The sequence below is a fragment of the Poecilia mexicana genome, unplaced genomic scaffold (assembly GCF_051168715.1).
Source record: "Poecilia mexicana isolate PSO_F unplaced genomic scaffold, ASM5116871v1 scaffold_20, whole genome shotgun sequence".
Classification (NCBI taxonomy): domain Eukaryota; kingdom Metazoa; phylum Chordata; class Actinopteri; order Cyprinodontiformes; family Poeciliidae; genus Poecilia; species Poecilia mexicana.
The window spans coordinates 17,563,598-17,706,897 of NW_028263389.1; the positions used below are offsets into that span (position 1 = coordinate 17,563,598).

Consider the following 143,300-nt stretch of genomic DNA (forward strand, 5'->3'; position numbering starts at 1 on the left):
ACTACAAAAAGTATTTGTTTATAAATATCTTTTTTTAAAGAACCACAACTATATTTCCACTCTTTGGTTTTAGATTAAAGAAACACATTTCCTTCCACAAAACATCAAGATTTATGTAAGATTATGTCAAAATACGACCTGTTTTGTAAGCTAGGTGGTCATTTGGTGACGCCCACTGGAACAGCTATATGTTTTGTCAATGATACTTTTTGAAATTGGGGCCAAAAAGTTCAAGTTCAGTTCCTTCCATGTAAAAAACATTTCTCTCCCAACAGTTTGGATGAAATCTGACTGATTTCTTGAACTGATCATAACTCCATGATCAGGTTCCAAACAACAAAAACACCTTTCTGACAAAGGTTTTGGTAGATTTTAGCTGTACCTGAAAGACGTTTCTGTCTTTCAATCTTACCTTATTACTCCAGACATGAGATTGGTCTCTCGTGCAGAACCGAGCCAGAACTTGGCAAAATTTCCTGAAACCTCTCTTGAGTTATTGCCGCCTCCCCAATATGTTTTCGTCTTTATTTGCTGCAGTTACAGGAAAACATTTTCGCAACGTCTCTTTTGCCTCGTATTTTGTCCGGTTATATAACAGAGGAGGACTGAAAACTGAAACCTAAAGAAAAGGTGCTTTAACAGAGCACACTCATGCAAACAGGTTACTGGTCACCAATCAAGGAGATGTGGTCTGAAATGATTTTCCCATGACTGAATGTCAGAACAAAAGACCCCTCAGTTTGGAATCGAACGCTACGTTAACTCTTCCCTGCAGCTCGTTAAACTTCAACCTGCAGTGGATGTGTGAACCTCCCACATTCTTTTAGTAGCAATTATATTACCAGGATTTTATAAAATTATAGTTTACTTGCATTTAGTTATAAAAATACTAATTTGATAAAGGTGTGTACAGCCTGCTCTTTGTTTCATACCACTGATAACACACAGTTAACATGAACAACCTTTGACCTCTGGAAATGTGCCTGTGAAAGCAAGCAGACACTCGCTGTCTGGATGTCAAAGTGGTTTATTCAGGTCTTGCTACAGTAGGTAACTTATCAGGTCTGGCTTATTTATTTACATCAGTGCAACTTAGAAAACTTTGTAAAAACGGCAAGAAATTGTGACTAAATTTCTACTCCATAATTAAGAGTAGAATGAAATGTTTTTTCTTATGGATATATTTTCATTTGATTACATTTTAGTCCCTTGAAAAAACTGAATAAACCATTTTCCTGTTACAACCACACTCTTAGAAATGGCTGTAAAGTTACGGTGGAATTCCAGCAGTAACATACTGTTATTCCAAAATACGGTAGGATATTGTCAATTTGATGTCTTCTTCTGTTGTCACAATCAAGACTGATGACTGGCAGTAAACTACCGTAAAATAATTGTAGCAGCATAAATGGTGCGCTGCCACTTTAAGGCCAATTTCAGCTGCTGCATATAAGCAAGCCTTCACCTGTCATGAGGCTGCTTGCGTCGTGACGTCAACCGAATCTGCTTCCTTTGTTTGCACTGTTCTGGGTAAGCGTGGCTGTTTTATTGTTTGTCGGCTTTAATAATGGCTATTAATACTAATTGGTTTATCTGCTTAGCCTCCTTTGCTGCACCTCCAATATTTGGACCGATCTGTCCGTTCATTCATTTGCTGACAGGAAGGTAAGGGCTTAGCGTGGCTAAGTAGCGTCTACCCCACGTAAACAAAACCTTCACATAGCGTTTTCTTACAGTTGCACTGCATCTAGGCGGAATTGGGGATCTGATTATTTGGCAGTGCAGTCATTTATCAGGTCACAGGTAAGCAGCTGCTGCAAGTTATGTTTTGTTAGCAGTTGTATTAATAATTTGCTCTATTCTTTTTAGCTTTCTGACTCATCAGCATTGCACCTGGAGTGACACTCGCTGCTGTTTTGCCTACTTATAAATTGTTTTAAAATACTAATCTGCACTTTCCCTGGGGATAAAGTGCAACATTGTAGGGCTATTGTATCTCTGTTTTACTTGTTTCATTTTCTTGTCTGTCTTTTAGGGACTGAGGCTTCTGTGGTGGCGGTGGTGACCCCTGGTGGCGGTGTCTTGACTTGTGTGTTTTGTTGGAGCACCTTTTTCTTTCTTTGTTTGCCGTGTTTTGTAGTGTCCAGGGTGGTCCTCTTTTTCTGCACGGGATGTTGCCCCTTCCCTCACTACTTCCCCCATCGGTAAGCCTCAGTTTCCTTTGAAATTTAGACATTTTATTATCTTGTCAAATGTATTCACTGTTTTAACCATTCAATTTCAGATTATTGGAAATTAAAGATATTTTGAAGTTTAATAAATTTTGTAGAACTTTCTAAATCTTGTCTCCTCATTTCCAGTAGAACTTACCTGTGTCCTTACTACATTATATTTTCCTGGATTTATTCCAGGTGGCGTTGTTGGTCATCGTAACCTTTAATATTTTATATTTGGGTTCATACTAAGAAAATCCACCCCCCCAGGTTGCCACATAATTGTACAATATAGTTGTTTTTTTTTTGTTTTTTTTTCCCCCAGGAAAGACATTTTATTTGTATTTGCATCTTGGAGAACCAGGATTTAAAGACAATATTAAACGGAAAGAAAAAATACTTTCCATAATAAATCTTTTAGGGAATGAATCAAAATCTACAGAGCATAATTAAAAATGTTAGAATACCAGTGCTGGTGTTTGTTAAAAATACAATTTTAATTAGACACTTGTTTAGTCAAATTCAAAGATAGGTTTGTCAGTTTCCCTAAAGAGATGGTGTTTGCTAAAGAGTTGCCCCCACAATCGCAACGTATCTGTGACGTCACGTGTTTGCACGGGAGACAGCAGTATGACGTCTTGTCTGGAGCTTATCAAGGCAAGTTCCCCAAAGCCTCTAGAACCCGACGGACCCACAGATGGGTCCAGCTGCCACGTGACCTCGGCTCACTCTGTAAACAAAGGCTCCACGTGCCTTTAAATTTATTTTTTTTTTATTATCCGCTAAAAGAGGCTTTAATGTTTCAAAAACTATTCCGCATAAAGGTTTTGCCCAAAATGTTAAGATTTTAGAGCCATTTAAAAACAGCTGATGAGATATAAAGGTCCTCGGGCGATGACGCAACTGCCCGGAAAACACCCGATCAGCTGATCATCACGGCCATTTTGTGGCTTCACGAGACAGTGGAAAGACTCTCGGAGCATGGCACAAGATGTCGGCTATGCAACGTCATAACCCGATCTAAATGTCTGCGCTCTGCGTGCGCTAGCTTCCCTATTCAAATGCGCTCAGTGAATGGTTCTTTTTGGGATAGGTTTCGATGGGCGTAGTTCGATGCATTCAAATAAGCTGTGTGCAGTGAGAATTCTCATTTCACTTGTGCCTTCTGCAAATGAACAACGGTTTTTCGATTTGCTATGAGCGGAGCTAACTCATGCAAAAATTAGTTCAACTGCACTGGCGCGGAGGAAGATGTCCGATGTGGAGGCGCTGGAAGAAATATTTCGGAGCGATGTTGAGCTGGAAGACTCTTCTGATAGCTGGTGGGATTCGGACGAGGAGGAAGAGCCGGACACAGCTGACAGACTTGATCTCGGTGATGTGTAAGTTTTCCCCCGCAATTTCACACAAAATATTTGATGTTTTGGTTCTATTTATTTATTTTTGTGATTATATGCTTGTAATAACGGCAGGAAGTAAAACCATGTGGTTATTTGTTTATGTTTTACTAAAATATGTTTTATTTTACTAGTAAGGATTTCATGTTTACTTTGGTTCATTACTTTGTAATAAACCTCTAATTCTTCAAATACTTTTTATTTATAGTCAAGTGGATGCCGAGCCATCAAGCTCAGATGGAGCTGAACCTCCCCCCACCTCTCATGATTCTTGAACTTGTTTTTTTTTTGTTTTTTGTTTTTTTGGTGGTGGATTTTTCAAAATTGTTTATTTGCTCTTGGAAATTACTTCATAAAGTATTTTTGACTGTTTTACCTTGTTTCAATAAAAGTTTTCTATTTGGAGTCAAAGAGCTTTCAGTTCATCATTATTATACTGTGCACAATGGTACATTTTGCATATAAATGGGGTAAATGTCATGACCAATGGTTATATTATATGTAGAAAGTGTCATTAGATGGTAATAAGCTATTTAATTTTAACAAACCCCCAGTATTGATGTAAAAAACACATTTGGCACAGTTTGACATTTTTGGATAAATGTGCCAAAATGGCCTCTCCGCCTAAGAAATTTCTCACTAATACCATTCTAAAATAAATATGATTCATCTGATTGAGTCCAAATTTGGTATACGTTTACACAACATTTAGATTTAAAAGTCTGTACTACTTTTTTGTGCTATAAATATTTTGGTAGTGTTTTGCAATGTTTATTTCAAAGAAAATTTTGGCGAGGTTCAAAAAATGCAAAATATTTTGTATTTTGTCCCTAATATTTCAGGCAAGGTCAAAGCTACAATGGTGCTGACACCAGAAAACCATTCTATGACATCTTACCTTTACAGAGGTACCAAAAGTTTCTTCTTAAATCTAATAGCTGTGAGGCTATAAGTGATTTACTTTTGTGTGTTTTTGTCGGGCAGAAATTTATTTATACCCCCTGAGGGTGTAAACATAAAGACTTTGGTCTTTATGTTGTCTTTTTAATGTTCTCTCTTTAATGCATTTATGTAATGTAATGGTGATGTATTGTCTGAATGTTTGCAACTCCCTGGCGGACATTATACCACAATATATGCTGCGTTTATACTGATATGTATTCTGTATCTCAATAAAGATCTATTTAAAAAAAAAAAAAGGTAAGTTCCATGTTAAAATCATCATGTGATTCTAGAGAACAGACCAAATGGGTTTTAATTTTCCCTTTTTTAATTATTTCTCAACTTTATGTATGCAAATATGACAAATAATGTTTTGAAAATTGTCACTTATGGAGTTGACACATCATGGTTGTGACAAGCAACTTAAGAATAAAACAAGAAAAAACTAAAGAATAACATAAGCTAACCAGAGCTAACTAGCCCTCCTAGCAAAGGAAGAGGTCATGGGGTCCTCAGAAGTTCTGGTGCCCCCCAAAAATGCCTGATTTTTTTTTCTTTTTTTACATTCTTTTCATTGTCTGACGGTGTTGACAAAAACTAGGGACAAATGTCAACGGAGTTGGAAAATATCTACAAATTATTTTTAATTCAATTTATTGATACTTTTATAATTATTTATATACTTAATTGTCAATGTATAATTTTTGTATTTAATTGATTTAAACTATTATTGAGTTCTGCTCCTGGACAAGGGATTTTACAGGCATCATTCACCAACTACAATGTTTGAAATAAAAAAATATTCAGCAAACACCAGGAAAACATACAGTACATTGTTGTGCTCACATGACCCAGGATAGTTTAGTCAGATATTTGAAAAAATTACATTTTGTGTATATCTTATTCAGATTTTGTGCTTTATCCATAGGACCTGTTTTGCCCCTATTCTCAAGAATCACTGGTTTTTGATTTTGATTATTTTTAATGAATGCATTAACTTTCTGTTTGCGCAACAGTATCAACTTATGTTTGACGTAAGTTTATTTGTTTGAATATCGCGGTACGACTGTTCAGTACAGTACTGCTCAAGTCCAGTCCTTGAGAGCTGCTATCCTGCAACTTTCAGATGCTTCCCTGCTCCAATTAACACACCTGAATCAAATGAAAAGCTGGTTAGCAGGTCCGTTCAGAGCTGATCCTGGTCTGTTGGAGTAAAGATGCATTGAAAAGTTGCAGGACCTCTCGAGGATTTGACGTGAGCACCCTTGGTTATTATTTTTGTTAGCAGCTAAAGCTAGCCAAGCAGGTGTAGCACGGGGTGTCGGGTGGTTAAACAAACATTAAAACTGTCAGAAAGGCAGTTTGAGTTAACATTATTTAGCTGCGGAGTCGTTTCTTGAAGTTTTCGGCTATAGACGGCATAATGGGGAGAGTGGCTGTGCTGGACCGGTGGTTTGATCTATGCGAGCAAAGCTAAGCCAAAATGTTTTTGTCTCTATAAATAATAATTATAATAAATAATGACATTGGCTGCCTCTTTTTTTCTTCATTAGTACTTCATGTTGGTGACTGAAGCCTGTTATGATGACTTCAACACATTTCTTCTGACAGGTTGGTAGAAGAAATCCTCTCCAGAATGTTTCTATAAGCTGACTAATTTCTATAATGCCTAATGTCTGAGTTGTGTCAGCAGGGCCGAGCGCAAATCGTGACACCGCACCTATGGCACTTCCGGTGGCAGGTGTGACACCTGCCACTAGTGCCACTGCTTTCGGGACTAGCTGCCAGTGCTGCCACTGCGTTCGGCTGACCTCGGTACCTCGTACTGGCACTTCCTCTGACACCTGCCATTAGTGCCACTGTTTTCGGGTCTAGCTGTCAGTGTTGCCACTGACTTAGGCAAATGGACTACATATCCCATGATGCTTTATTACTAGTAGAAGAAGAACTTAAAGTCAGACGAAGAAGACAGAATTTAATAAGAGTTTTTTTTCGCAGAAATACTTGTGTTAGCTGAATTCCTACACGTTTTGTATATCATGTATGATTCGTTCATCCTATTTATTCACTAAAGTTCTTCTGAATAATCCAGCCGACTCCTTTCGTCTTTGTATTAATCAAATACACAGCAGGTATCAGGGATGCCATTGGTTTCGGCACCTTATTGTAACAGCTGAGTCTGGCTTCCACTAGAGCTGCCGTTGGGTGTCCAGGATGTTTCAGAGCTGTCACAACTGGTGCCGATGTTTTGGGGGATGGCAATGACAGTTTTTTGAAAACGTGTTACTTATAATGCGTGTTTATAAAAAAAAATTCAATGGTAATTGGTTAGTTATCCATTTAACACTGAATATTTTTGACTGAGTTTAATTCAAGCAAGATGGCCAATTGAATATACTATAAAGTGTCACTATTACAGTGGAACCTGTCACTATGTTCAAGGACACATCTGGTTAATCACACATCACTGATAGTTAATAGGACTTTTTACTTAATCAAAATGACATTCAACCCTTGCCCATGTTTATATCGCAGAACAGTGGCTGACATGGTGCAACAGGAAGCCAAATGTTGCAACTGGATAATAGTAATAATAATCAGACTCTGTAAGCTATGCTAATTAACGTATATTGTAGAAATTAATAAAGTTTGAAAAATAAATTTAAGCTTAATGATCATAATTTCTCATGGAGGAATAATAAGTTATTTGAGCCTGATGTAGTAAATTCACACGTTGACTAAACATAAATTTTACAGCAGACTTCAAATTGCTGTTTAAAGTATTTACATACAATGGCTAATAAATATTGACAAATCAATTACTATGCATATACTTTGTGACATAAACTTGAAAAAATGTTGAAACATATCTGCCAAATAAAATATGTAAGCAGCACAATTTTCTTTGAAAAAAGCATTTTCATCTTAAGTATAACCCAAAGTAATTTTTATTCCCAAAAATATGTAACAATCTTGTTCTTAATGCTGCTTAGGATTCACACATTGTCAAATTTTTTGAGGTGTAAATACTTTGTGTTTTGACTTATCAATATTCAATATTGGTGTAAAAAAATTTGAAGGTGGTTTAACTTGAAAGTGAAAGTCCTCCTGCTGCCTTGAAAATGCTTTTGAAATGCATTTTGTAGCTCAGATTTTAGTCATTTTCTCATCTTTGAATAAGAAAACTTTGAAGACAATGAACAGAACCAGAAACAAACACAGAGAAGCAACCTTCATTTATGCCACACAAATCTGTTATAAACTTGACAAATAATGAAAAATAGCGGGGATTAAATTTAATAAATAAAAACAAGTAACTCTTTAAAACTGGTTAACAGGCATTTTTGGAAAATTATGATAACATGTTTCTTTTTTTAAAAATTGCATTACCTTAACAAAAAACAATGAAAGTTATAGTGGCTGCCTGGTCTGTTAGATAATAGACCAGGCAGCCACTATAACTTATGACATCCTGTGCACTGTCATGGAACCATGCTGAACATAATGTCACTCTGAAATTGTCAATATCTCATGTTGCCACTGTCACAAATATTAACTAATAAGTCAATATTAGTGAACTTACCCGGTTTAATAATCAATAGCATTATATTAAGGTCACTGTATGAAAATAATTATAATCCGGAATTGACAGGAGCTTGTCAGCACTGACATACCATGGCAACCGAGTGTCAGTTGTAGTGCTAGGTACCTAGTGGCAGCTATTATCAGCTGTTGCAGAAGAGGTCCCATCTGACAGTGCAGGAGTTGTCTTTCTCTATTTAAGTCTGAACACCGGCTGTATATTTAAATATGTATGAGAATTATGTTGTAATTAAGATATATTTTATTTCTAATTGTTTGAACTAAAGTTATTCATATGCTACATTCTGTCTGAAACAGATAGAAGCTGTGTCCGAATTCAGGGTCTGCATCCTTCGAAGGACTGGTCTACGTAGGACGGGTCCTTCGAAGGCCGGGAATAAACTAAGACCGGAAGAAAAATATCTGTGGATTCGGACAGGTCTAGCCTTCACCAACTGTCCCCGCCCCCACCTCAGCGTAGCTCATGTTGCCAAGCAACCGTGACAGCGCGAAGCAGAGAGGAGAAAAAACAACGGAGCCGAAGTTTGTTTTTCAGTCATGTATTACTGGTTTCTATATTATTCTTCAACTTTTATAGTAAAGGATGTTCCATAGTAAAAAGGAAATCTCTTAGTTTGATTATAAAATGTTCAAATGTGTACTGCACTTTTCTACGAGGAATACAAATTATTCATTTACAAATATAATACTCTCCACATCACAGATAGGACATTACGGTTAAATAAACATATTATATTTGAAGGCTTAACTTTAATTAATTAATCAAACCGATGTGCTCTGTTTTGAAATACTTTGTAAACCAAACATTTTCAACCAGACCTGTCTGAATAATATAGGTGTTTAACTCCCACTCATTGGGGAAAGCTAGCGGGAGTTTTTATAACAATGTGCCAGAAGTTAGGCGTTTTCTCTCGGTGTGGAGCGCCCGGCCAGCTGACAGCTGGAGGGGAGCTGGCTGTTAAAGCAGCGGTAGCAGACAGGTCCGAAAATGCCAGAGCAATATTGCAATTAGGTGATGTATTGATGAACCGAGCATATATTTGAGATTTACACACTTACATTCTCGCCTAAAAACGTTGAACCAAATCACGTTGTGTCATTTAAAGTGTTATATAGCTAAATAATTTGTCGCTATTTACCGCCATTATCGCTCTGCCTGAACGCCCAGTTGGAACCCGCAATGAATTATGGGATATCGTGGGCCGTGAAGGATACACCGGACCCATCCTTCAAATCTGGGGAAAAGAAGGACGCATTTGAAGGATGCATTTGAAGGAGTCTTTGAATTCGGACAGGCCTTGTCGCCACGCTATGACGTAATCGGCCTACAAATCCGTCCTTCGAAGGATGCAGACCCTGAATTCGGACACAGCTAGAGAATGAGGTTAGCAGCCTGTGGCACCCATGGCCACCTTACTTGTGCCACCTTACCCAGTGGTAAGGTGGCACAAGTGGCACCTTACCCAGAAGCCCGTGGCACAAGTGACAGCTTATGGCAACTGTCAACATGTTTTCACTGAGGCTGTTTATTGGAAACTGAAATTTGAGACTGTATAAAAAAATAGACCAGGGCATATTTGCTTTTTTAAGGGAACAGAATACTTAAGAGGAAATGCAATACTTTGTGCCAGATCCACCATTATTTTCATTAATTATAAATTCATTCATATTAAATCTGACACAGAAGCTGTCACCAAAGAATATTCTATTCATATTCTATTGTTTTCCCCACTAAGCATATTTAAATATGCTGAAGTATGTATAATGCAATTAAAAATACTTTAAAAATACAACTGTTTATAAATATGGCTGCATGTATAAGGTTTCCAGTAACAAAACAGTGTGTTATGAAAGATTAAATGTTCAAATACGTCATTGTGCCTGTTAAACATATAACGCTGAGTGGAGCACTATAAGATGGCCGCCCTAAATCTCGTCAGCAAAAATAGGCGAGAGCGGTCCGTGAGGCGTGGGAGGTGCCAGTATGAGGTCGTGGCAACCCTTGGAAGGTGCCGAAGTCAGTGGCAACACTGACAGTTAGACCCGAAAACAGTGGCACTAATGGCAGGTGTCAGAGGAAGTGCCAGTAAGAGGTGCCGAGGTCAGCCGAAGTCAGCCGAATGCAGTGGCAACTCTGGCAGCTAGACCCGAAAGCAGTGGCACTTGTGGCAGGTGTCAAAGGAAGTGCCAGTACGAGGTCAGCCGAACGCAGTGGCAACTCTGGCAGCTAGTCCCGAAAGCAGTGGCACTTGTGGCAGGTGTCACACCTGCCACCGGAAGTGCCATTAGTAGGTGCGGTGTCACGATTTGCGCCTGCTGTCTCTCAGTTGTGTTCATGGTAATTATTTCTGACATTTTTATGCTTTATATGTTGTAGGTGGTAAAAAATGCTCTCCAGGGTAAACCGGGTGGACAAAGTATGTTGTTGGGTCTGGTTAGTTTTGCTCACTTCTCTTTAAAATCTGTATTTATTATCCTAATGTGTCTGCTATTTATCCTGTTGTTCCTCCAGGCTGGGAAAACCAGGCATTCTTCTGTTGGTTCATGTGCTTCGTCCTTCATCCAAAGGCCACAAGAAGAATCCAAAACAGCTCATGTCAAACTGTGGACCATGTTTTCAGATATGTGCAGGTATGTGGTTATTCTAATGATTCTGCTTTGTAGAAGCACTTTCTTATTGTCTTTGTTTGCTATCTGAATGTAGCTGTGCTACTAAATATATTTAATAATTTTTATTATTTGTCTTCTTATCATTATGTCAAAGATGCAAGCCAGCTTTGAAACCTTCCTCATTGCCGTGCAACCAGGACAGCCCGTCCTCCTGCATGTTGGTGAAAACAAGAGCAGCACCAAAGACACTTCACAAGATCATCCAAGGTAGCTTTTGATGAACTTTGAAAGCACACTTCATTCAACTTCTGTACAACTTCTGTACATTAATCCAGCCTACAGTTTTCAACACTGATGTGACTTGCACGACAATTGAGGAGTTTAAGATCCTTGCTTTTACTTTACCTGACAGAGTGGACACTATTTATTATGACGATCATTTAAATGCATACTGTATCAATAAGAGGATTTGTTTTATGTTCTTCCAATTAAGGACTTGGTTTATTACAGTCCCTGTGGGTCCAGCCGACATTCCAGACAGCACAGTATTGTCCATCCAAAAACACAGGAAAGACCATTCAAAAGAAAAAGTGACAGTCAATGTTCAGTTTTCCACCTTCATCAAAAACATGATGGACTTTGAGTGGCATCTCATTCAGGTTAGTTGTTGTCCTTTTCTTTTATTTGAAATATTTCTGTTTCCATATTATTTAGGATCTAAATTATATTGTCTTTTCTTTTTCCATGTTGGACAGTGCCTTCATCTGCATCTAATAAATTAAGTGCCACTTGGACTCTTGAAAACCATTAATAGTTCACATTTTAAAACGCTGTAAGAATTCCACATTATTTCAGCCATGTTGAATTTTAGGTTTTGGAAGTAATTTTTCTTTGATTTGTTTAGTGATAACCAAAGCATGGATATTTCTTTAAGAACTGTGTTATGTTCATAATATTGTAGAAATTAATGAGTCAAACCCAGTTTATGTCGCTGTAAACTGAAAGTCTTCAATTTTTATCAGTTCTCTGAGGAATGGTTATGTGTCACTCATTTTGAATGTTTGAATATACTGGAAATATATGTGGTTTGGTGCCTTTAAATATTCTGTTCTGACGGTTACTTATCACATCCTCTTCTGTGTTATGTGACGTTCTGATTATGCATTTTAGAACCGCATCAATTGTAGCACTTCTAAGAAGCTTACACTGGGTTAGGTATTAATGTTCTATTGTAAAACTAAGACTGTACTGTACTATGTTTTTAGACTTAACTTTAATCAGTCAAACCGATTTGCTCAGGAATATATTAAATATTTGAGTGAACCAAAATATTACAACTGGATGTTACCTGACTTATGTGTTTAACTGTCATTTGGGAAAGCCCAAATGAGTCAGGTGTTCTCCCGTGGTATACTAAACCTGGACCAGCTGGCAGCAGGCGAGGAGAGCTGGGTGTTGATACAGCGGGAGCAGACGTCTCCGAAAACGTCGGGCAGATATTGCAATTAGGTGATGCACTGATGGACCGAGCAGAAATGTGAGATTTGTACATCTACATTCTCGCCTACAAACATTGTTTAAATCATGTTGTGTCACGGCTGCTAAGCAACATAACGCCGAGGTGGAGGCTAGGCAGCTAGCTGAAGGCTACAGCTTCTCTCTGCAATGCGCTGCCTTCGCAGGACCCCACTTTCGTAGACCGGGTCGTTTCTCAAGCCCATAAGTTTGAAAGGATGCAGACCCTGAATTCGGACACAAAGCTCTAATGGTCTGGAACACTCATTTTTATATATATTTTTACATGTATTTTTGTTTGCGTCTTTTCTTTGTTGTATTTGTTTTTCTCGTGTTTGCTGTGCGTTTGTACCTGTCGGCCACCGTAGTATTTTAACGATTCTGTATTTTACTTCTGCTGGGCTCCATATGGTTATGTGTATTTGTTATAAGTTGCATTGTGATCACTGTTATGTGTAGAGTGTTATGGGGTTCCCCTGTCTGACTGCTGACTCCCACTCACATGTGATGGACCTGTCATTTGGGCGAGGGATCAGGGGAGCGGGAGGACCCGGACCAATGCTGACAGAACACCGGAAGAGCGGGAGAGTTCAGTGTGTTTTTAGCAGTGAAGCTATTCAGTTGAGTGTAACGGTTTGTTAGAGCCTAATAAACCCTGTTGGCGGTACTACGTCTGCGGTGTGTTGGCGTCATTACAGTATTTACTTACAGTACACCACTTTAAAAGGTAATTACAGGATTGAAAAGGTAAATGTCCAGTAAAATGCGGGTATCTACAGACGCCAGCTTTTTTTTTTTTTTTTTACCGTTTTTCTGAAAGAACGGTAAAAAAAAAAAACTGGCGTCTGTAGCTACCAGTATTTTTTTTTATCGTTCTTTCAGAAAAACGGTAGATTACCGTTATTTCGAAAGAACGTTACTGTACATTTACAGGGTTATTTCTTAGAGTGTGGTTATGACAATAAAAATCAGCTTTATGAACTAAACGAATGGCTTTTTTTCTGTAACGTGCATAATGGTTGAAGAATTGAAGTTCTGAAAGTGTTACCCCAAACTTCCATGCAATAACAGTACAGAACATGTAGGGCAGAGGAGTTTAGATGTTTTCTAGCCTTAAAAAGAATTGCAATACTTCTTTCTATTTTAGATTGGACATATTTTATATGAGGTTTCCAACAGACCTTATTTTGAATCAATACTCTCAAAAACCGGATTTCAGTCACTCTCTCCACGGTCACATTATCAATTCTTATTTGTAAATCACTTTGTCCATTACAATTACCGAATAACATAAACTTTGTTTTATCTAAATTTAATAATTTGTTGATATGAAACCACTCTTTCAGTAAGTCTAAATTCATTTCAAACAAAAGTATCTTGGAGATCTTACATACATCATTTATGTATAAAATGAACGATTTTGGTCCCAATACTGAGCCTTGGGAAACACCACAAACAATGTCCAAGCATGAGGACTGGAAATCACCCAATACCATCATAGTCAGTTGACCTTTTATTTTCACATTTATTTACTATATCTTTGATCTCATTTTCCTCCACTGCTGTGAGAAACATGGAATCTGGATTTCTACTAACTAATATGTCATTTGGTATTTCGTGTTCAGTGGGCTGCAGGATTTCTTCAGCCAATTCAGGGCCCACACTTACATAATATTTATTAAAATGATGAACTATCTCTTCCATGCCATATAAATTTTTATCTCCAATGTTTGTAAACATTTCCTCAAGTAGTTTTAGTTGAGGAAAACTAATATGTCTGAAGTTTTTTCTAATAACACTGTTTAAATTATTCCAGATATCTTTAATATTATTTTTATGTCTATCCAACTGTTTAAAGTAATAATTATGTTTTGCTCTTCTTAAAATAGCATTAGTTATATACTGATTAATATACTATATATACACACCAGTGTACCAGTGTGTAAAGTATATATATATATATATATATATATATATATATATATATATATACACCATACCATACCAACTTTATTTATAAAGTACTTTAAAACAACCACAGTTGATACACCATACCATACCAACTTTATTTATAAAGTACTTTAAAACAACCACAGTTGATACAAAGTGTTGTACATTAAAACACAACATAACAATAAAAAATATTAACTTACATTTAAAAACAAACATACAATTTAAAACTAGATTCCGCTGGAGTTGAAAGCCAAGTACAATAGATGGGTTTTAAGACGAGCTTTTAAAGTGAACAGTGAAGGGGCCTCTCTGACCTGCAAAGTCAAGTTGTTCCATAACTTAGGACCCATGATAGAGAAAACCCTGAGCTTCCTTCTCGATCTTGATAAATTATACTAACCTATATGTATACATATAAATATATACATGTAGAAAGACCACATACAGAAAAAATAACAACCAAAAATAATCACAACAGTAAAGAAAAATTTGAAATAAAAATGAAAAGCACCAGTAGCACAAACAAAAAAACGCCAATAACACAAGATATTCTGATATATTTTTGAGAAATGACCCAATTGTTGTCATCTTCACCAGCTCTTTTGGGGACTCGTTCCCTTGGGCAATGGGCACAACGGTCTCCTGCACACTGATAAAATTGGCATAGTTCTTTCTCCATACTTTTCTGTAAGGAAGTACACAGACAACAGATAGAAAAAATAACAGACACAAATAATCACGATAGTAAAGAGAAACTAGAACTAAAAATGAACAGCACGAGCAACACAAACAAAAAAACGCCAATAACACAAGAAATTCCGATATATTTTTGAGAAATGACCCAATTGTTGTCGTCTTCACCAGATCTTTGGAGCAAACTTCCCCAGCCGGAGTCGTTCCCTTGGGCAATGGGCACAACTGTCTCCTTCACACTGATAAAATTGGCATAGTTTTTTCTCCATACTTTTCCGTAAGGAAGTACACAGACAACAGATAGAAAAAATAACAGACACAAATAATCACGATAGTAAAGAGAAACTAGAACTAAAAATGAACAGCACGAGCAACACAAACAAAAAAACGCCAATAACACAAGAAATTCCGATATATTTTTGAGAAATGACCCAATTGTTGTCGTCTTCACCAGATCTTTGGAGCAAACTTCCCCAGCCGGAGAAGTTTGCTCTTTTGGGGATTCGTTCCCTTGTGCAATGGGCACAACTGTCTCCTTCACACAGACAACAGATAGAAAAAATAACAGACACAAATAATCACGATAGTAAAGAGAAACTAGAACTAAAAATGAACAGCACGAGCAACACAAACCAACAAATAATAAAAGTCCCCATATTGTTTTCAGAAAACACACAATTTCTGTGTCTGTTTTCTTGATAACTTCTTCCCCAGCCGGGGAAGTTTGTTTCTCAGTTGAGGAACAATCCTGACGAACCTCCCCAACCGGGGGAGGGTTCGAACAGGAATGCGTCAAAAGCATCGTACTGTGAGAAGCAAGCTTCCCCAGCCAGGGGAGCTTGCCTCTTGGTTGAGGAACATTCCTGACGAACCTCCCCAACCGGGGAGGGTTCGAACAGAAAGGCGTCAAAAGTTGCAACTGCTTCATTTAATCATTCGAGGCGCCACGATGGAGGTCGGAAGTGAGGGATTGGAGTATTGAACAGAGCAACAAATAGTTTTTCAAAGTTTTTTGGAGTTGGTGTGTTTTTTTAATTATTAAAAAAAATTAATAGCTACGATAGCTACGTGAAAATCTGTTAAGTATTTAGCGATTTATGATTAATTAAATGTGCTGATACTTCGTTCTAACAGCACCGAGTGGAGCGGGCCACTCCAAGATGGCGGCTCTACGTGATGTCAGCAACAATAGGCCAGAGCGGTCCATGAGGCGTCTATTCTTTATGCCTGTGGTTTCTTTGCTAGCTCTTTGGACATTTCCTGCTCTATTATTCAGCTCATAGCGGGTTCTGGTCTTGGTTCTAATAGTTCATGTCGTGAAAACAAACAAACAAACTTAGAGTTGTTTGGGTTCTCCAGAGCCGAGCATCGTTACTGTCGTATAATTAACGGTGACACCGATGGTTTGCGGAAAAGAATTAGCATTTTGCTCAGTTCACTTTCAAAATACTTTGGCAGTTTGTAAAAAAAATAAATAATTAAATTTAAAAAAAGAATAAAATAAAATAAATACTTGGGTTGTTGGTAAAGAAACTAACAGACTGGTTCCAACAGGAAGGTAGCATATTCGCATAGTTAGCTTACCTGACTTTTTTCCACCGTGTTTCCCTCTTCTTGGCAGACTCCTCTTCTCCCCCTCAGGAGGTTTTCACCTCAGCTTCAACTGAAAAAGGAGCTTAATTTCCCAAAATGGCCTTATATTGATTTATCTTAAATTTAGGGGGGATCAAAGTTTTGTAAATTGTCAGTTATGGAGTTGACACATCATGGTGGTGACGAGCAACTTAGGAAAAACCTAAAGAATAACATAAACTCTCCTTTACTTAATAAACACAAAGTTCATTCATCTATCCTTCTCCATGAATATTTTGTTTGTCTTAATTAATCAAAGGAAAGTAAAAATTATCAATTAAGTTATTAGGCAAAGTTACCAAAGTTATTTTCCTTAGTTGATGTACCACCAGGGTCTTTAAAAAAACCTCAAAAAGTCTCAAATTTATCTCACTGAGGAAAAAAATTGGGTAGATTTTTTTATATTTATGGTACATTTAAGAAATCCTCTGGAGTACTTTGGGAGCCTGAAGTTATTTCAATTTTTCCATTTTATTCTTCAACTACAACTCAATACTGCAGCGTGAGAACATCACATTCTGCAGTTTCAGTTCACTTTTCATGTGAGAACCTGAGTGTAACCCAGTGTTAAAAACACAACAAATCAATAGATGTTGATTTAATCTTATTCTACAACGAGATTAAAAAAATGTAATAAAGTAAAAAAAAAGGAATATGTTTGTAAATATGTTCATAAATATTGATATAAACAGTGCTAAAAATCTTTAAAACCTGTGAAATATCCCTTTAGTGATTGCTTTTAGTGACAGATTAAACAACCAATAACTGGCACAGTCTGATTTCACATCAGCCAATCAGGTTGATTGTCCCGCCCCTTTAACTGCAACGTTGAGCTTTAACTCAGATTGCGTCTAACCCCCTTGAGAGCTGACGGTTGTTCCGTAAACTTCCTAGAAGATTACATTAAATTCTTTGAAGAATCCTGGAAATTGGTAAGACAATGTTAAATTATTATCGCAGAATTCATCATTCAAAATAGTGAATCTGTTTGTTTTTTTTTTAAAATTAGATCTCCAAAAGCGCTGTTCTAACAGCTGACCTCCGAAAAAATCCCTGGTTGTGTAGCATTGAAGCATCGGTGAGTAATTGCACGCGCTCAGCCGTTGGCCAGTAAATTTGCTAAAAAAAATGGCTAAAATACCTAATAACTGTTCAAATTTAATAAAAATTAAATTGTATTGTAAGCTTTATATCACACTGAAAGAAATAACTCTTTGGATTAACATAAAAAAAATCATGGAAAGATTTTCCACCTGATTACTTTGCTTTATTTCAGCACTATGTAATTCTGTTACTCCAACTTAAAGCAAATGTGTTGGCTCAACTTAATTTATTAAGGTTATGCCAACTTAAAGCAAATGTGTTGGCTCAACCTAATTTATTAAGGTTATTCCAATTTAAAGCAAATGTGTTGGCTCAACTTAATTTATTAAGGTTATTCCAATTTAAAGTAAATGTGTTGGCTCAACTTAATTTATTAAGGTCATTCCAATTTAAAGCAAATGTGTTGGCTCAACTTAATTTATTAAGGTTATTCCAATTTAAAGCAAATGTGTTGGCTCAACTTAATTTATTAAGGTTATTCCAATTTAAAGTAAATGTGTTGGCTCAACTTAATTTATTAAGGTCATTCCAATTTAAAGCAAATGTGTTGGCTCAACTTAATTTATTAAGGTCATTCCAATTTAAAGCAAATGTGTTGGCTCAACTTAATTTATTAAGGTTATTCCAATTTAAAGAAAATGTGTTGGCTCAACCTAATTTATTAAGGTTATTCCAATTTAAAGCTAATGTGTTGGCTCAACTTAACTTTTGTGGTTGATTCAACTTATTTACTTTAGTTGGACCCAATGTAATTTAATAGAACCAGACCAACTAATTTGCTATGTTTTGGACCAAATAATTGACGTCACTTGATTAAGATGAATGCAAATTTAGTTGAAACCAACTTATTTAACAGTGATAACTTCACACTACTTAATTAAGTTGATCCAAATCATGAAAATTAAGTTAGCTCAACAAACAAACTTCATGCTGAAAGAAAGCTATATAATTGTGTGGAAAATCTTTCCATGATTGAATTATGTTAATTCAAAGACATATTCTTAAGTGCTATTAAATTAAGTGTTTTAAGACCACACTGAAAGAAGAAAGAACACTCAGCAATGAGAAAAAGTACATGAACTGTATTATCAACATTTTTATTGTCTTTTTACACAACATAAAAACCAGCTGAGTTGAAAGTTGAAATAAACAACAAAAGGTCAGTTTTGTTTTTCCAGAAAAAAAACTAGGCTGTGTTGATCACTGTTTTGCTTAGATCATATTCTTAACAACATAAAAAATGTCAGTAAATTAGCTCAACTGTAACAATTGCGAACTGTAACAATTTAAATGCATGTTTTTCCAAAGGCTGCAGTCGAAAACTACAACAAGTTTCTCAGCGGGAGAGTTTTGTTTTGAGAACTTGTGCTTTGTTGGATAGTTTCTTTCCATCCAATTCCAGAACAATTTTCTGCAGAACTTCAAAAGTATACTTGAGCTCCTGAGGGTAGCTCAAATTTAGTGCATAGACAAGACCCAGCAACATCACCACTGCAAAAGAAACATTGCCCAAGTTCTTCATCACTTCCACCCCCTCCAAGACAATCCCAACATCTTCATTGGCATCGCCAGGCTTTGCACCCTCCGGTCGAATAACGAAGATTCCACAGACAGTCTCGGCTATGGCCATTTGTGCACCTTGATCAACGTCCTGGGAACAAGGGTGGGGTATTGGGAGGGGGATGGGGTTGGAAGAAAATTTCACATCTCATTAAATAAAGAAATAACTTCAAAATTGTTTGGCTGACTCATGGTAAAATACTTTCCACAACTAAGGTCCACCAAGGACCTGTCTGTGTTAACTGAATCCAGCGGTAAGATTTTCCATTTAGAAAAGGTACCATAGGTGTACCTAAAAGCCTTACATTTTCACCAAAATCGTCTTATAATCCGGTGCACCTTGTGGTGCGGAAAATACGGTATATTGTCTCATATGGAAAAACATGAAGAGAAGGGATGAATCCCAAACAGGCCCCATATTCCATGGCCTGTTCTCCTCAATTGAAATGACAGTCTGAGGATCCACCACACAGACTGTCATTCCAAACCAGTCCTACTTATGTGCAAGTACAAAGACCTGACTCTGTACACAAACCAAACATCTTATACATGAAGAACCTGCTTTGTTTTCTGGATGGAGGAAATGCCATGATTATGTGTGGTAGTTATGTCCAAAGAGATCAGTACTAACATCTTAGGTAAAGTTAGTTCATATTTTTGTCTGCGTATGAAACATTGCTTTTAGAAAAAAAGACTCAATAAAACAGGCCAAAGATCTTTTTGTGGAGTTTAACTCACCTAAAAATCCTCATTTTAAACCCACTTAACCAAACTGTAATTATATCAATCTTACTAATTATTCTCCTTTTCTGATGGAGAAATCTAAAAGCATCTCAAAATTCAAATTAAAATTTAATGTACCCAAGTGAAAAAAGAATAGTTATAATGATCTTCTCTTTTTTTATTTATTTATTAGTAATTTACAGGAAGTCCAATTAACTCCAACGATAATCACCTGTTTTGTGGACACAAAGATAAATTAACATACCATGTACTCTTTCACCAGCTTCTCTGGATCTTCATTCAGGTATGCACACAGACCTTTGAGGATGCACTCTCGTCTGACTTCAATAGTGTTTTCCTAAATATGCAGATCAGAAAACAATGAGAACAATCTAAAAAAATCCAGCAGTATACTATCGTTTTACACACTTGAAAACTTAGCTAAATTCAAAGGAAGTCACAACAAAAGTGATCAGTGGCTTGCAGCCTAATTGAAAGATCTTTAAAATTGTTATTCTCCTTTCATTATGGCATGACTAAAATTAAGTTTAGTTGGGGTAGGGGGGGAGCGGCAATCTAATTTTTAATGTCAGGGGGTCCAAGATTCCTGGCAGCGCCCCTCGACAGGAATATGTGAAAAGTAGACAATTTTCAACACAGTTTATATCCTTCTAGTAAAATGAAGTATGTGATGCTCAGTCATTTCTATAATAAAGTAGTTTTCAGTGTTACTTTTACATTGGCATCACACCTGGGTTATGGGTTCCATGATGGTCTTGATATTTTTCCCCTGAACTCCACCTTTCTTTGCAAATGCCCTCATTAGGTTTCCAGAAAGACCATCAAGTGCAGAGAAGAATGTGGACTCCAAATGGATTGTTGTGATTCTCAAACTCTGCACTTACCTACAAAAACAGACAGACAAAACTCAGTTTGGCATGGTAGCATAATTTTTGGTACATGCTTAAAATATCAGTTCTGTTTAAGACATAGATTCATAGTAGATGTATTTATCTATAAATGAGCGTCCTTTGCCATAAGGCCAACTAAGTTTGCAACTGTTGGCTTTCATTAAATTCACATCAGTTTGAGGAACTTGTGAGAAGCTTATCAATATCTATTGACACTTTGCATGCATTTTCTAATACACATTCATCCACTTACCTCACGCGACTGGAAGAGAGCTGGCCACCTCATTTTGAAATCAGCTATCATGGTGGCCTCGCAAACTACCTCCTGTCTTCTGAGTGCAAAGCTCCTGTCCATCATTTCTGCCAACTTCTGCTGGTTGTTTTTCTTTTTTATTTCTGAGAAGCATCACTCTTAACTCTTCTAATGTCTCTGCTGTTTCACCGGCTGGATAGTTGGGGCAATAATTTACTTTGGCTTTTCTTGGCTTCTTCACATTATATGCAGGACTGCAATTGGTCTCAGGTTTGTGTTTCAAGGCATTCACAGCAACTTCAGGACATCCAAGCCGTCTGAGTTTTGTACGGTAGTTGGCCAGTTTATACTTCAGGCTCATCTTCCATCCACCATAACCAGTCACTGAACCTGGCTCTTTCAAACATGGATGACTAGTTACCAGAGCTTCTGCCACCTCTTCAAACTCCCTGTCAGAGAGGTACACTTTGTATTGGACAATTGCTTCAGCTAAGCCATCAAGAATCGCAGATTTAAGTTTGGTATCAGGATTCAACAACGCCCCAGTGCTTTTGAAAGCAGCGTTGGCCCTGTCCAGCTGCAGCTGAGTATCATAAGCAAACCGTGGCATGGGGAAGACAATGGGCCATGCAGTGGATCTCGAGGAAGTGGACTCAGAAGACAATATGTCTATCATATGAGCAAGAAGCACATGAAATAGTTGAAGAGTCGTCCAGTGGGTGGTGTTCCATCAGGTGTGGGAAGTGCAGGGTTAAAGATGACCTTGATGGTGCTTTTGTCCTGGATGTCTGACATTGAGACCAAGTTGGTGAATTCATTCCCAAACTCAACATCCATGAATTGAAGTCTGAAGTCCCCATCTACTCTGCACTGTCTCTTAATTTCCTCTTTGAGTCCCATAACAGTTTCTGGCATCCCATCTGGAAGGATCAATCTCTGAGTTGTTTTCTCCAAGAATTATTCTTAGTTTCACTGGAAGAGCCATTTTACATCCCCCTGAATGAGGAAAGATGATTAAATTAAAAACAAAGATTAATTTCCATTGATATTTAAAAGAGTACAAACATGGGGATTCCCAACCTGATTAAATAAGGTTGATAGAAATGTGAGAATTCTGATTACCTGATGATGCCACATAAGCTAACATTTTTTCCATTTACAATCAAATGAATGAAAAATGATAATCTGAACTGCATCAAAGCAACACCACCAGAACAGCACTAAAGTACTACTACCAGCTGGTAAAGATATAGGTTATTCAGAAGAAAATAGCAGAATAACAATAGGAGGAGAATGACCTGAAGAAAAGGACTGGTGTATTTAATTTATGCCATATCTCTGATGTTGCTTTTGTGTGAAGGTGAAATAATTTTGCTTTTTTGTTGTTGTATATGAAACAGCTTGGACAGAATGCAGCATTATAAAGTCTTCATCCCCAGAAATAGCAAGTAAATTGAGAACACAATCGATATTAAAAGAAAACATACCTAATATTTATGTGTCTTTTTAATGTCACCAGTCTCAGAGGGCCCACAAAGTAGTCTGCCAAAGGGTAGTCATCGGCCAGTTCACAAAGTTCTAACAGAATAGTTTCTCTGGTTTTCCCTAAACTCAGCTCAAAGGCTCTGAAATGCTCTCTGTACCAGCCATAAAGCTTTTTCACTATGAAACACAGTCTTCCCTGAACAATACAAATTTGAAGAATCTCTCCAAAGTCAGGAAGTCCACTTGTATTCCCATGAGTAACTATCATTCCATTTTTGAAATTAAGACCTTTGTTTGACACACACTTGGAAAGATGAACTGCAGTTGTACCAGGGAATTTCTTCTCAATAGTCTGAGCTACGTCTTGTTTCAAAACATCCAGATGTACTGTTGAGACATTGGTAACCTCTAGGTTTGTTTTCTCCAAGCTGGATGATTTCAAGTGATATGAAATCATGAACTGATGCTTAGTAGCTAGTGAGAGGGGCACATTTTTAAAGCAATTGATGTGTCTTACAACTTGCTTAAAAAAACTGTGCTTAGCCTCAAAGCGCATAGGGGTTCAACAAGAGGCCCAAACATCCTTATCAGTTGAGGGTAGTGCTCTAAATAATGATGCTTTGGGAGCAGTTGCACATCAGAGAAGACTTCTTGGTACTTTTGTCTGTGCTCGGAAATTTTACCCTCAAGATAGCCAATGGACTCGTCTGTGTGTGTTGGAGCAACTACAAGCTCAACAATATCTTTCAAGTCCAAGAGTATTTGCCATGCCATTTCACCCTCAGGCACCAGGTGCCCAATTATGAATGGAAGTAGTCTTAACAAAGTCCAATTTTCATGTGCATTTCCACCTATCGTCGAACGACCTGAAAATCGGTTAGGGATAACATGTGGCCTGTTTTTCTTATCACCCCACTTGTAAGGGAACTCCAGGATAGATTTGTTGAGGATTTCAAGACTGAAATACTTCTTGGATATAAGTATTGTCAAACACCGTGCAAGCTCCACTGGTACTATACCTTCAAACAGATCATGCATGATATCTGGAGGATAACCTGTCTCAACATTAAAGTAGGCAAGAGCATCAGTGATTGGGCAACTTCTTTTCACCCCAAAACAACTTGCTCCATTTTTCTTAGCAGAGGTTACAAAAGAGTCATGGAGTTCTTTAGTCCTGACTGTGAAGGCACCTGATTTTACCTCTTTTGTTTGGATGTCTGATCTTGTTCCCGTGCAAAATCGACAGATATACCCACTAGAAAAGCTCTCGTTGTAGCCTGCAATGCTGTGAGCCCCCAAGTTATCTGCCACTACAAACTGGATTGTACCTTTAAGATATCTACCAAGTAATGGAATAAAAACTCCATCTTGCTCCAGAGTTTTTATGTCATAAAGCAGAGGACGCAAAACACTGTCATAACCATACTTATTTAGATCAACAGTTTTACACAACACTGCCAAGTAAATAGATGATAGTGATGAGAATGAGCCTGGAGGTAAATTACCTAGAGTCCAGTAGATTCCACAAAGCTTATGTTTCCTGCGAGAAGTACCTAGAGGATTGCAAACCTCAAAATCATCTATGTATAAACGTAACAAAATCCTCATCTCGTCACCTGACAGAAAACTGTTTTGCTGGAAGTGTGAACCATCCTGAGGAGAACTGTAGGTATGTTGTTCACCACTCACCCTTTTCTTCTGCTGAACTCTATGGTTTTCATTTGCCTTGTCCACAACATCTTTTTTTAATATCTGCTGCAAAGACTTCAGTATAGGTACATACTGAAAACTTTTGTTTTCCTTGGCATCAAGAACATATTCAATGGGTTCTACAACGTTTAAGCTTTCTTTATAATACTTGTTGCGGAGAAAAGTTGAGCTTAGGGGACCCCCTTTCTCTATGGCTTTGAATAATGGGTTAGAAGTACAGAGAGCAGTGGCTACTTCTGTTACCACAGACCTATCAGATGTTAGTCTATGTTTTTTAAATACCCCTTCAAGAATATCAATTGATAGGGGTAATGTTGCAGAACTCAAGTAGTGCAGTTCCTCTAAGAGCTCGTCAATTTGTTTGCCTCCCACATGTGCACAATGTTCCAACTTGAGCAATGCTGCTGCAAGGTTCTTCTCAATTAATTTAGGCAACTGAAGAGCAGAGCATGCACTGTCGGTTTCAACAGAAGAGTCATCTTGACTACATGCATCCTCCTCAGGAATATGAGAGGATTGTTTGGAAACTTTACCTTTCCTTACTATATCTGGCTTGAAATCTTTCAATGTATGTTGACTGTGTTTTCTGTTCTTGTGAGAATGAAATGTTCCATATACATTAGTAGCAAAATTACAGTCCCCAAACATACAACTGACTGTTTCATTACTTTTCAAATGTCTGTTAATATGTGAAAAATAGTCCTTCTCTGTAGGAAGATCAATACATGTGCACAAATGACAACTGTTTGTTGACAATTCTTGTCGCTCCTGAGTGTTTTGTTTAGGATGGACTCTACTGAAATGAACATACAAGGCATTCCATGTCTTAAAAGTACATGGACAGTCTATGTGTGGGCATGGGTAACGTTGCATATGCTGGTGTTTAAGTCTAAAATGTTTTAGCAGCTGATATCTAGTAGAAAGAGAGAGACAACACTCCTTACAGTTCCACATCTCCACGCAAATAAAACAGACTGGCCAAATACAAGCTAGCTTTATACGAACTCTAACACTAGGTTCAGTCACTTTAAAACTAGCAAAACTTACTATTAGCCACTGCAATATAAATCTTGATGGCCGATGACCCCCTTCTCCAGTGCTTATGCAGACAAATACTGTTCTGAAAGAGATCAGATAATTTTCCAAACATTAAAATATGTAATTCACCCTGAGCAGAGTTCTATCTGAACATTCAAACTTTTAGTACAAGACTCTTCAATGAATCATAACCACTGGGCACATGCAAGCATATATGTGAGGAACAGTAGTGGATTGAACATGGTAGAAAGCAATAGTAGCATAGGCCAAAATGAGCACATAAAAATCAAAATAAAAACCTCAACATTTCAAAATTAAACCAAGAAACTTCAAAATTGTTTTTGAACTACAATTATTCGGGGAAAAACAAGGACAATAACAAAAGACATCTTTAGAACAGAGGAATATATGTATTTAAAAAAGAAAGCTCAAGTCTGTTCATGGAGTAAGAGGAATAATGGACAATCCACTAAGTGTTTCAGCCAGAAAAAAAAAAATACTAGAAATCCATAGCTAGCAGGTATATTTATGTGGACATTGCAAGCACATTTAAAGCTCTGTACAAAGGTTTCTGCAGGTTCCTCAGACACAAACTTAAGACTTTTTATTACTAATAAATTAATAATGTGTATTATGATAGAAAGCCACAAAAGTGTATGTGTTTCCAATGTCCACTCTGCATTTACCTCCATAGTAACATTACTGAAATAAGAAAAATTAAAAAATTGAAATAGACTTGTGTTTGGCCCAGTGTTTAAAATCCACTAAACCACAGACTTCAGAGTTTGTATCGCACCAGATGCTAAATTTACATCAGTGCAACATTTTCCTGAGAGCTTTAGCAACCTCAGGAGGAGCAAACCGGTGACATTTATGGGGTCCGTTTGTGTCTCGACAGCAGCTTTGTGACCCTTACAAGGGATATAGTTCTACAGACTTTTTTTATTTTCCACAAAATGCACCAAACATACAGTGCAGCAATAAATTTAAACTTACCAATGATATCACAAAAATCTAGCTCCCTCAACCTAACCAACTTAATCTACAAAACATAAATAATGTGACACAAGCAAGGAGCAAGCAGAAAATGGTAGAGAAATGCTAATTAATTGCCAGCTAACCATCACTTCATGTGATGTTAGCACGTTAGCCACTTATTTGATAACATCAATTACATAGAAACGTCACCAAACATAGAAAATATGTTTTTTAAAAAGTCTGATGATTTTAATTTCCATTTTTTTATTTGGATTTAGACGGATGAAAATAGATTGAATCTTACCTTTTTCAAATTAAGAAGGAATGTTCCCGCTTCTCTTGAAAGAACCGTTTGAAGTTTTCCCAGGCACAAGACCACGCATAATATCTCGCTAGCATCTCGCGTGATCTTCCGTAATCTCGCTACCATCTCGCGAGATCATCTGGTCTTGCTAGACCCTCTTCGGCAGGATTAGTCTGACTAAATTTAATCACGTCGTCTCAACTTGAATACATTTTATTAACGCTGGGTTGTTGAATTTTATGTTTATTTGACGTAATTTTGTCATAATTGCCTTTGAAACTAAATAATTCTGTTAAACATGTTATTTTTTTTATAAATGCAATGACCACTTCAACTCAATTGTGTTTTGACACAAGCATGGAGCAAGAAGGAAATGGTGCAAATGTTAGAAAAACGCTGATTAATTACCAGCTAACCATCACTTCATGTGATGTTAACACATGTTAGCCACTAACTTTAGTACATTAATTACATAGAAACGTGACCAAACATATACACTGTGGATATGTATATGCACAATCCTGCCAGGAAAATTTAGTATTCTCTAAACTGCTGCTGGAGTTTTCCTGGCACGCAAAACAATCATCTCGCGGGGTCTCGTGTGATTTCCCATGATCTCGCGTGAACTTCCGTGATCTCGCTCGTCGCCTCCAGCACAAGATCAGTCTGACTATAATGAATTGTGTTATCTCAACATGATTCAATTTCATAAACGTTAAGTTGTTGAATTTCTTGTTTATCCAACATGATTTTATCACGTTTTTGCATAAAACACGAAATTATTGTGTTAAAAGTACAAGATATTATTTTGTTAATGTAATAACCCCCAAAGTTCATTTTTTTGAGTGTGATTATATGAACTGAAGACACTCCCTGAAATCACACCATGTCTCTGTGGCCTGATAAGTTTCTGTTTCTCGTGAGAAATGGACCTTGGTGTCTAACAGAATCAAAAATGTAACTCTTTACTATGGGCCCTTTGTCTAACAGCGTGTGACTCTTTCTCGGCCTTGGTAAAGCATCTCAACATTACTCTGAAATGCTGATTGAAAAACTAAAACAGAATTACTTATTCTTTAACTTAAGAAAATAGGTTCTTTCAACAGTAACATTTTTTGCTCTATGTCAGCCATCTCCTTCGTAATAGTCTTCCTGTAATGCTCTGAAAACAGGAGATCTTCTTCTTGTCTTCATTTCCTGGAAGCAGCTCTTTGAAGGTGTCCAGAAATGCTCAGAAATTACAGCTGTTCTTGCAATAGTTAATCATGGCGAAAGCCTTTTCATTAATTCAAACTTGGTGAATCTCTTCTGGACATTCTCATAGTCGGTGATGACTCAATTCATTGTGGTCACTTAAAAAAAGAACAAAAACAAAAAACAATGTCATCATATTCCAGCATTTATTTAAATACCATTTCAAAAATGTCCCTTGCTGCACACTGTCAGAATGGTATACTGGCAGACAAATGCCTAGTTAACATGACTGGTTGTTAGAAAGTGCAATACAATTATTTCTTAATACAAGTGGAATAATAACTGGAGCTGAACAAAATTATTCTGATCAAATATTTGTCTGGCAGAAGTTCAGACAGACTGCCACTGTTATTCGAATGCATCATTTAACATATAGTTTTAGGCACATCAATGCATCTTTTTACTTAATGAGCATTCTAAATTATTTCTAACCAGATAGTCTAACTTAGGGTTGTTTGCAAAAAGCTTATTAATAAATAAATAGATTTAACATCAGTTTTAGTTGTCTAAAACGTAACTTAACTCAGCTGGTGAATGTTGATTCCTGCTCCCCATTCCCCACTTACCTGGCTGCCTCCCCATTTCACATGGTGAAAATATTAACACAAAAACGACTTACCTAATTTTCTTGGGGAATATTTCATCTGCTTCTTTCTCTTTGGTCAAATAGGAACTTCTTTCTCTGGTGGCTGGTCCTTATCATCATCCTCCACACTGGTAGCATGTCTTCATTAACCAACTTTGTCCTCCCCAACTTGTGTCCTTAGGCTAGCCTGGGTCTTCATGTGGCTAAACTTGCCAAAGCAAAGAACACAAGCACAGTGTCACATCAGCCAAGTCGCTAAATAATGCACATGAAGGATAACTTTGACTAACATATTAGCTTTTAATTTGCTAGATTAAAATTGGAGGGGGAAAAACAATTTGCCTGTCTTTAAAATATATTTAATATTAAGGGCTAACATTACAGTAATTGTGTTTAATAACTTTAGCTAACATTAACTTACAGCAAGGTAGGATTGGCTTGAATTGCTTATAGCTAAATTACAGAGAAAGAGAACATAGTCAATGTTATTTTCTCAAAGAAAATGTAAAGTTAATAAGACACATACCTCATATGTATTCGGTGTCAAACTTCGGCTACTTTTTAAACAGGAGGTCTGGCCGTTATAACTTGTTAGGTTTGCGCCACAATATGGAAGATTTCTTCTTCACCAACACACTGCAGGCCTGTTTGTGCACTGCTGCCTCTCACTGGTGGAGATGGTGTATTGGACTACTTAGCCCTTGTGTTTAGAAATGGGGTCCATACCAACCGACCCCACACACGTAAAACTTGTATCATTTGCCACAGTTCTCTACCTTTTGCCTCAGTCCTCGCACGCACAAGGGTTAAAACAGCCTTAAATAATGTTTCAAATGCTAAGTTCATAAGTGCTTTATAGACATCTTGCTGTAAAACTTTAGGATCGATTAAATTAAGAAAATTAAGACTAAACAACATGGCAGAGCTTTATAATATTACTACATAAAGCTAATTTTAAAGTTTAATCGGTAATGCTTTTATAACAAATTTATGTCAGGTCATGATTTCTTGGTTAATGACAAGTTGTCATAACGAAGACATTTTGTCTAGATTAATGACAAGCTGTCATAACAAAGACATTTCGAATAATGTCAACTTTGTATTAAAAGTGCCATTATTTACCGAATGACGCTTTATGACAACAGTCATAACTATTCATGAAGACTTATTGATGTTCATGACAGGTGTTATGTCATGTTTATGACAGTGTCATGACAGTTTTATTCAACCCCCTTCAAATAAAGTGTTACCCAGGACTTTATTTATTTTTACAGAAATATAATGAAACACACTCCATTCATAATTAGACTTTAACCTCATGATTCTTGAAAAGAAAGCGATGAAACGATAATGCCACTTTTCATTCATTGCTAAACTACTTCAGAAATTACAAAAAAAAACAAGCACTACTGCTTTAAGAATAAAACCATGAAGAGGGTTGGATGCATAAATGTGTATTTTGTGTGCAGTTTGGAGACGCTGCCTGTGGAAACGCCACCGCGATGCTGAATGGTTCCATCACAACGCCGTTCGATTCACAAAGGTGGGTTTGACACTCTTGGTACACGTGTTCCCACTTTGGATGCTTTTTATAGACGCAAATAATTCCTCATGAAAGGCACTTCAAACTCATTACGTCACATTTCGTGCTTCACCTAACCTGCATTGTATTCCACAGTTAAAGTTAACGATCACAACCGATTTTGATAACTTTTTTGTGCACTTATTGCAGTACAATGAAAGTTAGGACAGTGAGACAGTTTTTGTCCGTGTTTGTCCACTGAGGTGACTTTAAACAACCTTCCAAGTCCCTTTTTGTCGGCCTTTTGCCAATACAGTGGCGTATAGTTTTTTTCTGTAAGAGTGAATGATGTCAGAATATTCTCCAAAACAACCAGCTAGCATGCAGATTGCATCTAGTGGTTGCTATGGAGACTCTGTGACCTCAGGATGCCAGGCATTGCTTCTGTTCTCCAAGTGGACTTTTTCCTTCTACAACCCTGCACACATAATAATGAGATAAACTTGGCACCATGTCCAGTTTGGTTTGTAGTTGTGTCTCAAGAACACTATAAGAACCAGACCAACTCTAAGGATCACAGACTGAAACTTATCAATGCAGTTTAACAATTGCTGTTAGGGTTAGGGGTAGTTTTGGCTTCCAGACAAGAAAATACACAATAAAAAAACCCAGAGTACTCATTCGTCACAGTCCAAGCTGTGAAAGTGTTGCTCTGAATCTTGACACAGGCAAATTTAGGTCAATTGCAATTTTCTTTATTCCAACTTACAAAACCTGCCACAAAACAACACAGAGCTGCAGCCAGTTTGCTATTGTTAGAGTGTTTATATTGTATTATATCAACAGGTCTCAACCTTGTTAATTTTTTGTCAATCACACTTAAAAGCAAAACATGTTTTACATTTCCCAACTCTACATTCACATTTGGTATATAAATGTAATCAGATGTTCAACTGGCTCTGAAGGGTAGTTGGTTTCTGCTACACATGCTGTTCAATGTCTTAAATGAATTCTCTTTTATTTTTGTTTTCAGTATTTTTGCCAGCGTTGAGGTGAAGAGGTTTAAGTCTCCCAGGGTGAAAAACCTGAACGTTGTTCTGGTCATCCAGAAGAACTCTGTGTAAGATTCATCAAATAATACAGCTGCTGATTTAACACCATCAGCAGAGATGGAGGAATAAACATCTTTCCGTGTTTTACTTTCTCAGAACAAACTGCACAAATCCATCTTTACAAAACCTGGTGACGGTGTTGGACAAAGGGATCAATTACAGATGCTTCGAAGTGCCCAGGTGAGTAAAATATGAGTATCATGAACTGAGCCATTATGTCTTCTCATGCCTTACTGATTTTTCTGTTCAAGGTCTCAAATCGAGGAGTGCGGCGACGACCCGGAGAAACCCTGTGGACCATGTTGGTGAGACTGGAAGAACCAACAGATGGAACTATTTTAAACCAATCTTAACAATCTTTTAATATTTGTCAGTCAGATCATGTCTTTTTATTATCAAGGTTGTGATTAGGGAATTATTATTATTATTATTATTGTCATGATGTAGCGGTGTATGGTGGTGAGATTGAACGCAGAGTACCCAGGTTGAAAGATGAAGGATGAATTTAATGGAAGCAGCTCAACAGTCCAAGAAAACAGGCAGCACAGTGAGCAGAGAATAAAGCTAACACTGGTAGTGACTGATCAGGGAAAGACTGCACACGAGAGCTGATGCTGACACAGGACTTAGCAGTTCAACTGTGCCAGCAGACTATCGCAGACAAGACTTGACAACATATGACGAGGATCTGACAAGAGACAGAGACAACAGGTGGACTTAAATACACATGGGGTAATCAAGGGGACGAGACACACCTGGGAGACAATCAAAGGGGAAGACGCAGAGACTCACAGGGAACAGAATAACGATAAACACAGAAAATCTCAAAGTAACTACACAGAAAGACACAGATCACAACAATTATTACATGTCCTGTAGTGTTAAATAAAAATGCTGCTATATGTATTTAAGTAAGGAGCAGTTTGTCAATGCATCCAACTGCTATATTTTGGGATAAAATTTATATATTGTAAAATAAAGACCGTACGTGTCGGTAAAAGTGGAATGGGTTCATTTTCCAGAGGCTCGTGACTTCTGAAATGTCGCTAGATGGGTTTTTGTTTGTTGACGATAAAGAAGGTGAAAAGGAGGGCTGGTTCTGTTCTGGGGACGGATGTGGAACCTCTAGAGTAGCAGTTCTCAACGTGGGCGGTACCGCCCCCCAGGGGGCGTTCAGAGTACGGCAGGGGGCGCTGGCGGACATTTTTACAAAAGGGGGGGCGCTGGGATTCCTCTGGGGGGCGTTTGGTCGAAGGTAAACTTTACACTTTAAATGCACAACAATGCCAGTTTAGACTTTGAGCAACTTGGTAAAACTGTATTGTGTAACATTAAACCATGCTTGACTGCAACAATATACATGGCAGCTCTTCTTCTATTCAGTGTTTGTTAGCTTCTGTTAGCTTCTTGGCGAAGCTCCGTTCTCCTGCTACTGGTAGCTAAAATCACGATACTCACTGTGTATCCCTCTGAAAAATGAACCCATTCAAATAAAGAAATCCCTCCATAGTGATACCACGATAGAGAGCGTTCATTTTATAGCGTTAACACCGGAGCTGTAAGAGGTCCAGTATGAAACGGGGGGAGATAGAACAACACAGCACTTTTAAATTTCAATAATCAGAATACCGAATATAATACCGGTTTATGTCAGTCTGCCTTTTCCCCATTGATACACTTCCCGAACGCCCTGCATCTTAGGGGCTAAAAAAAAACAAAGCGACGCGCACATTGTAAAATATAAATGTGCGCGCACATAAAACGGAGCGACGAACTAGGTGTGAATTAGTTTGCATCGAGTTTGCAATGAAGGCTCTTAGAGTCCTATTGATGTTGTACATTTCTAAGATCCAGGTGTGTGGCATTGAGTCATAGGCTTTCTTGTAATCAATCCAAGCGGTGCACAGGTTGGTGTGTCGGGTTTTGCAGTCTCGGGCGACTGTGTGGTCTACAAGGAGTTGGTGTTTGGCTCCTCTACTATTTATGCCGATGCCCTTCTGTGCCGTGCTCATGTATTTATCCATGTGTCCGCTTATCTTAGCCGCTATGATGCCTGACATGAGCTTCCATGTTGTAGAGAGACAGGTTATTGGCCGATAGTTGGATGGGACTGAACCCTTTGAGGGATCCTTCTGGATCAGGATTGTGTGCCCTTCAGTTAACCATTCAGGGTGAGTCCCATTCTGTAGCAGCTGGTTCAGTTGAGCTGCCAGTCGCTCATGGAGGGCAGTGAGTTTCTTTAGCCAGTAGGCATGGATCATGTCAGGCCCTGGTGCTGTCCAGTTTTTCATACCCGAGACTCTTTCTTGGACATCTGCCACAGTGATGGTTACCGGGGCTTGTTCAGGGAGGTTGCTGTGGTCCTCTCGTAGAGAGGTTAGCCACTGTGCCTTGCTGTTGTGGGACGCCTCCCTTTCCCATATGCCTTTCCAGTATTGTTCAGTCTCCAGCCTTGGTGGTGTTAGTACCCTTTAGTTAGTACACTTTAGCTGGTTGGGTGGAGAAGAGCCTCTAACCGTCTTTTCCATGATGGATATTGGGTCTCATGGTTGCTCTTATAGCCGAGCATTTCAAGGATCACTGATGCTGAGTTGTATATCAGCTCATTGGTTTCTGTTATGGTGTTGGTAGGGATTGTTCTCAATGCTGCATTCACATCTTCAATGAGACTTTCTGATGGTACTTCACTCAGCCGTTGTAATTGGCGTCGGGGTTGCCTGGTGTTCATTCGGGCCACGATTCTCTCTCTCAGGTCAGTTGCTGTCTCGTTCAGCTTTGATAGTTCGTTCATTACTGGGGCTGCATACCCAGTCTCGGGGTGGGGAGTAGTTAACTCCCCCCTGACCTTACCTTTGGGCTCCTCCCTTATGCCGTAGCATTTGTGTTGTACCTCGTCAATCTCAAGTTGTGATAGCAGTTGCCGTTTGCGGATGTTGGAGCACTGAGCTACTAGTTGTTTGGCAGTCATTGTAGACTGTGGGTGTCGAAGTAACCATTCCACCCTCAGTCTTTGCATGTAACCCCTCTGACTAGGGTTACTTGAGTAGTAGCATTCCAACAGATCCATGTTTTCGTCTCTCGCCCATTTCCGTCTTGTTCCAGTAGCCCATTTTTCATCAAGGTGCTCTGGTTCCCCAGCACCTGACGCAGACCTTGTTTGGCCGGGCGACGTCTGAGCCGGCATGTCATGCTTATCAGTGTCTCTCATTGTATGAGGTAGGCTATATAGCTCCAAGGGTCTTGCCTAGGGACCCACACTGCATAGCTCAATTGCACTGTTGTAACTTGCCCCAACCTGGATTCGAACCCTGGTCTCCCAGGTGGTAGACTGGTGTCTTACCCACTGAGCTATACAGTCAGCTATATATATATATATATATATATATATATATATATATATATATAAAAATTCCCCTCTCACCCTCCGCGGGTGGTCTCTTTCATCCTCTGAGCTCGGGTCCTCTACCAGAGGCCTGGGAGCTTGAGGGTTCTGCGCAGTATCTTGGCTGTGCCTAGAACTGCACATTTCTGGACTGAGATGTCTGATGTTGTTCCTGGGATCTGTTTGAGCCACTGCTCCAGTTTGGGGGTGACTGCCCCGAGGGCCCCTATGACCACAGGCACCACTGTGGTCTTCACCTTCCAGGCCTTCTCCAGTTCCTCTCTGAGGCCCTGGTATTTCTCCAGTTTCTCATGCTCCTTTTTCCTGATGTTGTGGTCACTTGGTATTGCTACATCCACCACAACGGCTTTCCTCTGTTCTTTATCCACCACCACAATGTCCGGTTGGTTCGCCATTACCATCTTGTCTGTTTGGATCTGGAAGTCCCACAGGATCTTAGCTCGGTCATTCTCCACCACCTTTGGGGGTGTTCCCCACTTTGACCTCGGGGCTTCCAGTCCATATTCGGCACAGATGTTCCTGTACACTATGCCCGCCACTTGGTTATGTCGTTCCATGTATGCTTTCCCTGCCAGCATCTTGCACCCTGCTGTTATGTGCTGGACTGTCTCAGAGGCCTCCTTGCACATCCGCAATCAATATAAGGCCATTTTGGGAAATTAAGCTCCTTTTTCAGTTGAAGCTGAGGTGAAAACCTCCTGAGGGGGAGAAGAGGAGTCTGCCAAGAAGAGGGAAACACGGTGGAAAAAAGTCAGGTAAGCTAACTATGCGAATATGCTACCTTCCTGTTGGAACCAGTCTGTTAGTTTCTTTACCAACAACCCAAGTATTTATTTTATTTTATTCTTTTTTTAAATTTAATTTTTTTTTTTTTTACAAACTGCCAAAGTATTTTGAAAGTGAACTGAGCAAATTGCTAATTCTTTTCCGCAGACCATCGGTGTCACCGTTAATTATACGACAGTAACGATGCTCGGCTCTGGACAACCCAAACAACTCTAAGTTTGTTTGTTTGTTTTCACGACATGAACTATTAGAACCAAGACCAGAACCCGCTATGAGCTGAATAATAGAGCAGGAAATGTCCAAAGAGCTAGCAAAGAAACCACAGGCATAAAGAATAGACGCCTCATGGACCGCTCTGGCCTATTGTTGCCGACATCACGTAGAGCCGCCATCTTGGAGTGGCCCGCTCCACTCGGTGCTGTTAGAATGAAGTATCAGCACATTTAATTAATCATAAATCGCTAAATACTTAACAGATTTTCACACCTTTTTGCTGGAAACCTCATTCAAGCAGCTATCGTAGCTATTAATTTTTTTTTAATAATTAAAAAAACACACCGACTCCAAACAACTTTGAAAAACTATTTGTTGCTCTGTTCAATACTCCAATCCCTCACTTCCGACCTCCATTGTGGCACCTCGAATGATTAAGTGAAGCAGTTGCAAAGGGTCAGTAGTTTGGGTCATGCAGAACTGATCTGATCGTTTCCATAGCAACGAGGAGAAGCAAGAACTACAGAACTACAGTGACCTCATTGCACCTATGACCTCATCTGTGATGTGGTAAAAAGATCAAAGAACTTCTGAGGTTATGAATGCTTGTGTTTCAACACATCACTTCATCTAGAATCAGCTCCTCGAAAGCCAACACTCTACCAAGGATTTCTAGTACGGTGGACAATCAGCCAACATGATTTTTCATCTGAGTTTTGCCATTGGCTACTTAGCTACAACTGGGATGAAGAAGCTTTGTGATAAAGTTTTCCCTGGTAACAATTCAGACGAAAGTAGCACGAGGAAAGAGAGCACCGAGTCACATTACGATGCTTTTGACGCATTCCTGTTCGAACCCTCCCCGGCTGGGGAGGTTCGTCAGGAATGCTCAACTGAGAGGCAAGCTCCCCCGGCTGGGGAAGCTTGCTTCTCACAGTATGATGCTTTTGATGCCTTCCTGTTCGAACCCTCCCCGGCTGGGGAGGTTCGTCAGGAATGCTCAACTGAGAGGCAAGCTCCCCCGGCTGGGGAAGCTTGCTTCTCACAGTACGATGCTTTTGACGCATTCCTGTTCGAACCCTCCCCGGCTGGGGAGGTTCGTCAGGAATGCTCAACTGAGAGGCAAGCTCCCCCGGCTGGGGAAGCTTGCTTCTCACCGTACGATGCTTTTGACGCATTCCTGTTCGAACCCTCCCCGGCTGGGGAGGTTCGTCAGGAATGTTCCTCAACTGAGAGGCAAGCTCCCCCGGCTGGGGAAGCTTGCCTCTCACAGTGCGATGATTGTGACACCTTGCTTTTCGAACCCTCCCCGGCTGGGGAGGTTCATCAGGAAGGTTCCTCAATTGAGAAACAAACTTCCCCGGCTGGAGAAGACGTTTTCAAGAAAACGGAAACAGAAATTGTGTGTTTTCTGAAAACGATATGGGGACTTTTGTTATTGTTATTTGTTAGTTTGTGTTGCACGTGCTGTTCATTTTTAGTTCTAGTTTCTGTTTACTATCGAGATTATTTGTGTCTGTTATTTTTTCTATCTGTTGTCTGTGTACTTCCTTACAGAAAAGTATGGAGAAAGAACTATGCAAATTTTTTCAGTGTGAAGGAGACCGTTGTGCCCATTGCCCAAGGGAACGAAGATCTGGTGAAGAAGACAACAATTGGGTCATTTCTCAAAAATATATCAGAATATCTTGTGTTGTTGGCGTTTTTTTGTTTGTGCTACTGGTGCTTTTCATTTTTATTTCAAATTTTTCTTTGCTGTTGTGATTATTTTTGGCTGTTATTTTTTCTATATGTGGTCTTTCTACATGTATATATTTATATGTATACATATAGGTTAGTATAATCTATAAAGATCGAGAAGGAAGCTCAGAGGGGACAGGGTTTTCTCTATCATGGGACAACTTGACTTTGCAGGTCAGAGGCCCCTTCACTGTTCACTTTAAAAGCTCGTCTTAAAACCCATCTATTGTACTTGGCTTTTGTTAAGAAAATAAATTTAAAATAAGCTAGTTTTAAAACTGAGCATGTCTCGATTTAAATGGCCTAAATTGTGGTTTTAAATCAGTGACTTATTCTGGCCTTTTGACCTTTGTTTTGCCTGTAGTTACAGCGGATGGTTTGCTAGGATCGTTTGAACTGCCTTTTGTCTGTGTGGGAAAACAATACAGGAGAAGTTCCAGCTTTTCACACTCATCTGTGAAAGGCTGTAAACACTGCAGGGGTTTCTGGCTTCAGATAAGGGGTCAGAAATAGCTCCTGGTTGGATGAGCAAAGATACGCCTTATTTGAATAAATTAAAGAAAAGAAGATAAAACTTTCTACACAGAAGTAACACATTAGATTTGCTCTTGCAACTCTCCAAAGATGTCTTTGCACGTCTTTGCTTTTCTTCTTCTTTCCATTTATGTCAGGTAAATGAATGTATGTGTCCGTTGTTCTGCAGTTTCTGGTGTAAGTTTATGCATTGTCTTATATTGGATTAAACTCTGTAATTCTGTGACGTCAACACGCATTGTTGTTTTCCTTGTGGCCACACGTGGCCCGCCGAGAGGACCTGGGATCTAAAGGAAGAGAGAGCCAAACTTTTTCTAAAGTTAACTATTTTAGATTATATTTCTTCCTTAACACTTTCAACTCCAGCGAAATCTAGTTTTAAATTGTATGTTTGTTTGTTTTTAAATTTAAGGGTTTTTTTTATTGTTACGTTGTGTTTTAATGTACAACACTTTGTATCAACTGTGGTTGTTTTAAAGTACTTTAGAAATAAAGTTGGTATGGTGTGTATATATACACACCATACCAACTGTATACATGTTGTATATATACACATACTTTACACACTGGTACACTGGTGTGTACATATAGTATATTAATCAATATATAACTAATGCTATTTTAAGAAGAGCAAAACATGATTATTACTTTAAACAGTTGGATAGACATAAAAATAATATTAAAGATATCTGGAATAATTTAAACAGTGTTATTAGAAAAAACTTCAGGCATATTAGTTTTCCTTAACTAAAACTACTTGAGGAAATGTTTACAAACACTGGAGATAAAAATTTTAATAGCATGGAAGAGAGTTAATTTTTTTTTTTTTTTATTCAAAAAAGTACAAAGGCAGGTACATAAAAATACGGTAACATGAATTGAATTTGCTTTATCTTTTAACAACCAGACCCCACCCACCCACATTCAACAGAAGAAAAAAAAAGGGGGGACAATGGGGGACATTACATGTCAACAATTGGACATCATCAATTTTATATATATATATATATATATATATATATATATATACACACACACACACACACATACACATCTTAGGGCTCTATAGGCTTATGGAGGTGATTCTATATTTTTAATATTTTTAAAATACTCCATCATAGGGTCCCACACCCTGTGAAATTGTCTTGTTGAGCCTCTAATAAAGTATTTAATTTTTTCTAATTTCAAGAGAAACATTAAATCAGTGAGCCAAACCGAGACTTTAGGTGGTTCAGAGGATTTCCAGAGTAAGACTATAAGTCTACAGGCTACCAAGGAAGCAAAGGCGAATGCATTCATTTGATCAGTGGATAGCATGTGCTCCTCAAACAATACTCCAAAGATGGCCATTCCTGCAAACGGTTTGATTTTGGTATTAAATGCATCATTCAGTGTTTTACAGATGGATGACCAAAATTCGGTTAATTTCGGGCAATTCCAAAACATGGGTCATATTTGCTGGGGCAGAATGACACCGCTCACACCTGTCATCAATGTCCTTATAAATTCTTGAGAGTTTAGATTTGGTATAGTGAGTTCTATGGAGGACTTTTAATTGTATAAGGCTAAGCCGTGCACAGGGCGATGTTCCTTTGATTCTTTCCAGAGCACGTTCCCAGAAATGTTCAGAAATAACAGAACCAAGTTCTTCAGACCATGCAATTCTAAGCTCATCTAGTGTTGTTTCCTGAAGAGATGTTATTATATTTGAGATGTTTGCAATGTGCCTCCTGAGATACAAAGGGTTACGCAAAATCCTCTCAAGCCCAGAGTCTGCTGGAGAGGCAGGAAATACTGGACTTTGACTTTGAATAAAATGACGGACTTGGAAATATCTGAAAATATCAGTTTTTTGTAATTGGAATTTGGCCGAAAGGTCAGTGAAGTTGGCAAAAACACCATCTATATAAAAATGGTCACAAGTTTCCAAACCATTCCTCCTCCATTGAGTGCAGGTGTGATCCATCCTGGCAGCCGGGAAAAGGTGATTATTACAAATAGGGCTATATATAGAAAATTATTTTAGATTAAAATGTTGTCTGAATTGTATCCATATCCTGAGAGAGGAAGATACTACAGGATTATGTGTGAATTTAGAGGGTGAAAGTGGTAATCCAGTAGTGACCAAAGCAGAAAGAGAGGAAGAGGTGCAGGAGTTTGCTTCAATCCTACACCAATCCAGCTGCGGGCTTTGATACCAATATATAATTTTTTGGATATTAGATGCCCAGTAATAGTTTCTCATATTGGGTAAAGCCAGACCACCTTTATCTCTGGGCCTTTCTAGAAACTCTCTGCGAACTCTAGCATTTTTATTTGCCCAGAGAAAAGAGGAGAATAATTTATTTAAAGACTGGACAAAAGACCTAGACAGAAATATTGGGAGACACTGAAACAAATACAAAAAGCGGGGTAATACATTCATTTTTATACAGTTAACTCTACCCGGAAGAGATAAGTAGAGACCGGACCATCTCTGAAAATCAGCCTCCAATTTAAGCAAGAGAGGTTTGAAATTCTTTCCATAGAGATCAGAGAACGTACGAGTGATGTGTATGCCTAAATATTTAAATCCGGACTTTGATATATGAAAGGGGAGCGCATTGTCTGGTGGCTGAAGGGCTAGATAGTTAATTGGGAAGCATTCACTTTTAGAGAAGTTTAATTTGTAACCTGAAAAACTTCCAAAGTCATTAAGAATATTGACAATTGTAGGAATACATGACACTGGGTCAGAAATATACAAAAGTAAGTCATCGGCATATAAAGAAATTTTATGTTCGGAATCAAACCTACGAATACCAAAGAAATTGGGGGTTGTCCTTAATTTTATTGATAAAGGCTCAATAGCTAATGCAAATAAGAGTGGGCTTAGAGGGCAACCCTGAGTGTGCCCCTTGAGAGAGAAAATAAATGGGAAGACATCTTATTTGTAAGAACAGATGCTTTGGGTGATGTATATAACAAGCGTATCCAGGTTATAAAATTTAAACCAAAGCCAAATTTTTCCAGTACAGTAAACAAATAATTAAATTCCACTCGGTCAAATGCCTTTTCCGCGTCCAGAGAGGCAACTACTTCAGGAATCTCCCCAGACGCAGGGGAATAAATGACATTTAAAAGTTTGCGAATATTTGTGAAAGACTGACGACCCTTTATAAAACCAGTTTGTTCTGTTGAGACGATGTTGGGTACAACATTCTCTAGCCTTGATGCTAGCAGTTTGGCTAAAACTTTGACATCAACATTAAGCAAAGATATAGGTCGATATGAGCCACAATCATTTGGGTCTTTGCCTGGCTTTAAAAGAAGTGAAATGGAAGCCTCTGTTAGGGTTTGTGGTAAATGGTTCTGATTAAAGGAGTAATTAAACATTTCAAGTAGCAGGGGAGCAAGTTGAAGAGAAATTTTTTTTATAAAACTCAACGGTATAACCGTCAGGTCCAGGTGATTTGCCATTCTGCATTTTATGAATGGAATCAATAATCTCTTGTAGCTTTATGGCTTCCTCAAGGCTGTCTTTGGCTTGCGTATCTACTTGTGGTACATCAATATTGTCTAGAAAGCTAATCATTTTGGATTTATCTTGTGGGGAACAATATGTGTATAGTTTGGAATAAAAATCCTTAAAGGTGTTGTTTATCTCTATTGGGTCTACAGTGAAGGATTTTGGAGTATTACGTATCTGAGGTATTAGACGGGACACTGATTTACATTTAAGCTGATAGGCCAAAAGACGGCCTGCCCTATCCCCATGTTCATAATATTGTCATTTTAACCAAAGTTGGTGTTTTTCAGTTATTTCTGTTGACAATAGGTCATATTGGGTCATCAATGTAACCCTTTCTTTATATAACTCTGGTGTTGGAGTGGTAGAATATTGTTGGTCAGGCTACCAACAATAGCCTGACCAATTGTTGGTCAATTGAAAGATGTTTCCGTCTTTCAATCTTACCTTATTACTCCAGACATGAGATTGGTCTCTCGTGCAGAACCGAGCCAGAACTTGGCAAAATTTCCTGAAACCTCTCTTGAGTTGTTGCCGCCTCCCCAATATGTTTTCGTCTTTATTTGCTGCAGTTACAGGAAAACATTTTTGCAACGTCTCTTTTGCCTCATATTTTCTCCGGTTATATAACAGAGGAGGACTGAAAACTGAAACCTAAAGAAAAGGTGCTTTAACAGAGCACACTCATGCAAACAGGTTACTGGTCACCAATCAAGAAGATGTGGTCTGAAATGATTTTCCCATGACTGAATGTCAGAACAAAAGACCGCTCAGTTTGGAATCGAACGCTACGTTAACTCTTCCCCTGCAGCTCGTTAAACTTCAACCTGCAGTGGATGTGTGAACCTCCCACATTCTTTTAATAGCAATTATATTACCAGGATTTTATAAAATAATAGTTATTTAAACTTCTTTGCTTGCATGTAATTATAAAAATACTAATTTGATAAAGTTGTGTTTGTTTCACACCACTGATAACACAAGGTTAATATTAACAGCCTTTGTCCTCTGGACCTGTGATTGTGACTGCATGCAGAGAAAAGTTGCAGTGTTGTTTGGTTCTGCTTTGATTTTCAGATGTGAACAGGTATTAAGTACGCTTGAGGAAACCTATGTCGGACAAGACCCGTGTAACTTTCCGGAGGAAGCTTACCGTCAGCTCTTTGTGGAGAACCCCTTCACACATTTAGTTATAAAAATACTAATTTGATAAAGGTGTGTACAGCCTGCTCTTTGCTTCACACCACTGATAACACATGGTTAACATCAACAACCTTTGACCTCTGGAAATGTGCCTGTGAAAGCAAGCAGACACTCGCTGTCTGGATGTCAAAGTGGTTTATTAATGTCTTGCTACAGTAGATAAGTTATCAGGTCTGGCTTATTTATTTACATCAGTGCAACTTAGAAAACTTGGTAATAACATCAAGAAACTGTGATTAAATTTCTACTCCATAATTTAAGAGTAGAATGATACGTTTTTTATTATGGAGATATTTTCATTTGATTACATTTTAGTCCCTTGAAAAAACTATGAATAAACCATTTTCCTGTTACCACCACATAACTGAGCAAAAGATACTTATAGGTATAAAACCTAGTTTTATTTTTTTTAATTTTTTTTTGTAGAACCTCCATTAACTGTATTTTAGGGTTGGGTGATGGACCTAAAGTTGTATTCAGATATTTTGTGGTACTTCTGTGACAAGAGAAGTGATTTCAAAGTAATGGCCTCAAAAATGCATCATTTTCTCTCTGCCTCATAATGAGGAACAACTTTGTTTAAACCCTAAAATCCCAATTAGGTACATTGAATATTCTGGCTTAATTTGAATAAGTGTCAAAATGCACTTTTATAAGCTATTTTGCAACACAAAACACTACCCATAAAATACAAATTACGAATGGTAATAAAAAAATGTTACATGTATTTAAGATATTTCTTTACAGCTTGTAGCTTTAAGTCCAACAGGCATCAGTGGTTGTTCCCGTTTCTATACACTCCAGTATCTTGGATCTGTGGTAAAAGACAAAATGCAACATAGTTACATTAATCTCTGAAGGCATGTGTTGATTAAAATTATTACAGTGCAATATGTTTAGGTTGAACTTACCGAGTAACATTACGGCAGTCGTAATGAATCTTTGGATCCAGAAGATTTCGTAAATCCTGCAGAGACTCACGGCTACAAGTTGCACTGAGAACAAGATGAACACAAATGAAAAAGTTACACTTGGTATATTATTTATTACTATTACACATTCAAACTAGTTATTAAATAATTTGTCATTTCATATTACAAACTGAACTCTGAAGTATTTTATGAGCGTAAAATACACATAGAGGCATTTAACTATCACACACAAACTCAGCATGTATAAAAGTAAAGAGCAAATTAAATAAACTATAGCAGACAACTAGATATGGGGAAAAAATCTTACTTATTATTCTTGATAACAAGAATAACAGTCAGGTTCTTCACTTTGGGAAAGGCGAGGTTCTTAACTTCAACAGCAAAGGTTCTGGCAGGAAAAAAAAAAATCAATAAAACAGGAAGTACTGTGAATGTGCTCTGTAAAGATGTGCTCAATAAATAATTTAAATAAAAATAAGTACATAAATAAATGGGTACATATATGTACGTTAACAGATTTTTAATAAATGACATCTAGAGGTCAAACAGGAAACAGCAACCTTCTACAACCATCAAACTCAGAGCTGCACTGTGGTTGAATGCACTGCACAACCTGAACAGGCCTATAAATGGAAACTACTCCTTCTGTGTTTGTTTACATCGAGCAACTTGCACCGTGCTTGAATTGCAATTTTGGCAAAAAAAAGAAAAGAAAAAAAAATAATCAATTGTGAGCATTTTATTCATTTCATTTCTCTGACATCGTGTCACTGCACACCGCGCTCACCTGTTGGGATCAAATGGTTTGCTTTTCTCTCCATTTAGCAGAGCAACGACATTTCCACAAGCATATTTTGCAAACTGTACAAACAGTAAAATAAAATCAATAAATTAGAAAAAGCGTTCTGATGAGGAAGATTCAGATTAAAAACATCTATTTTTAAGCACGTATTAGATGTATTAGTTAAAAGTGTTTATCAGTCTGATTTAATATTCTAACTTCAAATGTCATGTTTATTTTAACATAATCATAAATAAACACTTAAAAACATCTGTGTGTAATTAATCTACAGAATGAGTTAGTGAAATAAGTAAAGTTTTCAATAATAATCACATTTATTGAATGTGACGGAAATCCACAGTGTGTGAGAAACCTCCAGAAAACACACTCATCAATTGGTTGAAGATACATATAAATATAATTAGAACTTGTTTCTATGTAAAAAATAAAAATAATAATGTTGAAATATTAATCCTGAAAGATTTCAGAAGGATTAATCCAACTTTAAAGCATTTCTACATTTTTGGTCAGTCATTTTTTGGGAGTACTCACCTCTGTAGAGGCTCTGACCCAGAATGAAGACACAGGGTTGATCGTACAATTTTCACACATGTCGATGAAAGTATCTACGACCAAACCAGAACCAGATGTTGCATGTGAGCTCTCCCCCAGCAGCTGAATCATACTGTGGACCACGGTACACGTTCTTGCCTTTGCTGCCCTTCCTTCCGCACCACGTCTGGTTGTCCATGATGTTCCCTAACAGCGTGTTCTGCAGGGGGACGAAATGATTCCTTTCCTTACAGAACTGATCCACCTGTTCTTTTGTGTCGCTCCAGAACATTGTCTGCAAGGAGATAAGAAAGTCAAAACTTGCAAATTATACCTGGGCGTTCTACACTAACAGCTTTATAACCAGAATCAGTTACTTTGTCACATGGATGTGTGAAGGGGTTCTCCTCAAAGAGCTGACTGTAAGCTTCCTCTGTAAAGTTACACGGGTCTTTTCCGACATAGGCTTTCTCAAACGTACTTAATATCTGTTCACATCTGAAAATCAAAGCAGAACCAAACAACACTGCAACTTTTCTCTGCATGCATTAAGAAAAAAAAAACTAAACGGAGGTTTTACCTTTGGCTGGTTTGTGGGAAAGCCTCACATTTCCGCCTGAATGTTTCCCTGAACTGGGACTCATGACGACAAGGGAGAGTTGCTCGTAGAACTATGACTACAACGGCCAGAAGGAGGACACCAACGGTTATGGCCAGTTTTATTTTTAACTCCATTGCAGAAGCTGGACTCTCACTGACGTCTTTTAGGTGGAATGAAATGAATCTCCAGAGCAGCAACTAAAAACAAAACAAACGAAAAAGTAAAAACTTGGAGCACAATCACAGGTCCAGAGGTCAAAGGTTGTTTTTATTAATTATGTTATGTGAAACAAAGAGCAGGCTGTACACAACTTTATCAAATTAGTATTTTTATAACTAAATGCAAGCTAAGGAGTTTAAATAACTATTATTTTATAAAATCCTGGTAATATACTGTTTGTACAGTTTGCAGAGTATGCTTGTGGACATGCCACAAGCATATTTTGTGGCATGTTCTAGATGTTCTGCTAGATGGAGAGAAAAGCAAACCATTTGATCCCAACAGGTAAGCGTGGTGTGGTGTCACAATGTCAGAGAAATGAAATGAATAAAATGCTCACAATTGATTTTTTGTTTTTGATTTTGTTTTTTGCCAAAATTGCAATTCAAGCACGTTGCTTGATGTGAACAAACACAGAAGGAGTAGTTTCCATTTATAGGCCTGTTCAGATTGTGCAGTGCATTCAACCACAGTGCAGCTCTGAGTTTGATGGTTGTAGAAGGTTGCTGTTTCCTGTTTGACCTCTAGATGTCATTTATTAAAAATCTGTTATATATGTACCCATTTATTTATGTACTTATTTTTATTTAAATTATTTATTGAACACATATTTACAGAGCACACGTTTCACAGTACTTCCTGTTTTATTGATATTTTTTTGTCCTGCCAGTCACTTCGGAGCTGTTGAAGTTAAGAACCTCGCCTTTCCCAGAGTGAAGAGCCTGACTGTTATTCTTGTTATCGAGAATAATAAGTAAGATTTTTTCCCCCATATCTAGTTGTCTGCTATAGTTTATTTAATTTGCTCTTTACTTTGTACATGCTAGTTTCACTCTGAGTTTGTGTGATAGTTAAATACCTCTATGTGTATTTTATGCTCATAAAATACTTCAGAGTTCAGTTTGTAATATGAAATGACAAATTATTTAATAACTAGTTTGAATGTGTAATAGTGATAAATAATATACCAAGTGTAACTTTTTCATTTGTGTTCGTCTTGTTCTCAGTGCAGCTTGTAGCCATGAGTCTCTGCAGGTTTTACGAAACCTTCTGAATCCAAACATTCATTACGACTGCCGTAATGTTACTCGGTAAGTTCAACCTAAACATATTGCACTGTAATAATTTTAATCAACACATGCCTTCAGAGATTAATGTAACTATGTTGCATTTTGTCTTTTACCACAGATCCAAGATACTGGAGTGTATAAAAACAGGAACAACCACTGATGCCTGTTGGACTTAAAGCTACAAGCTGTAAAGAAATATCTTAAATACATGTAACATTTTTTTTAACCATTCGTAATTTGTATTTTATTGGTTGTGTTTTGTGTTGCAAAATAGCTTATAAAAGTGCATTTTGACACTTATTCAAATTAAACCAGAATATTCAATGTACCTAATTGGGATTTTAGGGTTTAAACAAAGTTGTTCCTCATTATGAGGCAGAGAGAAAATGATGCATTTTTGAGGCCATTACTTTGAAATCACTTCTCTTGTCACAGAAGTACCACAAAATATCTGAGTACAACTTTAGGTCCATCACCCAACCCTAAAATACAGTTAATGGAGGTTCTACAAAAACAAAAATAAAAAACTAGGTTTTATACCTATAAGTATCTTTTGCTCAGCTATGTGGTGGTAACAGGAAAATGGTTTAGTCATAGCTTTTCCAAGGGACTAAAATGTAATCAAATGAAAATATCTCCATAATAAAAAACGTATCATTCTACTCTTAAATTATGGAGTAGAAATTTAGTCACAATTTCTTGCCATTTTTACCAAGTTTTCTAAGTTTCACTGATGTAAATGAATAAGCCAGACCTGATAAGTTACCTACTGTAACATGAATAAACGTGTTACAGTAGGTAACAAGACATGACATGAATAAACCACTTTGACATCCAGACAGCGAGTGTCTGCTTGCTTACTTTCTATCTTTCTTTCTTTCTTTCTTTCTTTCTTTCTTTCTTTCTTTCTTCTTGTGAAACTGCAACTTGACACCAAAAGGCCTGCAGACTCGAGTGTATAAATATGGGTGAACCTGCGAAACCGAAAGACGGACTAGAAAGTCTTCCAACAAACTCTCCGGTCCCACTCACTTCTGGACTTCGATCCGTAGGCGTTGTCCACAAAAGGTCTCGCTCCGTTTCATGTGTAAACAAAAAGGCGCACCTGTTGCGCAGTTGCCAAGATCAAAACGTCGAGTGCGCAGAGAAAAGTGTGCGAGTCCCTCGCAGTGGGAGTAAAAGTGCTGCGGCAGGAAGAAGGAGGCTCACTCACATGGGCAGAACCTCCTCTTTCCTTTCTGTTGACTTGCTGGTGTGTCACACGTACCGTAAAAGGGGCCTGAGTCGGTGCTGGGAACAAACGCTCGGGGTTGTCGCTACCCAGGTGCCGCATGAAGAAGGCCCCTTCGTAAAAACCACAACGTGGCCCTCTGTGATGTACTGTAATGTCGGTAAACACAGTGACAGTTTGAGTCACTCATAAAGCAACATTCATTTTAAATGTGTTTTTTTTTTTTATGTTCTGCTTTTGAGACAATGGCAAAGTGCTGATGTGGCATTACGGAAAGCTGTGAGGTAATTTTTCGACATCTGTGAATATTTGGTCTCGCTGACATGAATCTGAACTTTATTTTTAAATCACTACCGTCTTCCTTTCTGCGTCCGCTTGCTTTTACGAGCAAGAGTCGTCCATGCAGTTAGTTGGAAAAGCTTCACGGCCTCCTCTGGGCGCAGGGACGTTGACAAAAACAGAAAATTTACTTCAGGTAAAGCCTGAACAGAATGACTGTGAGAGCGTCTCTCAGTTAAATCAAACACGACCCAGAGCGAAGAGACTTCCAGTGATCTTTATTTTTCACTTTGTCTCAAACCGAGAACCAGGAAGAGGTATTTCACCTAGTTACTCATGAGGTTAGATTTCTCAGTGGATGTTATGGATTTTCCAAAATGATCAAGCATCGAACCACTGATCTGGACTGTTTGCAGCTTTCTCAGAAGAAAACAGTCAAATCTGTCTGGTGGGGAGGGGGCGGCTGGAAGGAGGGCGAAGGAGGGATTTGCTTCACGTAGGAAGACATTTACACAAACACGAGCAGAAAGTCAGAAAATGAAAGAGAAACCTACAGCAGCGTTCACACTGCAGACCTGAAGTCAATGCTACTGAAAGGTTTTGGCACAGTTTTAAGATTAGTTTTTGGGAAGAATCGGAATCTGCTTTATTGGCCAAGATTAAGGCCAATAAAGTAGGAATTTGACTTGCCCAGACATTGACTATAAATATATAAACTTTAGAGGAAGTAAAAGGAGGATAAAGGAACAATATCAACAAGTGTTTGCAGCCAATTTGTTCAATAAAAAAACAACAGAAATTACAATATTACAACTTCCACACACTTCTGCATGCCTCAGCTCACCTTGCTGGTGTTTGCAGCATATAAGAAGTAATAAACATAAGGCTGTAATCATAACCTTACAACTCATTTATATTATTTTGTCAAATTTACTAGTTTTCCTCTTGCCTTCTGCCTTCATTTTTTAGTTTCTGTCATTTTGCTTAGACAAAATAAAAATCTATATGATGGTGTTTAAAACCAGTTTTAAACAAAAATGCATGACGTTATGTATAGTATTGTAATATTTAAGAATACCATGAACTAGTAAAATCTCTCTGGGTCATTTTATGTCTTTTGAATATCTTGGAATTGAGGTAAAAGGCCACAAACTAACTTTATACAAAAAAAACAACATATGAGGAAAATTTCTTTACAGACTTCAATGAGCTTCTATCTTTCATATGCATTGATTACGATTGTTTAATAATTGTCGGTGATTTCAACATTCATGTTGACAACCCGCAAGACCGAGGGGCAAAAAAGCTGTTTGATATATTAGAGAGTTTTGGTTTAACACAACATGTCAAACAAGCAACACACACCCATGGACACACACTGGACCTGGTTATCAGTAAGAATATTTCCAACGTCTCTGTAACTGACGTCGCCCTGTCGGATCACTTCCTGTTATCTTTGAATGTTCTTTATCCGTTAGCCCACTTGGACAAACAGCTACTATCACAAAACGTACTTTCACGGAAAACACAGCAGAAACATTTAATCAAATCTACTCTTCTTCCTCACCCTTAAGCTAATATGATGTAGATAAGTTGGTAGATGATTTTCAGTGCAGACTTTCAGATATAATTGATTACATTGCACCCATTAAAGTGAAGGTTGTGTCTGGTAGGAAGAAATCTCCATGGAATAATGCACAAACAGTTCCGTCTGCAAGACAACTCTGCCGTAGGGCCGAACGGAAATGGCGTAAAACTCAACTACACGTTTATTATGACATCTACAAAGAAAGACTGCGTAACTATCACACAACACTAAAACATGCAAGAGAGGCTTTCTTTGCAGATGTCATAAACAAAAATCTTAACGCTCGAGCTTTATTTGCTACTGTTGACAGGCTCACAAACCCTCCTATGACGTTACCACCTGAACTTCAATCTAATGCCGCCTGCAACAAGTTCTCCAGTTTCTTTTCAGAGAAAATTCTAAAGATCAGAGGATTAATCTGCACATCCTCTACAAAGCCAGTACCAATGCTGTGCCCAAACAAAACAAATGCAGGAAAAATGACCCAATTTCAACTACTTCATTATAAAACCCTAGAAGAAATTATATGTCAATTAAGCTCCAGTTCCTGCTGTCTGGATGTCCTACCCACACATTTCTTTAAGAAAGTCCTGCCTGTCGTTGCTAATGATCTGATCCGAATAGTAAACTCATCACTGTCTTCAGGTGTTTTCCCCCAGGCTTTGAAAACAGCAGTTATCAAACCACTGATAAAAAAGAACAATCCAGACAAATCACTACTGCAGAATTACAGGCCGATCTCCAACCTCCCATTCATCAGCAAAGTTATGGAAAAAACAGTTTTTAAACAATTAAATAACTTCCTAACAATAATGAATCGCTTTGACTCCTTCCAGTCTGGTTTTCGTGCTCACCACAGCACGGAGACGGCCTAGTCAAAGTGTTCAATGACATCCATATAAATGCAGACTGTGGGAGAACCACAGTACTGGTTCTGTTGGACCTCAGTGCAGCTTTCGACACTGTTGACCATGACATTTTACTGAATCGACTGGAGACTTGGGTCGGACTCTCTGGTCCAGTGCTCAACTGGTTTGAATCTTACATAAAGAACAGGGATTTCTTTGTTTCAATTGGAAACTTCTCATCAGAGAGGTCAAAGGTCACATGTGGGGTACCCCAAGGTTCAATCCTAGGACCCCTTCTTTTCAATATTTATATGCTCCCACTGGCTCAGGTTATAACAGAAAACAGGATTAGCTACCATAACTACCCGGATGATACTCAGCTCTACATCACGATGTCACCAGGTGACCTTTGACCCCATCCAATCACTGAACAGATGCTTAGAACAGATCAATGTGTGGATGTGCCAAAACTTTCTCCAGCTGAACAGAAACAAAACTGAAGTTATTATCTTTGGACCTAAAGAGGAGCGAACTAGAGTCAATGCACAGCTTCAGTTATTACAACTGAAAACCAGCGATCAGCCCGAAACCTGGGAGTAGTGATGACCTCTGACCTGAACCTTCAGAGCCACATTAAGACAGTCACAAAGTCGGCCTTCTATCACCTGAAGAACATCTCCAGGATTAGAGGACTAATGTCTCACCACGATCTAGAGAAACTCATCCATGCGTTTATCTTCAGCCGCATTGATTACTGCAACAACGTCTTCACAGGTCTGACTAATAAATCAATCAAACAGCTGCAGCTGATCCAGAAGCTGCTGCTCGTGTTCTCACTAAAACCAGGAAGATAGAGCACATAACACCAGTTTTAAAGTCCCTACACTGGCTCCCTGTAGCTCAGAGGATAGACTTTAAAATACTGTTGTTAGTTTATAAATCACTGAACGGTTTAGCACCACAATACCTTAAAGATCTGTTATTGCTGTACCAACCATCTAGACCTCTCAGATCTTCTGGTTCTGGTCTGCTCTGCATCCCCAGAACCAGAACCAAACGAGGAGAAGCAGCATTCACTTTCTATGCACCACAAATTTGGAATGAACTTCCAGAAAACTGTAAAACAGCTGAAACACTGGGTGCCTTTAAATATCAACTTAAAACCCACCTGTTTAGAGCTGCTTATGGCTAAATTAGGATTAGAGTGTGGGTTTTGATGTCTTCGATGTCTTTGATGTTTTTAATGTTTTTATCTTTACTTTTTATCTTTGTTTTTTATCTCTTTATGTAAAGAAGTTTTAAAGGTTTGAGTCCTTGTCAAATGGCGGTTTGACTAAAGTCCTACAGAAGGAAAGGCTTGTAGAGCCTCTTATTTTGGAGGAGACCCCATAAGGGCAAGTCCTCATGAGGATAATGTTTTTATTTCTTTTTTTTTTTTTTTTATTAAATCTCTTTATCTTTACTTTATTTTCTTTTTATTTCTCTTTGTCAGTGTTTCTTTTTCTTAAAATCTCTCTCTTTCTCATTGTCTATTCAATGTCACATGCTGTTTTTATTTTAATTATGTAAAGCACTTTGAAATGCCTTGCTGCTGAAATGTGCTATACAAATAAAATTTGATTGATTGATTGATTGATAGTTAAGCCTGAAATGATTCATACCACTGACAGGTTTGGGTTTAAGGTAATATTTTGGTCTTACACGTTTCTTCTGACTGAAAGTAACATTAACATTTTCAAGTGGCTCAGCAGGAGTTTGGATTTGAACCTGTGGAGGTAATAAAAGTTTAGGATGATGGCAGAAATTATAAATAGTCATATATACCAGTGGGAGAATGCAAAAAAAAAGCAAGTAAACAATTATTAGGATAATGTAATACCTATAGCAATTTTTTAACTTATCATTATGAAGCATAGTAATAATTTTTAATATGCCATTTCTTTATAAAGTGCAATTAAAATCGGATTTGGTATTTTCTTTTCAACACTGATCCCTGATTTACATTGTTTTGTTGTCTTTTGAGAGATGCTGTCTCATTGAGAAGCAAAATTTTTGTTGGATGAAAAGTAATTTTTCTCTTTTAGTACAATTTTTTGGGGGATTTACTTTGAATTAAAACTATTAATAATTTTAGCACAACGTTTTTTTTTTTGTTTTGTTTTGTTTTTTTTATGGTGTTTCAAAATGTTACACATTATCCACGCCAGACTGAAATCTTGCATTTGAATAGTGACCTTACTTCTGATCACAGACTGTTTTGCCACCTAGTTTTTGGGAAGTTATCAGAAATGTAATTTCTGAAAACTATAGATGTAGTTTTGAGGGCTGGTGGAAGCACGCCATTAACCGGTACTGCCTGCTTATGCAAGTATGTTTTGTTTTTAAAATAGGATATGTTGCTACATTGGTGTGTCAGCATGAATTATATGAGGACATTAAGGGAAATCTGAGATTTTTAATATTTCGTAAACGAATCTGTTGGGCCGCTAGAGCATACCGGAAACATTGGCCAATAGTAATTTGTCGAGGATATGCAAAACCGCATGTTTGTAATGTTTCATGGGAAACTGAAAATGAAGAGTCAAAAGGACATCTGCTGACCTCATACAAGACAGGGATGTAAATTCACTCTATTGATTGTAGTTGTCTAACTGAGAAACAAAGTTGCACTGTTGTAGTTTTAATGTACAGATGACACCAGATATTTACCATAAAAACACATGTAACCATTTCTTCTAAGTGTCTGACTTTAAAACAGATTAAACCTTTTCAGTAATTCATCTTTGCTCATAGAGTTTCAGCAATAAAAACAAATCCTTAACAAAACAAAATACAATAGTTATCTCTACAAAAAAAACTAATTTTGTCTGCTCTTTTCTCCCACGCTGAACATTCGTCTGTGTGACGTTGACTCCAAAGAGTTAGCATCCAAAACCTTTAAACTTGCTTTTAAAAGAAAACACTGTCCAAGCAAATCTGTTCTAATGAGAAAGAAATGATTGTTCCCTAAGCGTCCATCAGCAAAACTTTCATCAGTCTTTGCAATAAATATCAACCAGTCTTTTGGATCACTGTGGAAGAGTTTTGGCCCATTCTTCTTTGCCAAAATGTTTTAATTCAGCCTCGTCGGATGTTTAAGTTTGCTCCCCTCCGCTCATTTTGTTCCATCCGAAGGTGGATTTTTATGGTCTGATTTGGATTATTCCCCTAATTCACAACCCTTTAGTCAGCTGCAGCATGACATCACACCTCGTAACTTTTTACAGACCCGACAGATGCCAGTAACTTTGTTTCCCTTCATCATTTAGTTTATTTAGATCAGGAAATGATTTGATGATTTTTGAGAATGATTCATCCTACTTCATCTTATCAGAAGGGTACTATTTTAGTTTTTTTTTTCATTCTGCAGACGTGAGTAAAATCAACTACTGATAGAGCCAAGTTACTCTGGATTGCTGGTTTTTTACTTTATTTACTCAGGTTATCATTGACTGAGTTTAAAATTTATCTGAAGAGCTAAAATATTTAGGTGTGAGAAAAAAAACAGAAGCAGTGTTCAAAGGAGCCAATACTGTTTAACATCCTTTTATTTATGTGGTTCTGCTAATTCGCTTTTGAAAACACTCAATATTTCGTATTTTTCTTTTGTTTTCCAATTTAGCACAACTGGAAAGGAAAATGTCTGTTTTATTTGCTGGAGTTTTTCTTGTTTCTCTCTTCTTTTTTGACATTTTGAGATCAAATAAAACAAAAAAATTCCTGAATGTCTTTTATCCACCCAGCCTGAGACGTTGGAATGTCTCGGCGTAAAAGCCGGGGTATCCGGCAACATCGGTTTAAAACCCCTGCCTGACAAAAATAATAACAAGAAATGAAAGCTTCCACTTTAACCAAACACACACCAACACAGCATAATGTGTGTTTGTGTGAGTTTTTATCCAGTATCCTTGGGAAAATACATGTTTGGTTGCTTGTTTCGGTGAAAGAAAAACTCCAACCAAAGGATGATGGTTCAGGTAATGGATCCTTTGCTCTATCTGTCTGCACAAGATGAAAGGGGGCCACCTTTCTGTACATACGGCAATGAAAAGCCACGGATCCTCTGCTTGTACATGTTTCCACAAGAAATGGTAAAGAGCACCTATGGGTCCAGTCCCCAGCCACCGAGTTTACTGGAGGAGGAGCGGCGACGTATTTTCCCCTCTCCTTCTTCCCTGAAACAAGGCTGCTCTGACTCAGCAACTTTGAGAACAGGCTATGAGTTTAGATAATGCAATAAGATTAGCCTGAGCGACGTGTGATTTTTCCCTTAACCCACCGCTCTGTAGTTTACTTTTTTTTTTTCTTTTTTGGACAGTTTCATTTCAGTATTAGTGGGTCTGAAACGTTTTGTGTTGGCTGAGCAGCAGCTGCAGTCAAACCACTCAGGAAGTCGAAAAGAAGCGGTGCTGACACAGTTGACACCCAATCTCTAACTACAGGAAGCCTACTGTAAGAAATGGAGATGTTTACATGCTAGACGTGATTGCGAAAATAGATCTGCACCTGTGTTTTTTTTTGTTTTGTTTTGTTTTTTGTGGTTGTTTTGAAAATTAGCTTCCTCGTCTTTAATGTTGAATCAGCCTCTCTCAACCTTTTAAACGTTTTGCATTCATATTTCTGGATGGCACGCCTCGTTTGTGCTCCCATAATAAGCAAAAATGTTGCTGTTGCTGCTGCTATTTGGAAATAAATGGTGATTAAATATGGTTCCCATTTTTCTTTAAAACAATGTTCAAGGTTGGATGGAGAGCATCTACAAACAGATTTTTTTCTCTCTGTTTTGACCCTGTCAAACTTAGATGGAAGTTTTATCTAACTTCCACTTTAGTTTCAAGTGTTTTGTAGCCTCTGACAAAATTTTTGTTTTTGAAAGATTTCCCCATGTTTAGCTCAAGTAAAAATGAGCTAAAAAAAAAAGGCTATTCCAACAGCATGATGCTGTCACTATTATGTTTTACTGAGGTGATCTATACGCTTACATTTCTGATCCTTTTGTTGCCGTCTCCTACAAAATGTGTCCAAACTATACATAAGTACTTAAATAAAAGTATGAACAGTATAACATTTTTTGGAAGAAAACTGCGTAAATTCAAAACAAATGACAACCAAAACAAACCTCCTGAACAGCTGCTTTCATGTTATCATGGAAACCTCCGTGCTTTATTTACGTAACTTTTTGCAGTGTGGTCGCAGACTTTTCTCTTAGTCATCGATTAATACTGTAAACACTTGGCAAATTACCGCACGCGCAGTTTGTACTTTCCTTTCCTTCTCAAACTCTGTCAGCGAGCGCTCGTGAGGGAACCCCGGCGCCGCTGATTGGACGGCGCCGGTTTTAACACGTCACAGGGCTGCAGGATTAAATTTAAACGGCAGAGGCGAGGCGCAGTGGAAGCAGAGGCGCTAAAACAGACACCTGTCCTGGTTGAAGACGCCTCAAGATTACGGCATGGTGAGTTAAAGCACTGTACTTTTAATTCTGACTGCTTTATGGTATCAGATATGGAATGTATAGTAATCGGTATTGTTTTAAATTTAATTATTTTAGCTTGATAAATGTTAAAAAATCGCAACAATATGATTTGTTCTTATATTTTTTTTATGATCACTTTTAATTTACTTTTTACATATTATCTTGAATTTATTTAACATAAGTGCTACGTACAGTAAATTCTTACGACTGAAATGGTTAAAAAGCTTGAAATAACTTCCAATTAAATTGAATTTAAAACATAAAATTTGAAAGAGGTTATTTGAGCGAGTTGCTCGATGCCGTTTTAAAAAAAATATTCTGAGTGAGACTGATGACTCAAAGCCTTTTGTAATGTCTAAATGGAAATATCTGAACTGCCACGATGAAGCAAACATGTGGAGGTGAGATATTTTTCTGTGGGCTTGAACCGGATCTCACTCTGAATCACGTTTGAGTTGTTTTTGCATCAGCAGCACCCCTGCAGGCTCTGTGGCTCATCTGTTGCAATGCTGAACTATGATTTACTGGATATTGCTGAAACTAAACACAATGGCATTACTTTGCATTTTCTGTATGGCCAGGGGGAGAGGAAAGATGATGGCAAAAGTAATTAGTCTTTTTTTTTTTAATGTTCAGATCTCTATGTGATATTTCATCAGTTTGGTTTTGCCTTGTTTTTGTATTCTTACAGTTTGTGCACAAAAACACAGGAGACAGTTCGCCTGCTGAGACGTCAGAGGCCACACAACACAAACAAACCCACAGACTGTATCCAACACTGCCAAATATAAACAGGTGAGACTCTTTACCTCACCTCCTGAATCTGAAATGACAGATTTATAGCTTTGAAACCAAATCATGTTTGTTCGTTTTTTTTAATTTCTCTAGATTTGAGGTTTGCTTGCCACTGGGCTCCACTGGGGAAAAACTTTGCGCAGCTGCTGAGAGTCACAATGAGCAGAAACACACACAGGTTGGTGAAAGCTGGAGGTTTTTCAGCCTCGTGATTCTCCCTTTACTGCAGCGGTACAGCAAAACTTCCAGAACTGTGTAAAAGGAAGTTTTATGTTGCACAAATGCCTCACTCTTGGATGCTGCGTATTTATGCTTCCTCTTTTTTTTTTCTCTCTCGTCGGTGTGATTCAGTCGGAAGAGCCGCTCAGCGGTTATTACGCCATGAAAGAACAGATTCTCATCTTGGAGCAGCAGAATAAAGAGGTGTGAACATTTCAGAATTGACTTGGATCAACTCTTGCATTAAGTTTTGTTGCTTACAGAGTTCTCTTTTTTTTTTATTCAGCTTCTTGCTATTAACAATAAGTGGGGAAAAGAGTACAGAACGATGGTGCAGTATTACAAGAAGAAGGTAAGGACCGCAAAGACTTTTTCTCATATGATACATATACACGTCTTGAACGTTTTGGGATTCTGCCTTATTTTATTGGATTTTCCTTGGTTTTCAACATGTTATACTCACGAGAAATTGACTGACGTGGTTGTAGAGCCATTGTTTTGCTGCAGTTAAAGCTCTAAATCTTCTGTCTCTGTCATCTTTGATGGTCAGGAGTTTTACATTTTTTGCCCATTCTTGTTGGCATAAGCAGCTGAAACTCAACCAGACTGAATGTGTCTGGAAACATCACTTTTCAAGTCGATTTGAACTTTGACTACGCCATTCCAACCCATAAATAGCCTTTGACCTGATTTGGAGCTGGATGTTTGGGGATTTTGTTCAGCTGGCTGATGAATAAGCTCAGTTTTGTTGTTGTTTTTTTTGTTTGTTTGTTTGTTTGTTTGTTTTTTGGGCAAACTCGGGTAAATTTGCTCCCTTCATGTTGGTAAAAAGTGTCTTTGCAGCTCCTCCAGAGTCACCACAGATCACTTGGCTGCTTTTTCTAGATTCTGTCCAGTCATGTTCAAAGCTTATAGCCTATCTATGATTTAAACTTAACCCCAAATGCAACAGCACACGTCCATGTTTAGATTCAAACCGTGTATAATTTTCCTTCAACATAACAAACATGCACTACTTTGTGTTTTTGCTCTAAAATCCCAGTAAATGTCAAAGCAGTTTGATACTTTTTATTTAATTTAAGGTTATTTCAGCTTCATGGTCTGCACTTTATTCACAGGTCCAGTTTTTAAAAGCATTAAAACAAGATGGTGTCTCTGAAGAGGAGAGAAGCGATGAAGAAGAGAGGCCTGTCACATTCTGTAAAAAGGAAAAGGTCCATAAAGACACCCAGGTAAATGCACTGGACAAGTTTTCAACATTATAGTTTTTATTTTTTCCATTTCTGAGCTCTATCAATTTATTTAATCCAGCCTGGGAAAGACGGCGTTGGAACCGAGTTGCGGACTGCAGAGGAGGAAACCGAAGAGCTGCGAGCGCAGATCCACACCCTGACCCGTAGGTGGCAGCATCAGCAGGAGGAGATCAGGAGGCTCAACAAGGTCAGAACTCAGTTTCACACACTTTACTCCTCCATTCGGCACAGAGGCGTGTTTACCAGCTCTAACATCAGCTTCACGGTGTCTCCCAAAGGCCTTAGAGGAGAATCTTCAGAGATCTCAGCCTGTGGAGAACAGCAGTGAGACACTACAAGACATCTGGAAACATCAGGTGAGAAGTGATCACCGTCCGCTCCTCAAAGTACTCAGTGAACGCGCATCTTATGCGACTTTATTGTGTTATTTTAGCATAACTTTGGCTGTGTTGAGGAAAACTGCATAACATGTTGTATAGAGAGGAGAGAAGTTACTAATTACATTCCTAAAAGGAAGTTATGAACACATTGATGTGTAGGTGGAATAACATTAACAAATAACTTTGCACAAATAAAAAAAAAAGATAAAGAAAAAAAGTCTAAATAAAATCCATCCATTCATAATCTTCTGTTTACTGGCGTCGGATCATAATCACTGTTTATGACAGGATTTATAAACACTGCTTACATTTTGATTTACAAACTCTGAAAAAATAAAAAGCTGACAATGTGAATAACCCCTGTTTGTAGTGTTGCCTCCAAAAATCTAATTAAGATCTTTATGTAGACATAATCTGGACCATAAAGTGTGTTTATAAATGAAGATCTTCATATCAGGGAGGACAGAGTCAAAATAAAGTGCTGCTACGACAGACTGAATCATCTCCGCTCGATGCACTGATGTCCGTTTTAGGCTGAAGTCTACAAGGAGGACTTCCTGAAAGAGCGCAGGGACCGGGAGAAGCTGAAGGGGAAAAATTTGGAACTGGAGAAGCGATATAAAAAGGTTCACGACGAGCTGCGTGTCTTCAAATCCCAGGTACTTCAAAACGAGTTGTTTTTTTTTTTCCCCACTTGTAATTTTCTGAGTCGAACCCGACGGATGCTGACGTGGCGCTTTCGCTCTTCCAGGTGACTCTGGCGCAGCCGGTGCACCGCTGTTCCTGCACGAATCGACCCAAACATCCAGACAGGGAGCACCAGCAGCAGCAACAACAACGCTACACTTTCAGCAGCAAAGACTGAACGAAACGTTTACAGTTTTGAACGGTGATGTTTCAGTGGATCTCGGTTGGAGGAGGAGGTCCGGACAGAAGAGCCTTCAGAAGGACAACCTGCAGCAGCTTCGGGTTACTGAAGGCACAGAAGGTGTTGCGCTGTCAAAACACTATGACGGATGCAGACTTCCAGGGAATGTTTTAGGGCATCTTAGCCTGTCTGCAGGAAAGGAAGGAATAAAACACAACCATAATGGTTTGCTTTATCACATAGTAAGGAACAGGAGCTGAATCTATGCTGCAACTACAGCTTATAGCATGCGACTTCTTATACACTATAAACATTTAGCCACTTTTAGGACCTCGCATTTTGCTTTTAAAGATTGGAAAAAGACAAAAAAGAAACTCTAGGAAGAACCTGATGTAGTTTTTTTTCCAAGACAAGTTGTATTTTATACAGTATATTTATTTATTTAGGTTTGATGGATTTAATGGCACTTGTATTTTACATAGTTGTTTATTTATGAAGAAAATAAACATTTGTCTTTACTTTTTGACTCTGCATATCATTCGAGAAATACTGCTGACTATGTATGCAGAATTTTGTCAAAAAAAAAACGAAGAAAAAAAAAGATTTCTATATTTTAGTTTAAATTAAAATCATTAATTCTGTGCATAGAACTAAAACACACATCTGGTATCAGTTATTTTTAACTCATTTATAGTTCAGCTGAACAACCAAATATGTTAATTTTAAATTTTTAATCTGGTTTCTTAAGAAAAGATACAAAGAAAACTAGACATCGCACTTGCAAGCAGTACTTTGCAAAAGCTTTTATAGTTCTTGAACTATAAATATTCTAAAAACGTTGTGGGAAAAAAGCCACATCTTTTCCAAATAGATGCATCCATTAAATCTGACTGAGCTTGAGTTGTTTTGCAAAAGAAAATGGTCAAAAACAGGGAAGCTTTCCAAAAGCTTTAGAGCTTTTACTGAAGCCAAAGGTGCTGCTGCAATGAAAGATGAATGTAAATGAACACCAGTTCTTAAGATGAAATCAAAAAATGATTGAAAAAGTTTTTTTTTTTTAAGTGAAAAAGTGCCTGCAGGCTGGTTGCACACTTAGCTGAAGGCTTTGGGATGACAGCCTTGTGACAAAAAGTGAAAAACCAATTCTATACAAGAAAAACATAAAGCAAAGGATTAAATTGTGATCCTGAAAAAAAAGCTTTTGAAATTTATTAAAGATTTAACATTTTTCCGCAGTACATAACAGTACATACCAAGCTGTCATTTGGAAAAACAAAACGAAATACTCCTGAACAAACTTCTGATAAGATGATGAAGCTCAAACCAGAACGTAACTTCATTGAAAAACACCAACAAACGGATCGCCAGAAGGGCGAACCTCTAGTGACCTCTAGTGGTGAGTCTAAGGAAGTGACAGAAACGTCCAGATTTTGTTTTTCCATTAAAAGATGTGCAGCCGGGGTAAAAAGATTGCTAAAACCGAAATATTTTGGTCAAGATACTTTCTCATTTTACATTTGATTTAAAAAAAAAAAAAGGTTGGAAAAGAAAAGCTTTGGGAAGAACCGTCATGGTCACAGTTCTACCATCAGTGACTTGCAAAAATGTCCACGCAGCTTAAACTTTTACACATTTTTTTCACTAAATATTCTCAGTTATGACTCACACACAAGAAATATTTTTGGAAGAAATTTATTGGCACAGTTCTAGCAGCAATGTGTCCCTGTTTATTTTCGACGTTGGTCTCATAACATTGCGGTAAAATTCCTCTCATGCAACAGTAACCTTTAACAAACACAAAAACTGTAAGTTTTGACACATTGAGCTCAGTTGAAATGATTGTCAGCACAACAGAGTAAAGTGCATCTGCACAAAACACAGAAATCAATACTTATGTTATTTTTTTTGCTGCTTTTTGGCTACATTTTCAATGACTTACTTTGACAAAGTGTGACTATGAACAGAATATTGCATTATATGGCCTTAAATGGAATTCAATTTAAAGTAGAAAATATATATTAATAGGCTTTAAATGCAAACACAGCTGTACTCAGTGCTCAGTGTTGTTACAATGCTAATTATGATGCTGGTGGGGGGGAGATGCCACGTAAGTGAAATACTGTACTGTTCTGCCTTTTTACAGATAAATATGTTAAATACATTCTGCTGAAGATTTACCGCCACCGACTTAAAAAGACAAACGCTAGCCAGATCGACCCGCTCTCCGTGTCAGTAGAAAGCCGGGTTCGTGTGCTCGATGATGCAGCGGCGGCAGTGGCGCCGGACGAAGCGCAGAGCTTCTGGTGACACCTCGCAGTCCTGAACGTTGAGAAGCTGCAGCTCGCAGCAGTTAGCCGCCAGAGCTTTGAGCCCTCTGCCCGTCACGCTCTCGCAGGCCCGCAGGCTCACCCGCCTCAGGCCTTGGCAGTACATGGCCAGCTGCTCCAGCCCGCTGTCCGACACCAGTGGGCATTTCCCCACGTCCAGAGATTTCAGTTTGGGGCAACTCCTGGCCAGGTGGCCCAGACCGTGATCCGTCAGCCCCTCGCAGCCCCTTGCGTTCAGGTAGCGCAGTCTGGGGCAGTAGCGGGCCACGTAGCGGACGCCCACATCCGTGATTCGGGTGCAGTGGGCTACGCTCAGGTAGCGCAGGCAGCCCTCCAGGCGGGCCACCTCACGCAGGCCGAAATCCCCCACCAGGCGGCAGTCACTGAGACTCAGCTCCCGTATCGACGGGCAGTGGAGAGCGAGGTGGCGCAGGGCTTCGTCTGTCAGTCTGCTGCAGCGGCGCAGATACAGGTGAGTGAGGCGAGGGCAGTGGGAGGCGATAGTTCGTAAGCCCTCGTCCTCGAGCGAAAAGCAATCGGTCATGTCCAGGAAGTGGATGGAGATCTGCTGGCCGTGCATGGGGGACAGCTGGAGTGAGGCCTCCTGGGTAAGGCTGATGCAGGTCACCTTGGAGCAACCTGGTCAAAAAAAAAAAAAAAAACTCAAGTGAGATAGACTGCAAGTTGTCGTTTTCAGCGAAGATGATTCTTAATACAGAACATGCCTTGGGATGAACTACGCACCACAATAGAAAATGTCTGAGGGAGTTCCACAGGGATCTACTTTCAACACTAGTTTATTTTGTCATTTTAAAAATGACTTGTATCCTTTAAACTTGATGAAACAAAAATTTAGAGACTTGTAAAAAAAAAAAAAAAAATTAAATGAATAAAAAGAAATAATTCAAAACGAATCAAATGAATCTTTAAAAATGCAGTCATCTGCTGATGACAGTCATTTTTCCCTTAGGAAATGATTTGAGCGAACCGTATAAGTTTTGAAGTCTGCTTAGTGGCCAACAGTGGGATTGCACCCTAAATGAATGTACATTGACACATTTTCCTTTCTGTAAAAATGAGTTTGAAAAACTCACAATGACCATAACGAGGAAATACCAAGGTGTGATTACTTTTTCCCTATGAAATGTGTTCTTGCTTTATGATTTGGATGTCGCCAAAACGTAATGCTTATTGTTTGTTTCATGACTGGTGACTATATGATGTTTTTATGACGTAAAGCACTTTGAACTGCCTTGGTGCTGAAATGAGCTACACAAATAAACTTTTTTTTTTATAAATTGTGGTTTAATTAATTAGATTTTAACTGCTATTTCTTTTTCAAACCAAGCAGTTAGTGCATGCTGGCGTCACTATGCGTGCATTTGCTTTTATTTTCTCTGGCTTTCAACTGCAGCTTTCCTCGAGCACACAGACTCGGTGGTGATACGGCGGAAGGAACCCAAACTTTGATGTTGATTTTATTTCAAAGTCTCGTCTATAGCTCTATTCATCCGGAAAGCATGACTGGGAAACTTGAAAAAGACTTTATTCTTTGAAGATGCCCACTTGATCCACCACAGAATAAATTAAACTGATGCTTGGAAGTTATTTTTTAACAGAATGGGTCTGCGGGTTTTTGTCTCGGGTCACTTAACATTCAAACTGAGTCAGGAGGGAATCTCATAAAGGCTGCTAAGGACCGAGGGAATCATCACAGCAACCAAAAATTATGAGATGTGGCTTTATTTTACAGGTTTGCCACATGGGGGCGCCAGAGAGTTTGGTAAGTTTTGTTATATTTCAACAGAGAAGTTTAATATTCAGTCAGAAGTGGAATACATCATCAGCTTCTGATTGTTTTTCCTCCAGTCAAACTCACTCAGTGTGAAAGTGTTTGCTTCCACTGTGCTAATTTAGTGGTGCAAACGCTCCCACCTGTACAACCAACATCGTTCCGAGTCGACGTTATTTGTGTCACTTCCTTAATGAAAGCAGCAGACTCGTTGCTCATGTTGAAGAAGCCTCTGCTTTCAGTTAAAGAAAGCCTTTCTTCTCCCACAGGGGGACTGGAGGTTGGCAGAGCTGCTCCTGCACCTCTAATGCTTTTACCAGCTTTGCAAAAAATAAGTGAAAACCAGCGACTGGAGATAAATCCACACATGTGTACAACATAAGGAAGCAGCCACTTCTTAATTTAACCTGAATGGAATGATTGGGGCTCCAGGCCAAGTCGCTCCTTCACTAAATTGTGCTCCCATTTTCACCCACTTGTTGCCAGTTTGGCTCCTCCGACTTCCGTCTCACACCAGTAAACATGTCAGTTCATACCTCTGCCCTTACCTGATGCATATCATTTTGTTAATGTTTGTAGATGAGTATTTTCATGAATTATGGAGGTGCAAAGTAATGAAATTGCTCAAATGTCACGAATAACTGAATTTACTTATGTTGAGTTTTGCAGGCTTGGCACCGTACAACGTTTTCAGACATTTTTGGCCAGTTGATAGTCTAGAAACACTTATAGAAGCCTATTTTAGTAGGGGAAACACCAAATATACCTTTATATGCATTGATACACACGTTAGAAACAGTCTTAGCATATATATGTTTTGGATACGCTCTACAATAACATCCATAAACAGGTAAATCCAGTGTAACTGATGAATGAGGCAATGTCTGCAAGGTAGTTGAGAGTGAAGTCGAGCTGTGGTCTTTCACATGCGATCTTTCGTATATTCTGCAGAATAGATCAAGCATACTCTAACAATTCAAGCAGCGCCTTTAAGTTACAAACATCTGCCGTTTGATTCTATTTTCTTTTGTGTTTGTCTTCTTACCTGAGAGGTCCAGGTGTTCCAGGTTGGGGCAGCGGGACACCACCTCAAACACGGCATCATTTGAGATGTTATAGCAGCCGGCGACCTCCAGGCGTCGCAGCTCCGGACAGCACTGGGCCAGGATGTGCAGGCTGCGGTCGGTGAGCCTCTTGCAGCCGTTGACCACCACTGTCTCCAAAGTCAGGCACACATTGGGGGTGTCCTGGCACAGCCTGTGGGTCAGGACTCGGATGGCACGGTCAGCATGCAGCAGCTCTCCCGTGAGCCGGATGGTGCTCCACAGCCGGGGATCCCACGCCAGGTTGTACCAGCGGCGGCACACGCGAGCGCATCGGCAGAGCTGGTTGGTTGGGAGGTGGGAGAAGATCTGCAGGAGGGTGTGGTCGGGGAGCAGGTTGATAGGGGCATAGTGGTGGGATTTGGACTGTCTGGAGCGGGAGTGGACACCAGGCTGAGGGTGGATCACGGCCACCGTCTCAGTGTGGGCGGAAGAAGAGGATGAAGAGTTTGTCTCGTTGCCATTACTTGAAAGGGCGGGAGAGGAGAGGGAGGAGGACTTGGACGGTAAGATCAGACCTGGGCTGGGGGTGCTTAGTGTTCTGGTGCTCGTCTCCAAACCTGAGAAGAAGAAAGGCAGAAGAAGATGAATAATAGCAAATTTGTAAAGTTACTACCTGCTGTACAAATCTTTAGATCTTAAAGTCTTGGCATTATTTTTCTCATTTGGATTTAGCTCTGGACTAAGGAATATGCTTCGGCTATGTTGATATTGCAGGCCCTAACTCATTTTTCCCTACAATTGTTCTGTGTTTGCTCTGCTGATCTTTTCCTGCAACTAATTGATACAAATCTGTGATTCTCCTCAACATTGAACACTAACCCCAATATGGCTGGTTGGCCAAGATTTTTATCTTTATATAAAAAGGCTTTAAACATGATACGTCATAAGAATAATCACTGCAGCAAAACCTTTTCGATTAATGGTCATAAGTGACAATTAAACAGCTTCAAGATTTACTATAGTGACCAAATTGACTCTGTAGAATATTGATGAATTTCTGAAATCTGTGGCCATGTTTTCTGTTTTTGACATGTTGATTTGCACACGCGAGTCTTCACGCCACCTGATGAAAGAGTCAATGAGTGGACAACGGCTGCTCTCATTGCCTCAGAGAAAACTGACAATTACTGAGTCATCCACATATTTTATGACGAAGCGATCGTTGAAAGCGCTCTGACACATATTTGTATACAATATGAACAACAGGGCTGAGAGTACACACCCTTTAGATTGAGTCAGTTCAATGAGATGCATTGTCAATAAAACAGTGCAAGGAAACATATTAACCTTAATACCCCAAGGTCTGCCTGGAAACCACACCCAAGAATTTTTGATTGGCTAATATCGTTTTTTAATCTCATTTAAGTACACGTCACACAGACTGAAAACAGAAAAGCAAATGTTTTGCATAATGTTGTATTATGATGAAGCACACTGAACCTTTTAATATTTTAAATATTCAAACAGATTAGTGAAACAACATCTTATTTACTGTTTTTTTTTCCTTTCCTATTCCCACTCCTTACCCCGACTCAATACCATGTGACAGTTTGACAGGTCATTTGTCAAAACTGGATCAAAATTGCAAGTACGTGTGATTAAATACATCTTGAAAGTACTTGTAGTGAAAAAAGTACCACAAGGATAAAAAACATCCCCAAGCAACAGAGACCAGACCATCGCACCACCTCCACGTTTGACTTTCAAGATAATGTTTTCTTTTCTGAAATGCCGTTTTAGTTGCACTTAAGATACAAAATGACACACACACTTTTGTCTCATCAGTCCACGAAAAGGTTTTCCAAATCTCTCGAGGATCATTAAGATGTTTGCAGTTATATTCATGTTCTTGTTGGTCAGCTGTTGTTTTTACCTTCAAAGAACAGTTCGCCAATCAAACGCTGACCTTAAATGGGGCAAGTTAACCCTGCAGTGGAGTAGGTGTTGTTCTGTGGGTTCTCTTGTGACCTCTTGGATGAGTCAGCGGTGTGTAATCTTGGTAGGACGGCCACTCCTGATAAGGTCCACCACTGTTCAAGCAGGCCCTGTTTAAGTGATTTGAAGGACTGAACAACATTCTTACAGAATCTTTGAATTACAGCCACAGTTTCTGCTTACACCATCAGCCTTGTTTTCTTTGACTAATCCAACTTCATCCAACCCACAGATGACATCACACCAGCTTAGTAATAAATAGTGATCAATGGTCAAGAATTTTTATGCAATTAAAAGGAGAGAGAATTAATATACCTTGGAAATACATTGAAAATTCGACTGCCAACAAGACGTTAGTAAGGAATAAGACATTTTTAAAAGAATAAATTATTTCTTCAACGTTTCTGTGTTTGAAGTGGCAAACTTTCACAGTAAAGGCATCTTACATGTAATGCAGTTTCTGCGGATCTCATTATCACGTTTTAGGACCTTTGAAATAAAAAACAAATCAAATTATACACCAGGAGTAAACCTGCTGAAGCACTGGCTGGCAGGGAGTCTCCATCAGATAAGCTGAGTGGCTTCAAAGCATCAGAAGCGTTTGCTGCTAACGTGCGGTCGGCCCTGTGCACAGGTCGAGGTCTTCCCAGTCTGAAATATTATGCTTCGATTGCGCGTAGATGCAGCAGTAATGAGCGATCGCTAGATCCCATCGCTGTAGCTGCAGACGACAAAATCCTTCTTCCGCCAAAGCCTCCGACCTGATCGCCCAGATTCTTCTCCATTAAGCCGAGACGCTGTGCAAACTCCTCTCATGCATCCTGATATTCATCATTTATATCTCAACCTTCACTCTACGGGCGTTTTGGCAAAAATAATGAGGTGATTAATCTTCTTGTATGAGCTATTGAGGTTATGCTGGGATTTTTTTTTTCCAAAAACCCATCCTCAGAAAGGATTTACAGAGTGTTAGAACTGCTAAGGTTTTTATAACAACACTGAAAAAAATGAAACTGTGGAGCAATATTATTGGAAAAAATTACTTTGACGCAAGAGAAAAATGAGCTACTTCCAAACAAATGTCAGAAAAACTTTCTGATTCATGAAGAAATCACCCCAGTTTTCAGCTCCTGGTATTCTAAAACCCAGATGTTACACATTTTCAGTCTGTTAATGTAACTATTGCCTCTATATAGCTATTAGGTAGAGTGCATTTATGCAGCAAAACCATTAACCTGTTACATAATTCAAAATCAGTAGAAATTGCTTCAGAGGGGGCAATCAAAATGCCACTCTTGTAAAACTCACCAAAAAGGTTTTACCACAGTCACACAATGCCACGGTCCTCCCTCATGCACAATCCTCTTTCACTGCATCTGGATGCAGCTTCGGAACAGAAAATTACACCTCACTAGAACAATGCTTCCACCAGAAACACAGAAGCTTGCATAAAGTATTCATAGCCTTTATGCAGGGCATGTAGTTTCACTGCATGCAAAAGATGTTTTTAATCATTATATCTTATAATGTCATTTTCTCATCGAAAACATACTTCCAGTTTTGCTTTGATTCTTTCATGCACATTTGAGAAATCCTTTAATCTCCCATGGCAACCATCCAACTGTGCAAAAACGGCTGGGTGGACCTAGCTCCGCCCTGGGGGCGTGTCTGCAGTTTCCAAACTTTTGAGCTTCTGCCTCACAGAGCAGACCTCCCTCGTTACTCTCCCACTCAGCTCCTTCAGACTAGCCAGCAGCAATTAGCACACCCCTGGTGGAACTGCTGAACTCTTTATAGGAGCTGCTTCTCAGTGAAAGATGGTAAAAATAATGTTAAACAGTTAAAACAGGAGCTATGTTGGTTTGACCTCTGAAGGCGGAGTTTCAGAAAGACCAAGAATTTCTTAAAGAGACAGAGGTCCAATTTCAAGGCTTTCAATTACTGTTTAAGTCATATTTGATATATGTAATGTTTGATTTTCTGAAACTTTTAACTGAGACGAAAAAGTAAAAAAAAATGGAAGACATCTATCATGGCTAGGACTAAGTTGATAAATGTTCGCCGTTGGACCTACAGTCAGCTGTTTACACACCGGATGTCGACATAAATGACAAATGTGCGCCATCCTGTCCTTTACGTGGATCCGTGAGCCGGGTCTGACAGCCAGGCGGTGGCGCCGCCCTCGCAGATCTCTATTCCAGACCGGTGTCTCAGTCGGCCTCCTGGCTCTGGGCTCTGATGACATCCACAGACTCTGTAGCATGTTGTCTGATTCACGACTATGCTAGAAAAAGAAAAAAAAAAACGCCATTCCTGTGCTGACTCGCAAACAAACTGAGGTGAAACAAAGATCGGAAATTGGAAAATCGCAGCGTTTTCATGCATCACATTTCTGCAGGTGGTCTGTTAATGATTAAGTTCAATTTCCCTGAGGTCATCTGGCTTATTTTGGCAAATACATATTTTAAACAATAATAAATTTTTTAAGCTTCATGCAGAAGACTTTAATGGGCTGATGTCATTACAAACAAATCCTCCATTGTGAAGTTCACACAGCTGTTCAAATATATCCTGACAGTAATGGCACTGCAGTTTTTATATGCAGAGTTTCAAAATTGTAATGGCTTCGTCTTTTATTACGTCGTGTTTGTCAAGACATGAAAAAGAATCACAGGCTGCAGAGAAATGCTCCAGAAATTGGGGGAACTCTGTTAGTTTTTAAGGTTAACAGGCCTAATTTCAATCAACAGCATTAAAAATACATTAAAGCAAAAACATCGGATCTAAACAACCTTTGAGTCATTAGTTCCTGATGGATGAGGCGCAGCTCTGCTCGGTTCCAAGCTGAAGTAATGCTGTAGATCCTGTATGCAAAACATCTGCAGCTGCCTAAAGAGCAACTTCCAGTTGGTGTGATTACATGTGTGACTGATCAAAGGGCGGCTTCAGCTTTTTGCATTTGCAGGGACAGTAATCACACCAACCACTCTGGGGTACAGATGAGTAAAGTTGGCTTCGCCTTTGTGTGGACGCTCTGGGATTGTTAATCTGACTCCAGTTGATGGGACTTTTCAGTGTTTCACGAACCTTTTCCTGACATTTTACTGACAACGGTCAGTATAATTGTCAGTTTAAGTTTACAGGTCCATAAGTGCCACGATAATGAAAAGTAAAACTGCCTGGAAGACGAGTTGTCGATGGATTTGTTTCTCAGTTTATATTTTACACTAAAAGTGGAAAAAGTTTAGAAATTATTTATCATGTTTTCTATGAAAATACATTTTCTTCAGGTTTGCTCCCAATGTATTGAAAATGGTGCCACATATCCAATATTTCCTTTAGTATTAATATTGAGTTTATTATATGAATTCCACACTGCATGTGCAAACAAGAAGAAAAATGTCAGTGATTAGGCAACAAAGGACTCCATATTCCTGTAAAATATCTGCATTTGTAAACTTATAACCTATTGCTACCTTGGAACACGGCGGTGGCAGCATCATGTTGTTGGGATCAATAGCTGGTCAGGGAGTGAAGCTAAATACAGGACAGAAAACCTAAAATAAGCTGAAAAAAAGCATAAAACCAAGGTAAAGATTCACCTTTGAACTATAAACACACATCCAGAGCTGAAATGATTATTTTCCTTACATGTTTGCTTAGCATTACCTAATCAATAAAACCCTATAAAATATAATAAAGTTGTGGTGTTACTATGAACAAATGTGGACTAGTTATACAAGACAATGTAACCAAAATCTGTACAAAAAACACTTATGGCTTACGTAGGTGTGGCTACAAAATCCCAAAAACATCTTCTGATTTCTAATCTTGACAAAAGGGAAACCTGAAAATTAAACATTCACTCCACATTCTCAGCATCAAAGGTTAAGCTTTCAGTTGCTGCAAAAAAAAAAAGGGGTCTTTGAATGAGCTAACCAAGAGTGTCAGGTTTTATATCTGTGTATCATTACCCCAACAAATACCACGCAGCTGTTCAACTCTTTCTTGAAGGCGCTGCAAGTGCAGCTGGTGGACGACTCAGCTTGGTTTCGGAAATCAGAGGAGAACAGTGGAACATCTGGTCTTTACCCGGGATGAAGAACAACTGAGCTCTGGTGAAGTGAAAGGAAATCTCATGCGTTCTGAATGCACACATAGCCACAGCAAGGCATACTTGGCTGAAAGCGTTCGCCGCTAATGTGCGATCTGTGTCGATGCACCAGGATCTCATTAACATTAACTTAGCCGTGGTTCTGAGGCACATCTGGATGGTCCTTTCATACTAGAAGTTCAATGTAAATCAATCAGTGGAATCACTAAAGAGCCAAGAGGCCTCAGATGTACAGAGCGATGTGGTTTTAATGATAAAAACCTAAATAATTTAAAAAAAGAAAGAATAAAAGAGCAGGTTTAAGGCATGGGACTTTTAAAGAGAAAACTGGGCAAGAGAGAAGATAAATTGGAAAAAAAAGAGTCTGCAGACTTTACCAGAGATGGAGACAAGTGCAACGGAACGGTCAGTCCAGACTTTGGTCATAAACCAGAGCCAGGGGGATTCTACTCAGAATCTTTCAGCGCGTCGAGGCCCTACTAAGACCCCGTCTGGAGCTCCAAGGATTATTACTACTGCATCTGGCAGAATGGACCTATCTATTACCTCGGTGCCATTACCGCTCTGCAAGGTTCCTTAGGGCCCTCGAGGGCCAGGAATGTAAAGGAATCAGGTGGATCCTCCAAAACGCAAACCCTCATTTTCAGGAAAAGCAGAAAGCTACAGGCGTTGGATTTAACTAAACCAAACACAAATGATTTATCAGCACTGTTACATGCTCCAGTTTTATTTCAAACCAAACATCTGAGAAAAAAAAACTGCTGGGATGAAAAACATCTGGGTCTGTCTCGGGTTTTATTGAATACATGGAAGTTGATATTAGCGTACAGTGTGGCGGCTTGGCTATCAGCACTACAGGAAGCGCAGACGGCACTGCACGACCTGGAAAACAATGGGACCTGCTAGTTCCTTCACAATGTGCACACTTGGGCAGGAAACAGACCTCTTCTCACCGAGAAAGCCTCCCTGTTGCGCTTTTACTTAAAGGCGGCAGCGTTTCTCACAGTCTCAAGACACTGCGCTAAAGCAGATTTGCAGAAACCACAAAGTTTTCTTTTTTCCACAGTGCAACTTGTTTCCAACTTGAGCTCTTTAAAACTCTCCATACTCAGCTTTCACCTCTTTTCATCAATCCATTTTTGTGTTGTCTGTCCACCCCACATTTCCAACACACATATGGAAGAAGCAAGTAATTTGGCATCATTCAAAAAAAAAAAAAAGGAGCAGGCTTTTTGGGAAATTATGTCATTCCTAAACGTTTGTTCAAATGGAATGCCAAAGACGAAGGTTGACGAAGTTGGGAGGAGGAGTAAAGATCACAGTGTGCCTCTCTGTGCAGTTCATTCATGTTGGTGGAGTTGCGTGACGAGGTTTAGAGCGAGGAGGAAAGTCATGTTGAATGATGAAGGATGGAAATGTGGCTACACATGGCACCCAGAAGAACTCCTCACCAAGCAGGAATGGGAAAAGGGAAACTGGGCCCAAACGCTTGATTTGGTGATGATGAGTAGCAAATGTTGTGATCTTATGTGGTTAAAGCAACAAAAAATGGGGGAAGGGTTCCAACATTTGGGGCTCTAAAGTCCTGACAAAAAGGATTCAGTCTAAATAAGAGTTATTATGGTCCTTTTTGTAGTTCTATAGCTCATCCTGGAACTCCTTTTGGACAGATTTGTGTTGCTCTGAGTCCTTTTCATTTTGAGCAGCCCTTTATGAAACCTCACGATACTTATGAGCTACGTTAAATCTGTGGAAAGGCTGACCCTGTGGAAGCTAAGCATTTTACACGGCACAGTCAACTCACTGACCTTGAATGGATAAAGGGAGAGTCTGTGGAAATCCTTCACCAGAACATCCCAAAGACTCTCAACTGGACAAAGCTCTGAACTCTGGGGTGAAAGTAACGTCTCCTGATCCCTGAACTACTGTTTTAGTGAATCCAAGCATCTTGGAATATCACTGTGTCATCAGCAAAGAAATAATTCATTGATGGAATAACCTGGTCATTCAGGTAGTCAGTTGACCTCATAGTGCTGCTGAACTTTGACATGAGCAACTGCAGCAGCCCCAGATCCTTGCACTTCCCCCACAGGATGCTGCAGTAGACAATAGGCATGTTGGGTGGATCATTTCATCCGTCTCTCTTCTTACCCTGACACCCTGATTTAAGAAGATAAATCTGGATGACCTTCATGACCTTCTTACATTATTCTAGTCCAATCTTTCATTTACAAATTGTAGCCTTTCTCGTTTAGCTTCACTGAAAGTGAGTAAGGACCCATCAAATTTGAGGTGTGGAATTCAAAAAAGTGCCAGAAATATTTTTTAAAAAATAAGGTTTTGGAGTTAGAACAGGACAATTTCTTCTCGAAAATGTATGCTTGAATTTATGGAACAAAAACTTCCCAATGCAACTGGAACGAATATGTCATCAAGGCATTCTTGCATTAGTTTGGTGTGGAGTGCTTCAGATGGGAGGACTTAAAAAACAGAAATAAAACCCATGTCAATATTGTTTTCTAGATAATAGGGGTTATGTTTGTTTGACTGCATGGCCCTGGAGTTATATCTGCATCGAGATGGTTTGTATTCTAATAGTATTATGAGAGGTGTGCCTAATCGGGTCCTTTCCTTGTGAAACACCAATCCTCCATTGTAACAACATTCATCTGTCTGTGTTTATTCTTTAATCTGTCACCATGCAAAACAGAAAGCCATCCAAGACTCCCTGAGGAATTATAAAAACTGCTTCTCATTTTTGTGCTGTTGCCGATTCAACCACAGCCGATACATCCAGGCTTACGTAATGACACACACCACAAAATGAGACGAAGAGAGCCTAATGTGTTGGTTCAGCTGGTCCATAACTGTGGTCATGCTGCCACTTAAACGTCCCAAAGACCCAGGTGGATTACATCAAAAACATAACAACCCGAGCCAAGATCTTACAGGAAGCAAAGCCAGGTGGTGTCGCTGCCAAATCCTGTCAAACGTGTTCCCGGCGAGAAAACGTAACGCTTTTGCAAAAATTTCAAACACTCTCAAAACTACAGGGTCCGCATTCTCTGCCTGTCAAAAATAGAGGATGGGAAGACTGAGCAGTAATCAGCGAAGAGTTACGAGACAGAGAGATCTGCTCTCTGCGCTGGTGTATCTCTCCTTCGCCTCCTCCTTTTTCTGGAAATCTGCTTGCAATTGTTTTGCATTTTTTTCACTCTCGTTCTGAGCTTTTTTGCTTCGATTTCCTGGCTGTAGCAGGCCGAAAGAAAAAGGAGGAGGAGTGAGGACAGCTGATGGAGAAAACGTGAAGAAAGCAGCACCGAATGTTTTTCTCCTCTGTGTTCTTTACATGGACAAGTCCCAGAAGCAAAACCTTTACACTTCCAATGAAACTTGCTGTAAATTCACAAGACAGCTTCAGCTACTGCTTGATTCAAAATGCTCTGAAGTGGAAAAATAATAATAATAATAACCATTTCTAAGCATAAAAAAATTCAAAGCAACTCAAGTTAGTATTTGCTCTGTAAGGTGAGAAGCTCAAACATCCAAAGAAACAGATGCATCCACACTTAAACAAACTTCTCTGTTTGGATGCAAACAGAGCAGAGCTCCGGTGGAGCAACAGAGCAACTCCGACTCAAATCGCCTCTCTACAGTAAAAAAAAGAAATGTCCCAGTGGCAATGACACACACGCAAACATCTCTCTGTAAGGAGCATTTTAGCCTTGGCGCAGCAAAAGTCAACAGTGAAACACTATATATCTGGCTGAGCAAACACGAGTAAACAGTTCGTCAGTACTCGAGGTTAGTTTATGGGTAAAGTGTGACGGATTTGTTGTTCCTGGAAGGTTGTTAGAAATTGAACATGTTGTAAGAAGGGAGTTTTCATAGCAGAGCTGTTTAGACTTCACTTCTGACCTTTACACTGCCTTCAACACATCACTGTGGGGGTGTTAGGAGGCTTTATTTTCATACATATTTCACACTGAAGCATGAGTCTGTCACTTATAATTATTTATGTGATTTTACGTTATTTTAACAGATGAGGAAAATCGCGCTGATGATGTGAAACTGTAATGGAAATGTCAAGGGATTCTGGTTTATTACCATTTTTTGATGACTGATAGTTCTTGACTGTGCACCTTTAATAATTAAAGATTATAATCTTTCCTGGAGTTATTTGGATCACAGAGCCTGTATTTGTGTGTTACTTCGATTATGTATGCTTCAGGCGGGAAGTTGGTGCCAAAATCAGAGCATATTGTTGACGCTGCAAAATTTTACCTTTCTTTTTTTTTCACAATTCACTGGTGTTTATGTTTTGGGTTTCATTTGGGTTTGTGTTTTCATCATTTGTGGGTTTATAATTGCAATAAGGGTCTTGCCACATTTAAGTGTTACTCTCATTAGGGTTTTGCCATTGGCATTCATTGCTTTGTGTTCATGTTCTTAGTTTATTCCTATTTTCTATTCTTTGTGCATTTAGACTTAGTTCTCATAGATTATGTCGTTCTTTTCCTCCAGTTTATAGTTGGAGTCTCACTTCACCTCCCTTCTGTTAATTAGTCGCTCTTACTGAGTTTCCCAGCTTTTTGGGGCATAAAAATTTATGTTTTATTTTAGTGAATGGTGAGAGTTTTTGAGCAGTTTTCACAATTAGTACTTTACTGGTGAGCTTGGAATGGCCTTCCCTGAAGCCCAAAAAAAGAATAAAACAGTTACAGAAACTGAATGCATGGTTGGAGTTTATGATTGAGGGATGCTGACTCCCTGTTGCTCCCAGACTCAAAAGATGACAGACAAGTAACGTGACTCACGACAGACGGATACTGAACATGACTTGTCGGCATAATGATAATATTTCACAAAGTATATTTAATTATTTTAGAATGAGCATTTATGAGACCAAATTAGAGACTTCAAAGCAAATTTTATTAGTGATGTTGATGTACATTTTACTTTGTTTACATCTTATTAACCCTTTCATGCATGAATTATGATCCTTTGTGTCAGGATTTTTTTTTTTTTCAATTTTTTTTATTTTTTAGGTGATCAATTGTAATTTTCTCCAAATACAAAGTTATTTGAAAAATACATCAGCGGTATTGTTCTTTAGGGGTTACCTGATGTCACAATATTTTTTTTTTTTACCTGCAAGAGTCGTCTACAGTAGAAGGAGGGACCGGGTCGGTCGGCATGCTTTTTTTGTCTGTCGGCCATATTGGATTTAACAAAAATCATTTCTTGCATTTGCAGCTGCTGGCCAGTAGTTGATATGACGCATCAGTATCCACTTCAGTGGTCTGTGTGCATTTATAACATAAAAATCCACAAGAAGCACAAGAAAATGGCTTTTAGACAGCTGCCCACTGTAGCGACCGCTATGCATGAAAGGGTTAAAAATTCATAACATCCACAATAAATTAAAACCTGTGCATTCAAATACTGTTTAAAAATGAATCAAAGTTATTTGTTGCATTATTGATTCTCCTGGACCAAAACAAACAAAGACAAAACAAGCTCAATGGACGAGCGTATGCAAACATCTGACCTCTACTCTATCTAAGTCTGTGCAGACCCGTATGGCTCGGTCGGGGTTGTAGGGAAGCTTTTCCGTGTCGCCGTTATCACTGCTTCTTTGGTCCTTGACTCCAGAGAGGAAGTGGGCCTGTCCATTGTTCCCTCTGCTTCCCACCTTCCTGGTGCCACAGCAGACAGTTGAAGAAACTGACCTCGAACTTCTCCTCTGAGGTGCCCAACACCCACACCGGGTCTGTGTTACATCAGTGTTTGAAATTTAAACAAAATCTCCAGCTGACACAAAACCGCCTACAAATGTCAAACCACACAGCCTCCTGTCGGGCTCCCACTTTGTCTGGGCCGCATTCCTCAGGTACCCCGACTTGGACAAATCCCGGAGGCCCAGCTAGGGTCTAAGTGTAACCCCTGCTGAGAAATACTCAATTTCATCCCAAAGGAGGGATTTACTGTCCAGCACTGTGCCTGTTGAGTCTGCAGCTAATAGAAAGCTAAACTAGGTCAGGCTACCACAAACTTGCCTAAATAATAACTGAAAGCAGAATTGCACAGCTCCCGGCCCGACACGGTTTGTTTTCAACAGAAGAGTGAGTGCAGCTTCCTCATGCTGATTTTCTGGGAATGCATGCAGGATTGGTGAAAGACAACAGGCAGGCAGTGCCCTGGTTCTCATTACCTGACTGATATTAACGCAGGCCAATAACTTAGCACTGTGGTTTTTGTTGAGTCTTAAAGAAAATCTTTCCTTCAAATTATTGCCATGGAATAGATTATTTTTAACAGAAAAATGAAAACTGATGCTCTCCCTAACAGCGCCTCTGGTTGGAGTCCTAGACACAGTGGCAACTAAAGCTATATCCTCTAAAGGCAAAGAAAATTACTAATATATTGAAGAAGGTAAAATTGAATTTGAACTTCTAGGATTACTTGTGGCCGCACGCTGTTAATACCAGACTGCTATTTCACTCGGTAATTAGATAAACTTCACAAAATAGACACCACAAGTCCAAGTCTGCTTCCCCTCACCACTCAGAATCGTAATATTCTCAAAATGTCAATGAATATCTGCTGGAATGTGAATATGTCTCCAAAAGAACTGCAACGCGGTTCCAAGGAATAAATTTGTGATTTTAAAAAAGATATTGGCAGTTTTTGGCCGACAGGCACAAACTGGTGTAATATTTTGGTAGTGGTAATTTTGAGCTTAAACAGCATGGTGTCCAAGTGAGAAAACAAAAACTAGAATTAAAATAGAAGCAAAGTACGCCCTGGACAAATGCCAGTACAAAAACAAACTGCTACTACATCTGGTGTTGGAACTTATCACTGAGGATGTTTTCATTCTCAGTCAAAATACCACTTTACATTTCTGATTGTGTCCCTCTTTCTTTTTCTTGTTAGCAACAAATGGTTTACCTCAACCGGAGGTTCTGCAGGAAAGTATGTAGCTTTAACAAAGATTTAGTTATAAAAATCTGTTAAGTTCTGAAAGCATCACCAAAAACATGCAGAGCTGTGTGACTTTTACTAAAGATACATGTGGCTCTAAGTGCTATGCTAAATAATGCATATTTGGGAATATTTAGTGAGTGAACTATTAAAATAGACGGTTATAAGTGTTTTTAAAGAGGGTCTCAAATATTTGTGGATGTTAACTGTTCAAGGACAGCTGTTGCCCCCGACCCCCACGAATACCAGGATGCCACTCCACACATACACAGATGACTGATGGCTTGCATTGCATGCAATGGGTCAAGGAAGTTCTCTTCCATGTGTTGCACTAGCAGAGAAAAAACCTGCACACTCTGTGATGCCAGTAAAACATTTTACACTGCAGAAAATTTTTTGCAAATGTTTAAAACAGAGTTGTTTATCATGAATCAGAAACCAGTCGATGCCTGCTGGCCAATAAACAAAAGACCTGTGGCTGTAGCTGTAGCAGGGCCAGCTTGAGCTGGAGAAATTAGAAATGTTTCTCTTTATCGGATTACTGATTTGTTTGCTTTAACGGAATATTTTAGAATCACTTGTTGTTTCTGAGACGCCTGACATGTGTGGTTCCAGTTCAGTTAAATACAGTGGCAGCAGAAAAAAGAAGAGTCTCATTAAATCGTGATGCTTGATGCTGAGATAAAAAAAAAAAAAAGGCAAACCGAATCAGAGCAGCGGCGGCCGTAGAACAGCTCTGGGACGGTATGAATACTCCCAGTGTGCGGTGGGGAAACAGCCCAGACTGCTTCCTGATTAGTTTAGTGGACCACAGGACTGTGTGGGCCAGAGCTGCCTGATCTGCCACTGCAAGCGAGTATCCATACAGGGGTCTGCACGGCCTGTGTGCGCTCGGTGTGTGCGTGTCTTTCTAAGGAGGGGGGATTTGACTGTGGCTGTGGCGGTTGTAGACCATGTAATTACTCCCACTTAGCATGGAGAAAAAAATAACAATTTCAGTCAAAACACAGTTGAGAATTATGGTTTGGACGTAGTTGTCTACGGTCTGTTACTCACTCAGCCCGTATCTGCACAGGTTGTGCTCAGAGGAGACATATTCGGGACAATTATACAACTGTTTCCTGAAGCTCCTTTAGGTGGAAAGAGCCGAATGAGTCAGCGCTTCCAGACGAGCCGGACCCGCGGCAATAATCGGATTCTGCTCGCTCTGAATCGTAAAGGTTAAACGGGTGAATTAGCCTCTCACATCTAGCGTAAAACTCAAAACAGCCAACGCGTCGTGCGTTTGCCAGGGATTTTCTTCCTCTTCGGTCCGTAACTTCTGCTCCCTGACAAACACCTTGTGTCTTTCTGCCGAGCGGCGGTTATAAACACAGGCTCTAGCTCCTATTTGTTTTTGAGTGGGCAGCGCCAAACCACAGGAATATTACGTTCACCATTGCCAGAGCAAATTTGAGATTGGTGACGACAATGGCTGACAGCAGCCGGGTGAGTGTGCTCTCTGTATGAGCACGAAGGGAGCAAAACAGGCAATGAGTCACGGCTCAGCCGGAAGAAACTGCACCAAGCTTTCAATCAGAACCGATCAGCGACTTTGAGTTTTGAAACTTAATGCCTCGTAATGACATGTTTGTTACAAATAAACTGAATTTTTTTCACAGTTTGTCAAGTTAAAACCGCAAATGTTTAAGGATTTATGTGGTATACAAACAAAGATTATGAGTTAGGATCAATTTTTTTTACAAGCAAAAATCTCAAAAGATTTGATCCATCCTTGTTTACTTCAGTTCCCCGAATTACAATTCATCCACGTAACCTCAGAGATGTACTAGAAAACATTAATACACAAAGAAACACAAAGGAGGAAGGGATAAAGTCATAACTTTGAGCAGGTGTCGTTTTGCCATACAACTGTCCAGAATGAAAATCAATATTATCTTCATGAATGAAAATTGGAAGTAAAGGAGCCTTTACAGCAAATATTCCATAATATTTGACACAGCACAGATGTATCTGTAGTGAATGCAGTAAGGAATAGATAATGTTGGTTGTAAATGTAAGCCTACAAATAGAAAAGGACTTTAGTGAAGTGGAAAGAAAACTTTATTTTACAAAACTCAAAAAAAAAAAAAAGAAAAACTGAAAAGTGTTGCCAACATTGTGTTCTGCCCCCTTTAATCTGACTCCACCAAATAAAATGGTGGTGGGAATTTTGACTATGTAAAAGAAGAGCAAACATGCTCAATGTAAGAACAGGGCACCTTATTTTCACTGAGTTGAGATATCACTGCTCAAAAAACGTTTTTATATTCTTGGGACTGAATCGGTGACTTTGCCCATCAGCAGTGTGACTTTGGCATCGCTGCTCTGCTGAGGGCGTCGGCTTTTACCCACTAAAAGAGAAAGTATGAACACCAGAACCCAGGATTCAAACAGGAGCAGAAGATATTTCGTCAGTAGCAGGGCACAACTTTTTACTCTGAGAGTAAAAACAAGGGATCAAATGTGTTCACCCTGAACACATACCTTAGCTTTTGTGAAACACAGTGGTGGTAGCGCCATGCTTCGAGGAAGCTGTTCATAAATATGCACCACCAAAAAAAAAAAAAAACAACTGAATTTTGTGGTTGTAACGCAACAAGACTTGCAAAAGATTAAGGGGTTTTAATTCTTTTCCAAGGCAATCTGTGGTTTGGCATTTTGTTGGGGTAAGCAAACAGAAAATTATGAAGAGAAAAGAGGGAACCAGAGACCTAACCGAGTGAAGTTTAAGTTCCTCAACCTCATATTTACTCTCTAGACTGTCTTCATCTTTACAACAACAAAGAGAAAACCTCTCCTGCAACCGTGCGCCTCCCTCCCTCCCGCCCTGCTGGGCAGCACTTTGAGCCTGATACAACCTCAGTTTAGATAAGCATTCTTTCACTATGAGGAGCCAGAAGTGTGTGTATTTTTTTCCTCCATCTTCTGAAACATTTTCTTGGTTCTGATGGGAGCTGGAACCAGGGAACACACAGGTTTCTGTCCCAAAAAAGGCAGTGCGCGAGGAGGAGGAGAGAGAAGAAGAGGAGGAAAAAGGGAGGGCAGTTTGGTTAATGAGCACCAGATGCCTTACCTTCAGTGGTAGCCACATTCTTCAGAGCCTTAGTTGGTGTGTGATCGGTGCTTGAGCTTATGTCAGAGGAGATGCTTGAGCTCCCTTTACCTGCAGAAATGAAAAACAAATGGACTTCAGCTTGACAGCTGGGGGGACAAGTAGACCTTTTCAGATTTATGCATCACTAATCTGAGGAAATCTGTGCCCAACAGTTGCTGAAAATGATTGTTTTTTTTTTTTCTGTAAGAAAACTTTTCAAGTGCATCAGAGATAATTCCACTTGTTTGACAACCTTAGTACAATTCAAGTGTAAGGAAACCAGAAAAGCCATCAGTCTCTGCTTTTATGACATTTATGTTGCTCAGTTGAGGATAAATATCTCCGCTTGGCACATGCACAAAGTCTGGGCTGCTCTGTTTGACTAAGTATCTGGTTTTTGGTTTTCTTATTCGGAGGAGGAACTAAGTCCACTGCAACCTCTCCCCAGTCTTCATTTCCACACAGGACGATTGAGGAAACGCTCCAGAGGAAGACAAAAGCATTTAATAAATGACTGCAGCTCTTCCGCAGCATATTTCTTAAGTCATGGTCTCGTCTCTAAACTGCCACATCAAAGCAGTTTCATTGAGTTTACATGGATTCCTAAGTCTTCCTGCATGAGTTATGTTTGTCTTTATAGGTACTTGGTTTAAATTTCTTTATAACGACTGTAGAAGTTATGGACAAAGGGATATCACTATGAAAGAGTGCCTCTGCTGCTGGAGTGCTGGCTGCAGGCTGCTCTTTGCATGCTTGGAAATGTTGCATTTGGCGTTTCGTTCCTTTGTCGGGATATAAAAGCAGCTCCGTGGCCTTCGGTGCGCACGGCCGGCTGGAGAGGTGTTTGCAAGAAGCGATGCCCAAAGAACAGTCACTTCCATGAAATAAACTCTTCCTGAAAGCAGTAGTAATTTGAAGGGCGCAGAAGAATGTTAAAAGCACATTACGACTAATAGAGCTCACAAGAAATGGACACAAAAGACACAGCAAAATGTAGAAGAAGAATGCAAATGCCTACATATGAAACAAACGCTCCCCAAAAACACTTCAGGCTGAGAAAAAATTTAATTTAGTGTTTTGTTTGGCTGTCTTGTTTTTTTTGTGTTTTTTTTTGGTTAGGGGGCAAAAAAAAAAAAAGTTTTGGAAAAGGTTCTGCTTGTTTCCTTGTGGATGGTTTGCTGCATACTTGTAACCAGTGTGTAATTAATTGTGGAGATAGACTTGAAAACAGATGTGGACCGAAGCCCTGAAGAATTCTCCTCTTGTAAATAAGAAGCACGGCTCTTGTGGATTTCGAAGCAGAAATTATACTTCTGTAGAATAATTAAAGCAAAGGATTTTAAAATGTAAAAGTTTAATATTCGGACAAGACAAAGACGGAGCCGTCTGGCCACAGTGAGAAGAAGAAGAACGAGGTTTTTCAACATCATACTGTACTGATGCTCAAGTATTTTGGTGGCAGTATCATGCTGAGGGGGAGGCCATGCCAGCATGATGGCAGATAAATGGTTTTCCTGTGATAGTGAGTTGTTTCTAGATTATCAGCACATTTAGCAGCATGTTCACGAGGATGACTGACAGCATTATGACCTCCTGGCTCTGGTTGGTTGTTTTTGGTGGGGAGTGGTGCATTTCTTCAGACGGCAATAATATTTCAGGGAGGAGGTGGAGGAGTTGGATCTTTTCACAGACTATCTGTCGCATACTGCCACAACATGGCGAAGGTTTGAACAAATATGTAAAAAAAAACATATTTTTTTAAAATAAAAGTTATGTACTGCAGCTTTAAATCACATGGGGACTCGTGGACACCAGAGCAAAGACTTTTATCTGCAAATGGAGAAAACTTGGAACAGAGGTGGACCTTAACAAGAGCAGTTAGCCCCGCAGGTCTCCCTTGGGTTAAGGGATCACTTACGGTCAGTGACCATGATTCCAAAAGGTTGGGCAAAAATGGTATGAATCCATATTTAAATCATTTCCAGGGTTAGAGTTAGAGTCTTGTGAACCCAATAGAACCAAGAAGAGGCGACAAAGTGACAGAGAAGACAAGGGGTTTGTAAACATGATGAAAAAAATACATATCTGTAAATAACTGAATTCAGTTGATAGCTTCTAACTTGAAGTTAAAAATCTAAACTACTTACGTCGTTTTAACCTGAAGTTAACATTTACCCCTAAATGTTAAACCATTACGCTGGATATAACCAAGTTTGGGTTATATCCACTGCACCAGCCATGAATTAGCCAGTTTTTCCTTGATGGGCTCAGGCTGATCACTGATAGATTAAATAAAAACCTGTGATCTATTCATTAAACGCATCAAACAAAAAACCAGCAGCTTGTATTTTGATGCACCTCCGAGTTGTATTAAGATCAGATAAAGTACAATAAACCACAAAAATGTCTACTGAAGAGTAAACTAATGCTGTTCCTAATATAAAATGGTGCCTACATCATTTTTTGGTGAAGTACTATTAGAATACATTTTTAAATTGTCTCCTCAGTTAAACAAGGATCTCAGTTACATTGTTAATCTATTTATTTGATATTGAATACATGCAAAGGTTTGGTTTAATGGCATTTTCAAGCAAAATCCCTTCTGCGGAGCTAAAGGAGCAACTTCAACTCAATTAGAGAAGCCGCTGGTGAAGCTTAACATGATAAAATCAAAGGTGGAGAAGGACCACATGTTTTGCTTTTTTAAATCACGAGGTTCAGGCATTTCTCTGCACTTATTGACTTTGGAAGAGAGCTCATTGGAATGTTATTTATACAAACATCACTGCTCTGGGACCAGAAATAATGCATTTGGCTGCACTGGACAGCCACTTTAATATTATACGCCCAAAATGTTAGTAAAATGTTATTTATGGTAATAAAGATGACACGGACTGTCCATCTGAGCTGATATTCCAGGATTATTAAAGCCACATGGTAGAGATGTAATCATCTTATGGTATGAGGGACAACAGATGACAGCGATGTGATAAAAATGAAGTTGAGTCAAGTTCAGTCTGAGTTTATCTTACATTTCTGCAGATTAAAAAAGTCATATGGATTGGACAGCTGATATATATATATGTATATATATATATGTATGTATATATATATATATATATATATATATATATATATATATATATATATATATATATATATATATATATATATATATATATATATATATATATATATTTCCAAAGATGTTTTAAATTTTGAGTTTACTTTCAAACATTTGATGATAATTACTTTTTTGCTTATATCTCCTATCCTAGCTCTAATTTTTGATGCTCCACACATCACCACGTTTATGATAATAATCAGCTGCAGGAATCCTCTTATCACAAAACTAATAAACATAAAGATGGCTTTCCGTCATAAGTTATTCTGCAAGAGACTGCATGCTTTCAAAGTTTACGTAAAACTAAAAAAAAGAAGGCTGAGGAAAGTCTTATTCTGCTTATTTCATTTTTAGAAGAGTTTAGAGGGAATCATCTGAAAGTGGGTTAGTCCAATTGTTGTTAATCAAATGAACTAAACTGATAATCAGCAAATGTGTCAAAAGCAGAAGGTTGTTTATAGATCTGGAGGACACAGATCTGTCTCATCAAACTGACCAAAGTGAAGATATCTGACCATAATTCAACGGTTGGAGAAAACCTTTCACAGTTTAGCTCACCGACACCTAATACCAGATGTTACATAGGATAGCATGTTACATAACAAATACTACTTGTTTAAAAGGATTGAGAGTTCAGTTCCAAAGTGTAGGTGCTTGGGCACAGTGAACACCTCCATATTTGGAGGAAACCACACAAAACACATCAGCACAGAGGCTTAAACACAGTGGTGAAGTGGTGCTGATTTGAGCTTATTTTGCCATCACTGAAGCATGTGAGTAAAATACCTACCTGACAGTCACAGTTTGCCTGAATTTGAGTCATGGAAACACTGAAGAAAAGTAAAGAGTGGGGAAACCTTCCTCCACAACGACGGGAGAGGCTGATAAAGACACGCTAAAATGCGAAAACTTTGAGATAGCCGTTGCCCGAGGCGGATCTACAAGATCCAAGATCCACAGTTTTGTCATCTCCAAGTTCGTTTTGCTGCATAGCAACAGTGCTATTAACTGCACCACCATGCAGCCCGTAAAACAGGGCTGTCCAAACGTTTTGTCAAAAATCATCGGGCCAAAAGTACTCATGGGCCAAGAAAAAAAACTGGATAAAAACGGAAGTCGAGCAAATACAGCAGCCTGGTATTCATTTCTAGTAGAAAAGGGGTTATTCATTGCATAGATCCCAAACTAAAAATGATTTTGCACATTTGCTGTATTTTAGGCTCAGTTGAAGAAAATTATCTTAGGTTTAAAAACAGGATTTGTGTACCTTTCTTTCAAAACGCCAGCTATATTTGGACAAGTTTAATAAATTAATTAAAAGCTATTCTGGGTGCAGCAAAATGGGCTTTGCAGTAACAGTCTCTGGATATGTGTGGTTCTATTTGTTAGAAGTTTGGTTGAAAAAGAAAAAAAGACATTTTGTTGTTCTTAACATTTTCCATTGTAATAATAATTTTACCCTGAGTAAAAATAAACTTCAACAATTTTGCATCATTCTTGAACTGAAGTTGGGGCCACACTAGATGCACTGTGGCCAACAGATTTAATTTTAGAGTAATTTTAGAGCCTGCTCACGTTTTTCCCCTATAACATAAAAAAACCCCAGTATTATGCATAAAATGGCTTCCAAGTCTTAAGATTGGGAAGGAAAATCTCAGAAACTGTTTCTTGTCAAGATAAGGTGCCCAAACCACAATATTTTGTCTCCATATCTATCTTCAGTTAACCAGCAAGAGAAGGCCTTTTCCTTTTAAAACAAAAAGGGCCATAAATTACAGCAGTTGTGTTGACAGATGACTACGTTGCCCTGCCAAGGCAGCTAATTATGTGAGGTGATACTGAATTTGAACTCAAGTTATCACAGCCAGTGTCTGCAACACTCAGTTGTTTAGTTTCACTTCATAAAGACGAATGCAAACTGATTTTAATTGGGTCAAAAATAGAAATAAGATGAAGAGGAGTTCATTTATTTAGGTAAAGTTGCGTTGATGTTCAACACGTTTTACATTTAAAAATGAGGAGATACAACCAGCAGATGTCACTCTGGGTTTTTTTTTTTTTTTTTTAGACTTTATAAAAATGTTGCATGTAATAAAATAGCCGTTAGAGGTCGAAAAACACCAAGAAAACTAAGGATGTCTGAAGAGAGAGAAAAAAAGCTCCAACTCAACCAACCCTGCGTGGTCTTCTATTTTTAGTTTACTACGGGACAAAACACGCACATAACGGGATTTTCATACCAACTGCGCCGAGAATCACATACGAAATCAACAGATTCGACATGAAGCGTGATTAGAAGTTATCATGGCTTCACTTACCCTCGCTTCCATACTGTTTTCCATTGTTCGCACCCATTTTAAAGAATACATAATCTACGAGCAGGCACTCGGGTTTATCAGGCTGAACTCCAGAGGAAAACACAAAGGAGGCAGGCTGCTTTAAAGCTGAAGTTTGCTGTTGCCGTTAGATCCGACTTCAAATAGTTAATCCAGATGTTGAACTGAGGACGGCGGAGCATTGCGCAAAAAAAACAAAAAAAACTCGAGAGTCCAGATTTGGTGCGTTTTGCAGCGTTGCAGACTCTAAATCCGAACATCCGCAGACAAAAGTCTTGATTCCAGAGGAGGTCCAAGGAAAACTTTTTTTTCCCTTTTTTTTCTGAGAAGTTCCCCCTTAAATGGTAAGCAGCTGTTTATCAGGATGAGTGGAGAGTCCAGACAGGCTTTGTGAGGACGCGCAGATCCCGTCCACTGGTTTGGGATTTAAAGAGACCGCAGACCAAGAGCTTTTCTTCTCCCCCCCCCCCTCCGCCACACTTTTAGGATTTTCTTAAAATAGGCTAAGAATGCGACCTTAAAATAGTTACAGTTCTATATATTGCATACACAGTTCTAGTCAATAATTTCCACCTACAGATGTGTTTGATAGGAGTAATGTGACTCCCTGCCCAGGGCGAAAAGAATGAGGGTACGGCACAAGTATAAGAAAATTATAAAGTTATTACAGTTTGTGTCCAGTTAAAAGAGAGTGGGCACTCCTTTGTGTGTGCATCTATTACACATCTGCCCTGCGTTCATCAACGAAATGCAACAAGATCAGACTAATGAACAATTAGATCTGCAGAAAAACCCACCAGGGCTTACTTTCTTTTACAGTTCTAGGTTCAGAGAAAAGGGCAGATATGCAGATCCCTCATATCCTGGACACAAACTGTTTAGCGGTTGGTTCAGTGCTACATTTGTATACATTCATAATTACATTTTAAATATTGAGAGTAAAGCATAAATGGAGCACAAATGTAGCAAATAGAGCCAATTTTGATTGAGACACCATAATCTTGTATGGCAGGTGGTTAATGAAACTTTAGTGTCTGATCAAAATGGTTTGAATAGTTCTGGACTAAAAACAGATCTTTAAACAGAAATTTATTTGGATTTATTAAACATTTATTTGATTTGTATAAAAACAAACAAAAAAAACAAACAGTTTTTATCAGTATTAGAAGAAAGCATATCCTTCAGACTGGTCAAACTTTGAAGCTCAATATTTGATCTAATAAATGTTTTTGTTGTAATACATTATATAGTGAAAATATATTTTAAATTCCCTCCAGCTATTCTCATATTATTGTTTTTCTAGAACATTGCCCTGTATCTTTGTTTCATCAGTTTGAAATGCTGTAAAACAGCCCAACATTATGATGCTGCCACCACCAGCTGACCGTGTGTGTACAGTTTACTTATGCTTGAAACTCACCAAGAGCCCTACAAAACACACTTTCCTCTATTCTGTGTAAATGGCTACATTTCTTTCTCAGCTGCCCACAAAACATATTCAAACTTTTGCAGATTTTATATATAAATACATACATCCTATATGATCCTACCCATCAAAGTACGGTTCAAATAACGTCAAGAGTCTCATAAGACTCTCATTAGACTAAGCATCCAACCAGGTTTATAAAAGCTACAGTTATTTAAAATCCTCCAGCATCACCATGTGCTCCTTTTGTGAACTTTCTCAACCAGTCAGAACAAAACAAATATTTCAAGGACAGTTCCTCTGAAAGAAGAGAGCGTTTCTAACCCCACATGTTTGGCTGCTTCTATGAATAGCCGTCACACAGGTCATTGGATATGCATACAGACATAGCCAGTTGTCTGCTGTCAACAGTTGGATCAAATATTCTAAATATATGTAAAAAAAAAAATAAATAAAAAAAAACTCCATTTCAGTAGGTTTAGAAAATTGTATGCAAAGACCTCAATGCAGTAAAAATCACATATTCTCCTCTGTAGTCATAAACATTTCTTCTTCTACTGTACAGGCTGCAGGCATTTGTCCTATATTTGTACAAGTCCTGGCAGGAGTCCAGAAAAAGCAAGATGGTCCTCAACTGTAATCAAGAAATTTCTTCTAGCTTTCTTTTCTCTATTCAAACCAAATTGTTTCTTTATTCAGCAAAGTTTTCACTTTTTTCAAAGCTAAAAAATGTCAGATCTGTTTGGTTTCACAAGCCAATATAGAGACATTTAAACCAGGACTTACTGGCTCACATGGTAACAAGCAACTGGTTTCCTGCCCTTTGGAGGCCCACTGCCAGACCTCAAAAACCTTTACAGCCAGTCATCCCTACCACACTGGAATGCATAGTGAGACAGATTCAACCATCAGCATCTCAAATTGTTACACAGTGGCCAGTTTCTTAATAAAGTCCAATAATCTGTGACGCAGGCAGCTGCTAAGCCCTCCTTATGTTGAGATCAGCTCTGAGAGTTTGCCATTGGAGCCACAGGAACGAATGGGTGGGGGTCGTCAGGCATGCTGGCTCTCGTTTCAGGACGAAGCTCAGATTTAGAGACAGATACGGCACCGCACGCCGAACCAGGAACGCCGTCATGCTGCGCTTTGGGAGGCTGCAGGCGAATGGCCATCGGTGTCCATCTCAGGACTTAGTCGGTCGTTTTCAGCTACTGCGGTGGTGGGGCAGCTGGTGGTTTCCTCAAGCCTGCAGTATAACGCCCTCATGGCCACAGGAATGGACATACAACTGAGATAACACACACACACACACACAAGTATTATGCAAGGAATCAAACTGAAAGCAATGATTAAAATTAGTATTTCTACAAGAGTACAAAACAGACCTAGTCAGAACCATGGAGGTGTATTCGTCCAGCATGGGATAAGATGAATCATAAAATCCTCCTCCAAACAACTGGCAGGTGATCTGACGGGGATTAGGTATGCTGACCAGCACTGGTGACAGAAAAGCACACAAGTCCACATGTTTCCCAAGTAGTTCTGTAGAGGTCATAAGGTATATGCATTTCAGTTGCAACAAAGAAACTATTAATCTCAGTTGGACAAACGGAAAGAAGTTTGCAGCTGACGGTTAGCCTGAGCTGGCAATCTCGTCATCTTTAAGAGTCATTTCACAGACGCCAATTATACCACTCTGGAAAAATTAGCCCAAAGGCTAAGGTGTACATAAATGGACTCAATATTGTTTTGTTAGAGTTACAACTACTTCTATTTTTTTTTACTTTCCTTACAATTTGAAGCAAAACGTTTACCAATAAACATGCTTCATAGATATTTCTTGTTAAAGTTGCACACTGTCAGACTCACATTTACAGTTCAGTCATTTTTACTTCATTTAAAAATCGGTAGCTTTAGCAGCAACAGGAATAGTATATTAATATACGCCACTTTTACACTACATATAATCTAATGATGTTAATGGCTAAGGCAGATTCAAAATGCTTAACAGAGCATTTCTAACCTGAACTGGCCCACTACAGTTCTTTTAAATTTATAGAACACAATGTTCTCCATCAATTTATGACAGAAATTACTGCAGAGGACAGGCTTTAAATACCAAACCTGCACGAACCAAAAACCATATGAGATCAAGTCTGGAAATTCAAACATTTTCCACACTATTTTCCTGCTATACTTGTCCAGACCTGAAAAATACTTAAATTAAGTGGCTTTTTTTTTCCCTCCATAAAATTCTCTTAAAAAATGCTTACAGACGGCAAGACTGTCAATGTGGGGTTGACAGAAGGTCACAGAAATGCTGGTAGTGGACTCTGGGCGGACTTCAAAGTGAAGGTCACAAACTGAAGCTGGTGGGAATTCACAGAAATAAAGCAGAACACAACATAAATATAATTGGAGCATTACAAGTCTTCTTGGCAGCATCCCTTCCGCCATACTGGATATAATTCTACCACATGAACATCCTCCCACCTGGACTGGCACTCTGAGTCAAGCAGCTCCTCAGCAGGGTGTTAAAGACACATTGGTGACGCAGCAGCTCCAGCACGGCGGAGACGTGAGCCAGCTGGGTGAAAGGAACGCTGGCCAGCAAAGCTGCTCTTTGTGCGGGAGCATCCCATGAAGAATCAGAGAGAACATAGGTGTGCATCCCACCCTCAGGAAAAACCTGGACGAGACGTTTCAATTCTCCCTCAGCATGCATTCCATAAGAATTTAAATTAACAAAAAAAAATAAATGAATAAAGCTAAAAGCAGACTCATACCACTGTAAAGATCTCCTGTCCATCTAATGGCTCTGAGGGGCTTTTTGCACTTGCAGAAGCATTTATCAGAAGCTTGGGTAATGGTGCCCACTGGAGGTCACAATCTGGTATAGTCACGCCTGGAGAAACAATGGAATGAGTGTGGAGCAGTTTGATTTTGTTCTAGGAAAAGTTCCCAACCTGTGATTTGTCCAACTCTCTCCACAATATGAGAAAACACAGGTATCGGTGTCTTCAGTCTGAGCAGGAAACACGCAGGAAGCGTCTCATTCGAAACTTCACCAAGTGCAGCGACCGCAGGACAACTGGTTCCGAGACGCAGGTTTATTGTTAACTAGCAGCTGGGACCTTCACATCATTCTACTGAATGAGAGACTAAAATAAAATGCAGACCTATGAGTGTCCAGCTGAGGAGCCTCTGAGATTAGAGATGTCATCTGTAGCTTGTGAATCAAGTCGCCGACTCCGATTGTAGCCTGGTTAACCTGGACAGCTGGTTTGAACTCCAACAATTCTTCAAGTGCTAAGAAATAAAAGATGCAACTTTGAATCTGCTGCATGATCAGACGTTAAGTTAAGATGAAAAATCAGAAGCCAAATCAGAATCTTACACAACTCTGAGTTCTTCAGGCAATCATTTGGCGAGATATAGAAGTAAAGAGAAGGAGGATAATCTGGAAAAATAACTGAATAAATCAGATCCTAAAAAGAAAAAAAATTCCACGTGTCTGATTTACTGTAAACGTTCCAACTCATACCTTGTTTTTCTGCCATTAAAAAGCCAACCCTGCCATTGTTTATCAAGTCAATTTGGGCTTCAAAGCACTTTGGTTCTCTAAAAGAAAGAAAACATCCTTAATGAATAAACAATTTAATTCAAGTTGTCCAAAAGCAGTGTAAACTGCTACTGCTATTTTTAGCAGTAACTGCTAAAAGTCACCATGTTAGCCTTTTTTGTTACTTACTTTGGCATATCTGATATTTGCTGAAGGTCTTTCCAGAGGCTTTTTATGGATTTCAACATTTTTGATTTTGTTTCACTGTGAAAGCAACAGATGGGAGGCCAAATGGTAACCATTCCAGATTTTAAAAGTGAATCGTGAACGTCTTAGGAAAACCTACCTGTCTCCAGGAATGTTGTATTGAGCAAACAGTTCTCCCAGCCTCACGGAAAATTCAGAAAAGTTATTGGACCTTTAAATTATCCAGAAAAAAAAAAAAAAAAGGAGAATTAGCATTTGCAGGTAAACTACTCGTCCAACAGCTGAAACTGTTGTCATCCAAAGTTGTTGGCGATAAATTGCCTGTTTTATCTGACGTAAATTTAACACACCGTCATCGCTTACCTAAGAAGACGCAAAAGGGACCTGCTGGGCTGCATAGCAATTTTAGTGCATTAGTGAACAAAACTCAAAAAGAGGCATAGCTTCATATTTTCTGAAGAGCAGAGTCTGCTTACAGCGGGGCGTTCTCTGTGTAGAGCCATCTTTACCTCCTGCACCTCACCAGATGGCAGCAGCAACACCTCCAGGTAGAAAATGTCAGCCGTCAGGTAGCAGGTGACGTCAGTACAGTAAAAGTCCATCCTAAACAAAATGATATATGAACGAAGGTTAGACACTACAAAAAATTGTGGATCGACTCCCAGAGAAATAGATCTGAGATATGAACACTTTTGTTCACCAGTTCGCAAAGTTTTTTTAATATATTTTTTATTTTTATTTTGTCATGTTACAACCAAATGTATTTACCCTTGTTGTTTGGCGATCATTTCCAGTCTGGATTTTGTGTTGTCCATAGTTGGTGCTGAAAATTAAATAAATAATAATAATAATAATAATGTTACCAATATTACTATACTAGAAAGCAGAAAAATGAATCATTGGAATATGTGTTTACCCTGAAGCACTTCCTGGAGTCTGTCCAAAGCTCTTGCAATCGGCTCACAAGGTTTGGATTCATCCCTGGATTTCTCCTATTGTGGGACAAAGGGAAGTGAAAACCTAACAAAGGATGTGTTGTGCAGCAGTGTGAGGTTTGTGTCAACAGTCTAGTGCCGTCTGCCCATCCCCTCAACGAGCTGCGTGATACCACAGCAAGGGAAATATTGACACTGAGGATCCTTTACATACAGTTTTAAACAGAGGGCAAATATACTGTGAACTCATCCTTTGCTTTGAGAATCTAATTTCTTAATAATCCTTGCTGGTCAGTATTGTGTAACTAGCCCCAGCTGCTGTATCCCTTTGGGCCACACATCACTTTAGACCACCAAGTAATCAAGATTGCCTTACCAGACTCTGGAGACTGACCCCTGCCAAACTCCACTTTAAATAAATCCACAAATATTCTCCTCTCTGGGGGCTCCACCCATGAAAATCTAAAGAAAACTAAACCCTCTTCTACTTTCAGAGTCTCTGCACGCGGGTTAGCTTTGTCGTAGCCAGGTAAAACAGCCCCCTTACACCACACTTTTCTCCGTACAGAGTCTGGGGTCTATATTGTTTCCCGGAGGCGTGGACTCTTCTTCTTCTTCTTCTATGTTTTATTGGCGGTTGGCAAACAACAAAGTTGGCGCATTACCGCCCCCAACAGGCGTAGACACTGTTGGAAGTTTTACATTTTACCCAATCGTTGACGTTTGTCCGTGACTTATGTAATGCGCCAGTTTCCTGTAGCTTACAGGAAATTGTTACTGAAAGTTCGCGTTGAACACAGCGGTATCGTGTTCGTTGTTGACTCGTACGTTGGAGTCCTATTCTCATAAAATGACCCCTCCAAGGAGGGTGTATATAAATGACAGTCCAAAGGGACCTGCTTTGCTGGAGCACCTTCATAATCGTCCATTTTTTTGTGAATGGAGGGCGATCCGCGCCTAGTTACAAAGATTCAAAAGTGCATGACCAGATAGCGCGCGACGCCAATTCGTGTGAGCGGAGTTGGCGCGCGCCTCCTCACGCACGGTTCAACACGTTAGCTGTAAACCAAGCTAACCCTAACCTCCACTGCAAAAAGAGAAGTACCTATCCGAACAAAATGGTTGTTCAATGTTTTGAAGTGTGGCCAACACCCAACGGCTTTGTTCAGTTACGCTGCTGCCATTAGTAAAAGTACAGGGAGACTACGAATATAAAGCAAAGCAACACAAAAAATCGATATCATTCAGAACTTATTCTGTTCGCTGATTAGCCTGGTGGAACTTCTATCGGAGGGAATCCAAGTAAACAAGAGAAAACCCAGACTGAGCTGTAGGAGAGATTTGAATCAAGCGGAACAGCGCAGGAAGGCAATGGCCAGTATTCAGTATATTTAAAATCAGCATGCTTGGACTGCAAAAGAAACATTTGCACATTCAACCCTTTGTTCTTAAACTTGTATATCATATTGTTGGCAAACACACTATACCTCTCAAGCTCCTAGTCCTGTTCCACCATTCTGCATTACACACACATTTTTAAAAAAATATTTTAATATGTGGGGACTGGGCTGGTCATAGAACAAGGTTAAATTTGTGTCCAAAGAGACATTTCTCTGTCCAGTGGCCATAGTTTCGATCATCACCCTGAATAGTTACTTGTTTTCAGTTTTCTAGTGGAGTCAATCACATTTTTATTAGGTTCATTCAAAGACTTCCTAACATGAAGTAGATTCCCAGAGAAACAGTCCCACAGCATCACAGAACCTCAACTGCACTTAGCAATTGGCTCATTTTTATGTCTGTGTTTATTGCCAACAATAAAACACTAGCAAACGTCCTTAGTGATGGAAGTAAAAGTGCAGAACTGGCAACTTTATTTACAAGAAATATTTCTGTCTGAGGTTGTATTTGTCACTGAATGCACTTAGTTTGAGTGTGAGGTCCTGCAATAAAACAAATTTATTTTAAGGCGTTTACATAACCTTACATTCTAATGTAGATGGCAAGTGAGACTAAGTAAACATCAGAAGCACATCAGTGCCCAGAGTGATGATCAAACAAAGGCTCAAGTATCCCTCTATGGATGATCTAATGGGAGTGCATTGCCACGCAGCAGTTCCCGATTCATCACATGTTATATTGTTAAAGGGCCCATCCCAAACTGACTCAACAGAACTGTAAGGCGGTTTTTTTATTCTTTTGAATGAACATGATTAAAATGACAAAAGGTTTGCCTTAAGCAGAGATTGCCTTACCATGCATCTGCGGACAAGCTGAAATGTGTCATTCCAACTCCTCTCTGCAAACTTGCGGTGCAAGTTAGAAATTCTGGTATTTTTTTTCATTACTGAAAGAAAACCAAAGCAGAAAATGTCAGCTGTGGCAAATAAGATTCAATTTCAGTACATTATTACTGTAGCAGCTAGAGTTGGCTTTTATAGCAGGCAAGTGCAATTAAATATTCTGCACTTTTCAACAACACCTCTAGTATTTGGCCATCTTAGTGCCTCTACATCGTTTCCCCATTTATGCAAATTGGCCAATTTTATATCCTAAGCTTCAAGAAAAATATTAAAGTTAGTAGCATCAAAATAAAGTGATTTTTTTTAGAGACAGAAGAATCAGTTTAAATTCAAAAGTAAAACGTAGAGCTGGGAGAGTGTCCCTGGCGGGCGGGCGTTGTCAGACAGAGCCAAGCCCACAGGACGTTCAGTCAGTCCGCTGCTAACACCTACCACCAGAGTCCCTGGAGTTAGCCACAGAGCTAGCCATGAGCTAACAAGCACAGGAAGCAGAGTGTTTTTATTTTGCCTCCTCTCACTCACCTTTCGTCTATCATTCTGCCCCAAGGGAAAACCAGTTAATTTGCAGGTATGTTGTTCTATTAAAACGTCTTTTTGCCGCTCCAACCCTTTTTTGTGTGTCAGTTGTGATTAGCTGCTGTGGTACCAACCGCTTGCTGCTAGCTCCTCTTTTTTTTCCCTTCTGCTCTCGACAGAGCTGTTCAACGGTGTAAGCATCTGTTGCTGGGTGTCAGGATAATAAAGATGTGATTTTAGAGGCGTTTCAATCAGCCTGAGCTTCCCCAGATGCTAATTAAACGTCAGGTGACATGTTTACCTGCTCCGTGCGGTTTAGGTAGCTGCTCGCTTAGCCACATCGCCCACTTTAATAGCCTCCAGGCGTGGATTTTTAGAGCATTTAGTCTGTAAATTCCTAGTTTAATCATCTGTTAACGGGGTTATTCATGTTTTCCATATCCTCTTGTATTAGTTTGCTCAATTATAGATTGCTCAGTTACCAGAAACTGCTCTTGACTTGTTATTGTCGTCATTTCAGTGCTAATTTCTTCCTCTTATTCTAGGAAAATTATAATAGTTTTTTCCCCGTGTAGTCCTTGAAATATTATGTTAAAATAACATAATTTAATCGTTTTATCAAGAGAATGAGACTCTTACAGGGCGTTCGTTGTTCACTATTTTTATTTGCACTTAAATTAAGTAAATATTAGGTGAGCATTACATTAAATGCTAAATCGTTATATTGACTGACAGCTGCGTTGCAGTTTAGCTTTTGTTAATTTGTCTAATGAAGTATTGGCAGAATTCCCATGTTTAATCCTGCTTCCAAGAGGTTTGCCTTGGCCTGTGCTGGGAATGGGCCTTCACCCCCTCATTTCTATGCATCATGATTCCCTTATGGTCTCCATGCATTAGTTCTGACCACTAAATTGCTCTTGCAGATGTCAGATTTTGGAAAAAAAAACATCACCTGATGCTGCCTAGAAATATTAATCATAATAAAAAAGTTTTATGATACAAATGTGTATCAACGATCCTTCATCAACTACAGGAAACTCCTGCTACATTCTGGGAATTTCCAAACTGTTTTACCTTTAATGTAAAAGAAAAGGTGCAGATAAAAATTAAACGTTGATGCACTGAAGTGTTGTTTTAATTCCAGTGTGTGTTAAGGCAGTGTTGAGATGTTTTGTCTCTTATTCTGAAAAGCATTAATTGTTTTACCTCAATCCATCATAAATTATTTAATTTATTGCACATACTGGTTAGTATACCTTCAACACATCTCCACTGGAGACCTTGTGAATCATAGTTGCCTTTCAGTCTTGCCCTTCTTTGCATAAAGAGACTCTTTTGCATTCAGTGAATCTTATTTCTGCGCACTTTGACTGCTGCATGCGTTGCTTTCACAAAAAGTCAGAGGAAACGGCACGGCAACTATTAACCACAGACACTGTAAAGCCTGTTGTTTATGGAACAAGAAGAAAGTTGTTGAAAGAAAACCATGTAAAGAAACAGCAAACGTGGGAGAAGGTGATTGAACATCACAGTGGAAACTATTGCCACTGTAAAACATGGTGGTGGCAGCATCATGCTCTGTAGCGGTCTGAGGTTCACCTTCCAGCTAGGCAACATAAAACACACAGCCAAACTAGGTTGAAACCTGGCTGTATGTTGTGTCAAAATACAGAATCTGAGGCACAACTTGAAGATGAATCTTCAGTCATTTTCTATTTGTTCTGACTGATCGTGAGCAATTTTAGAAAAAAAAAAATTGTTGGGAAATTTTTTAGTCCGTAGATGTGCAAAGATAGTGGAGACATACCTTTAAAAAACCCTCCACTGGCATTACAGCAAAAGGTGGTTCTGCTTCTCTAGAAAGTAACGTCCAAATTTAATTGCACGATATGTTTTTAGTTGTAAAGAAAAAAAATAAAACGGGTTTTGTTTTCCTACCATTTAATCATGCATTACTTTGTTTTGGTGTATTGCATAACATCCCGGTAAAACACCGGGATGTTTGTGGCTGTAAAGTAGAAAAAAATGAGGAAATAATAGTAAACAGAGCAGTCAGGATGTGATTTTCGTTTTGTTAAATTATTTTGTCTTAATTTAATGACAAATGCTGCTAAATGAGTAATTTGTACCAGCAATCAAATATATTTATCTTCTTTGGCATTACAAAGACGAATAATTAGTTTATTTCAGTGAAAAATAAGGAAGAAAGCATTTTAGCAGAGAGGGAATAAAATGCAGACATTTTCATTTATCTGGTGCGATCTGAAACGGTTGCTCTCCGCAGCTTGTTTAAGTGTAACCGCCGTCTCTCCTGACAAATCCATCAACCTGCAGACATGGAGCAACGAGGCTGTGGAAATTATGATGCAATGTTTTTTATTATTTTCTCCTCCTTCTCGCTGTACTTTTAACAGGAATTTTCACCCTGCACTTCGTTACACCTGGAATCCTTTTACGATCTTCTTTTCGCAATCCCATCCATTCACCCGCTGCCTTGACCTTTCAACCCCCCCACCCCGCCCTCGACATCCACACTGAGCCATGGCCGCTGCGAAGCCCAAAGGACAGAACTCTCTGGCCCTCCACAAAGTGATCATGGTGGGCAGCGGAGGGGTGGGGAAATCAGCCCTCACCCTCCAGTTCATGTACGATGAGGTCGGTGTCTCACATTTCAGCAGGCATGTGAAGCTGACACGTTTCTTCCACTTGTAACCGGTCAAATCTACCTTTTTTTTTTTCCTCTCCCAGTTTGTTGAAGACTACGAACCCACTAAAGCAGACAGCTACAGGAAGAAAGTAGTGCTGGACGGAGAGGAGGTGCAGATAGACATCCTGGACACGGCCGGCCAGGAGGACTACGCCGCCATCCGGGACAACTACTTCCGCAGCGGCGAGGGCTTCCTCTGCGTGTTTTCCATCACAGAGCTGGAGTCTTTTGCAGCAACGGTAGACTTCAGGTGCGAGAGAGCGTATCTAAATGAGCACCCACACTTTTTCCTTCCACTTAACTTTTTGTTGAGTATTTGTGCCTTTCAAGTCAGCTGTCACCTACTGATCTAGACAGTGAGAACGTTTAGAGGCTCAGGAATCTTTTGCAGGAGTTCATTAGCTGATTAGGGTGTGACACCATGAGTTACTGATATTCGCCTTAAAACTAAGACAGTTTTAAATGGAAATGTGGACTTAAAGAAACATATTCTTAATACCTGCTTAGAGGTTGTTATTTCCAAGAAGTTACTTTTAATTAAGACGCATGTTCCATTGTACCTGTGCGTGCTCCACGGCTGTTTTTGCAGAGAGCAGATTCTGCGAGTGAAGGAGGACGAGAATGTGCCCTTCCTCCTGGTCGGCAACAAATCGGACTTGGACGACCGGCGGCAGGTCAGCGCGGACGAAGCAAAGGCGCGTGCAGAACAGTGGGGCGTGTGTTATGTGGAGACTTCTGCCAAAACCCGGGCCAATGTGGATAAGGTTTGTCGCCCCCTCCTGGTAGAACGACCTCACTGTTTGAAATTTAAATCAAAAATGTTAACTTTTTTGTTTTGTTTGTGTGTTTGTTTTCAGGTGTTTTTTGACCTGATGCGAGAGATCCGAGCGAGAAAAATGGAGGACAGCAAAGAGAAGAACGGGAAGAAGAAAAGTAAAAGCCTGGCTAAAAGGATTAGAGAGAGATGCTGCATTTTATAGTGGTGAAGGAGAGCAGGCTAGCTGCTAGTGTACATGTACATTTCTCAGACTTTTGCATTTCTTTTGTGCCCAGACCTGACCATGACTTTCTGTTCCTGGCTAAAGCAGGACCTCTGACCGTGCGTCAGGAAGTAGTGAGGTGGCACTTCATACACCATTTTTAGCTCTTAACTTTTTATGTGCTGACACTCCAAATAATTTATGATTTATGTAAATCTCCTTTTCTTACTCTTACACATGACAGAGTTTTAATAGATGAGTGGTGTTTTAATTTTAGGCCTGAGCTTGCCAAGAAGCCCTAAAATGCCCCCCTACCCCTCCCCCCCCAAAAAAAAACACAGCATTTTAATTGTAAAGTGTATTCATATTATCTTCAAACAGCTGTACAGGTGTATGTTCAATAGAGAAGGACTGAGACGTTTTCAGAGCCAAGGCTTAAACGGGGAAGGTGTAGTCAGGAAAACCCCCAGACCATAAATAGAGTCCACCACCTTTGCTTGGAAATACTCAGCATTGCAGCGCAAACTCCAGGTTCAAGTGCCGCCAAGTAAATTTAACTTCCACTAGTTAATCTGGAAAGGATTTTATTGAAATAACGCCTCCCTTTTCTAAGCAGGTGCCCACATTTGTTGCCATTCCTACATGTTTTTTGTGCGATAACATGCTTTTAAACACTATTTTCTCAATTTTTTTTTTATTATTATTCTCCTCCACATAAAGCACTGTAAAATAGGCACACGATTTTTACATTTCCTTCACTTCTTCCTGTCAGTTTGTCTTCTAAAAATGCACAAACAACATTGATCACTACCCTGAATCCTCAAAGGGATTTCTGCAACACTTGAACATTTTTCAGTCCTAACGTTTTTGAAGTGTTACCTCGCTCAGCTAAGGAATTTCATTGCCTTTTTTGTGATTGAGGAATCCCTGGTGCTCTGATTAAAAAAAAAAAAAAGAAGGTGATTCCATAACACTACATGCAGCTCAATACTAAAAAAAAATTGCTTCCAGACAATTTAATTTGTTCTTGGCTCAGACTTTTAATTAGCAACTTTATATTACACTAGTTTTCATTTAAATGTATTTCTTATTTAGGAATAACTTAACAGAAGGAAGAGTTGGAGGACGAAAACAAACAAAAGCAAAGACTGAATTACGATTTCCTCTTTCCAAAAACGTTGCCGTCAGCAACCAAAGAAAACTGCTAGGTAATACAAATAACAGGGTTCCTACACCGTCTTAAAATTCTGAACCAGTATTGATAAAAGCAACTTGTCTAGAAAAACATTTGTCTCCATCGACTCTTATTTCTTCCTTTATTCCAAAATCTTCATTCCAGACCTTTCTCCAAATAAAAGTTTGTTTAAATAAGGTTATCTTTAAACTGCTAACACAAAACACTCAAAAAACAATTTTCTCACAAAACAATAAAATAAAACGGTTATAAAAACATAACTTTTTTTTTTTTTTGCCCTGATAAAATGACAAATTAACATGTAAAAAGTCCAGATGTTTCTTTCTTGAGATAAAGCACTAATTATCGCAACAACATCAAACATAAGCTCTAGTTGTCTCTGTAACGGCACAATTAAATGAAACAATCTTGTTTTTCGCAAAATAATAAGCTAATGAACAGGGAGAAACGTGTTTGGATCCATTCGCTTGCGCAGTTTTATTCATCTGGATTTGTTTGTGCGTATGTTTGGGTTGGGAATCCATGCAAGTCTTTGTTAGCGAAGCCCCTTTTGGTTGGAGTGCTGCATCAGCCACACAGTTTAACATTGTCTAACCCAGAACCGCGCCCACGGTCTTGCAGCTTACCGTGGGTCCTGGGCACCAGGTTTCTAGTGTTTTGTGTACGAAAATTACTGATTATAATTTTTTTCTTTTATTATTTTAAAATACTCCTTAGCTTCTACCTACATGCCAAAAATAACCTAAAACACGATTGAGCAATTTCAAAATTTGCGTCTGGATTTTTCAAATGAAAAATGCGTAGGAACCCTGAAATAAGTGCCCAGTTGTTAATTCCAGTGAATGAGAAATTTCCATGGTGAGCATAAACCGATCAGCACTACAGCGTTGTGTAAAAACTACCTTAGCAGAGGATCGACAAGGGGGAAGTGAAACAGTTTGATCGGTGTAAGAAATGGAAGGTTCTGAGGGCTTTTGTAATTCTTGTGCAGTGCGTCACGGTTGCCTCTCGTCCGTCGTGAATGTGAATAATCCCTTCTTACTCATCCTGTAATCCTAAACTGCCAGTGCTTTGCAGAGCATAGAAGTCATCGACGTTCTACTTTTTTTTTGTTTTGTTCCATCAGCTGCATCCTGTGGCAAGGCTTCTCTGTAACATGTTAAAAACTTCATGCGTTCCTTTTCTTATTTTTTTTTAGCTCTTGTAACTGGATGGTTTGAGAGGAAAGTTGATGTTTGAATAGCACAGAAAGGAACTGGCTGCTGTTCAGCAACAGCTAAATTTGACCAAGAAAAGAAGGAAAACCACCAACTAAACCCTTGTATTCTTTATTCTTAAGACCGAGGCTCTAATTTTTAATTCTTAAGACATTTCTTTAAAATGTTTACACTTTTTTTTCCTCCGACAGCCACACAAAAGGTTGTTGCTAACATCCAGTCTGATTATGTTTTAAACTATTGATGTGAGCGTAAATACAGTTCTGGTCAGACATTTCTCATGGGCATGGATATTATGCTCATTTAGGGCTTTAAATTTTTTATTTAATCCTTTATATTTGCAGGGTGGAATGATTATTAAACATATAACAAGTCAATTTAAAAATTGGATTTAGGTGCAGCGATTGAACTATTTTTTTACAAACTCAGTTTGGCACTTCCAACGTTTTCGTCAGGCTTGGTGAATGCAGCATCATTCTGAGGGAAATGTTTAACTGTCAGTAGTTATTGTGGGTTTTGAATTTCTTTAAAGCCTGTATGTATAAGTTTGATTAATTTGATAAATTCAAGCTTGTGCGTTATGTTGTAGTTTTTAAAATGCATTAAAGTAGTGTGCTTGATTAACCAAGTGACAGAAGAAAACCCACTTCAGATGAGTTATGAAGATCTACCATTAGTGTCGCATTCATGCCCATGAAAAATGGATCTAAAATGTATGTGGTGTCTATGCAAAAGGTTTTTTGGAACTGGAACGAGGGAATGTAAAACATTTCAAAATGCCGTCTCTGTGTCTTTAAACTACCTTTCAAAAAGGCGAAGCGCAGTAGAAGAAGCACGTCAGCTCTGAAGCTCTCAGTAGGGATCCGATTTCAGCTCGGAAAACACAACATCATCCAAAAGTTATGCATCTTATTAGATTTAAAGTGACTCAGTGCGAGTTCATCGATTCCCCGAGTTAATGCGTAGAAAATGCACAGTTGTGTTTCCTGACAGAAACGCGACGCATGTTGAGCATTAAGCACACAGGAAGAGTGTTGGACTCTGGAGAGAAGGAGGCTAGACCCAAACTGTTGGGAAGCCATTACATCAGAACTCAAAGCGGTTACAGATGTTCTAAGGGCTAACCTTCGGCGCATCACACAGATTGGGCCCTTCCCAAAACGTTAGTGAGACTTGGGAAGAAACTAAGAAAGACCCCAGTTTGTTTTGAGCAGGCCTTCCCCTACACTTTTCCTGTTTTTTTTTTTTTTTACTTTCTGCTTCATTTTCATGTAACAAACTTCACAGGCCAAAACCTCTGCAGGACTCTAAAGCAGATAATGTGTGAAAAACTGCAAGCAGAATGTCCTGATGGGGCTTTTAATTAACTTGGTTTATCTTTTTCTATTAATGCCCTTGGAATGATGACAGCCACCCACGTCTTGGACTGGATGGTTGTTGTACGTTTGCCGTCGGTTAAATGTCTCCTTCATGTTTACTTAGTTTGAGCATAACCACTAATGTAGCCTGTTTGTGAATGCAAGAGGTGACGCTTACATTTCAATTCATTTTTTTTGTGTGAGTAATTTGGAAATGGCAAATAAAGTGGATATTACTAATAACATTTGGAGGTGTGTTTGTGAGATGTTGTGAAACAGCTGGTCTCCCTCACTGTGGTCATGTTTTCGTTCACTCTGAAAAGATAGACTGACCTTTAAAACGAAGAGCTTCCCCTAGGAACACTTCGCCTTTCGGCTGTTTGTTTTTGTTTCTTTTTGCGAATATGCTGAATCTCTGCAACCTCCTGACCTTGATATTTCAAACAGAGTTATATCACATGCCAGATTATTCCTTTTTTTGTCATGGACGTTAGGGAATGCGTCACAGGATGTCATCTGCTCCACTATCCTAAATGTTTGGCTGTAGATTATTACAAAAAGATGGATTTCAGTTTAATAATTTGTAATCCTTCTCAATCACAACAAAAAGTCACGTCTAGCTGTGTTTACTCCTTTTAGTCACCATTATTAATTATCTTCATGTTTACTGGGAAATTTCTGCTGGCAGGTAAAATATTTATTTAAGGAAACTATGATATTAGATCAAAGTTTCTCTTTGATCCAGTGACCTACCTGCAGCAAGCATGGGGGAAGGTTAGAACAATATTTATAGTGGCTCTAAAAAGTGTCACACTCCTCTTTCAAATTCATTTTGATAGTTAAAATGGAGAACATTGGAAATATCTCAGAAATTAAAGATAAGACAAGGCTGGTATTAGTTTTAGAGGCTACAAGGAGGCCACATTTCCAACAAATGCTGGTTGAGCTTTGCATGGGATTGGAGATGAAGCAGTATAGATATTCACATATTACCCACGTATGTTATATATATATATATATTTCACTTCCCTTTCAACAATGAAAAAAATTACCACAATGCTGACATTACTCTGCTGCCTCAGATAAACACCCGACAGTCTTGCACCATTATCACTGTTATGTGACCCAACAAGCACCAAATGTTCTTCGCCTGGAAACGAATACAAAAACAGCAACAAGATGGCAAATTTGTATCAGTGATTAATATCGTTTTTATCTTATCCAGACAATACCGATATGTTAAAAATTAACTATCATCAGCCAATATCGATGTTAAATGATATATTGTGCATTCCTACCTGGGGTAAATATCTTCTGTAATTTCAATATAGTTGAATTATGTTGTAGATATGGCTAAAATCTGATGGAACTGAACATTACATTTTAGTCCATAATTATGAAGGTAAGTTTGACATGAAAACAGGACCAAACGACACATAACACCATTATGCTCTGGGATTACTTTCCATACATGCAACAGGTTTTTGTCAAGCTGGAGGAAGTTTTCAAACTCTAAATGTCAGTTTGTTGTGACCTAAAACCTTTCAGAAAGTTAAGGATGAAAAGGAATTTCGTTAGCATCACAGTTAGTCCAAACATGCGTCCAAATCCACTAATTAATTACTTTGTAAGAGGACAAGCAAAGTCTTGGAATGGTTTAGGTGGAATCCAGAACTAAATCTGATAGAAAATGTTACAAACTGATATGATGAGAATGTACGCAAGGTGAATTGGACAAATATTGCTAAGTGAAGATGTGAGAGGCTGACAGTTGACTAAATGCTAAATGAGTAGCAAGGATTTCAACAAGAAAAAAAAAGAAAAAATGAGTTAATGAGGTTATTTCACCTCTATATTTTCCTGTTACCTGATTTGTTTGTCTTATTGTGTAAGATAAATGCTACATTATTTGTGGAATAAACAGGTATGAATTCTCCACAGTATTTTTCACACTAGAAAGTGTTCTCAGGTTATTTTGTAACTGCTTTAACAATTGATTAAGCAATTTTCTGTAGTCTATTCATAATCTACTCAAAGTAAACATAATTATATGGCCCCAGTCAACCAGCTGTGATGACTATGGCTTACAGATAATGATGGCCCAAAATTGAGTTACTCTGAGAATTATTACATTATTACATGATTATTACATGAAAACCTCAAAACCTGGAACAAACTGAGTTTGGATTAATAATTTTAATGACAGAATTACTAAAATTATCAGAAGTAAAGGCTTAGAAAATATCACCCTTGGCAAATAAAGTATGTAATTATATACAGTACATCTTACTTTCTGACGTGAATTGGTGAGATAATTTTACTAGCATTGATATTCTTAATAATTTAGATGTAGTTGCAATCTTAGAGGAAGCCTGGACGAGTTTTAAAAATAATTTGTGTTACACCTATTATAATCTGTCAGCAAAAACGTGATTTAATAATTTGCAATCATTCTGAAAATCGTTTAGGTGTTTTATTATTGTTAACTGTTCTATTTTGAAGGCATAAGAGGCTAACGAAGGTGGATCGCGGAGTTGACAGAGCAGAATTGATACAGAAACAGCTGATCTTGGCGGTTGGCATAAACTGGTTTGTGACTGGACTGCTATGGCGACTCAAGTTGAGGATGAGGGAGACGATGAAATGGATTTTGGTGACTGGACTCCAGTACGTGGTAGTAGAGGATCAGGAAGAGAACGAAGTAGAAAGGAAGAAAGGTTGGTGGAGACACAAAGTAGTAGCAAACGGAGTCTAGAAGAAAATAGTTCAGATGAAAATAATGCAGGTTGCAAGAGGATTGTTGGGCAGGAAACTAAGTTGATCATAAAGTTTAGGAAGGAGGATGAAGGGATACAACTTAGTCCGTTAGCTCTGTCAAGAGAATTAAAAAAGAAGTTTGGAGATCTGACACTTGCTAAGACTCTTAGAGATGGGAATCTGTTGATCACAGTGAGGAATGAAGAACAGAAAAACAAGGTGATGAACGCCCACAGTATTTGTAAAAAACTGATTACTGAGATAAAGATTTTGGGAGAGGGTAAAGTGGTAAGAGGAGTGATCACAGGTATCCCAGTTGGTGAAGATCTAGAAAAACTTAGACACAGTATTAATGGAGGTGAAGTAAGTAAAATCAAAAGATTGATGAGAACAGTGGAAGGTGAAAGGGTGGAAAGTCTCTCAGTAATGTTGGAGTTTCAAACACAAGTTCTTCCTGAAAGGGTAAGAGTCGGGTGTATGTGCTTCCCTGTAAGGCCATATATCCCTCCTCCTCTCAGGTGTTATAAATGTCAGAGATATGGACACATTGCAGCTGCATGTAGGGGAAAACAAAGATGTCCAAAGTGTGGAGGAGAGCATAATTATGATGAATGTAAAAATGGGAAGGATAAGTGTTGTAATTGTGGAGGGCAACATAGGGTGACTTATGGAGGATGTGAAGTCAGAAGGAAAGCAATGGAAATCGAACAAGTCAAAGCTACTAATAATATAAGTTATGCTGAAGCTGTTAAAAGAGTGAAACCTAAGGAAGTTATAAGGAAAGTTCAACCAAACCCAACAACAGAACAGAGACCGAGTGGAACTGAAACTGGGTTAACAGTTGAAAAAATTCTATTGTTCATTGCATATGTAATTAATTGTACAGATCAAGTTAAGCACAAAACAGAAAAAATCAAAATAATTGTGAAAGGGGCAGAGAGGTTTTTTGGTATTAAGGACATATCTTGGGAACACATAAATACGAGGTTAGGGGCAGAAGGAAAGGTCGAAGGACAGGAAGATAAAAACTGATCATCCTACAATGGAACGCTAGAAGCCTTATTGCAAATGGACAGGAATTTAAAGGATTTATTAGAGAGTATAAAGATGATTTAGATATTATATGTATTCAAGAAACATGGCTTAAACCAAATCTTGATTTTGTTATAAAAGGATATGAAAGCATTAGAAGAGACAGAGAGGGGGGATCTGGAGGAGGGTGTATTACATTTATTAAACAAGGAATTCAGTTTAGATTATTAGCTAAAGGAAGAGAGTTAGAATATATCATTACTGAAATTTGGACAGTAAATGGACGATTTAAAATAATCAACTTTTATAATCCATGTAAAAGACTATCATTAGATTTAATGGAGGAAATTGGGGTATTTCTAGAGGGTAAAGTTATTTGGTGTGGGGACTTTAATGGGCATAGCTCTTTGTGGAGTCATCATAATGATCAAAATGGGGATATAATAGAAGAAATAATGGATGTTAAAAATTTGGTCTGTTTAAATGATGGAAGTGGGACTAGAATTAATTTTAGAGATAACACAGAGTCAGCAGTTGACTTAACATTAGTTTCAAATTGTTTAGCAGGGGTTTGTTTATGGCAAGTTTTAAATAAAACAACTATAGGAAGTGACCATTATCCTATTAGGATGGAAGTAAAGCTAAATATAGAGAGGTATTGTATAAAAGGGATAAAGAAGTGGTCTTTTAGGTCTGCGGACTGGGGAAAATTTAGGAAAAGTAGTGAAATAAAAATGTTAAAAGTAGACATGAATAGTAGTATTGATGATTTAAATTCTTTTATAAGTAATGCCATACTTGAAGCAGCTGATCAGGCTATAAGGAAGGAAGGCGGGAGAAGAGACAGAAGGTTGGTGCCCTGGTGGACATCAGAATGTACTAAAGTTATAAAAAAACGAAATAAAGCATTCAAAGTATTAAAAAGAAATCATAATTTTCAGAATCTGAATGAATACAAGAAATTGCAAGCAAATGTAAGAAGGATTATTAAAAATGCAAAAAGAGATTATTGGAGGAGTTTTTGTAATTCAATAGGGAAGGAGACAGATATTTCTAAGGTCTGGGCAATAATTAAAAGGATGAATGGGATTAAGAGAATAAGTGGATATCCAATACTAAATGATGGAGAAATAACAGCAGTTACTGATATAGAAAAAGCAAAAATGTTAGTAAATACTTTTGTTAAAATCCATAGTTCTGAAAATATTAGTGAAGAGGGGAAAAAAGGAAGGCAAAAGACAATATTGGAGAACAAGAATTTATTGCAACAAATGGAAGATACAAATGATCCATTGAATATGTATTTTACAATAAATGAATTAAATATGGCACTCAAAAAATGTAAGCTATCAGCTCCAGGAAAAGATCAAATTTGTTATGTTATGGTTAGTAATTTAAGTGAGTCTTCTAAAAATATTTTATTAGAAATGTACAACAGGATATGGGAGGATGGAGAATTACCAAAAAGTTGGAAGGAAGCAGTGATTATTCCAATTCGAAAACCAGGAAAAGATGAATCCAAACCAGAAAATTATCGGCCAATAGCGTTAACATCCAACTTATGTAAGATAATGGAGAGATTGATAAATGAAAGATTAATATATTATATGGAAAAGAAGGGACTTATATCATCTTATCAGAGTGGTTTCAGAAGAGGGAGAAGTACAATGGATCCAATTTTATGTTTAGAACATGAGATTAGAAAGGCTCAAGTGAATAAAGAGAGTGTTGTGGCAATATTTTTTGATATTGAGCGAGCATATGATATGATGTGGAGGGAAGGGTTATTAATTAAAATGAGAAGAATGGGTATAAATGGTCATATGTTTAGATGGATCAAAAATTTTCTAGAAGGAAGACAAATACAAGTGAGGATAGGGAAGGACTATTCTGAGAGTATGAATATAGAAAATGGGACACCACAGGGTAGTATAGTAAGTCCGTTATTGTTTTCAGTGGTAGTTAATGATATGTTTAAAGAAGTAGAGGGTGGAATGGGATTTTCACTTTTTGCTGATGATGGAGCAATGTGGAAAAGAGGAAGAAATTTAGAATTTATTGTTAAAAAACTTCAGGGAGCAATTTTAGCTGTAGAAAAATGGTCGTATAAATGGGGTTTTAAACTTTCTGTAGAGAAAACTAAAATTATGTTTTTTACAAGGAAAAGAGTTGATGGAAAAATTAAATTAAAATTATATGGACAGGATTTAGAAAGGGTTAAACAATTTAAATTTCTTGGAATGTGGTTTGATGAAAGAATGACATGGGGAGTGCATATTAAGAAAATAGTAGATAAGTGTAGGAAAGTATTAAATATAATGAGATGTTTAGTTGGAACTGAGTGGGGAGCTGATAGAAAATCATTAAAAGCAATTTATACTGGGTTAATTAGGTCAGTCTTGGATTATGGATGTATAAGTTATAATTCAGCAGCAGATTCAAACCTCCATAAGTTAAATATTATTCAACATCAGGCATTAAGATTATGTACCGGTGCTTTTAAAACATCTTCAACAGCAGCATTACAGGTTGAAATGGGAGAAATGCCTCTTAAACTTAGAAGGGATCAATTATCCTTAAATTATTGGTCAAACTTACAGGGACAAAGTCAGGATCATCCAACATTAGAGGTACTTAAACATGGCTGGGAAAATTCAAAGAAACAATTAAAGAGCTTTGGATGGATAATAAACTCTAAAGTTAATGAAATTAATTTAAATCAGTTAGATATATGTCAGGCAGTTCCATTATCTGCAGTTCCACCTTGGTTAATTCATGATACTGAGGTTGATTTTTCCGTCTTAGAAAAGAGCAATAAAGATAAATTTAGCAATATGAATAGTAATATAATACAAGAATACTTAAATGAATATTGTAACTATGTACAAATCTACACAGATGCATCAAAAAATACAGCTAATAAGGTAGGGATAGCATTTATTGTACCACAGTTTCAGATTAAAGTAGGAAAAAGGATCAGTGATGGAGTCTCAGTGTATACAGGAGAAATGCTTGCTTTACTTTTAGCAGTTCAGTGGGTGGAAGAGGTAAGACCATTAAAATCAATTATTTGTTCAGATTCTAGTTCTTCATTATTTAGTTTGCAAAATAATAAATCAGATAGTAGACCAGATATATTAATTGAAATACAACAAACACTTTACAGAATCAATATGATGGGGCTAACAGTAAATTTTGTTTGGGTTCCAGCACATCACGGGATTAAGGGTAATGAAATGGCAGACAGAATGGCCAAAGAGAGTACTAACCGGGTGAAGATAGATATTAATGTTAGTTTTAGTATAACAGAAATAAAGGGTACAATTAAAAAAAAAACAAGAGAGAGGTGGCAAAAGTTATGGGATGAAGAAAAGAAAGGAAGGTGGTTATATAAAATTCAAAAGAATATTGGTCAAATGAGAAGAACAGAAAGAATAAGAAGAGAAGAGATAATTATTTCACGGTTTAGAATCGGACATACTGGACTAAATAGATCATTATTTCTAATAGGGAAACATCAGACAGGGAAATGTGACTGTGGGGAAGATGAGACATTGGAACATGTTATTTTCAGTTGTAGGAATTATTTGATGCAAAGAAATAACTTAATTAGAAACCTTAGTAGCATGAAAATGAAATTTGATATTGTTGATTTATTACAGAAAGATTCAGGAAGTAGAGGATATGAGGCCTTATTTTATTTCTTAAAACAGTGTAAGTTGTTTAATAGGATATAGTAATATTTATTTATTTATTTATTTTTTTTTTTTTTTTTTTTTTTTTTTTTTTTTTTTTTTTTTTTTTTCATGTGGTCCACACTCCTTACCAGTTGGTGGCGGTAATGCATACCTAAAGTTTCTTGCCAACCGCCATTAAAATTCAAATAGAAGAAGAAGAAGGCATAAGGGTTTCCCTTCGCGTTGACGTCAGCTCTTGTCTGGATTACGCACGCGGACTCTATTGGTGTACGTCGACGCACGAGGCCTGTAGTTCGAACGCTGCACGGCCCTCGACGATCTGAACCGTTAGCCACGTTACGCACAAACTTATTATATCTTGAGATGAATCCAAAGTGTTTCTGAGCAGCTTTCTGTGTCAGGGTGGCTGCTGTATTTGGATGATGTTGTGAGGAGATGCATCATCAGTCCGGCTGGATTTGTTTAAGGAACAGCGTGTTTTGAATGGCTTTGTTTTCCCGACTGATTTGCCTTGAACTCCACGCAAGGAGAAAGGAGAGCTAGCGGAGCTAAGCTGCTAGCGGGCTATCTACTTCCTTGTTGCACACTGGAGTGTGTTGGAAGACGAGAAGAAGTTTCTAAGGGGACGGTTTTTAATTTTTACAATGTAACACTGTCTGGTGGATGGATTTAAAGCATCGCGTGGACTGTAGCGGTAAAGAAGAACACGTTTTTTAATAACTGGAGTAATTTTGGGCCTCTGTCGGCGATTCAATGGAATGCGATTGTGGACCAGAACAGTTAGCTAGCTTGAGCTAGCTCTTTTAAGCGATTAGCATTGGCTATCAAATCTGGGAGACAGCCATTCTGGAGTACAATGGTTGAGTACCGACTGGTTTTATGACTCTGCGACACAATATTATTTGAGTGTGGCGGATTTTTTTTGCCACCAAGTGTCATCATTTGTAGGAACGCACTCGGTCTGGGCTCTTTGTTGTGCTGGTTTTGCAATGGAAACGTTAAGCTTTTGATCCTGCTAGCCGACAGGCTGCCTAATTGAGAGACGTCAGCTAAGTAGCCTGTTACACCGCTAGCCCAATGTTTTGTTTAGCAGCACATAGGGGGACATAGTTTTGAAAGAACATTCTGTACTGTTATTCTGGACTTTGTGGTAGCTGTGACTTATTTGAAAGATAAATGCCCAATTCAGAGGTGCTACGCGAGGGTCGCGGACGGAGCCCCTCTGAACAGCGACATGCTAACAGACAGGACAGGCGGAGTAAGCCGGGGAGCGATGGGACACAGCGAGAGCGGCACCGGGAGAAGAGGCGCTCGTCGGCTGCCCGAAGGAAGAAACGCAGGCAGGGGAAGAACAGAAACCTGTGGCCCATCGGTGCGACAGAAAAAGCAGAAAATAATCGAAAGGGCGCTTTTGATAAGGAGCTCGAACTTCGGACGCTAGTGGAATATGACGATGTTAGCTCCCAGTCGGAGCGGTTCTCTGGAAGCCCCTCTCCTAAACTTTACCCTCACCCTGACGGGCTGGCAGTGGATCGACTTAGCGATGTTGACTTGGGGGAGTTTAACGGACCAGCATCCCCGGTAAGAAGTCAACTGGAGGGCCGGGAGGCGGTGTGCCTTAGTAAGGACAGCATAACAAGAGGACCATCCGTGAAGAACAAGCAAGGGAAAGAGATAAGTAGAAAGAAAGTCCGTCGCAGCCGTGAGAGAGACCCCTCAAAAGTCAGGAGTGGGGGTAGCCTGAGTGGCTCTAAAAATCACAGGGACGCTGCAAAGAGCGGTGACAGGAATGGCAAAAGGACTTCCACATCTCTGACCTCCCAATCCGCAGACAAAAAAGATTCAAAAAGGCACAAAAGTAAAACGAGGTCTGACAAAGAGCCTCCGTCTGCTTACAGAGAAGCTCCACAGGCTTACAGAGATGATCGGGATGACCTCAGGGCATACAGGAGAAGTCCTGGTTTTAAAGCAGACAGTCCCTATGGGCCACCTTACTCATACAACTACCAGTCTCCTGGTGGGTTCAACCAGGTAATATCTAGAAGAAGTCCAACTTTCATAAGTAAAAGACCCTCACCCAGCTCCACTTATTATAGTCGGGACTTAGACGTGTACGGAGCATATGGTGTATCAAAGTCACCTAGTTCGTACTCCAGCAACAAGAGGAAGCGATCTCCATCCAGTCCAGTTAACTGGCGCAGGTCGCCCAGTTTCGGCAGGCATAGCCCATACGAACAAGGAGAGTTCATCTCAAGTCCCAATGGAAATCGCAGAAGATCCCGAAGCCCCTACAGGAAGTCCATGAGTCCAAGTCCAGATGTCAGGTGAGCTCCTAAAGTGTAGCTTATCTAGGATTACAATTTATTAGAATCCAGCTAGACACAGGCTGGTTACCACATCTTGCTGCCCATCCCACACTTATTGCTGCAAACTGCCAGTGAGCTGGCTTTTAAGAATGATACATTTGGTGGTTTGGAGATTTTTTGTGATATTGTGAAGCCACTAATATTTTTTACTTTAGTCTGTTTCAGAATACTGTCATTTTATAAATATTCTGAAATTGTTTTTATGGGGGTGGAGGAAAGAGGTGGAAAGCATAAGGAAGACGGCTAATACTGACCTTAACAAGTCTATTTGTACTAGTGAAGAATACAAATGAAAGTTCCTATTATCTGTATGCTGTTTTGTTTGTCCATTTTTATCTGTTACCATAGTCATTAAAATATTAACATTGCTTTTAACAATTATGCATCATCCTGTACAGCATTACCTGTCTCTGTTGTTTTTGACTCACTTTTAGAATTTGAAAGGAAAAATTATTGTTAGACGCCGTTTGTTTTTACAGACATGTGGGGAAGATTAGAATAATTTTCCTGAGCAGGTTCTGTGTGTTTATGTGACAATTGTCAAATTATAAGTCATTCAGATTTAAATCAACCTTTAGCCAGTTTTTCAGACACATTAACATTTTGTTCCAACAAACCTCCATTTTGTACCCATACACTTAAATATAGTGCACCATTTTATTACTTTTGGTAATGGGGTACTTTGTAATCATAAAAAGGCTCTAAATGCACATAATTACAAATTGTGTTTTAATCCTTGTTTAGGCCAATTTTTGACTATCTTAAATCAAAGCTGAGCATCCTCCTACCATATTGCCTCACCGTAGACCTAGTAGGTAACGGAAAGTTACTTTAGCTTTTCAAATCAGGACCGGAATGTCCTCAAGGTGGGTTCGAAGGCACGGAGGTGTTTAACTGCCAGAGCTACGAACTGAACTCAGGAGCGGGATCTTGTTGAAACCAAAAAACATTCTTGTTATAAAGAGACAGAAAGCTATTTTAAACGAGAAAGTGTTTAATTTTAACAACAGAAAATACATTCACCTGACAGAATATGGCTTCCTAAAACATTGGCTTCTTCAAGACAACACCCAAACATCCCACGAAGTGTTGCTGTTTTGCTGTTACGACCTTTCTTGTTGAAATGAAAACCTATTTTGGATTTAATAAGATATAAAACTCATCATAACTAGATTTTTTACTTTGCTTAAACAAGGATGTTTCTCGTTTTAATGAGGTGCTTCTGCTGCATTTCCTGGCTCTGGCACTTAAATGTTTACGAAGGGAAGCGTGAGCGGTGCGAAACAGTCTGTGGCATAGCTGGTTTTTGTACCAACACATGGGTGTGAAAGAACAATAAAAGCACAGTAAATGGGTGAAATGATAAGCATCCAAGTTTAGACAAAATCAGAAGAAAGTCCATTTGAATTCGTTTAGGTCTAAATATATTTTTTGTTACTTTTCCAGACGACCTGCTAAGTCACGTAGCAGAAGTCCATATTCAACCTCAAGGCATTCACGCTCTCACAGCCGCCACCGGCACTCTCGTTCCCGCAGTCGCCACTCCAGCCTCTCGCCGAGCACGCTCACGTTCAAAAGCAGCCTCGCCGCCGAGCTCAGCAAGCAGAAAAAGGCGAAAGCAGCAGAGGCTGCCGCCAAGGCCAAGAACTCGAGCAACACATCTACTCCGACCAAAGGTTCCTCCTCGGCTCCTCAGCCGAGCCCCAAGTCTAACCACACCTCCAGGAAGGGACGTCCTCCCTCTCCACCTCCACCAGAGAAGGGACCCAGAACTCCGCAGTCCAGCCAGCCGCAGTCCCCTGCAGACAAGTTGTCCAAGAAGACCACAGAACGCCAGACCAGTAAGGACAGAGACGGGAAGGGCAGAGATGATTCAATACACCGGGACAAAAGGAAAGTGGCAACATCTGGACCGAGTAAAGACAAGGAGCGATCCACCGCTCCGATTATTTCCACACTGCCAGCGCTACCGTTGCCCCCTGTCGTTGAGAACTTTGATAAAGGAGAAAGGTTTGGGTTTACTTTATGCTGTCTGAGTACTTTAGGTTTTTATGACGTCACTCAGATTTGCTCAAGCACTTCCTGATTTTATCTTCAGCTTAAAGGACGCCTCAACAAAGAAGAAATTGGAGAAGAAGTCCCGTCAGCTCCTGACCGACTTACCTCTTCCCCCCGAGCTTCCTGGCGGCACGTCTTCCCCACACAGCCCACTTGAGGACAAAAAGTCCCAAACGCTTCGTCGAAGACCAAGGTGTGCTCAAACAGTTCATGATGGTCTTTCTTACTGTATTCTACAATATGTGTGCGTTTATTCTTAATCTTTTATAAATGTTTTTCTGTGGTTCCCCAGAATCTGTGGCCCAAGACACGGTGAGATTAAAGAAACAGAGATGTATTGGGGAAAACGCTGTGTGGACAAGTTTGAGATCATTGGAATAACGGGAGAAGGGACCTACGGTCAAGTGTACAAGGCTAAAGACAAAGACACTGGTGAGATTTCACATCAACACAAATGTTTTAATCTGGAAGGATCAACTTTCCAGCACAGTCTGGAAAAGTCTGGAGTATTTTCTAGTCTGGACTTAAAAGTTCAGGCCATCTGTTTGCCATTTCAACCATTTGTCTATCCGCCCGTCCAACCGCTTGTCCATTTGACCGTCCAGACTTTAAAAATGATAGAAAACTCTGGAAAGTTGAAGTTTGTAATGACATGATTGTTAGGGAACCAGGAAGTTTTTAGCCACCAGGTAACCCTGTCAAACACAGCCGCTTCTTTTGACTTCTGTCCTCCAGGTGAGATGGTGGCTTTGAAAAAAGTTCGACTGGACAATGAAAAAGAGGGCTTCCCAATCACAGCCATTAGAGAGATTAAAATTCTGCGACAGCTCAATCACAAGAGCATCATAAACATGAAGGAGATTGTCACTGACAAGGAGGATGCTCTGGACTTCAAGAATGATAAAGGTAACAACGCTTCTCCTTTCACTCATGTTACTGGCTGTTTACTGTCTCTGTGCTGACTGAAGCTTCGTTCTCGTCCCAGGCGCTTTTTACCTCGTGTTCGAGTACATGGACCACGACCTGATGGGTCTTCTGGAGTCCGGTCTGGTCCATTTCAACGAGAACCACATAAAGTCCTTCATGCGGCAGCTGCTGGAGGGCCTGGATTACTGCCACAAGAAGAACTTTCTTCACAGAGACATAAAGTGCTCCAACATACTCCTCAATAACAAGTGAGACAGAGAAAGAACAAGCCTCTGTTTAGTGAAGGTTTCCCCCCCAACAGTCATTAATCGATGTTTTCCTCGCTTTAATCAGAGGTCAAATCAAGCTGGCAGACTTCGGACTCGCTCGACTCTACAACTCTGAAGAGAGGTGAGTCTTGTGTTCTTGGCACAAGCGTTTTGATTTTGAGTCTAACCTTATTAGTCCAGCTTTTTAGCTTGATTATGTCAGTAATGAACACACCTGCTTCTCCAGTCGGCCATACACCAATAAAGTGATCACACTGTGGTACCGCCCCCCCGAGCTGCTGTTGGGGGAAGAGCGGTACACTCCGGCTATTGACGTGTGGAGCTGTGGGTAGGTGATCGTCCTTTTTTACTGAACACGTTTCTTATAACTTACATGTTTATATGTTCATGTTTGATGAGCTCTTCTGTTTATTACAGATGCATTCTGGGTGAACTCTTCACAAAGAAACCAATCTTTCAAGCTAACCAGGAGCTTGCACAGTTAGAACTCATCAGGTAAGTCAACTCGTTTCGCTAAATATATCTTAATATGCATTAATACACACAGTGGAAACCATCTTAACGTCACGATGGAAGCCAATATCTACAGTCAGCTGTTTTCTCCCAGCATGGTGCTTTTATTAACACGTTAGTAATTATTGCAGAAGTATGAAACACAAGTTGTGATTTTGCAGGCGCTTCTCTGTTTCCCTTCCTCATTGTTGAACGATGGACTTGAAATTACTTAGAAATAGCCTGATAAGTTTGGCTCTTCTTAGTTCCAACTGCAGCAGCACAGCCCTGCAAGCGTCAGGCTGCGTTTCCAGGAAACTTCTTAAAATTTTCTGACCAAGTGTAATCGCTGTTCTCTTTCAAATCATTTTAAGAAGTCTTAATTCCATGTGCTATTTTTGGTAGTTTTTTTTATTTTGTGTGTATTTATGTGTAATTTGTACCTTTTTATTTATGGTTTTGAATACCATACACCGGTGTACCTCTTCTCTTGGCCAAGTTTCCCTCGAGAAAGAGATTCCATCTTGAGGGACTTCCTGGTAAATTAATAGTTAAATGAAAACTATTAATTCTGCTGAATGACGCAATCAGACTTCTGTCTGAACAGTTTAGACCTCCAAAGAGTCCAGCGTGAGCAGAAGAAGAACATGGGCGTCACACAGCAGCGAGGGTGCTAGTTTCTACCAGGACTTTATAAAGAGAATAACAAAAGTTACAGTATGACTTATTTCAGTTAAATTCAGTGATTAGAGGTGGTGAGTTTTGTGGGGTTTTTTTGATTGAACGTAAAAGTAACACTATTGTTTCTTCATGATGGAGAAAGGAAAAGGACAGAGTTTACCTGTAGTTTATTGTCAGTTACATTTCCATGTCACTGCATTTTTGCTACAATAAATAAATGATAAATGTCGCTCTTGTAGCCGGATCTGCGGCAGCCCCTGTCCTGCTGTTTGGCCAGATGTCATAAAGCTTCCTTTTTTCAACACCATGAAGCCAAAGAAGCAGTACCGGAGACGCCTGAGGGAGGAGTTTGCTTTGTAAGTTCAACCTGAAGCATCGTTGCATATTCCTGGGAGCTGCTCTCCAGCTGTTCTGTTTTTGCCGCTCAGCATCCCCCCGTCCGCCCTGGATCTCTTTGACCACATGCTGAACCTGGACCCCAGCAAGCGCTGCACAGCTGAACAAGCCCTGGGCAGCGAGTTCCTCAAAGATGTGGATCCGGACAAGATGCCTCCTCCAGAGTACGCCTCGCCGTCCTCGTCCCTCCCACGCGCTGATTGTTTTTAGCATCCTCGGATCGTTGACGCTCTTCTGTCTCTGCAGCCTTCCCCTTTGGCAGGACTGTCATGAGCTGTGGAGTAAGAAGCGTCGCCGGCAGAAGCAGATGCCAGAGGAGCTGGTGGCCCCCAAGGCCCCCCGCAAGGAGCTGGGCCTCGATGACAGCCGCAGCAACACGCCGCAGGGCTTCACCGCTCCGGGGGGCGTCAAGGCGCAGAATGCAGCTGCTTCTGCACTTCTGGGTCAGTTTAACTGCGTTTGCTGTTCTGTAATTTGCCTGATGGTCACCCATAAAACCCAGGCTCAAGAAAATTCAGCCTCATTTTCATGCTTTACATGTTCCAACCACAAGCTTCAGTGTTTTTTACTGGGATTTTATAGTCTAACAACACAGTGCATTATGTGATGAAGTATAATCATACAGTTTTCAACAGCTTTACAAATGGAAATCTGGAATTTGACTCACTTTACTCTAATGCCCCCAAATACATAAAATCCAGTTCAACCAGATGTCAGAAGTTTTCCTTTTTCCTCGTAATTAATATTTTTTCTTACCCTGGCTGTAATACTCCATTGTTGATGGATGGAACTTAAAATAGTGGAATCAAAGTGATTTTAAAATAAAGATATATGAATTCTTTTGATCTGCAGGTTTTTCCTGGACATCCTACTTTCCTAAATGTGTTTTCTGTCAGAATACCATTTGATGCTCTTTTGTGTCTCGTCACAGAACCAAAGGGTCCAAACTCCCAGTTCACCCAGGAGCAGCTGGCCGTCCTCTTGAACATATTTGGCCAGCCCAAGAGTGCAATCAACCCCGCCCAGTTCGTCCAGTCCATGAGCACAAAGGTCAACCAGGAGGCACTTCAGCAGCTCACTAAAGCCTTAGCTCCCTCTGACCCGTCAGAACCCGCGCCCCAACCCACTCCAGCCAAACCCCCCCAGCCTCCCGCCCCAGCCGGAGTCCCGCGTACCCCCCCTATGCCCAAGCCTCCTTCGCCCCCCATGTCCGCCCCGCCGGTTATTCCTGAGGGCGAAGCCGCGGCCGCCACCCACACGGCCGTGACCATGCTGCTGGCCCAGCTGCTGCAGGCTCAGCAGGCTCAGAGGCAGGAAGCGGCCGACAGCGGGGAAGGAGCGGAGAGCAGCAGCGCCGCAGCCCCGCCTCCAGCGCTTCCACCTCCAGAGGTCAAGCCGCCTCCAGAACCCAGCCCTGTTTCTCCAGGTGAGAGAGCAGCACTCCATTAAAGCCAGAACCAGAAAGAACATTATAGATGACAAACTTGGCATTAAAGCTGCACCATGTAACTTAAATATAAAAATATTCTTATAAATTTGATAAAACTGTCGCTGTGTCCTGACATGACTTATAGAAGCTTTTTGTTTTTTGCTCTTGTTCCTGTAGAATAAATGTTTGTCATGCACAATACAGAAATGCCACTTCTTCTGTGTACTATTCAGTTATAATTCAGTAGTTAGTCTGGGCCTTCTGCATGAATTCCTTCATCAGTCCTTTGGGCATGAAGGAATTGATGCTGTGACTCTGCAAGTGTTGAGGGAGTCCAGGTGGCTTTAATAGCCACCTTCTGAACTCTCTTGGTAGAGGGCAGCTCAGTTTTTCCTTTCTCTCAACTTTCCAGTTCCTCACAACTCTGTAAATAATCAGCCAGTTTTAAATCAAATAAATCAGATGTTTGATCATGGTTTTTTTCTTCCTCAGTGTCTGAGGTTGGGGGCATGTCCATCCTGCCTCCGAACCAGCGCCCCCCCGAGCCCCCGGAGCCCCCCCCACATGCCGATCTGGACTACCGCCAGCCGCCTCCTGAGCCTAAGCTGGGTCACGCCCCCCCCATCGCCTCTGCCAGCGGAGACGAAGGAGGTCGGCCCCCGGAGCCGGACTACCCTCCTCTTCCTCCCTCTGCAGAGGGGTCTGCTTACAGCCACCCTCCTCTCCAGCCTCCCCCCTTCACTCACGCTGGTTTCACTGACAGCTACATGGGCCACATGCTGGGCGGGGGCCTGCCGCCCCACGCCCTGAGGGACGTGTTCAGCGGTCCAGGCGCCGTGTCCTCGAACAGTGCTGGGGTTCTTCCGCCGGCCCACCCGGAGCCTTTCCCCCCAGCGGCGGCGGCCCCTGGCCCCGGCAGCCTGCTGTTCAGCGGGGACAAGGACCACCGCTTCGAGTACAATCACAGTCCGTTAGCCGTGGAGGGGCAGCCCAACCCCGCCGCCATCCACATGTACAACCACGCCCTGGCCAGGAAGGACGTGGGTCCGCCTCCCATCCCGGCACCGGGACAACCCTGGGGCTCCCCGTCCCAAGTCGGGGCGCCGCCTCTTCCCCTCGGATTTGTTCCCCACGTGAATTCTACAGCAACAATCAGAGGACGAGGGCTGCCTTTCTGAAGGCAGCGGTGTTCTGGATCCGTTTTTCTAGACCGTATCAGATCTGGAGATGCACTCTCAGTTTTATTAACTTAAGTCTGTGTAAAGCATTGTATTTTTTCCTTAATCTGGAATATGTTGCAGAAGGACAGATGAATAACACCAGGAGCTTTTCTCCCTCGTACTGTTTTCATATTTTTTTGTAATCTATTCTGCTGTCTTTTAAATTAAACTTTTACCTTTATTTTTTATTTTTTTCTTTTGCTTTTGGTTCTGTTTTTTTGGGATGTACAGCGTCAGGCCGGGTAAACATTTTTAATCTCTACCTTTTAGCCTTTCTGTAATTTTCCCAGGCAGAGTAGTATTAATGTTTTGCACTACTGACCAAAGTAGGCAGAAACTATTTTGGCTATGAAAGGAGATGGATGCACACGTGGAACATGGCTGGTGACGAGGGTGTCGTCTTTTCCGCCTCGAAGTCAATGACGAAGAATGAGGCGCCGGAGCGGGGAACGTATTCAAGGACAGGGTCTGGGTAGCACTTGTACGACCGCAGCACATCCGATTTTCCATCACGAAGTCTTGGAGTTCCATGGAAATCCTCGGCACTGTAGAAAAAAAAAAATGAAATGTCGATGAGCGAAGCAAACTGATCCAGAATTCAAAAAGGAAATAATTTTTCTTTTGTACTAAAATGATTTGTCCTGCTCCCTTGTCCTTTGGCAAATGTTTATTAAAGAAATGCCAACAATGTGTCTTTGATTTTCTTTTTTTTTTTTTGTAATTTCTAAGTTTGCCTTGTGCTGAACCCCGCCACAGGGGGGCAGTGTGGGGCCAAGCACCTTCACACAGACCTGCACTGTTCTGCTGAAGTGACACATTTACTGGCTTCTTGCTCTTATTTGACCCCCGTCGTGTCTTGAAAACTAAACAGATTTTTAAGGAGTTTGTAATTAAAAAAAAAAAAGTACAAGTGAATTTAAATTAGAATCAGGAATTCAAAAAATTTTATTTGTACAAGTCGCATTTTTACACGTTTAAAAATGTAATTTTGATAAAGACTAAAAGCTAATAAAACTTCAAAATCATGTCAACATTTATTTAAGAGCAACAGTGTATAATTTTAACACCGGATGGAAAAACTATTTGCTGGGTGATTTTCAGCTCTCGTCTGCCAAAAAGTTTAAGATGTTATTTTCCAGTAGGACTTTACACCTGCCTATAGAGCTGAAGGCAACACCTGCTTTTACATGGTGTGTCTCCCTGATTGGCCAACGGACCTGAAACCCTTCAGAGAATCTGTGAAAGGAACTTCCACATCACAGTGAGGCAGTAATTTATACAAAATGAGACCAAAATACAGAGGGCATAAAATGTACAGTGCATAGACGTGTAATATTTCTGTATTTCCCAATCCTCATATTACCCATGTTGATCCCTGTTGCATTTACACCCTTTTCTGCTGCACTTTTTCCTTCCACTAAACATTTTTTGGCTTGGCCTCCTTGAGGTAAATCTGCAGTGATTCACAAAATCTTGTATCAAATAATATTCCTGTACTGAAAATCAATTTCTATTGGTTCTGCTTTTCAGAGGATTCTGCATTTTTGGGGTTTAATTATTTGCCAGCCATATTTATCAGAAATGAACTGAGGCAGATTCTTGAAGTACATCACTCTTTGTCAGTCATTAAATCAGATTATTTTGTCCATAATATTCTGCTGCACATCAGATTTAGAACGATTGGTATGTCCACTTAGAATCAGCTTAATTTCTGAAATAAAGATATTTTATGTTTCTTGGGAATTAATTTGTAAAGAAGGAAAATACTTTTACATGGGAATCTGGCCATTAGCTGTTTTAAAAGACTGACACTAGCTAAAAACACAACTTAAACTAAAGCTTAATGTTATTATGGGGTGTTTTCATGCGTCTGTATTGTTTTACTCAACCCCCCCCCCCCGCCCCCATACACATTTTAATGCTGGTGATAAAAAAGCCATTATGTGTTGATGGGATCTGTTCAGCAAAGCTGATTCAGAACATTGACAGCACAGAGTGTGTGATTAATACAGCGTGGATGATGGATTGCTGAAAGTGTACGATGCCTTCAGTGAGACCGGCCTCATCGCTCTGTTTCCAGTAGAATTTAAAGAGCTTATGTGGATGGAGGAAATACAGTCGACTGTGGCGGGTTTTTATCATTTTTAAAAAATCAAATTATGACCCACAACCAGCTGGAACCTTGTGAGAAATCGTTACAGAGTGTGACGTTAGCCTCATCAGGTGTAAATTCATTTATTGAAATGTTTATTCTTATTGCTTTTTACTCAAGTATTATTTTTTGCTTTTCTTAGCAGTTACTGCTGGTTGCATAGCTGAATTCAGCAAAAGAATAATTGATAACTAAAATATTGTGTCTCGCCTGAGTGCAATATGTCAAGTGATGTTTGTTGCAGAGGGACTTGGACTCACTTCTTGCTTTCGTATAGATTTTGTGCTACTTTGTGTTTGTTTATTACATAAAGTACTGTTTAAAATATGCTGCATGTTTTTGCCTGTAACACTAACATAAAAAAAATAATAAAAAAAAACAGCTGTCATGCCCAGTTAATCCACGGGGTGGTGCTGCAGGACAGGTGGCTAAGTGGATATCAGCTCATCATCCCAACAAAATTTCATATATTTCATGTAAGTGTAAAGGATGAGTTGTGCGTCTCATCCTCGAGCGATAATGAATCTGAATGCTTTGATTTCTGAAAACGAAGGCACTGCATACTAATCCCTGTCATTCTGGTTTAATCGTGGCGGAGCGGCTTTCTGTCTTCAACACGTCTGGTTCGACCTTGCCAGGTTTACGTAGTTTGCTAACTCAGTACTATCTTGAGCAGCCCAATGACAAGAAGAAGTACCACGTAGTGGGTTGGTTGGTGCCGAAATGTGCAAGGAAAAAATAATTAGGAGTCCAGGGTAATTTATTGAGAAATAAACATGCTGACCTTGAATAAACCTTTGAGATCCATAATACGAGAGCGCGTCCTGGTGCCAGTTGCTCCTTGATGGGGGTGAGCAAGCTGAAATAATGGGAGCTTCATGGCTCCGGGTCAAACCTTGTTTTCTTTTTGCGTGTCTGTGTGTGTTTAGAGAGAGGAACAGAGGAAATGCATTCTTGTTTTTCTTTCCAAGCAATTTCCCTCGCGGTGCCGCGTTCACTTCCGTCCTTATTTATTTATTTCATTTTAATTAAAACGCAGAGTCTAAAAGTGGTGGCGAGGAAACAATGAAGGTGCAGTCTTCCGCATGCATGCACAGCCAAACCCTGTTATGGTGTCAGTAATTACAGTATGATGCATATTATTACAGCTGGCGTGCAACACCAGCCATTAACGGGACTGCATTACGGGGTGTTAATCTCCTCTAATGAGTGGCTGGGTTTTAAAGGAAGTGTGTCACAAACAGAGATCCTGGACTGGCTTGATGTTCTCTTAGCCGTCAGAGCCAATCAGGAATGATGGCGTGTCAAAAGGGCCGCCTTTCGTCTCTTGGCGCTGTGCATCAGATCCGCCAGGTCAGCAGCAAGGTGACACTTCTTAAAAGGTTATCGAGCACCAACCTTTACCTCACATGGCGGCAGAGATAACCACCGGTTACTCAAGCCGTCACGTTGACGAAAAGGTCGGAATCTCTTCAAATCTTTTTTGCAGAGGACGATCTGCTAAATTTGCTTCGCAGAATGCATTATTTCACACGGGGTCAGGCTCTAACTTCTCACTGACATCTCCATTAACTCCACACAGGAAGACAAAGGGCTCGCAAATCACACACAGCAGATATTACCCAGAAATGTCATTCTCAGCCTACCTTTAGACTTTACCTTTGAAGTGTAAGGTCAATGTAAGTCACTTTAAAAGTTAACCTGGCTCTCCAGGAGCTATGAAGACCTGACACTCCTTAAATATCATGGAAAAGTCAACTGGAAATCAAACAAATCGTTTGGGGAGGGGAGAAAAGCTTCCACAAACTGCAAACCCTTAAAAAAACACATTCTGGGTATCTAAAAACAAAGGCGTCAAACTCCAATCCTCAACAGCCGGCATCAAGACACCCAAATGACATAATTAGCTCATTAGCAGAACTCTGGAGAACCCGAGTGTATGATGAAGTAAATCCATCCTCAGATTCAGGTGTGTCGGTCTTGCAGGACGTCAGCTCTGAAGGAGTAGAATTTGACATCCCTGTTCTACAGGGGGACTTTTGGCTCATTCCTCTTCACATAACCAATGCCACTTTGAAATATTAACCTTATTGTCCTTAAGCTACTTTGTAGCTAATCGTGCTTTGGGGTAATTGTCCATTTGACAGACACCTTTGTGTCTTTGTTGTGCGCTTGATGTCTTGAGATGTTGTTTTAATATTTTTACATCAAGTTGTTTCCTCATGATGTAATCTTTTTTGTGAAATGCACCAGCCCCTCCTGCAAAACCTGATGTTATATTTCGTAGTAGGGAGGAAGATCACAGGCTTGCACGTTTCAAATTTTTTCTCCAACTTTTGCAACAGTCATCATGGCCAAACACTTGAGTCTCTGTCCAATCATCAGACCACATGACGTGCCTCCTTTGTGTTTCCAGACTTTCGCCTGGCTTCTTTCTCGCTGAGCGGCCTCTCAGCCTGAACACAGTACAGAAATCTTTTCACTGTAGAGGATGTTCTCTCACCGGTCTTTTGCTTTTGTTCTGGTGTCGACACACACGATTTACACCAAAAAACATCGCTCTGGGACTCAGAATGAACATCATGATGGTTACATTCTCACACTGTTTATTGTAGCATGCAATTGTTTCAACAGATGAAATTGTCACCTTCAGACATTTGCAAATTGCATCCGTGGTTAATCCAGACTTGTGGAGGTTTGAATTTCCTCCGCTGATGTCTTGGATGACTTCTTTTGATTTTTCCATGAGAAAAAGCCTCTTTAAGTCAGATGTGTTTAAACATTTGACTACATAATTAGCTAGATGTAGTAAAATAATGTTAGACTTGAAAGAATCTGGTAACTTATGTTACTTTATATCTTTAATTTCTGTTAAGAGTGTGCAAAGTTGCTCCTCCTGGTACAATGCTACGTTTTTCAACGAATCCCCTTGCTCCAGGCCATGCAAAGTCTCACGTCTCCAAAGCTATATGACCTGTGAAACAGCGTAAAGCTGGTTTATGAAGTGGCTTCCTACACATTATGGCTGTCCAATCCACGGCAAAAACAATCTGCGGAGCTATTAATGGGAATTGTTCAAGCAAACACAAGTGTTCTTCAAGAAATGTGGAGGGAAATGTGAAATCATGTGTGAAATGTGAGTTGCAATCCAAAGAATTATTGTGGCTCAAATTGAAATGTCACGGGGGAGTGTAGGAGTCGGGGTGACAACCACTCCGACATGCATAAAGGCAAATAAGATATCTTGGTTACGAAGCATGCTTTGTAGTTCCAGCCTTGCCCGAAAGCGTTTTACTGTTTGAACTCAGCGGCTCTGTTTTTATAACCTTAACCCTGCGCTGGGAGACGTACATGGAGCCGCAGTGACTTCAAATATCCTGTTCTGAGGCTTGTTTTCTCTGCCGACTCCTGAAGAAAATGCGGCGTTTCCATGTAGACTTCTCAGGCTCCGTATCCATCTACCCGAGCTGTATGTGAACCGCTGACATCCTCCTGAGCAGCAGAACCTGTCAGAAAGAAAAAAAACACTTCCACACACCCAGAGACTGATGATTACCTGGAGGGGAAATTCACCCTGGAGGCTCTTTAACTCATCAAACAACAAAATAAGCAAAGATTGTTGCTGTTGTTCCACGTAGGAAAATATTTAAATAGTCCAATGACTATGAATGACACTGTTTTAGAAAATTGTCTTTCATAATGACGACAGAATCAGATTGTATCAGAGCCGTTTAGGAAGATAATTCACATTTCTTTGATATGAACATTTTTAAAATAGCTTATAATGAACTATTCACTTATGTTTAATGGTTTGCAACCAATCTGTTTAAAGGTGCTACGGATTCAAGAAGTTTTACTGACTTGTTTGAGACTTTGGAACAATTTCTGTTTCCTTAAAGACGTCCATTTTTTTTCTAGGTCTTTTTACAACAAGGCAAAAAAAGACGCTATTCTGGTTAAATTAAAACATGTCTGCCAAAGAGATTCTCGTCTATAGTCCATTTTGGAGTACAAACAGAAGACATTTTTTTTATTATTATTTTGAGTTTTTTTATTTGATTTGTTTTATTTGCTACACCATCCAACAAATGCAATGCAACAGATTACAATATATCCTAATAATTCATCGTAATTTAACTCGATGTGGCTAAATTTTGACAGTGTGCTCCTCAGTTTAGTTAGGATGTCTCCAATACAATTTAAAATGAGGCAAATACATTTTTTACCACATCAGAACCATCTGCAGCAGTAAAGCATATATTTTTTCCACATTTCTGATGCTTTTAATGCATTCGACTGACACACAAGCTAATGTCTTTTTCTCCCCTTAAGAGAGATTTTCCAGGAGAGGTCCCTTAGAGGATAAAATACATCTCACGAGATAAATCTGAGTTTGATGGGCCAGATGTTGATGTTCTTATTTAGATTTATCAAAGAGCAGACATTGAGAACTAAACATCCCCGCGCTGTTTTCTCCTCCTCAGCTGGTGGGTGACTCATCAAACACTTAATAGTCTAAAAAGAAGTTAGCTTGTTTAGATTTAAATTAATGTGGAAACCTCATTTACGCTGACAGTGACTCATCCAGAGGTAATGGCTTATGTGGGCTTTAGCTGCAGGTAAATGCCTGCCCCTGAGCTGGCATTTAAATGTAGACACCTATTAAAGCATGATAATTAGAAAAAAGGCAGATTATTATAAAAGGTCCTCATTAAAGTGTCCTTGGTTTTTAATCATTTCCACCAGTCACAAGAGATTACACTTCAGCTGGCATTCGGCTTCATGTAAAAAACAGCTTCTCCCAGAAGACTTGATCTGATTTGGCAGTTGAGTGATTAAGTTCATCAGGCACATTGTCAATTCATTTGAATTTCATGTGAAGCCGACTGATGAATGCTCTCTTCTGAATCACAAGTATCCTTTTTTGTTGTTTAACTGTCATAAGCTGTTGGCACCACTGGAGCATGAGAGCAAAACGTCTGCTCTCATTACAGCAGGTGTTCTTCCCCGTGAAACATCAGTGTCAATGTTTGCATCTTTTGCCACCTTTGTTTGCTCCAAGACTGATTGAATCCAAGTCCGACATGACAGAGTTATGCTAGCTTAAACCGGACAGCGCAGCTTTGTCCTTGCAGTTAGCATAGCTCTGTCCCAGTAGCTAGCCAAACAGTTAGCGTAGATCTGTTCAAAGGGCTAGCAAAAATAGTCCGATGCAAGTTTTGTAATATCATTTTGTAAAACAAAGTCAATTAATAATTTGAAAAGAGTAGATAAGCAATAAAAACCTGGTAAGATTTCTAACTTAATTTTTTAGCGCATTGTTTTTAGCGCTACCACAGCTGCTAGGAAACTTTTTCTTTTTTTTTTTTTTTTAAACATGCCAATTAAGAGTGGGATTAAATCTGAAAGCTAGATTGTCCAATTTCACAGCAGTTTACTTTTAATCTTTGCTGTTTATTAAAAATAATGTAGAATAATTATTTATTTTTCTACATTCCGTAAATCATTAGTAGGGATCATTAGTAGATCATGTTTCTGGTGACAAAGTAAAGTGTGTTACATCGTCACCGTCCTTCAAAGCAGTAGACTGTAAGTGTTTTTCATCATGCGTGTGTTTGACCTCACCCCTCCAACTGGCATCGGCCCGCACAGGAAAAGCATAAATTACAAAATGGAAAATTCGGGATTCAATTAAATGAGTCTAAAGTGGTGTTAAAAATGTGCAAATGCAGAAACGTGCCAGCGATACAAAAACTAGACTTGTACTTCAAATCCTTTTGAGCCTTCCAGAAGCCTCCTCTCTCCTCGTCAGACTGAAATGCATTTGAGAGATTGGAATATTGATGAGGATCCTGCAAGGATAAAAATTTAGCTCACATTCAAATTCGTGCATGATCCGTCTGTCATGAGAAGAACGCTGTTGTTTCCTCAGACAGGAGAAGTCTTACATCTAGTGGGTCCACTCTGTTTCCTGTTTGCACTCAAGATTTCATCCACATTACATCCAGATGTTTGCTCTCGCTGGTGCACTGGCAGACTCCTGAACCCGCACTTCTGACCAGAAGGTTTCTGCTGCAGAAGCACTTTGTGCTGAGAGCCCCAGATGAGGACAAACTGTATATTTAGTGTTGGACCCAGTCATTCGCAGTGTGATTAATGAGCAGGCAGACAGACAAGCAGAGTACATTCTAATCACCCACAAGGACAAAGAGTGATAGAGTGAAACCGGGGGTGTGCAGAAATGCCTGCCTGCTAATAGCTTCAGCTGTCTTAAATCTGAAAAACACTTAAGTGGAACTAATAATGGAAACAACACACCGATTCTAGAAATTGCCATACTTGTACGCAGCACTCAAAATCTTTCCTTGAACAAATTATTCTGGTTTTCTTTGAATAAATAAATAAATACACGCTAGCTTTCACAAATAGGAGTTAGAGTGCAGAGGGCCTGTACCAGTGGAGCATCTTTTAATCTCTGTTTTTGGCTGTTGTTCTACATCCAAATTTAGCTTCAGTTGGAGACAAAATCAAATGTTTTGCTCTGTAGCTTTTCCTGCTTTTGGTGTCAAAGCTTTTTTTTTTTTTTTATACAAATAAATCTGCCAAAAACCTCATACATTGTAAATACTTTTAATATATTCATCAACCTGAACTGCCCACGTTAAGGTAACTAACGCATTTGGAGCTCAAGGGTTATTTCTCTTCTTGCATTAGCAAAATTGAAAATTATGATAATGTTTATGCAATTAAGGAAGAACTCAATGTTTTGTGTAAAAATCCATCAAAGCCATTAAAAATGAAACGCGAGCACTCTCTGTTACCGGTGATGTAAAATTGGAGACGGGGTCAAACCGGAGCCTTCTTACCTGTGTAATAAAAAATACTTTTATTGAAAAACAAGCTCTTACGTTAAAAAACAGGTATCAACAGTCATCTCAAATCTTTGTTATTTTATAAGTATCGTCACTTTGTGAATAAATTCTGAACTTTTCATTCCATTTTGCAAGGAATGTGGCCTAAACTGGCAAGAAAGACTGATATCCACAGGACGAAATCCATCACAGAGTGAATTATAAAACATTCACATTCTCCTTTGTTGTGAGACACAGACAAACTGCTCTTAAACGGCAGACTGTTTCATGTGGTCGAGCAAAAATGGAAAATACTGGCCAGAAAGTTAAAAAAATGAGTGGAAGGAAACATTAATAAACAGGCGAGAACAGGCGGGGGGAAAGACGGAGAGAGAGACGGCGTTCAGAGCAGTGGAGGAATCGACTTCTTTCTTCATTTGGCCTCTTTTGTTTGAGCTGTTCCACAATTGATCAGACCAGAATGTGGATTGATTACACTGTCAGTGCCACTGTCATCGCCTTTTGAATGAATTTAATATTTGATTTAGATTGTTATTCACGCCGCCGGGTCTTTGCGGCACCATTTTGCTCCATTGTCACTTTTGATTCATCTTGAACTGCCCTTCTATCAATAACTGAATGAATTAATGAAGAGAAAAGCCTTTTGCTTGAGACTGCTGTGCAGATTTACTATGTGATATAATTACCTTTTTTTGTGTCTATCTTTGTTTTCCTTTTGTCTTACATATTACAAGATCATAATTTTGGTCTTTTAGGAAGATTAAACCAAAGTTATTGCTTCTTAGCAAGCAGCTGTTCACAAAGTGGACAAACTAAGTTGACATTGCAGGGTTTACCTAATAAATTTAATGTTTTTTTTATTTGTTTTTTATCAATTGATTACTTCGTTTTTAGGAGGATCATTGATTTTGTAAGGATCACATTTTTTTAAAAATGTAAAATGTAACTTTGCACGCCACTAAAATAATTTTCAAATCTGTGTATTATTGTCAGTAATGTCTTTCCATACTCAGTTCATTTCAGTTGTATATTATTGCTGTTACGGTGTTTTCATACAGTTTAATTCCTATATGTTTATTTTTTTTATTTTCTTGTCTTGTTTTTCTCTGCATATTATGAATTGGTGTTGAGTTTTTTCATATTTTTTCTACTGATTTGTGGATTGTTTTGTTCAGCTCTCTGTGTTCGTTGGTCTCCTTCAACCACCTCTCCTCCTCAGCTGTTCAGCATTTCCCTAATTAGACCTGCCTGGTTTCCACCTCCTCTGTATTTAAGCTGCCTGGTTTCCACTGATCCTGGCTGGATTCTTCTCTTACCTTCTGTGATGTTCTGATCCTGCTGTGCTATAAGTGTAAAATCCTGAACTCTTCCACCATTGAATCCTTTTTCGCTCCAATGCTGCTTCTGCTCTGCCTGCATATGGCTCCATTACAATACAAACCATGACAGATTGCTCTTCTGGAATGAAACATAACGTCGTTTTTGTAGAGGGAGCTGTAACTTTGGATTGACTACGTTTTACAGATTTTATTTTCTTTCTCTAAAACTCAGTGAAGAAACACAAAACTGATGTAAACGTCTCTCACGAGGAACATCGCACAGTTGCCGGCGACCAAATTATCCTCCTGCGTCTTTCGTTACCAGATGACGCCGTTCGTGTCATTCTGCCTGCCATGATCTCGAAATATGTGCTGCGCTATTCATCTTTTCTATCATCAGCAGCCAAGCGCATTACTCCTGGTGCCTGAAGCAGACAAAAGAGACGCAGTAAAGTTAAGAGTCAAAGGAAAACTATGAATGAAATAACATCATTAGGCATTGTCTTGCTCTGTTCACTTAGGAGATAAAGTATTAATGGAAAACCTATGTCTTCTGCTGATGGGGGGAAAAGTTCATCATAAGAAAACAAAACTGCAAAATAATTTGATGTCATGAAAATGATTCTTTTGTTGGCTGAACCTTTGTACAATGCCTAGCAAAAAGGCCTGGCGCTTCAACATTTTAATGTGCTACAATCACAAGCTTCAATGTAATTTGTCATGATTTTAAGTTACTGATCAACAGTAATTAACTTTGCATGACTTTGAAGTGGAAAATTAATGCATCCATTTATTGACTACACCGGCTTACAGGCAATGCCGTTCAGAACGTTTCTGTAGAGCATATCTGCATCTCACTGTAAACTCTTTGAATCGACTTAAACAACAAGGTCTCAAAACCAGGGTCAGGGTAAAACTTAAAACTTCACCTCCAGGAAGGAAACGATACCCAAGAGCCCAGCCCCTCTGTTACAAAACAACTGGTGTGAAATAGTTTTATAAACCTTTGTTTTTCCATGCTACTCCATTGTCATCACTAAATACAAAATCAGAATTGCTCTTTGCCTGGTTGTGATCAGATTGCATGAGGCCAACTTGGCAAGTTTTTGTTCAAATTCTCAGATAACGCGCCAACGTGCTCCAACCAGGCTCCCCAGTTCAGCGGCCAGGACCACAAGATGCGACCACCGAGATAATAAACCATGATAATCTCACCTCAGACGTTTCCTTCCTGCACCACCATCTTGACGCACCCCAGCAAGACCCTTCAGAAACCGTCCTCATTCTGGTTGACCTTTAAGCTAGTTTTCCCCAATGCACAGCCGGTGCTTGAATCAGCAGCTGCACGTTGACAAGAGAGAAAAAGAAAAGATACAACATTTTAAGCAAAGTATGAAAACCGAAAGACAGCATTCACACCAAGCTAACAGCCTTTTCATTAAAAACCTTCTGCGGACTCTGCATTGTAGCATCACGTCTGCGGTAACTGTTTATGCGCCGATATGCCTTTCTGGATGGCGGATGATAGCTCGTGTGTCATGGCTGCAGGCCTATCGCTTGCTTAGTTTCCTGCAGTGTGAGCCAATATGTTCAGCAGACATAGATGTGGGCATTGCCTAATGGAATCCAGTCAGCACGCCTGATACAATCACCAAGTCACACTGCCAAGCCTCGATAAAACCGGGCTCTCTCCCTCTTTGGAGCCAAGGCAAGTGTCCTGGAGAGCACTGCAAGATGTTACATATTAATACTTCTCAACAAACGCCGGCTGATAAGCAGCCTGGGTATAAATTTTTCTTTTACTGCAATCACCTCGCCACAGGTTTCCAACAACATCTCAGTCATTTTTCTTTTTTTTTCCTTCCATGGACGCGTATCTGAAAACAAATGCTTCAACCTTGGTAACCCGTACTTCCTAAAAAAATTCATCTTCACACAGAGGAGATAGTGGAATGCCTTTCAGAGCATTTTGGGAAACGACTCGGGTATATGATTGTTTTTATTAAAAGAAGAGTGAAGCTGCAGAGCATAACTGTCAGGAGTCTTCAACTGACGATCACAAACTGCAGTTTCTACATGCATCAGTGCGTCAACACACTGAGAAATCTAGGGTTTTCAATATCGTCTCGTATTTAATCAATGTGGAAAAATGTTGTCACGTTTTAACCACAGCCTTCAATACGTTTAGGTCAACACAATGTAAGAGAAAATTACAAATTTGGGGGAAAAGAATACAAGCTTTTCACCATCAACAGCTAATTTTTTTTTTATAGCTGGGCTATTTGAATGTAAAATGAAAAGCGAAACAAAAATAAATAAATAAAGTAACCACACAGCTCCTTGACTCTCTCCATTTTTCTTTCACCACAAGAAAGTAAAAATCATACTCTACCCCTCATCAAATATGGATTGCAGTTTATAAGATCACATTTAAAATTCTGACTCAGTTCATGCTTTCCCAAATGTTGTTGGTAATCGTTGCTGCTTTTTATATATATGTATGTATATATATATTTCAGGGGCCAAACACAGAAAAAGACAGAGCTCGCATACAAATTTGTATCCTCGCAGGCTCACACAAACAAGTGGGACGGTGTTAAATGATGAAATAACAGAGAGGAACTGCTGTATTTGAATGGATATGTATTTAAATGTGTGCTCCAACTGTCCCGGCGCTGCATGAGTTATGAGACCGCCTGATCACTTGTCACTGGCTGGCGTAAGGGAATGGGGCATGTGTCATATCTTGTTTAAGCAGCCTGATGCAGTGTGTGTGCATGTACGCGTGTGTGTGTGTGTGTGCGAGCGTGTCGACGGTTCACAGCGACTCCTCTGCTTCTAGTTGCAGCTCCTGTTGTTCAACGGTTCCTCCCCTCCGGCTGTTAGCTGACTTGGGAAGTTTCCCGCCGGATACGGTGACGACAGCTGGCATCCATGTTTTGCAGGGAGGTAAAAAGAGGTCAGCTGAGGAGACGTCGCAAGCTTACCTTTCGCTTTTCTCTGGCTCGGCCTCTGTCTGTGTGTGAGACAGGCTCCCTGCAGCCTTCAAACTGCCCTGCGATGCGGTTTACATCTCAAGAGGGCCGAAGCCCGACATCAACTCCAGCACATGCATGCCGGGAGACCAGTGCAGCCTGTGCTGGTATCTTCGCTAAATCCAATTCTTGTGGGTCTAAGAAGTCCTTCAAACTCCAAAAACAAACCCCCAAGAGGAAAACAAAGTAGATGCAGAAAAGTTTGACTCTCGCCGTTAGTGGCCCGCTGCATGAAATGATCAAAACACATTAATTATTCATGACACAGAGGAGATTCTGAATCTGTGATGTGTGGAAAGCTTGAAACTGTGATTTCGCTTCCTGGTCTACGTGAAATCTACAATGATTTAAAAAAAAAAATTCTATTCAAGCCACTTGAATATATATTTTTACACATATTGTGATGCAGCAGTAATCTGGTAACTCTACAGAAGCTGCAGAAACTCACAAGCCAGGTGGGAGATTCTGTCAGCGTGAAAGATTTTTAGTTATGCACAAGTCTGAAAGGAGGAATGACATTGTAGGGGACACACAAAACACCTGGAAGAAGATCCACCTTCTGACAGACAGGTGTGCTAGTTAGAGCCGATTGGAAGACGTGTGAAGCTAAACACAAGACAATCCTTGAAGAAAACATTTCAGAGGATGGGAAGGACATTCAGAGTCGAGGCCTAAATCCAACTGGGAATTGGTGGAAAGACTTGAATATTTATTTTTCACGAATACGCTCAATCCAGTCTGAGCTGGTTTGTAAAAACCCCAGTTTCTGGTAGCAATATATAAAATGTGTGAATATTTGAGAACCTTTCTAAAAATGCCTGTAGCTGCCCATTGCAATACTTTAAACACTACATTTACCTTAATATGCATATCAAACCACAGAAGTTACCTTCCACAGTCTTCCTTCATTATCTGCTCTTGGGGCTACAGCCAATCAGCACCAAGGAAAATAAATTCCGCTTCTGGATTGGCTGTTTTTGCAAACGCCAGCCAATCACATATCAAAGTAGCATTGAGCCGAGGTACAGCTGAGGTATTTTGGATTCTGAAGCTGCAATTTGTTTTCCTCAAATACAATGACAAAGACTTTGTGAATTTGATCAACTTCAGGGAGTGACGAGGCGCCATTGATTTTGGCTTTGATTTTGTCTCAATCCTGTGTTTTGAATATTTGCCTCTTGTCCTTCTCATTCGTCTTCAGTTGTAGATTTAATTATTTTGTGATTATCGGTTATTCCCGTTTGCTTAAATTCTCTTCACAGATCTGTGTCATTAGGTAATTTCCTTCAGCTCTGTGGTGTTGCTCTCCTCACAGCTGCTGATTTGTAACGGCTGAACCTGTTTCTACTAATTATGTGCGCAGCCTTTATTTTCCTGTTTGTTTCCCGCCAGCGATCTTCACCCGTCTCACTGCTGTCTTTGGATTTTGGTGGACTTTGGATGTTTAGAAGTATTTAAATGTTAGAAAAATGACAAAAGGTAAAAATACAGTGGTGTGAGAAAGTGTTTGTCACACTTCAATGTTTCAGGACATAATGCAAACTATTATAATAATAATATATGCAAAAATATTAGTAAAAAAACAAATAGTACGTGTTTTTAAATTCTTAAAGGAGGGAAAAATCCAATATATTGGTTGTAATGTATCATTCAAACTTTATTTCTTAACACGTTGCTCAATTAAAAAGAATAAACTAACACAGTTTTAGAACATAAATTGGCTTCAAATTCAAGTTTTGTGACAAAACTTTCAGCACAGCAGCATGTTCTGCCTCTCTTTAGCTCTTCCTGCTTGCTTCTGTAGCTGTGCGCTTTGTCTCAGATGTGGGTGTTCATTCATTTTCTTCACAGGCAGCTTCCAGGCTCAGGCCTGAGTTCACAGTTCCCTCATAGCTCAGACAAATGCATTGTGTTTTCCTGTAAGGATTATCTACAGTGGCAAAAGGCTTCAGAGACACTGCCAAACAAAACCCTAATTACTCACACCGCACCGCGTTCCTCCGCGGCGGTGGCTCTGAAATGTTCCTGCACGAGCTACTGGGCTTTGTAAGGTGTAACGACAACAGACATAAATCTTAGATCCTTAGCAGTTTCTTTAAAAGATTAAACTCCTAAAAGCGTTTTTTTTTTTCTTAATATATCCTCTCCAGAAGCAGCAGGAGTCTGTGTAACAATCTGTAGCCTGTTTTTAAAATATTGCTCTAAAGTTTTAATTGTGAACATTTCACACATATCGGGACTAGTATACGTTTCTAGGAAATCAGTAATACTGAGTTTTTCTATACACTTAAAACCAGAAGTTCACATATACCAAATAAAACGACCCAAACGTGGAGCTGTGTGACGAAAAGCAGTAATATTTTCAAACTGAGGCCAAAAGATTAAAAAAGTTTATCTGGTTAAAAAAAAGAGGTTGATTTAGATGTTAGTTGCACTTTGAAGTCTAAAAAACAAAACTGCCAGAGTTCTTGCCATTTGATAGATCCAATATATTTTGTTTTCCACTGAAATTCAAGTTAACAATTTGAAAATTATACAATTTGAATTCGACTTTACATTCTATCGCCGCTGAAGTGAAAATTAAATACCTCTCCATTCTTTGGAAGTGGAAACACTTGAAAAAGTACTATTATTATGAGCTAAAGAATATCTAGAATAAATTAAATTAAAGTTGTTTCTCTGGTTAAAAACTTAAAGGTGATGTTGAAATGGATCCTTTCTGTTTTTATTCACTGTGAAAACCAATAAAAAAGACTCGCTTTGCATTTCATGTATTTCACAAATACATGAAATGCGTTGTCTTTACAAAGTGGGTACAGACTTTCATTTGTACTTCAAGCCTCATAACATGCACCGATAGCTGTGAACGGGAACAAATAAACAAAAAAAAAAATCAATAATACATAGACGCGAGTCACATTGACTGACTGGCAAAGTTTTTCCCCGCTTTCAGAAGTTGCTTGTTTCCTGAGCGTAGCCGAGGGGAGAAACTGCGCAGTCATCCAGCAAATAAGAGAGCAGCTCTGTGATTTAGAAAGAAGCTTCCCTGTCAGGTAGCCGGTCCACCTGAGACTCCGATCATTCTGGGCGTTCAGCCGCCCGCTGATGGATGGACACACTTCTTTTATTGCTTTTTCTGCCCTTTGATGATCCTATTGTGAGCACGCTATTTCATGTTTTATCTGCGCGGCAACATTCTTTGATTTATTTTACGTTGTGCACCAGGAGACTTGCAGTTTTAAGAAGGTGGCTTCAAGGAGAGCGGAGTGTTTTCCCCTCTGGTTCATGCAGAAGTGTGCATGTGCGTGTGTGTTTGTTTGTGTGTGTGTGTGTGACAAGGAAAGACTGAAAAACCATTACACTTGTTGATTAAGGTTCTGCAACACAAATCACCACATGTCCTTGGTTTTTACTGGCAGATGCAGAGACAAACACCAAGACGGACCCAAACTGATGCAGAGTTCTGGTTCCTAATGAACCAGAACCATCTGGGAGTTATTTAAGGCCACAACACTAACTCCTATTTAAATCAGGAGGACAGGCATGAGGACCAGCCAAAAATGAAAGGAAAAGTGCTGATCTTGCTCTCCTGTTCAATGTCTGCTCTGTACAGTTCAAAAAGAAGTTCACACACACCTCGTAGGCATGAATTTCTTATTCATCTTTTGGCTTTTGATGATGCATTTGAACCTTTATTTCATCAGCGAGAAATTGTGCTGAACACAACCATGATGATTCCTAAAAACTTGCTGCGCAAGTTTTAATTTCAGGCCAAATTTATTGTCAAAATCCGAAAATAAATGCACAAATATATGCGTACATATCACTTGTATTATAAATAATCATTGATAAGTGGCAGAGAAAACTTTTTACAACCACCCACCAACTTTTGGGATCATTTTGAGTAACTGAACAGTCTTCCTCACAAACATAACTGAGTTAACAAACTGAAATTTTAATCATTTTTTCCCATCATTTCTAATAGAGTTGATGTCTGAGTTATTACAAAATTGTAATGTTAAAGGAAAATACCTGATGCATTTAAAAACCAGTTTTGATTTTTGTTCACGTTTTAAATTTGGAAATAGTTCCCCTCTTTATTTATTTTACCCACATTGTGGAATGCAACTGACAGTCAAACAGTCCCACAGCATGATGCTGCCATCACCATGCCTTACAGCTACTGCAGTGCTTACATTTTAATGCCCCACCTTGACTCATTCAAACATACTTCCTGTCACTGAAGCAAACAACTTGCTCTGTTTATCATAATCTTAAACTTTTTCACCAAGGAAACACTTGGTTTGTGCTGGAACGCTAAATCAAAAGACTATTTCCCATTTTTTTCTAAAATTTAGAATTCACTTAGGAATCATCAATTTTTAAAATGCATTTTGAGAGAAGTCATCTTTGACAAGAAGTCATCATTGTGAAAAATATATTCCTTAAAGTATGCTTTGTGGTTTATGAAACTTTCACTGGTAAAAACAAACAGGCATCAGTTATTTACATTTTCCTTAATTTATTTACTTACAGCTCAAATCCTTAAAAGCAGGTTAGGCGTTTAGCAATATTTTTGGGGGAATAATCCAGTAGTTAAGCTAACAAACCAGCAAAGCCTCGTCTTACAGTGTATAAAAAAACAGGGTATAATTCTCATAGCCTTGAAATAACTGACACAATTTGACACGCAGTTCTTGTGTTGCGTTATGACACCAGATGCAGTCAAGCAATTTGCAGCCAGGTGCCCTTTCTTGTAACACACTGAACGTAAATTCTGTGCCTCATTACTGAGCCTGCTAGGAGAAAATGCTTCAACACTCAGCTTCTTTATTTCTTTGCAGGAGTTTTTCACTTTACCTGAAGCAAAGCTCATTTCCCTGGAAAATTGGCTCCCCTTCTCTCCCCCTTCTCTCCGCCTGCCTCGCTAAATTCAGCCGTTATTGTAGTGCCTGAAGCGCTAATCCAATTAGCTATAGGAAGCTAATGAAGCTATCTCTCATTTGAGCTTGTCACCTGCAAAGAGGGGGGTGGGGGGAGGCAACAGGCAGTATTTTAAAGTTTTAGGAGGAACAGAGGATGCAAATTTTTCCCCGAGTATGCAGAGTTTTGAATATTAAACAAGAGTTGAAACAGAAACGGGCTTCAAAACCCTCGTACTATCCACCAACTACCTACTAATAAATTTTCTCTTGGAGTGAAAGTTCTGGTTGCCCTTCAGTGATTCACAACGTCATAATTAAACCTGAACATTTTACTCCGCTGACCGTTCTGACCTCAGCTTCTGGCTTCGTTTTTAGATTCCTTGGACCTGCTCTGATCCATTAGGGGCCGTAAACATATCTTCAGCTACAAAGTGCTCGCCCCGGGCTGCCCTCTGCAGCCAGGCTCGCACACAGCTGCCATATTTCTCTCAGTGCTTCATTTAATGCCATATGGTGTCAGCGCTCACCAGGCCTCCAAAAACAGTGTGGGAGGCGAATTTAGCACCTGCCTGCAGCGGTATTTTAAAATGAGTTAACGATGGGTTTCATGGCACTTTTCATTGTCACGACGGCACAATGGCAAGCAAATGTTTTAGGGTATTAAAGTGTCTGAATTATAATTGTGGAAATATTTTAGTTGTTGAGCAGAGAAAGCAACTCCGGAGCAGGTTGTTGGCACAATGTTTTCAGTTAATCCTATTGCCGTAATTCTTTGTTAAAAGTGTAGTTGGGAACAATGGCAGGAGACAGCCTGGTTAATTTACGCATTTTAGCATAAAATTCAACTCATGAGAACAAGATGAGATTTTAAAGTATTTATTTTTTTAAGAAAATAAGTACTTTATTCAGTTATTAAAGCTCTGAAGTCGGTATTACAATAATTTAATTCTACTTGCTTAAGTAGAGCAACTTTCTAAGACAAAATGACTTCATTAGTAGTTTTGGCTACTTATTATGGCTGTGTATAAACCTCATGTGCTATGCACCCACTGGGCACTTTATTAGGTACGCCTGTCCACCTGCTCATCAACACAAATGTTGAATCGGCCAATCACATGGCAGCAAAACAATGAATTTCGGCACGTAGACACGGCCAAGACGATCTGCTGCAGTTCAAACCGAGCATCAGGATGGGGAAGAAAGGTGATTTAGGTGACTTTGAACGTGGCATGGTCGTTGGTCTGAGTATTTCAGAAACTGCTGATCTACTGGGATTTTCACGCGCAACTATCTCTGGGGTTTACAGGTTCGAAAAAGAGAAAATATCCAGTGAGCGGCAGCTCTGTGGGCACAAATGCCTTGTTGATGCCAGAGGTCAGAGGAGACTGGCCAGACTGGTTCGAGTTGATAGAATGGAAACAGCAACTCAAACAACCAAGGCATGCAGAAGAGCATCTCTGAATGCACAACACCTTGTACCCTGAGGGAGATAGGCTACAGCAGCAGAAAACCACACCGAGTGCCCCTCCTGTCAGCTTAGAACAGAAAACTGAGGCTACAGTTCGCTCATTACAGGCTCATTAATTGGTCAATAGAAAATTGGAAAAAAGTTGCCTGGTCTGATGAATCTCGACATTCAGATGGTCGGGTCAGAATCTGGCGTCAACAACATGAAAGCTTGGATCCATCCTGCCTTGTATCAACGGTTCAGGCTGCTGGTGGTGGTGCAGTGGTGTGGGGGATATTTCCCTTTCGACCCATTAGAGCCAACTGAGCATGGTGTCAACGCCACAGCCTACCTGAGTGTTGCTGCTGATCATGTCCATCCCTTTATGACCACAGTGTACTCATCCTCTGATGGCTACTTCCAGCAGCCATGTCATAAAGCGTAAATCATCTCAGACTGCTTTCCTGAACAATGAGTTCGCTGAACTCGAATGGCCTCCACAGTCTTCAGACCTCAATCCAGTAGAGCAGCTCTGGGATGAGGTGGAACCGGAGATTCACATCATGTATGTGCAGCCGACCAATCTGCAGCAACTGCACGATGGCGTCATGTCCATATGGCCCAGACTCTCTGAGGAACGTTTCCAGGACCTTGTTGAATCTCTGCCATGAAGGATTAAGGCAGTTTTGAAGACAAAAGAGGGTCCAACCCAGGGTGTACCTAACACGATGGTGTGTGTGTATATATAGATATAGCAACCAAGGTTCCTCTTTTAGACTAAACCAAAATATACTGTTTTTTTTTTTTCTGCCCACTGCAATGTACTTTCTGCATGACATTTTAAGAGCTGTTATCTATACTGTACAACCACTGGGAGTAAAAATGGCTCCATTTTATGCTCTAAAAAGTTTTTGTATGAAGTGTCACTATGAAATAAAGGATGAGCATCACTGCGCTGAGGTACTTCGGTTTGGATTTTGTGTCTTTGTTCAGACGACGCTACAGCACTTTCCAGGCAGGGCTGAAAATAGCCAGTGGCAGAGTTTTGGATGTCGGCATCTACCTGAGCACTGTTCTACATGAAAGCAGCAAGGAGGCCTCTGTAGTTCCACTGAATGTGGGGATTTCACCGACATCACGTCTCCGTGGCTGCAGACAAAATGCCTATTTAAATTCAGAATGGTAGAAGTTATTGCACCCCGAGTCTGGAGCGTTTCTCTTCTTTCTTTTTCTGCAGGAGGTAAATTTCTCTGTGGTGTGAAAGTAGAGGACAAGCCATCCTGTGTGTCACATTTCAGCGTAAAAAAAAAAACCTCACCTGATTCAGGTGCTGTGCTACACATTCCAGCTCTGTTCTCTGGCGCTTTGTGTGTGTGAAGGGCTAGAAAGGCATTTGTTGATTTGGCTTGTTCTTCCTGGGGCCCGTAGAGCGGTGTCAGACCTTGCCTGTGGTGCTGCCAGCCTCTTTGACGCCCCGTTTCGCTGTCGTGATGACAGCTCTGCCTTTTCGCTTTTCCTGAGCTGTTACAGGTTGTGTTGGAACATTGTGAAAAAGAAGCACGGGGACCATCAACCTGCTGCCGGTGGTTCATTTTATATACGATGATGCCAAGGGCAGGTCAGATTTTGTCAGCCGTCAATCCCTTTTAATTCACAAAACATGCAGTGTTTTTGCAAAAAATATTCACAGTTGCTGAATTTGTTTGAATTTTGTCATGTTGCTGCCAGAGACCTAAATATATTTTTATTAACTGTAACATGGTAGAGAGAATAAAAACACATTGCTCTTAATTTTTTCATGTAATAAAACTTCACATCACTTTGAACACATCATCTCTATGGTGAAGCATGGTTTTGGTAACATTATGAGGGGATGCAAAAAAACCATACCAACCATATTTAAAATTTCTCACCTTTTAAACCTGCATGTTGATACTCAACCTCGTGACATACTTTGCCCTTTTCTTTTAACTACATACATAAACAGTAGTTTACTTCTCATTGCTTTTACTCTGCTGGATTTAACAGCCACTCTTCATGTTGATATTTATTTAAAATATCTATTTTATAGAAAGACTTACGTCCAGGGCCAGATGTTGAACTTCCTGCAGGACTTCAGTGAAACGCTTTAGTTATTTATGTGTTAAAATGGACTAGTCAAAGTTCAGACTTGGTATCTGTAAAACTGGTGTTCACAGATACTTTCAATGAGCTTGGACTATTTTTCGAACAAAAATCAAATTTGGTGTCTAGTTGTGCAAAGCTGGTAAAGACATACAGCCAGTATTTGCAGATTCACCAATTTAAAAATAATAATAATTAAAAAATACATTAAAAGTTAAAGGAAAATTGTCTGAATCCCCAAAACTGTAGATGTGAACTTTGGTAGCAGTGCTACAACAATTCTCATGTTGTGTATTCATGCATGTTAAAGTATATTTGGTATGTGATATATTTAAATAGGCAGTTATTAGTGCTTTTAGAGTGAATCTCAAGTATTTATGCATTTTAGCAATTCATAGGCAGCTGTGGTTCATAACCCCTAACAATACTGAGGGTTCAACATTTTTACCTGAGTGTGACTCTAGATACAGTTTGCACCTTTCAGATTCCTATTTCATAAGGAGTTTGAAAACCAGGTCTTCTCTTTCCACTTCACAGTTCTGCATGACTTTATGTCGGTCATTATAGAAAACTCCATGAAAATAAATGGGAGGATCTGGTGAGGGTGGCGAACGAATACATTTGCAAGGTGCTGTACAAAAGCAACTTTCTTTTCATTCATGAATCTTTAAACGATCGCGGATAGAGAACATTTAAAACAAGCCGCAGAACAACAAAACTGCGGCACTCGTGGCATTCCACAGACTGATTGTATCTGGGAACACTTGGAACAAAAGGAGAAGTTGAAAGAGCTCCTCGCATTCAAAACTCCACCAGAGGCTGCGCTCGCAGATTGCACCGCTGCACTTCTTCATCAGAGAGGAATTGCAGTGTCACGTCGAGACTTCAAAACGCGAGCTTTTACTTCAAAGGGAGCGTTTGAAAGCCGCCTGCTTCATTCTGCGGGATTTCTCTGTTGTGTCGAGGAGAGGCTGGCCTCTCTCGACGCAGGTGCACGGGACAAACACTCGTCTCCACACTTCTCATGTCTGTGCGGGAAGATGAAACAGATGATGCTAATTGAAGTAAAGTCCACCCTCTGTCTATGCTGAGGACATTGACTCCAGGTAATTATAGCTTTACAAGAACCAGACTCACATTTAAAAGCATGTTGCTGACATACAAGACAATTTTTCCCACATTTGTCTCTTCATAAAGCCTGTTTTTATAACTTCAACGTCCC

At 39.4% G+C, this 143,300-nt stretch overlaps 6 protein-coding genes, 3 long non-coding RNA genes and 1 pseudogene across 13 annotated transcripts; 6 read left to right on the forward strand and 4 right to left on the reverse strand.

The window, feature by feature from the left end:
- The first annotated feature begins 1,472 nt into the window (after positions 1–1,472).
- On the forward strand, positions 1,473–6,641 carry LOC148153437 (uncharacterized). 5 transcript variants are annotated; one of them, XR_015761670.1, is made up of 6 exons: positions 1,473–1,530; positions 1,602–1,665; positions 1,737–2,204; positions 4,453–4,518; positions 6,106–6,163; positions 6,246–6,641. It is a non-coding gene; the product is annotated as an uncharacterized LOC148153437 (long non-coding RNA). The 5 variants fall into 5 exon arrangements; XR_015761669.1 differs by having other exon boundaries at positions 1,737–1,803; positions 1,870–2,204; positions 6,106–6,641; XR_015761671.1 differs by having other exon boundaries at positions 1,737–1,803; positions 2,036–2,204; positions 6,106–6,641.
- Positions 6,642–18,745: 12,104 nt separating this feature from the next.
- On the reverse strand, positions 18,746–21,826 carry LOC148153438 (uncharacterized; annotated as a pseudogene).
- Positions 21,827–29,932: 8,106 nt separating this feature from the next.
- On the forward strand, positions 29,933–32,611 carry LOC148153439 (uncharacterized). The gene is made up of 4 exons (XR_015761611.1): positions 29,933–30,007; positions 31,020–31,106; positions 31,195–31,278; positions 31,350–32,611. It is a non-coding gene; the product is annotated as an uncharacterized LOC148153439 (long non-coding RNA).
- Positions 32,612–42,605: 9,994 nt separating this feature from the next.
- On the reverse strand, positions 42,606–47,854 carry LOC106912868 (ADP-ribosyl cyclase/cyclic ADP-ribose hydrolase 1-like). The gene is made up of 9 exons (XM_088001338.1): positions 47,673–47,854; positions 45,331–45,548; positions 45,128–45,248; positions 44,910–45,045; positions 44,751–44,824; positions 44,205–44,278; positions 43,725–43,805; positions 43,397–43,480; positions 42,606–43,299 (listed from the first exon to the last, which is right to left on the reverse strand). The coding sequence occupies exons 2-9, from the start codon at positions 45,483–45,485 to the stop codon at positions 43,242–43,244; spliced, it is 783 nt and encodes a 260-aa protein (XP_087857464.1). The 5' UTR covers positions 45,486–45,548; positions 47,673–47,854; the 3' UTR covers positions 42,606–43,241.
- Positions 46,238–47,088, forward strand: LOC148153440 (uncharacterized). The gene is made up of 3 exons (XR_015761596.1): positions 46,238–46,324; positions 46,578–46,661; positions 46,759–47,088. It is a non-coding gene; the product is annotated as an uncharacterized LOC148153440 (long non-coding RNA).
- Positions 47,855–55,987: 8,133 nt separating the features above from the next.
- LOC106912798 (TNFAIP3-interacting protein 3-like) lies at positions 55,988–60,134 on the forward strand. The gene is made up of 10 exons (XM_014979588.2): positions 55,988–56,080; positions 56,793–56,896; positions 56,990–57,074; positions 57,248–57,319; positions 57,402–57,467; positions 58,234–58,347; positions 58,427–58,555; positions 58,647–58,724; positions 59,282–59,407; positions 59,500–60,134. Exons 1-10 carry the CDS (start codon positions 56,078–56,080, stop codon positions 59,611–59,613), a joined length of 891 nt encoding a protein of 296 aa, XP_014835074.2. The 5' UTR covers positions 55,988–56,077; the 3' UTR covers positions 59,614–60,134.
- A 1,158-nt stretch (positions 60,135–61,292) lies between these two features.
- Positions 61,293–86,914, reverse strand: LOC106912787 (F-box/LRR-repeat protein 7). The gene is made up of 4 exons (XM_014979572.2): positions 86,456–86,914; positions 80,993–81,082; positions 64,781–65,398; positions 61,293–62,582 (listed from the first exon to the last, which is right to left on the reverse strand). The coding sequence occupies exons 1-4, from the start codon at positions 86,490–86,492 to the stop codon at positions 61,846–61,848; spliced, it is 1,482 nt and encodes a 493-aa protein (XP_014835058.2). The 5' UTR covers positions 86,493–86,914; the 3' UTR covers positions 61,293–61,845.
- Positions 86,915–87,561: 647 nt separating this feature from the next.
- Positions 87,562–95,640, reverse strand: med1l (mediator complex subunit 1-like). Its single transcript, XM_014979554.2, is given in 18 exon segments — positions 87,562–89,036; positions 89,038–89,187; positions 89,285–89,396; positions 90,173–90,268; positions 90,393–90,588; positions 90,686–90,804; positions 90,866–90,990; positions 91,079–91,208; positions 91,297–91,359; positions 91,444–91,520; positions 91,651–91,725; positions 91,808–91,879; positions 92,032–92,060; positions 92,145–92,271; positions 92,437–92,491; positions 92,585–92,660; positions 94,859–94,950; positions 95,557–95,640. Coding segments are annotated over 18 exon segments (1,797 nt in total). The 5' UTR covers positions 95,624–95,640; the 3' UTR covers positions 87,562–88,900.
- Positions 95,286–103,124, forward strand: ralaa (RAS like proto-oncogene Aa). Its single transcript, XM_014979664.2, has 5 exons — positions 95,286–95,474; positions 97,837–98,077; positions 98,171–98,379; positions 98,719–98,893; positions 98,987–103,124. The coding sequence occupies exons 2-5, from the start codon at positions 97,964–97,966 to the stop codon at positions 99,107–99,109; spliced, it is 621 nt and encodes a 206-aa protein (XP_014835150.1). The 5' UTR covers positions 95,286–95,474; positions 97,837–97,963; the 3' UTR covers positions 99,110–103,124.
- A 7,498-nt stretch (positions 103,125–110,622) lies between these two features.
- On the forward strand, positions 110,623–120,892 carry cdk13 (cyclin dependent kinase 13). Its single transcript, XM_014979544.2, has 14 exons — positions 110,623–112,690; positions 114,179–114,742; positions 114,831–114,983; positions 115,083–115,222; positions 115,526–115,696; positions 115,776–115,965; positions 116,051–116,107; positions 116,213–116,314; positions 116,404–116,481; positions 117,399–117,515; positions 117,588–117,719; positions 117,802–117,998; positions 118,487–118,981; positions 119,477–120,892. The coding sequence occupies exons 1-14, from the start codon at positions 111,543–111,545 to the stop codon at positions 120,160–120,162; spliced, it is 4,230 nt and encodes a 1,409-aa protein (XP_014835030.2). The 5' UTR covers positions 110,623–111,542; the 3' UTR covers positions 120,163–120,892.
- The last annotated feature ends 22,408 nt before the right edge of the window (positions 120,893–143,300 follow it).

What these genes read in the sequence shown, in the direction of transcription:
- LOC106912868 (XM_088001338.1), bottom strand. Translation starts at nt 45,485, where the DNA reads ATGGAGTTAAAAATAAAACTGGCCATAACCGTTGGTGTCCTCCTTCTG. An exon ending in CGGAAGGAAGGGCAGCAAAG is followed by an intron (nt 44,825 to 44,909) that starts GCAAGAACGTGT and finishes GTTTGGTCGTAG; the next exon opens with ATACTTTCATCGACATGTGT. An exon ending in CTTGTTATCAAGAATAATAA is followed by an intron (nt 43,481 to 43,724) that starts GTAAGATTTTTT and finishes TCTTGTTCTCAG; the next exon opens with TGCAACTTGTAGCCGTGAGT.
- LOC106912798 (XM_014979588.2), top strand. An exon ending in AGATCAGGAGGCTCAACAAG is followed by an intron (nt 58,556 to 58,646) that starts GTCAGAACTCAG and finishes TGTCTCCCAAAG; the next exon opens with GCCTTAGAGGAGAATCTTCA. An exon ending in TGCGTGTCTTCAAATCCCAG is followed by an intron (nt 59,408 to 59,499) that starts GTACTTCAAAAC and finishes TCGCTCTTCCAG; the next exon opens with GTGACTCTGGCGCAGCCGGT.
- LOC106912787 (XM_014979572.2), bottom strand. Translation starts at nt 86,492, where the DNA reads ATGGGTGCGAACAATGGAAAACAGTATGGAAGCGAGG. An exon ending in AAAACAGTATGGAAGCGAGG is followed by an intron (nt 81,083 to 86,455) that starts GTAAGTGAAGCC and finishes TCATTTCTGCAG; the next exon opens with GTAAAGGGAGCTCAAGCATC. An exon ending in GAATGTGGCTACCACTGAAG is followed by an intron (nt 65,399 to 80,992) that starts GTAAGGCATCTG and finishes TCTTCTTCTCAG; the next exon opens with GTTTGGAGACGAGCACCAGA.
- ralaa (XM_014979664.2), top strand. Translation starts at nt 97,964, where the DNA reads ATGGCCGCTGCGAAGCCCAAAGGACAGAACTCTCTGGCCCTCCACAAA. An exon ending in TCCAGTTCATGTACGATGAG is followed by an intron (nt 98,078 to 98,170) that starts GTCGGTGTCTCA and finishes TTCCTCTCCCAG; the next exon opens with TTTGTTGAAGACTACGAACC. An exon ending in GCAGCAACGGTAGACTTCAG is followed by an intron (nt 98,380 to 98,718) that starts GTGCGAGAGAGC and finishes CTGTTTTTGCAG; the next exon opens with AGAGCAGATTCTGCGAGTGA.
- cdk13 (XM_014979544.2), top strand. Translation starts at nt 111,543, where the DNA reads ATGCCCAATTCAGAGGTGCTACGCGAGGGTCGCGGACGGAGCCCCTCT. An exon ending in CTCTACAACTCTGAAGAGAG is followed by an intron (nt 116,108 to 116,212) that starts GTGAGTCTTGTG and finishes CTGCTTCTCCAG; the next exon opens with TCGGCCATACACCAATAAAG. An exon ending in ACCCAGCCCTGTTTCTCCAG is followed by an intron (nt 118,982 to 119,476) that starts GTGAGAGAGCAG and finishes TTTCTTCCTCAG; the next exon opens with TGTCTGAGGTTGGGGGCATG.